This window comes from Phoxinus phoxinus, assembly GCF_949152265.1.
Source record: "Phoxinus phoxinus genome assembly, chromosome: 2".
Taxonomy (NCBI): Eukaryota; Metazoa; Chordata; class Actinopteri; order Cypriniformes; family Leuciscidae; genus Phoxinus; species Phoxinus phoxinus.
The window spans coordinates 26,597,553-26,741,731 of record NC_136877.1 but is presented as its reverse complement, the minus strand read 5'-3'; the positions used below and the strand labels follow the sequence as shown (position 1 = coordinate 26,741,731).

The following is a 144,179-nucleotide window of genomic DNA, read 5'->3' as shown; positions in this document are numbered from 1 at the left end:
ACTAGGTCAGAAATAGGATGGGGAATCCGTGTGCTGTTGGGGATTTCACGGGTCGCGTCGCACCGTTCGCGTCCGGTCTAGACTGCGTCGTACATGTAATAGACCTCCGGGCGATTCATGACAAGAGTCAGAGAGTGGCAACCTCTTGAACCACCACCACGTTCGCGCTGGAAAACTTCCGCAGTCCCCAATTGGCCAAAATGCTCTGTTCGACTTTTCTGAGATCATCTACTCTTCCCTGTGGATGACCTGTGACCTACTTTCTGTCAGATCTGAATTTTTGAACTTGAATTTTTGACATTGAATTTTAGAAAACTGAATTTGAAGTTCTGAATTTCTTCATCTTGAAAACTTGAATCTGAATTTTTTTAAACTGAATATTACTGTTTGAAAATACATGTCTATAAAATTCAGCCATAAAAACATTTCAATTTGTTAAATTTCACATGTTCAATATTCGTTTAAAAAAATTCAAATTCAGAACTATTTAAACTACCACCTAAAATTCAATTTTGTTAGATTACACTTGCAAATAATTCAGATTTACACAATTCAAATTCAAATCATTTTGTCATAATATAAGCTCCATAGAGCCCAGCCACAGAACATCAGCGCTCTCTCTCTTCTTCTGCTCATTCTGGACCACAACTGTGGATGCCGAATCCGTAAACAACGATATAAACTCAGCATAGTTACTGTTATCACACTTGAGTACATACTGCAGTAGACGAGTGCTGTGAAAAGCTTGCAGGTTGATTGGTCAATGCTGTTTAGTTCACTGTAAATCCACACAGGCAGGGTTATCAAACACAAGATGTCCGCAGCTGCCAGATTCAGCATCAGATGAACTGTAAAATTGTCCTTTTTTAAATGCCGAACTATGAAAAGTATTACCGCAATATTACCAGGAACTCCAACCATGAAGCAGAGACCCATCAGGCCACTGCTGACCAGGTTTGCTGTTGTCCAGCTGGTGGAGTTAAAGCTGTGGTTCTGCATGACACAGATGCAATAGTGATGTGTTAAGACAATCTCCTTACAGATCACTACACTTGTAACTTATTTCCTCTTGCTGACAAACACACCCACAGAGCTCTCATGAATTTTTTTTTTTTTTTTTTTGACATTCGACATCAGAATCTCAGATGTCTGGTTCGCTTCTATCAAATAATTCTCGAAACATGTTTGCTAAAATTAAAAACACTTTATCATCTCTGTTGATAATGTTTTTTGTAATACATATTATAAGGTGCATGGCACATAAAATATAAATTTATTGATATGAATTTAAACCACTTAAAGCACATCTTCATTCTTCACATACCAGATTTACCAGTTCTCAGATCAACCCAGATATTTTAAGGTTCTTTTTTTATTTTCCTTTTTTTTTGGAAACAGTTATAATTTGTGATTAAATGGTGACGAGTCTTGGTAGGTTGTATGCTGATCATACATTAAATCATGTTGCCAGCCAAATAATAAAACAGCCAACACATCTCTTAGATTTACATTGTAGGATGGCCTCACGTCATTTATAGAGACCAGAATATCACCAAGACTGAGAAAAAAAGGTCCAAAATACCTAACTCATATAGTGACACTCAGAACCACAAAGAATACCTAAGCAACCAAAAGGCAAATCTAAAAATCAAGCTAATAAAGTCATTTAGAATTGCTGGTATGTTTGAGCTGTGGATTTGTATATTTTTAGACACGTGTCTTATAAATATTGCCTCATTTTAAATTCAAGCTGTAATTTCCAGTTTATTTTGATTAAATGGTCAGATGGGACATGGTCCGTTCCCACTTCCCAGACTGTCTGATGCTTTGTAAGAGATGGTGAAATCTCTGGTCGGTTCTTGCGAAAATTCATAGTAACTGAATGACTACTTGCAACATTTGCTTCCAAATTAGCAGTATTTGTGCCATGTGACACTCATACAAGTATTCTAAGGAACACTAGGCAATAAACAATTAGTCACAAGCTTCCCATTTCCTATAAGGTCCATTAAAATAATTCTACAGTTTCTGTTTTCTGAAGCCTTCATGTGTGAAAGTGAATCTGCGTGTCTTAATGTCTAGATCTCCTCACAGAGATGATAGGCAATAGAACTTACAGCACCCCAAACACAAGAGGATCTATTGCCGAGACATATGCTGCACAGAAGAATCACGAGAACCTCATGTTTGCTATTGTGCCTGGGCCTGTTTTGCCAATTGGCTCAACTCTAGTGGCTTGATTTATGTGTATCTGGGCTAGCAAAGCCCAGAGTTATTTACTAGTGACTAACACAGTGAACCTGGGTGCCATACTCTCAGGTTTGATTAACTATTGACCTAATCCAGCTCTTTACGCCTGAGCCAAAATGGCCCAAATTTCCCTAATTAGAATGCGCACTGTGACTTTAACAAACGATACAACATTGCAGGCTGATAGAGATGGAGAAAATAACCCCCAACAACCCCACAACAATGAACTGTTCGTTCGTTGGCCAGAGGAGAGAACTGCAATAAGCCCCGCAAAGCCGTGTTTTATAGTGGATTTAGAACAGCTAAGGGGCGTAAGGAGTGTTTTTTATTTTATTTTATTTTTTTATTCACAAAATAAACACCAGCAACAAAAATATAACATTATTAACACATGTATTCATCCGCCAAGCAATGTAGTTCCAAAGAGGTTGCTAAGCAACACATGCAGCAACAAAGAATCACAAACGGCAGTTGCGCAGTAATACTAATGTAATGCGGTCACAGGTGTGTGTTTGTTAAGTAATTTACAACGGCTTCGAACGCGGCTCAACCAATCAGAATGGTCATCAAGGACTGGAACTATCCATTTTATAATATTTTACAACAGAAAATTAACTTACTTAAAGGGTTAGTTAAAGGGTTATTCAGAGAATACAATGCTGAATAAAGTCTTATTTTGTGTTATTTTTGGACCAAAAAGTATTTTCGATGCTTCAAAAACTTCTAACTAACCCACTGATGTCACATGATGGACTACTTTGATGATGTTTTTATTACCTTTATGGACATGGACAGTATACTGTATATACAGTTTCAATGGACGGACAGAAAGCTCTCGGACTAAATCTAAAATATCTTAAACTGTGTTCCGAAGATGAACGGAGGTCTTACGGGCTTAGAACGACATGAGGGTGAGTCATTAATGACATTATTTTCATTTTTGGGTGAACTAACCCTTTAAGCTGGACAATGACACTATTTTCTTCTAGAAACAAACTTTGTTGTATTGTTTTCCTGTTATCACTGTAAAGCTACTTTGAAACAATCTGTATTGTAAAAAGCGCTATTAAAGGGATAACGTTAACGTAACGTTAACTTACTTCACCGATTAGCATTAAGCTTTGTATCAGTAGAAAACTTGTATTTTCGAATTACCATGCTTTCAATGGGAAGTTTAAAGGAAAACATCTGATTATGGATTATGGCTAGTCTGGTGTCAGAAAAAAATGCAGACCATAGGCTAACGTTACGTCCTCTTTTTCCCGGACATGTCCGACCGCCTCCCGCTTTCCCACCGTCCGCACATCGGACCCGCGCACCAGACAGACCTCTAGATCGTCCAACATGTCTGGGACTCGGCTCCTATTTTCCACAGTCGCCATTCACTACGCCTGCTATATTATTACTGCAGGTTATTACAGGTCATGCATTCTGCTTCACAATGCTAAAACGCACATCAACCGAAATTATCAGAAATGATACAACACCTGGGACCCAAAGCAAAGATCTGGCTCCTAGAAATGATGAATTCTTGCATGGCACAGAAAACCATCCCGTCAGTATGGAGAAAGGCCAAGATTGTTGCAATTCCAAAACCTGGAAAGGACCCATCATCCCCAAAGAGCTACAGACCAATCTCCCTCCTCTGCACCACCTACAAGCTTTATGAGAGGCTATTACTCCAACGCCTTATACCACTTATAGACCCCAAGCTTACGAAAGATCAAGCTGGTTTCCGCCCTGGTGGCTCCTGTGCAAACTCATCACTGGAGCAGCTTTTATAGACCTCACGGCTGCCTACGATACTGTCCAACACCACATCACGACTAAGAAACTGTTTGACATGACCGATGACCTCGACCTGTGCCAAATCATCAAAAGCCTCCTCAACAATAGGCGCTTCTTCGTCCAACTAAATGACAAGAAGAGCAAATGGAAAGCCCAAAAGAATGGTCTACCACAAGGCAGCGTACTGGCCCCCCTCCTCTTCAATATCTATAATGATCAACCACTTCACCCAAAATGTCGCCGCTTTATCTATGCTGACGATCTCTGCATTACCACCCAACAAGAGAACTTCCAGAAGATTGAACCTGTCCTGGAAAGTGCCCTCCAAGAACTGACAACCTACTACAATAACAACTATCTGAAACCCAACCCACTAAAAATCCAACTCTGCAGTTTCCATCTTAAAAATCGAGATGCGAAAAAAGAACTAAACGTCTCATGGGATGGCTACAAACTCTCCAACCACTCCCACCCAATGTACCTGGGAGTCACACTTGACAGGACACTTTCTTTCAAAACTCACCTTCAGAACACCAAAGCCAAGATCAACACTCGCAATAACATCCTGCGCAAACTGGTCAACTCAAAATGGGGCGCCGAACCACCAACTGTCCGCGCAACTGCCCTAGCCTTGTGCTTCTCCACAGCCGAATATGCGTGCTCAAGCTGGAGCCGCTCCCACCACACTAAACTGATTGACACTGCACTAAACGACACCTGCCGCATTATCACGGGATGTATAAAGTCAACGCCAGTCCCGTGCCTCTATGCCCTAGCAGGCATTGCTCCCCCCCCACATCAGACAATTCGTCGCCGCCCAAGACGAGCGGAGAGCACAGGAGCTTGACACTACACGGACACACAGCACCCCCACCCCGTCTGAAATCAAGAGTCAGTTTTTTGCTGACAGTTCCACCACTCCTGACAACAAAAGAAATGGCAAGGTCCAACATTTGGAAAGATGAATGGAACCAGCTAAACACACAAGCACAGGACTGGATGGAGAGAGGAATTACCCCAACTGAATGTCCTGCCAGTGCGGACAACCTCCCATGGCTAACCCATACCTGTCAACACTCCCGTTTTCACCGGGAGTCTCCCGTATTTCACACCCATCTCCCGACCCCCTCCCGTTTTGTCCTTTCTCCCGTGAAACTCCCGTAATTTGTGTTCCCAAACGTCGTTATATGAATAATCACATCAATATATTATTCCAAGGTTGCCCAGTTGCCAGATCTTGTATGAAACCCATCCTACTCGCGCAATCAACACATCATACACATTTCAACCCATTTGTGAGCTCAACCTGGCAACCTACAACTCAGCGCTGTTGACGTGCGCAGATCGACGTTGGTAATTGAATAAAGCGATCACTGGTAGAAATGGGAGGAGAAGACTCCGTGGTATATTCACGTAATTAACGCAGCATCCGTTTTTTCTGTCGTCCTTTGGCTGGCGTTACATAATATGATGCGCTTTTATTCTTGCAAATGCTTTTAAACCATTCACGCAAAGACAAATCGCGCCAAAATCGAGTTCTCTTTCGGCTTGAAGTTGACCGCCACCGAACACGCAATTCTGACAAAAATTTCCGTTTTGTCGAGTATCCTCATAAGAGCAGACTGAGCACTCTTAAATGAGTTAAATAGTTTTAAATGAACAGAAGAGTTGTGAGAGAATGATGCGCGTGTGAGATCCGCGTCTCTCTCAGCGGCGGCTGCTCTTAAAGACACAGTAGCCAAAAAAAGCTTTCAGTCAGTAAAGTTAATCAAAGAACAAAGGGAACAGAGAAAAACACTCACTGCTCTTGACAAAATAATTTTTATAGCTTTAATACGGATTCATCTATGTACAATTTAACATTTATGCAGTGCAAACTGCGTGATAACTTTATTAAATTTCTGTATATTTCCTACCTTTTACACAAATATTTAAAATATACTGTCTTTGTTGTTTCTACATTAATTTGGAGATTAAATGTGAAATTATGACATTATAAAAAATATAAAAAACATAAGGTTTTTATCGTGAGTAATCAGATTTTAAGTGCATTCTGGGAGTTGTTGTCTTTCATCCACATGAGCCACAAATAGGTTAATGGCTTTTCTCAGTCTAGAAGACATCTTCAAAAATAATTTCACATTTCTACTAGGCTACATAAATGATCCAATTTAAATACACATTCATCTTTCCAGCGGTGAAGTATCCCTTTAAGGTGACGTGACCTGAGCAAGCATGCATTTATTTATATTTCGTTGTATTTGAACATCATATTCAAAAGTATGGTCATGCAACAAACAGCAAACTACATGGTTGCATGCAAACCTGCACATTACATTCGTTATTCCTGCGTTCTCACGACTATAATGGTCTATCTAATTTTGTACTTTGTTCTGGTTAAGATAATCTGATAAATAGGCTACTAAATGAAAATATTCAGATGCCCCGTAGCTACATTCATAATACTTTATTCAGAAATCCATGACCTGTACCTGAGAGTTTTTTTCCTTTTCCTTTTTTCCCTTTAGAAGTAAAACTTTGTTTTGTATCTTGACAGGAACTTTAAAAGGCAAGCTGCTTTTGATTGAACTACTCAAAGGAAACAAGAATCAAGTCATCCGCTTGCTGAAAAAAGTTCACTCCCTTTTCCTGTGCCAGAAAGGGGAAGTTGAGAGAGATAGATAAGTAATGTCATATTACAATGATTACAAATGGTATCTTGCCATGCATTTCCTTCAAAATTAAAGTTATTTCAGATATGCTTTATATATGCAGAGACTCGCAGGAACAAGCAGACTTCCACATAACAGCAGAACATATTTATTTGACATTGTGGCTACTGTACCTATAAAAAGTTTGAAATTAAAACCAAAATAAACACAAGCTATGAAAAATAATTATATGGTCCTTTTATTTGCAGTGATGTGGACTTCCTTGTAAAACGTCAACAGTCTAGGCCTAGGCCTATTTTGTTTTAGCCACATTCGTTTTTATGACAGTAATATAGTGACATTTTATAGAACGTCTTTAAGCTGAAAAGCCATTCGAGACAAGAGAAGAACACTTGTTTTATATATTTCTGACCAACTTTTATTTGAACTTAGTTTGGCTCGTTGGCTTGTTTTGCTTTGTATGGTAACGTATACTGTTATCTTTGTCTACTAGCAGGTTTGGGGCCCTTTACAATGTGTAGGTTGTGTTTGGTAAGTGAATAGAGACAGTTACAATGTGGTGTAAATAGACAGTTTAGAGAAAAAAAATTGCATATCTTTGCTGCCATCTAGTGGATGCTAATCACATTAGTTATGCTAACGGTCCAAGGTCCACTTAAAATGTTCAAAGTGATGTACAACACAATTACATGAGACATGAGATGAAGACTACAGACATATCAGTGGCTTAGTAAAAAAAAAAAACAGTTTTAATCGATTTCAGAAAGCCACGGAGATCAAAATGGGCAAACCAATTCTATTTATCCTGGTGGTAACCGTCCTATATCATAGGTGCAAAATAAATTAATAATGGGTAGGCCTAACAGATATGCCTTCAAATAGCGTATTTTTTTACAATGATATTGGTTACAACAAACATAAAATTTTGCCTGACGTCATATCCACATCGGTATAATAATATTAATATATAATAATATATACTAATATTTTCGCTGCATCAGCCATTAAAAATTACTTTGAGCAATGAAGTAAGAATTAGAGGCATTAGAAAATATAAATATCTGGAGATAGCCTAATATATGGAGATATTATTTTGTATAATGCTATATTTATTGTAGCTAATTATTACCATTCTGTATCATTGTTCTGTTGTGTTGTATTGCCAATTACTGTCACATTCAGTTTTATAGTTCAAGCGATTATAAATTAAAGCTTCGAGTTTATTAAGGAAAGGTGTGGCTTATATAGGCTATGGAATACAACAGTACAATTTTTTGCCAAGCACCAAATAGGTTATTCCGAATAGGTTGCGTTCACCTGAGAAGGTTGCTATAGAAACAGCGAGCTGCTGCTACTGCCTTCCTCATAGGATCAGTATCAGACGTCACATGGAAAAGGATGCAAAACAACCATGATTTATTGTTTTATTGTAGCTTACAAAGGTCATCTATAGTACTCATCTAATGTATAAACTAATCCAAACTTAATCTGAATCTAACCATGTCATGTCAACAAATGGAAAAATCAGCCATATATTTATTAGGCTATTATGTATCCTCAAAAGCAGGGAATCCTTTTACCCCAAATACCATACTTCTACATATTCTTCTGTTATTGAAAAATATTTAGCTTGAACAACACTGAAAATCATTAAGACCATTGTCTCAAAATATAATCAATAATTTTAGTGATTATCATTCGCTACTTAAATCTACAACATTTAAAAAACAAACATAAAATGTTAGATCAAAGCAGCGCAGAATCAACTTTGCACTGATCGCGTCAAGAATCAGCCAAAAATCCACGTGCGTCTTGAAAAGCAGATGTTTTGGAAAGTACTGAGGCAAGTTTTTGTGCCATCTAGTGGTTTAGAGGAAAATCAAATCAAAGGAGCCTTACCCTATGGAGCCTTTAGCCCCGTTGTAGTGATCAATAATTTATTGATTATTATTTTGCCATTATAGCAAGCTAATCAATTCTACTATGAATTTTCAAGGATTAAAAAACGATAATATGTAGCATGAATGTTTCACCAATCATAATTACTTATCCGGGTCCCAGATCTAGCTATATTTAACACGGATGGACCTTTTCTGCTATAATATAAAACTCGGTAACACTTTACAATAAGGGTGCACTAATAAGCATTAATTCATGCTTAACTAATGCACAGATAATACTGAATTAATGTATTACTAATGATTATAAGCTATTCATTAATGATTGCCTCATTAGCAACTAATGAAGAGTCTGTCTGGTTAATATATTAGTTCATATGTGAATTTGAATTCCATACTACCTTATTTTATTAACTAATAGTGTTAATTAATTTGTTTATTACCACAATGAGCCAAAGCCTTATATTTCAACTTCCAGATAATACAGGTAAACTAATATGCATTAATACATTATTAATTACAGCATTAGTAGTGTGTCAATTACTACAATGTTTTTGGAAAGCAGTGTTTAATAAACAGCTTTTATAAACTCTAGTGATGGTCATTAATGATTAATTAATCATTAGCTAACAATCATTATGTTGTGACTTTACTTGTTGAGGCACATCATTATTAACTCATCATCTAGTAATTGTAGTAATTGACACACTACTAATGCTGTAATTAATAATGTATTAATGCATATTGGGCTCATTGTGGTAATTAACAAATTAATGAACACTATTAGTTAATAAAATAAGTGATTAGGAATTAATCCACAATTACATATTTAATTAATAACAATTCATATATGAACTAATATATTAACCAGACAGACTCTTCATTAGTTGCTAATGAGGCAATCATTAATGAATAGCTTATAATCATTAGTAATACATTAATTCAGTATTATCTGTGCATTAGTTAAGCATGAATTAATGCTTATTAGTGCATCCTTATTGTAAAGTGTTACCTAAAACTCTCCTGATATTAGAGTAATTACAGAAGAATAAAATTAAGGATATTTTGTTAGCCTACATTTTGGAGCTTGGAAGGGTTTAGTTTGAGCAGATGTTTTTTTAACATCATCACTGTCCTCGTCAGAGCTCGTTTCCCAGTACATTCATTCAGCATCTGGTTCATATTTGCCATCTCAAACATATTCTCAAAACTATCATTTTTCTAGAGCTGCTGTAAAGCTAAAAACATTAATTTACTATTATTAGCCTATACTGTAAAGCTGAAACAATCTGCTTGAGGCACAGTCAGTGAAACCAGTCACTCATAATAACTAATCCTCAGACCAAGTCTGCAAAACACCATCTATCACTTAGGAATCAAAAGTCAATGTTTTCAGAAATAAATGTATTTTGTACCCTCTTGCATTTCTGTTTATAGTGTAAATATGCCTAATTTGATCATTTAATAATCAAAACTTGATGTTTTGTGAAACAAATAAAATGTTTACCCTTGCATTTCTGTTTATTTTGTATAGCTACTGAATACATATGTCGTCACCTATTTCTACAGCATTCTATACAATAGGCTACCTATTGTTTCAAAGCAGCTTCACAATAGTAAAGCAGCTCTAACAAGCCAATGGTGTCATCATTCAGCTCAAATCTGTTTAGTGTTGATTCAGTTCAGTTCAATAACTCCACTGCACTGAACAAGCAAAAAAGACACAAGAGAGTGTTTTACATGTATCAATTTGAATTCAATGCAATTAGGGTTGACGCATCAACATCGACCTAAAATTGTTTAAAAGGTTGCTTGCTATCTGCGGACACTACAGTCTCCTGCCTCCTGCTATCTCAATCACCTTAAAATTTAGTTAAACAACCACATTTTTGCTATTTGATACACAATGGAATGTAAATCACCAGCCTTTTTCAGCCATGCAATAGCAATTCCTACATTCAGATTCATTCTCTCTCAACATGTCTGACGGAGAATGAGAGTGCTGAGGAAGATTAGAGAAAAGTCATGGTCAAAGTTTATTTATAAAGCACATTTACAAGCAGTCACTACTGCCCCAAAGTGCTGTACAGTTACAAATAGTGTGATCCCGACAAAGTGATCCCAACAAGTTATTCATATTGTGACAGTGTCATAGTAAACACAGAAAATACCATTGCATCAGCCTTAGAAACTTGACCTGATGATGAGAAACCAGGTTGCAACCAATTTGCTGACAACAAAATTCAGGATTTTCAGTATTGACAAAAAAAAAAAAAAAAAAACTTTTTGAAATCTTCAGTGTGCCGTCATCTTTGTGAAGCAGGTCAAATACATTTGATTTTCAAGTTACCATTACATTTCATATCAAGTTAAAACATGAATTTTACCTAGAGTTTTGCCTGTCTTTAAAACATTGTTTTTAGTCTGAAATGTGCAGTAGAGTTGTCACATTGTTAATGTGTTTTCTGTTGTTTCTATGGACTTTTAGGTTGGTTTTCTCATTCAGTGTTTTTCTTCATCTCTGTCGTCTTTTTCATTAGTTCATTTTCATCACCTGTCTTGTTAATCAGTTAATCACCCTTCATTGTCATCACCTGTTGTACCCTCGTCATCCTCTGTGTATTTAAGTTCCTGTCTTTCTCCTTTCAGTTGTCGGTCAATGTTTGCTTATGTTTGTATATGTTATTGTGTATGGAGAGTGTTACCCTTGCCTGTACCAGTTTTGTTTAAGTTTTATTATAGTAAAAGTTTGAATTGGAACTTTGGGCCTCTGCCTGTCTTCATCCGCACCATACCCGTGACAAGAGTAGAATCATTATTAATTATGGATTCTAATAAAAATTTAGATTTTTTTTTTTGAGTATAGAAATTGAACTACTCATTTGTCATTTGGCCATTTACAAACAGTAAATGGCCAAATGACAAATCTATAGCAACTATATTTTAGTAAAATCTATAAACCTGTAGGTTTAAAGGGATCCGATTATCCAGCATTTATCTTTGAATATATACTATTGATATATTGATGTAATCGAATATAATAATAATAATAATAATTGAGGAAAAAAAGCTGAGTAAATAAAATATTATTTAGAGATTTGTTTATGATAGTATAATGATCATAATAAAGAGGCCAGGTTAGCAACTCTGGTTGTCCAGCAGATGGCAGGATATACCACATTCTTCTTGGCTAAAAGCTAAAATCATTGAAGCTGTTTGAAGAAATCAGTTGATAGTTGATACCTCCAGTGTTTTTTTTTTCTTGAATCTGGATCTACATCTCCTTCCATTCACTTCTCTTTAGGGTGATTATGAATTCAATCAGACAGACGTCATCAGAGGATTACAGGCATCATATTTTTATTTGGGAATCTGTTTTCTTATTTGAATGTGTCCTGTCACACTGTTGGCAGAGCTTCTGCCAGTCTCATTTTTTTTCTGACACCAGACTACCCATAATCCATAATCAGATGTGTTCCTTTAAACTTCCCTTTGAAAGCAAATAATCCTATTGTCTGTCCTGTCCTGACAAGCCTCCACTGAGCACAGAATGTGACTGGGGCTGTTGCTTTATAGCGTCTGCTTAGTGTAATAATGTTGTGGATTGTAAATTGCACATTAATATGGAGAAAAAAACCCTCATTATACTTATTCATTGTGTAGAACACACAGCCAATCAACTTAGAATTTGATGGGTTTTTTATTAATTCATTCCTGGAAATGTTTGACAAAACACTGTTTTATTTGTTGTTATACTCATACAGGCTGTAACATCAATATAACATCTAATCAAATGTTTTTCAAAGACTTTAAGCCTGGTGGATTTGAATGACATATTTATGCTTATAAAGTTAGCTCTGACTTTATTCACAGACTCAAACAGTGTTTAAACTTCTGAACATAATGATTAAAGTGTTTGTAGTGAGAAATTAGATTAAGATATCATAGTAGTTTTTCTCCTTCAAGTTCTAGGAGATTTGTCTTGAAACTAATGGAAACAGGGCTCATTACACTCGCGTTATATTTAATTATAGTCTTTCCCACAGAAATTAAAAGGCTGAATTGAACACAAAATGTTCCCCACAGGATATGCTTGCAGGGAATAATACAGTGAGGCAGTGTATATGGGAGCTGACAGCAGTCTCTACTTAACTTGGATTGGGTTGACAGACAGCGGCAATGCACTGCTATGGACAGGGGAATTCTGGGGTGATGTATGAATTTGCAGACAAATGAACTGCGAATGTGGGACTAGAGTGAACTCCACCCATCAGAGATCAGAGAATGCACAAGCTGCCATGAGAGAACAACATATGGGGCCCTATCTTGCACCCAGCGCAATTGACTTTGTACACGACGCATGTATCATTCCTATTTTGCACCCGCGCACAGCGGACTTTTCCCTCCACAGACGCACGTCGGTAAATTAGGGAATTAACTTGCGCTCGCGGGGGCGGTTCAGCGCAAAGAGGAGGCGTGTTCCGGCGCAAAACTTCCATGGTGCTATTTTCCAGTTTTAGAAAGCAATTGCGCTACTGACCAAGAAAAAAACAGTCTAAAGACAGTGGCGCGTTGCGCGTTAGTCATATGGTATTTTAAGGGCGCGTGCTTGGCCATAATGTTAACGCGCATCCACTAATATAAACAGATGCAGCAGTTTTCATTTTTGCAAATCATACATTATTACAAGGAAAAATATTAACACACGAGGGAAATCATTGTTGTGTCCGTGAAGATGTGAAAAAGATAAAAAATCTATCTAGAAAAAAAAAAAAAAATCTAGATTAGGCTACACATTATACTACCCAAATTATACGCCTGTTTAACCGAAGCTAATTTGGGTGGGTTTCCCCCATCATCCCCAATGTCACTTCTCTGTGTTTTACGGCCCTGACGAGAACGTCTGTTTCCTCGGCTGTGAACCGCTCCTGGCGTGCGCTGGCAAATCCACCGTTATAATAGCAATCCGCCATGGATCAAGCGCGCCTGCTTTTAAAGGGAATGTGAGAGGACGCTCTGATTGGTTTATTTCACGTTACGCCCAAACCACACCTATGAATAATGAAGCGACTTCAGACCAACCCCTTTTAGATTTGCGTCGGGCGCAAGAGTCATATATCCCGCCGGGAAAATAGCAACAGCGCCGGGATCCGCCCACAAAGTTACTTGCGCTTTGCACTTTGACAATTGCGTTTCAGATCGTTAAAATAGGGCCCATGGTGTATCAACATATCAAACATACTGAAACAGTAGAATTGGCCTCTTTGTGTTTAAAGGGGCTATTTTTCCAATTCAGAAACCCTTGTTATTAGTGACACCGGTGGCCGTTAAGTGAACTGCAGCCAGCAAACTTTTTGCTCGTGCTCGCAGCCTCGCAGTCGTGCACACGTAACGTAAACAACACGAGACTGAACGTGATTCAAGATTCCGATATAGGCTACTGGTGGCAGCGCCATTCTTTATCGCTCTTTGCTAAGTAAAAAGAAGTTGGAGACTGTTAACGATCATCCAGACGCCTTTCACGCCGCTGAGGGGTTTAAATGAAAACCTGTGTGCTTTCCTCTCAGTAACAAAACAACAAACATGACAGCTGTGAGAAAATAGCAGTTGAGAAAGCATTTGATCACAGAGATGTGGATATGTTTGCACAAACTCTGCAATTCACCGGGATCATGTCGACAGATGAGGTAATTAAAATTACACTGTTTTGATAGTTTGATTATAAAATATAGTTGAGACTATAGCAGTAGCGGCTCCTGACCGTAAATTTAGGTAGGGCAGATTTTTGGTCTTGGCACTAGTTTATGTTAGATATTTTGTAAGCTTTATATTCGAATCGCTGAACTGAACACACACATGCAGACACTTATGGCGGGAAGTGTCCTTGTGTTATAATGCCTGAGGGTGGCGCTCTAATGTTGATTGATGGCACATGCATAGGATGCTTTTTTTGAATTGCCTTAATGAAGTATGCATTGCCTCAGAATGTTGTTTTGTAATATTACAAGTTGAGGAAAAGATTGTCATGTCTGTTTTTAGAACAAACATTAAACAAACAAAACATAACTATATGCAATTCACAAATCACAGTCTGTGAAAAGGGTCCTTTGCGTAAGAAGTTGCTTGTGACGAATCACATAATAGCCTATGGTACTGCTTGCCTTTAGTGTGGGATGAACGGACTAAGCGGTTTTTACAACGTGCAACAACTGCAGAGAAATCTGGACCTAACCAAAATATAGTCAGATGAAGATGATGCTGATGGCGTGCTACTCCGGACCCGTCCAATCTTATCAAGGTGATCCACAGGATGCTCTGTTGTAGCAGCTCTTGCATTTATGTCAGGAAGAGGACCATTCCAGATGTTAATTTACACCAAACGAAACTTAAACATAGATTTTAGAATATAAACTTAATTTGCCAGTTAGGTTTACTAAATATGAAGTGTTTCTATGCCTGCTATTTATCTTGAATCATGCCCAACAGATGTGTTTTAAAGCAGTGGGTGAGTAAATCACTCCTTGATTTTCTTAATAAAAGCCTACTTTGAGATTCTGTTGAGAAACATGTTTATAGTGCATAATTTTCGTTGTAGTGGGGCACTGCCCAACCTGCCCTTGCAGACGAGCTTCGGCTGGACTATAGACAATTATAGATCTTAAGTTTAAATCAGTCCCTTTTCTTTGCATGACACATACAGTACATTACAGTACAGAATGGCTCTTTCGGCATTATCCTAAAAATTGTATAAGCATTCGTTTCATGTGTCAAAGAATGGAGGCTCTCTGGAGCTAACGGATACATCACATCCTTTTGATTTTCCCGGCAAAAAACGTGTCCTTAAATCAGTCTACAGGCTTTCAACCTAGGAAGTCAGGGAAGGTCTCAATTTTGAGTTATAGCTGTTCACACATTGGCAGTAAAAAAAGTGATTAATACATGAAAATTCTTACATATAACATCTTAAAAGTAAAACACCATGGTAAAATCTGGTTGTTTTTACTACCAAATCTAAATTAAAAAATTATGTTTTAGGAAATTGTCACATGCCTAGATATCTCTCAGTTTTATCTAATTTGGAGTATATTGCTATTTACTGAATATTCAGCCTGATGTATTTGGTATTCAACGCTTACTCATACATTTTTGTATGTTTGGATAAATGCTGAAAGAATTGACATATTGACAGCATCTAAACAGTACTCTGGCTACATATGCACAGTTTTAGAAAGGTAAAAAAAAACCTTTCCCATTCTTTGTATTAGGCTATATTTATAGGCTAAATCTATATAAATGTAATGACATTACATTTTTTATTAATCTCATTGATCAAAGACAATAAAAAAAATAACTCAATCTTATTGTAATCTAAACATTGGCACTTCTCTAAAGTTGTTAATATGCAAAATGCTTTCATTTTATATGGGGCCAATATGTTAATAATCAAAATTTCAGCATCTATCTAGGCAAACATACTGTACAAAAAAGTGTGCTTGAGCTACACTTTACATGCAAATACCCACAATTACTAATGAGAGATGACATTTGGTTTTATTGTATCCTGCACTGTCTAGACCCATTGCAGTGCTTGTTACGATTCTGTAGTTTATATGACAGTTATGTGACAGATAGTTATCCTGCCCGATATATTGTGAGTCCTTGTGTCCTTGCATTAACTCTCCAGTACAATTTACACGTTTATTGAGCTTTAAAATAAAGAAATTAGAAAATTCTTGAAAGTGAAATCTAATTATTTATCCTCTGTTTAGGCATATATTCTCTCTTTCACACACAAACATATTTTTTATACTCCGTTCAGGCAATCATGACAATATTTGTCCATGAAAGCCATGAAAGAATAAAATTACAATCCATCATTGACAACGTAATCCCTGCTAGTCTCCACACACTTCGCAGTCGGCACAAGAACAAGGGAGTGACTCACACCCTTCAATATGTTCTCTTTTGCAGAGATTATCTCACCAAACAAACCTTCTCGTTCTGAAATGTTGGGAGCGCTCCAATCTGTGCAAGAACAATAAAGTCAGTAAAGTTGCGTGAAATGCACAAATCATACAGTGGACAGTCTGTGGCTGTTCGTGATCCAGACTCTTAGACTTACTCGCAACTGTAGTTTAGAGTGACATTCAAATTGCTTTATTGCATTACGTCTGACATGTTAAGAGAGAAACAATTCAGGAAATAAATACTGAGGGTACAAATTACTATCAGGTTTGAAATGGTCTGTGTGACAACTAAAATTACCCTTTCCAAAAGCAAACACAAAGAAAACAATGGCCTGATATTGATCAATTAGTCAGGTTTAAACCTCAGGCATGGTATTGTGCTTGGCGTATTGGTATACTGGAGCTGAGGTCCACACGACTGTTGTAGCAACATGGCATATAAATACCAGAGGTTGCTAATGTGATTAAAGTTGCAAGTTTAATGTTCATCATGTGAATACACATCACTTCGTGAATGCTAGATTGATGTCACCAGGTATGGAATACATCATAGCTGATTTATACTGTACCTCTAAACACTCGCATAAATCTAAAGCTCAAAGTAAACTAAGGTGCCACGTTAGATAATATAACGTGGCACCTTAGTTGAAGGTTTAAAGCTCCCGTTTACCAGAACAATATTTTAGCTATGCCTATTGTCAACCGTGAGTTCCTTTCCTTAGCAATTTTTGGTTTAATATACCTTTGAAGACAGACCAAAAAAGTTGTGAATTGATGAAGCCAGCAGCCTGCATTATATGATTATGTAGAGAAATCTCCACCGATCTGACAATCGAAACAAGCAAATTGCTGCAAGTAATTGTAATGTAAATCATGCAACATGCAAATCATAACCATTATAATGGACTTTTTTTCTTACAGGAAGATTCAAGATAACATACAGATAAAATGATATGATAATTTAAACAAAAATCAACATTTCAACACATGTATTTGAGTAGTGTGGTAGATTTTTAATAGATAAAATAGTAAACTGTATATCAAACTAATATTAACTAACATCTAACCTAATTTATGTCAGGAAGAGGACCATTCCAGATGTTAATTTACACCAAACGAAACTTAAACATAGATTTTAGAATATAAACTTAATTTGCCAGTTAGGTTTACTAAATATGAAGTGTTTCTATGCCTGCTATTATGCGTTTATCTTGAATCATGCCCAACAGATATGTTTTAAAGCAGTGGGTGAGTAAATCACTCCTTGATTTTCTTAATAAAAGCCTACTTTGAGATTCTGTTGAGAAACATGTTTATAGTGCATTATTTTCGTTGTAGTGGGGCACTGCCCAACCTGCCCTTGCAGACGAGCTTCGGCTGGACTATAGACAATTATAGATCTTAAGTTTAAATAAGTCCCTTTTCTTTGCATGACACATGTACATCACAGTACAGAATGGCTCTTTCGGCATTATCCTAAAAATTGTATAAGCATTCGTTTCATGTTTCAAAGAATGGAGGCTCTCTGGAGCTAACGGATACATCACATCCTTTTGATTTTCCCGGCAAAAAACGTGTCCTTAAATCAGTCTACAGGCTTTCAACCTAGGAAGTCAGGGAAGGTCTCAATTTTGAGTTATAGCTGTTCACACATTGGCAGTAAAAAAAGTGATTAATACATGAAAATTCTTACATATAACAACTCATGACTTTGTGTGCGTATAAATAACGAATATGGGAACTGAAACTAGACAGATGACGAAGTTAGAACTTGTGATTAACAATGAAGTAATCATTAAAACAAAGTTTGCTTTACCTAGTAACAGAAGGGTTTGCATATGAAGAACCAATCAAATAGTGGGGAAATTATGTAATGCAGCATCTCTTTTATTTCATACCTCTATACTATAAAAACTGTTGTATTCTTGTGTATTGTGGGTTTTTCTCAATGGAATTTGTCTGAGATACTTCCGGCCTTGATTCTTCTTGGGAGAGTTTCTCTGAGAACTGCTCGAAGACTCTCCCGGCCGCTAATAAAGGCATTTGAAGGACATTTGCTGAAAGTCTGTCTGTTATAACTGCTGCGCAGCAGGTCAGTTTGGGGAAGCAAGTTAGAGTAAGAGACTCGGCCAGTTGTCGACGGAAGACGAAGAGAGCTAGAGTATAAAGGTTATTAAGTGTCGATTGGAAGACGCTATGGGTGTCGATTTGAAGACGCCAGATTTATTTATTAAGTTTGAATTTGCAGACGCTAGATAGTCAGGTTTAGGGAAAACATCCTTTACAGTAGCCAGTGGCGAATCACTCAGCAGATTTATGACTTATGCTTAATGGCCTGCTCTCTGTAAATCATTAGCCACCAGCTAATGTTACCTGTTTTATCTCTTTGGTGTTTCATCTTACTAGAACAAACAGTATCAAATGGACAACTTCAGGGAGTGTCTGAGGCACACACAGTGAGTGAAAGACTGGAAGGGTTAAGAAAAGAATATGACAAATGGTAACTGTGGCCCAAAACTTCAGGCCTCTCATTCCTCTCTGACAGTATTTTGTGTGTCTCTGGCAGTGTGATTAGTCATCAGCTGAGTGGTCTGATTTGATGGTGATTATTACCATGTGAACTGTGAACTAATGAAGCCCATTATCCATTATGAAAGTATGATGTCATCATTTTTTGGAAGGATAGAGAGAAAAGGCCACGCAGGCATGCCAGATGGGAGTTTTGTTGTGGGAAAGATGGTAACTGCAAAAACTTGTGTTCCTCATACCACACCATACATTAATGAAATTTGCTTCCACACAGAGATTAAGTCCTGATCCACTGAAGGTTTGAGGTGGCTTTCTTTTAAATGTCAAGTAGCCTATGAGTATGCTCAGTAGACGCTCAGTAGACCATCAGCACCCTAGGGCAAACAAGCCATTCTGCTTAAAAAATAACGAGCAGTCAATAAAGTTCCTATACGCCATGGTTGCACCATTATGTTCCCTTTAGTTCATGGACTTTAAGTTTGTTTTCATCAGTCACATGTGCTTTGTCTCTGTTTCCCGCCACTCATCTGTTCCTATGGTTACTATCGTTAGTTAGTTCAGTTCAGCTGTGTTTAGTCAATTACCTTGTTTGTGTTTACTACTTAACACTAGAACTATTCCAAAACTACTAGAACGACCATGGCGGTCATTTTGACCGTTCATACTTTGACGTTCACATTTTCGTCATGTCATATCTACATTGGAACCTTCTTTTTTAAGTTTTCCAATTAAGCTTTTAATTCCTGTCATCATGTTATGACGCTATCGCTCTTAAAACAAGCACAAAAGAAAGATTGCCCCGACAGGTGCTGCCTCTCTATGTGAGGAAAGTTTCGCATCAATTTTTTTCGTGCGGAGGCCCCTTTTGTTGCTAGGCAAGTTTCAAGTGAACTGGGTGAAACATAGAAAAGGCCGCTAACTGTTGACTTGAAGCGGCACTCCGCAGATCAAGGTGTATGACATTGAAGTACCACAAGAGCAATTAGAGAGCAGACGGCTCCGTATGCTTTCGAATCGCTCTCATTGTATTTTGATGTCATACACCAATCGGTCTGTGCAGCGCCACTTCAAGTCGAACACACCCCTCTGAGTCGGTTATTATTAGTGGATCATATACTGCATGACCAGTGAAGTCTGATTCCTGAGAGAAAGGCTGCATCCGAAATCGCATACGTCCCTGCTATATAGTAGGCGAGAAACAGTTTGTGACAAAATAAGTATGTCCTAATTTACAGTAGGCTACTCATAAAAGAGTTGGCAAAAAGTACCCAGACGACCTACTATTTCCAGCGCGATTCTGAAGTGCGCATACGATGGACACTTTAATATCCGATGAGGCCATGGGAGAAGATATGTGAATGGCATTGAAGCAACTGAAGAACTGATACACTTCTGAATTTTACTGTACCTATGGTTCGTGAAACCTCAATCAGTGTAGTAACTGAGCAGTTTTTCATATAACATTGTGTAAAACACAGTGTTTATCATAAGTTTGTTGTAACACATTTTTTCATTGTTGTTTTATTATTGGAACAATCCCAGCATTTGGCAATATAATTGCATTTCTCTGAAATACAAATGCATCAATAACCATCATGAAATAAGGATTATTAAATTCCTTGTGGTTCCATTGCTGTTTAGGGCCTCAGGAATATTGTTGCAATCCCTTGCTATAATTTGAGTTCCAGTGTGACTGGATGTGAATGTTTACTGTTAATGTATGGTATATAAGCTTAAAACATGCTAAAAGCCAAACCTTGTCCAATAGATCAGATGTACATCATTTTTGGACAGGTTTGTATTATCTCTTTCAGCCTCAATATGTGGAGATGCTAATTTAGTTGGCCATTTTAAGAGTGTGGCTGCAGGTATATTACTGTCTATTTGAATCAGGATTCATCTGACCTGAGTTTTACAGACATTCATGTAACACAGCCAGAAGCATTGGCAAGCAATGGCATTAATATGGACGTGCTGCAGAGTGCGAGCTGCAGGAATGTTCTAGATTAATGATGGGTTTAACAGATACTTGTTTGCACACTCCCAGGCGTCTGCACAAGGGAATCTTACTGGACCAGGCACAATCAAACATGATCTATGTTAAAATCTCCCTCCAGTCCAATTTGGCTGGGCTCCATGCAGTGCTACCTGCTTGAGGAAACCTTATCCCTGAACTTGCTTCGGATGCCCCCACGAGGTGGATGTTAACCATAATGCTTTCTACACATGTGCAGGGGTGGAGGTGGGTGTTGTGGTGTTGGAGTTCTGAAGCAGCAGGGTTCTGAGGAAGCTTCACGGCAGGGGAGGCAGGAGAATAATACGGATAGAAAATAAAAAAAACCCAGTTGAGATCAAGAAAAAAAAAAAACAATGCAGAGAAGCCTATATTTTGCTTTGAACTAGACAGGATGTGGGATTAAGAGGAGCAGGAAAAATAATATTGAGCTAAAGGAACCCGCACACACACAAACAAACATGCAGTTTCAGCTTCCAGTGCCTTTCAGCTTGACTCTTTGAATAAGCTCTTCGAGTGCAGACATGCTCAAACTGATTTGTTTGTTCCGTGTCCAAAATACGGGTTCCTCTATAGCCCCTGGAACTGGAAGGTTTTTACTTTAAGTAATTATTATGAATGAGAGACATGAGATAGCAGGGAACGTACTTAAGACAGCCAAAAGAGGATAAATAGGGTGAAAACACAGGGTGAAAACCACAAACGGAGATTGAAAGATAAAGAACGGGAAATTAGAGAAAGTTTCGCTTAGTGCCAAATGTGGGTCAGGCATGACCATGACCTTCCCATACTGCAGATGTTGTCCTCTTTGAAGCATATTCTTACCATCCTAGAGGGAGTCTACCAATAACACAGTTGTAGACACACTTTCCTGTGCTGAGCTGTGTAATTTATGGCAAGGGGGCGCCCGAGGGTGTCACGAGAGAGGGGTTTTCCCTGTCAGAACGAGGTCCTGGTTGCTGGCAACAGCCCTGGATAGAGCCAGTGATGAGAACCGATGTAGATAAAGTCATGAGCAAAGAACGGAAAGAGGCCCCTCTTGTCTCTTGTATACACATCCTCTCAGGCTGCCAAGCTTGGAGTTGCATGTTCTGCACAGCTCACCATAAACAGCTCTCGCAGTCCGACAGACTTCATGCCTGAGTGGGGCTCCTTCAAACCGCTGAATCATGAAATGTTTCAAGAATGGTGTCATCACACCAAAGACTCATCATACAAGACATTGCCACTGGAGGGAGGTGGTGAGCAGCTAATCACTTTATGATAATATATGACAGCTGAATGGTCTGTAACAAACTGATCTAAAGAGAATGGCAATTTCATATGAATTTGCACAATGTGATTCTTGTAGGAAAAAACGAAGCATGAAGGTCCGCCCTATAAACCTAACCATCAGTGTAGAGTATTAAGCAGTATTAAGTATTAATGAAAATGTATAAATTAGCCACCAATTTGTCATGAGAGGGTGTTGGCTGTAAAGAGACACATACAATATGTTGCCATTAACTCTTTTGCCGCCATTGACATGATTTTTCGTCATTTTCGACATAACACTTGCCCACCATTGTTTGTAGTTTTTCTGACAATCCATGCTTTCACTGTTATATGGTATGGAGCGATGTTCCTGAAATAGTACAGCATCTCTGGAAAAAACTCGATTTTCTCAGCTTTTTGTTCGAAATGTTTCTTGTTTCCTGTAGCTCAAACAGTATAGCGTTTGAATGTTATTGTCATTGGGAATGTCATTGGTTCGATTCCCAGGGAAAGCAAGAACTGATAAGAATGTAATGTGTACCTTGAAATGCAATGTAAGTCGCTTTGGATAAAAGCGTCTGCCAAATGCATAAATGTAAATGTAATGTTGCTTTTTTATGAAATGTACCCACAATCAAGTGTTGATTTTTTTAAAAGCAGAAAGAGGCGCTGTTCTTTCTTTTTATATATATACTGTTTACATATTCGTACAACAAAATTATCCATGAAAGTTTTGTGAAAACGATAAAAAATGCTGGTGCTGGCTGGCAATTATTTTTTAGTAAACTGTGGTGGGAAAAGAGTTAAAAAAAGTGCTGCATCTCAGAGCAGGGACTGAGGAGTTAAAGTTGCAATGAAATAGAAGTTGCCACAGATCTTTTCTTCAGTGTTGTGACATACATCTAAGTGTTGCAGATTATTGAAAAAGCAAATTCAGGACAGGGACTTGGCCGTTGCACTCAAAATGCAGATGCAGATGAACGCAAGCTTGCAGGGTCAGAGTTTTAGTGGGCTTAATGATTGGAGAAGTTCAACACAAGTCACCAGAAAGAAGCATGTTGTTTTCACTGGAAGGTTGGACATAAACATGTTCACAGTAAGATCTATAACATGCATTTAGAAAATTGATAGGTTGAATTTTCATTTCAGGGCGACTATAAAGAAAAAGCTTGGCCCATGACGGTGAAGTGAGGTCATGTCCTCAGATGCTTTGCATGCACCAAAATCTGCCCACTTTTCATCTGATCACTGACGGCAGGCTTAGAGGGATCACTCTTGTTTTTTAATAATGTTTTCATATGAAACAGCAACCGGGGCGCTCCCTTTCTTTAATCTTCCTTTCCGGTGACATCAAATCCTCATTATTGTCTAACGCACGTGTAAATGTCTGTGTCCTTAGTTGTCTGATGGATTAAGGGAAAGTAAATGATTGTACATGTGCTGCTGTTGCAGAGGCTCATAGAGAAATAATGGTCTGAAACCGGAAAACATGTCTTATGGACAATATACAGAGATCAAGACTGCGGTTTGGCAGTTGGAGGGAAAAATGCCAAAAAATGTGTATGAAAGATGAGCAGTTGACTGAAATAAGATTAATTAATTAATGTTATCAACTTATGATTTAATGTTTTTCTTGAGATCACATCATCTCTTTGCGCATGTACATAATTAGGAGGACACTTTGAGGACGAAGTCTGCTGTGCTGTCAAATACCCTGTCTGAATTCAGAATAGCATAAAATACGTCTGCCTTTTTCTGGCATAGAAAGTTATTAACTAGCAGAGCTACTCCGGCCACTTTATTAACCCCTTTTGTCACAAATCAAATATTTTATATAGGTCAAACTGGACAGACAGTTTTGGAAGATTTACAGCATTTTGTTGCTGATGTGTGAATAGTTGCAAAATGGATAAAAAAACGGAAGCTTGTGTAAATAGCAGATGTGGTACAATTACTGGAAAATGTAATCTGCAATTTAAATGGATAGTTTGAATTTAATTTCTGTTGAAGAATGTTGGCAGCTATCGACTTTGATCTCCGTTGACTTCCAACACTGATACATATATTTATATTGTTGCGATACACTGTTTCTCAATTTGCACACACTTTCTTATACATTTTTTGTTCTGTTTACTCTGTAGATGTTTATTCTTATTCTCTTCTTGTATATAATATAAGTGCTCAGAGCTCCTGCAAGCCAAAATAAATTCCTTGTGTATGTGAGTACACTTTTTGATGAGAATGTTTTGCTATGTTTAGCATAGCAAAGTGGAATGGGTATTTTCCTGTACTTATGCGGTATCTTTAAAAAAAACAAGCTTACTTGAGTAATGCTTACAGATACTGTTCCATCCAGACACTTACTGATGTTTATTCAGTAAGGTAGCAGATTCAAGAATTAGAGCTTTCTCGCTGACACCATTCTGTTTCCTCCAAACATAGTGTCACCCCATTCTGCCAATCACTGCTTAAGGACTCCTTAGAGGAGCCAATGAATGTTTTGCCACCATAAGACTTGTCTTCTTTCAGGATGCTAATGATCTCTGACCCTTGCTCCATAAAGCGAGCCCCTATCAGCATGTTTTTAAATCTGACAGTGACAAGAAAAGAAGAAGAAGAATGTTTACACAGCACACTGTGCACCCATGGGCATATTGAGGAATTTTCACTAGCTGTATGGGATATAATGGATCAGATTTCAGCCCTCTAAATCAGTTTTTTTTAAAATGCTGAGTTCCCCTGGCAAGAGACATCCTTCCTAAAGTAAATTTAATGTATATTAATTTTATTAATCATTACTGCAGTCTTCAGTGTTCCATGATCATTCAGAAATCATTCTATTATTCTGATTTGATGCTCAAGAAACATTTCCGATTATCAATGCTTATTTTAAACATATATTATTCTCCTTACTACACAAGTTAACAGCCATAATAATACATTTAATGATAATACAACATAATTTTGAGAAAAAACAATTCTCTTAAATATTTCGTGAACCCTCTAGCACCCCCTTGTGGCCCCCTAGTTTGAAAACCATTGTTCTAAATAACAGAAAACATCCATCTCCATTTATTTCCAAACCGCTTGTCCTATGCAGGGTCGCTGGAATAGAAAGCATCTTGCTGAGAATATGATGAAACATTAATCCGCATGGCATGATTTCCATATGGTTGTTTGAACCTTAAACTGTGATTCTCTTCTGTTGTTTGTGGGGGTGAGTGTTTGTGTGGGTGTATGTGGGTAACCCTTAGCCTCCGGTGTGGCCTCTAATCGATAACGTCTGTTCCTGCCCTTTCATCTGCCGCTTGGCTAGGCTTGACTGGCCACGTGGGCTTTGCAGAGTTCATCCAAACCGAAGCCCTGACTCAGCAAGTGACCAGAGGGCAGGGAATGCGAGGCTGGGAAAGAGCTTTACATTGCGGGATAGAGCCTCAGGATGCACAGACCTGGAGTCTGCGGCTGCCAGCAACCCTGCAACACTGAGGCACTGTTCAGACTCTCCAGGATACTTCTGATTTCTTTGACTGGCTCCGATTTTTAAACCACGATCAGTCTCAGTGAAGCAGGGATGTGTATTAAGGCGTTTCGGAAAAGTTGTTTCCATTATTTGAGAAATTTAAGTCAATATTTGGCTTTGACACTAATGACTCTCATTTGAAAACACTAATGTGGTAAATGGATAAAGGTCGCCTCTATCCGTTAGACTGAGAGACAGTGGAAAGTGAGCTGGCCTGTGCTCTCTCTCACAGTTAGAGGTGTGGTGCTGTACTGTATGTGGCTGTATGGAGGTGGTGGTGGTGGTGGTGTAAACCAGAGCTCCATACTGTGGATCCTATCTGTTAATGGTTCTGCATTCCCCCCCTGATTATTCTAAATCCCATCACTCAATTTGGGAAGGGTCTCCATTCTTACTCTCATTTGTTTTCTCAAGAGCTGTTCCTATAGAGGCCTAATATAAATAAACATCACCTTTCTTCTTCAACACTGGCCTAAAACTTTGTGCGTGTATTAGTCTTTGAACATTAAAATAGTTGTTGGATGTTTTAAAAAAATATAAATTTTTCATAATAGCTTATGGCCCAAGATGCTAATAAGCCCCACAATCATACATATAGTTAGGGAAAGTTAGGCATTTCTTTGGCCAATCTGCAAAAAAATTTCTTACCAATAGCTTTTTTTACCATGTGTTCCTATAGGTGTCTAGTAACACCTCCCAATTTATCCACGGCCAAATCCTCGGGGAAACGCCTGGAGAGGCCATCAAAGTTGGGGTGCCCAGAGGGCCTGGGTACCAAAAAAAAAAAAAAAAAATTTTTTTTTTTTTACCAATATTAGCTTTTGAGATGTCTAACTATGGGTTTTTATGGGGTGCTGAATCTATCCCAGCCATTAGTTTTGAGTAAAAATGACTCCAAATCCATACAAAATCCATAAAAATGTTTAAAACCATTACAAAACAAAACTTCCTAAATCAGTTTAAAATTTACCAAACCTCATCCAACTCCCCTGCATCTCCCTCACTCCTGTTATCATCTGGCTGGTTGATGTTCTGGCAAGAGTTACCATGACAGTTCCCACAAACAGAAATACACTTGACTCCTTGCTGCACCTGAGAGTGTCACAGTCCTCAGCACAGTTGCAGCTGACAAACTTCAGAAGGTGGTCCGGTGCAATGGGACCACCTCTGTTGTAGGGACTGGTGCATAACCTTGTTCTCCTTGTTTCCATCCATACTCAAGGACATCCAGTTATGGACTTTGTCAAGTCAAGTCACCTTTATTTATATAACGCTTTTTACAATACAGATTGTATCAAAGCAGCTTCACAGTGATAATATGAAAATAATACAACAAAGTTTGCTTCTAGAAGAACATTGCGTCATCGTCCACCTTAAGTAAGGTATATCAATAATATTGTTGAATATTAAATGTCCCCAACTAAGCAAGCCAACAGCCAAGGCAACAGTGGCAAATAACCAAAACTCCATCAGTGACAGAATGGAGAAAAAAGCATTGGGAGATCCCAGGCTCAGTCGGGGGCCAGTTCTCCTCTGGCCAATCAGTGAACAGTGTATGATTATGATTCAGGCAGCATTACAGGTCAGTTATGACACAAACTAGTGAGCAAAGTCAGATTGGATCAGAACATTTATCCAGTTCCATCTGGTTGGAGGTCGGAGTCATCACGTCGGTATGTAGAGGGGTTTGTTGAGGATCAGTGCTGATGGCTGTCGTGTCGATGAGGCCTTCACAGGGCTGATGAGGGATGCTTTGTGGATGGGCCCAGGCGCAGGTCCATCCTCTGATCTGGATACGGCCCGGATTCAGCTGACTTCAGTAAACAGGAGAGAGACTAGTTGACTAGTGTAGCAGACTTTATAGCAGTAGCCTATCTCTGGTCTGGAGATATGCCCGCAGAGAGTGCTGTGCTGCAGCTCCTGTAGTCGGAGGCAGTTTCTCAGGCTTGATGCTCCCGGCTGCGGCCCGGACAGTTGAACAGTTCGCAGCCAGCTTTGATGATGTCACTTTTCTTGGCTCTGATGTCATTGAACACATCCATGTCCCCCTCTGCTTTGTCAGTCTTGCAGAGCTTGGTGAGCAAAGTTGGTTTGCTAAACCCAGAAATTGCTGATACGGTATCGCAGCCAGCGAAGCTGTGTAGGAAGATCAGGTATGTAACAGAACCTCTCCGGGAGGGCCACCCGGATCTTTCCAACATCGTAAGATGTGTCTTTAGCTGTTGTGAGAAAAACCGGGTGGTTTGCCCTATGATGGACCAGCATAACCACAACGTCAGTGTCCTCGGCCCTCACCTCAACAGAGGACTCTATTGCCTCATTTAGTGATGCACACACGATAGAAGTGTCAGCATCATCAGAGCATTGGTGTACACCGCGAAAGCCAAAAATATTCAGACTTATAAAACCGTGCGTATGCCAGAACCTGCGCAGAATTCACTTTATAAATCCCAGTCAGCGGAAGACTGTGCACACATGCGTCTCCTCCCCGAAATAACCTTACAACGCCTAGTTTTACTATGCATATCCTCATCTGCATATCATTTGCATATGATTATTCATCCACATGTTTAACGGTACAAGACATTAGGAAAATATGAAATCTTGTTCCTGAGTCTGAGTCTATATTTATGTAGTTATAAGTTTATTTAATAAAGTAATGCTGCACGTGGATCCTGCTTCCTCCTCTGCTTCAAACTACCGTGACAGAAGAACTGACCATAACATGGATCCAGCAGATTGTCTCTTCCGCCTCCGCCAGGGTAACCGTCCGATGGAGGAATATGTGAAGGAGTTTTGTGAGCTTTGCCATGGGGTGGACTTTAATGATGCTGTCTTAAAGGACATATTTGGCCATGGACTTAATAAGTTTCTTCATTTCCTCATGCCTGACGATACCCCTCACTACACTCTAGTGCAATATATTGGCTTTGCCCTTTTATTGAGCGGTTCGCCGTTTACTGTGGGCTTTGCGGATGAGGAACCCCGCAAGCTCACAGTATCTCCTAAGCCTGAGCCAGTTCATGTCATGCCCTCTTTGGCAACTCTAGTACTCACACCGCTCGCCAGCACACCAGAGCCTCATCGGATCTGCCCCGTCATGGCCGCCAGTCCAGAGTCTCGTCCCGCCAAGACCACCCTTCCGGAGTTTCGTCCAGTCTTGACCACCCTTCCGGAGTCTCGTCCAGCCGTGACCACCCTTCCGGAGTCTCGTCCAGCCGTGACCACCCTTCCGGAGTCTGGTCCAGCCGTGACCACCCTTCCGGAGTCTCGTCCAGCCGTGACCACCCTTCCGGAGTCTCGTCCAGCCGTGACCACCCTTCCGGAGTCTCGTCCAGCCGTGACCACCCTTCCGGAGTCTCGTCCAGCCGTGACCACCCTTCCGGAGTCTCGTCCAGCCGTGACCACCCTTCCGGAGTCTCGTCCAGCCGTGACCACCCTTCCGGAGTCTCGTCCAGCCGTGACCACCCTTCCGGAGTCTCGTCCAGCCGTGACCACCCTTCCGGAGTCTCGTCCTGCCGAGACCACCTTTCCAGAGCTTCTTCACGGCATGCCCGCCACGCCTGAGCCCTCGTCTTCGAGCAAGATGGCCGTCACCACGCCTGTGTCTTCGGACAAGATGGGCACCTCAACGCCTGTGTCTTCGGACAAGATGGCCGCCTCTACACCTGTGTCTATGCCTGTTTCTTCAGACAAGATAGCCGACTCCACGCCTGTGTCTTCAGTCAAGATGGTAAGATGTGTCTTTAGCTGTTGTGAGGAAGACCGGGTGGTTTGCCCTATGATGGACCAGCATAACCATAACGTCTGTGTCCTCAGCCCTCACCTCAACAGAGGACTCTATTGCCTCATTTAGTGCTGCACACATGATAGAAGTGTCAGCATCAGAGCATTGTTGTACACTGATCCTACTTCTTTGGAAGGTCTCAGGAAGGAGCAGAATGAGCTGGGCCTTGTTGTGCTTGTTGTCAAGGAACTTTTCCCGTGGAACAATGTTTTTTTTAAGTCTGAACGAATCTGAATGTCACAGCATGCATTTTTTGTACGTCTCAGGTGGTCATGGTCCTTGGTGGAGCTACCGTATCTGTCAAAGATCACAGTAATCCGTAGGTGCTTCTCTCCATTGATTTTGGGAGCAGATCTGATGACTTGACCTTGTGCTTGGTTTCCATTGTATCCAGAACAGTTTTCAGCTCAGTAAACAGCCCAGATGGAGAAAGACAATGATGTTGTTAACGCCATAGTTGGATGGTTGGAGGAAGTCAACCCCTTCGATTCCATACGTGACAGGAAGACTCTGGTATCTTTCTCTACAGGGTTCAGCAGCACTCCCGGGGACTCAGTCAATGCTGATCAGGCAGAGGAGGTTGGCAGAGCCATACAGGCCAAGATGGATGGGAAAATTGTTCTGATACAAAGTAGGATCAGTGTACACCAATGCTCTGATAATGCTGACACTTCTATCGTGTGTGCATCACTAAATGAGGCAATAGAGTCCTCTGTTGAGGTGAGGGCCGAGGACACCGACGTTATGGTTATGCTGGTCCATCATAGGGCAAACCACCCGGTTTTTCTCACAACAGCTAAAGACACATCTTACGATGTTGGAAAGATCCGGGTGGCCCTCCCGGAGAGGTTCTGTTACATACCTGATCTTCCTACACAGCTTCTCTGGCTGCGATACCGTATCAGCAATTTCTGGGTTTAGCAAACCAACTTTGCTCACCAAGCTCTGCAAGACTGACAAAGCAGAGGGGGACATGGATGTGTTCAATGACATCAGAGCCAAGAAAAGTGACATCATCAAAGCTGGCTGCGAACTGTTCAACTGTCCGGGCCGCAGCCGGGAGCATCAAGCCTGAGAAACTGCCTCCGACTACAGGAGCTGCAGCACAGCACTCTCTGCGGGCATATCTCCAGACCAGAGATAGGCTACTGCTATAAAGTCTGCTACACTAGTCAACTAGTCTCTCTCCTGTTTACTGAAGTCAGCTGAATCCGGGCCGTATCCAGATCAGAGGATGGACCTGCGCCTGGGCCCATCCACAAAGCATCCCTCATCAGCCCTGTGAAGGCCTCATCGACACGACAGCCATCAGCACTGATCCTCAACAAACCCCTCTACATACCGACGTGATGACTCCGACCTCCAACCAGATGGAACTGGATAAATGTTCTGATCCAATCTGACTTTGCTCACTAGTTTGTGTCATAACTGACCTGTAATGCTGCCTGAATCATAATCATACACTGTTCACTGATTGGCCAGAGGAGAACTGGCCCCCGACTGAGCCTGGGATCTCCCAATGCTTTTTTTCTCCATTCTGTCACTGATGGAGTTTTGGTTATTTGCCACTGTTGCCTTGGCTGTTGGCTTGCTTAGTTGGGGACATTTAATATTCAACAATATTATTGATCTACCTTACTTAAGGTGGACGATGACGCAATGTTCTTCTAGAAGCAAACTTTGTTGTATTATTTTCATATTATCACTGTGAGGCTGCTTTGATACAATCTGTTTTGTAAAAAGCGTTATATAAATAAAGGTGACTTGACTTGACAAAGTCCATAACTGGATGTCCTTGAGTATGGATGGAAACAAGGAGAACAAGGTTATGCACCAGTCCCTACAACAGAGGTGGTCCCATTGCACCGGACCACCTTCTGAAGTTTGTCAGCTGCAACTGTGCTGAGGACTGTGACACTCTCAGGTGCAGCAAGGAGTCAAGTGTATTTCTGTTTGTGGGAACTGTCATGGTAACTCTTGCCAGAACATCAACCAGCCAGATGATAACAGGAGTGAGGGAGATGCAGGGGAGTTGGATGAGGTTTGGTAAATTTTAAACTGATTTAGGAAGTTTTGTTTTGTAATGGTTTTAAACATTTTTATGGATTTTGTATGGATTTGGAGTCATTTTTACTCAAAACTAATGGCTGGGATAGATTCAGCACCCCATAAAAACCCATAGTTAGACATCTCAAAAGCTAATATTGGTAAAAAAAAAAATTTTTTTTTTTTTTTTTTTTGGTACCCAGGCCCTCTGGGCACCCCAACTTTGATGGCCTCTCCAGGCGTTTCCCCGAGGATTTGGCTGTGGATAAATTGGGAGGTGTTACTAGACACCTATAGGAACACATGGTAAAAAAAGCTATTGGTAAGAAATTTTTTTGCAGATTGGCCAAAGAAATGCCTAACTTTCCCTAACTAATAGGACAAGCGGTTAAGGGAATGCACGGATGGATTTATAATAAAATCCTAGAATGTAAAGTGCCCTTCATTTCAAGCTGGCACAAACCTCATATACCTAAAGTTTTCAAAAATTACCAATAAGACCATATAATATTATGAAATGTCATTTTGATATTTTTGATATTGATGTCATTCAGTGAGCAAGTTATACAGGGATTAATATTAATTATAATTGTACTAATTATGTAAATCTGTTGAAAAAGTCATAAACGTGTCCTGCTATTTCCCCTGTAATTTATACGCTCATTCTTTACATTGTCTTTACACATTCGTCACAAGCCTTAATGTTCATCAACAATCTATGTTCATAACAACATGATATCTGAAAGTATAGTCAATTTGATTGAGAACATAATAAAATAAATAAGCTTAGAGGATAAGCCACACATTCAGTACTGTAAACGTAATTTTACGGCTGCCTACAACTGACAGTATTTGTCGGCTGCATGTAAATATTTACAGAGTGTAAGATGATGTCACGTCTCGAGTCCCTTGTTCAAAATGCTGATTGTCTCTGCTGGGAGCAGCAGACGTGCTACAACTCCAGGACTGCGCGGCCATATCAAAACAGAGTCACTGCTCATTCTGACCAATCAGGGCGGAAAATTGGAGACAAGGGGCCTACGTGGACTTCTAAAGCCGGACCAACAAACAGCAACCCACACATAGTGTTTCCTTTGCCTAAGAACCCTTTCAAATGTCCTCACAGATTACACTAACAATCCCTATTGAAACAGATCATTGGGAAACAAATGTCATCCCATCAAAATGCAATTATTCATGATAGAGGGTGGGGGGTGGTCTGGTGTGGGGGACAAACTGCCATGGTAAAGGGAATGACAACTAGTCCTTCCTTTAGTTTAGGACAACAAAATAACACAACTAAAGGAATAATCTGGGTTCATTACAGTTCAGTTCACGTTAAAGGAATACTACACCCAAAAATGAAAATTCTGTCATCATTTACTCATCATTTACCTCAAGTTGTTCCAAACCTGTATCATTTTCTTTTTTCCGCTGAACTTAAAATATTATAATTTGAAGAATATGGGTAGCCAAACAGTTGATGAGCCCCATTGATTTCCATAGGATGATAAAAACAAAACAAAAAAACAATGGATGTAAAGGAGGCCCATCAAATGTTTGGTCACCGACATTCTTCAAAATATTTCCTTTGTGTTTAGCAGAAGAAAGAAATTCATACAGGTTTGGAATAACATGAGGGTGAGTAAATGATGACAGAATTTTCATTTTTTTGGGTGCACTAACCCTTTAAGCTTAAGCTTAAAGGCCTAATATTATGGCACAATCAGTTAGGGTTATAGTGAGTTAAATTTAAAATGTAAAAGTCAACATGAAATGGAAATTCACGCTATTCTGTAAATTCATGCTATTGACCTTATTGTGAATGATTATTGTCATATATCATTCTTTGACATTTTGCCTTCATCAAATCAACAACTGATGCATCGAACCAAGTCCCTGTCCGTACATTTTTTCTTTCCCCCAAATTCTGTTTTAATTAGATGTAATACAAGATACAAAATACGGAAGACCTGCCAAGACTGTTTCAATAGTAGGCTATAGCCACAAAAAGTAAACAATATGCATGTTAAAAAAGATTGCTTACTAACCTTTTCTGTATAAGGGTATGTGCCTATGACCTTGATTTTTAGTCAGAATTCTTTATTGTGGTAATCAACATTATGCCACAAATGCAGCTGATTGAGCTTAGCTTGTGTTGAAATTAAATATATTTAAACAGAATAAAAAGATTTGCAATCACTTACTTTAATCTTCACTGAGAACTTTGACTGTTAGAAACTCCACATAAAAATACACATCTACTCATAAATCTTCATTTCCCAGTATTTTCACAAGGAATGATTGAGGTTGCACAGTCAAGAAAACGAATGCTTGATTAGCTCAGCTGTGGTTTTGCTCTGTGACAGACAGTGGATAATGGGTATTTACAGTAGTTACTGCAGACAAACATGTCTGAGCGTGTGGCTGTATTGTGCTCGGTCTCCCGCAGTGAATGTGTTTTAACGAGGAACAAATCGTCTGTGGATTTCTTAATTGATGACTCTTATATATACAGAAATGTATTTCCACTGCTCTTCAGGCTCATTTCAATTTATAAAACAAGATGTGAAGTTTGAGATGCTTTGAGGGTGGAGAGTTTTCAGGATGTATCAGTGTGTGAAAGATCTGCTTCAACGCTTCTGTTTAGACAAGAGGGATAAAGGCTTTCAGCGAGAGAAATGAAGCTGATGACAGAGTAATTTACAGCATGTGAGCCAAAGAACCAGTTGCAATCTTCGATGAGGGGAAGGATTTAATGTTGATCTCATGTGCTACTGCGTTAAAAACACCCCTAAAACACAAAAACCATGCCAGGTGAAATGCCATTATACGCAAAGCTCCTGAAAATTGCAAAAGCAAAATAAACATGCCTGATTTATCACCTGAGAGGAAAGAGCTCACTCTACACACTGTAGAACAAAGTTGGACATAACAAAGCCACATTGCTCCTGATGTTTATCACCCGCTGACTGGTGCAGTGCTGAATGTCTTGATCTGTTTAATTCATTACGTGAGCCTCAGAAGTCACACACCCTGTGGATCAAAAGATTGCAAAGTGAATCAGCTATTGTGTAAAACTGTGCTTATTGTATGTTTGGAGTTATTTATGCTGCCGTGACGTGTGTGCTAACTTTAAAAGTGCTGACTGTGTTGGTGCAAACAAAATAAGGCCTCTGCACGTCGCCCTCATCATATTTGTTCCAGTATAGGATTTTCTCACATGCATTAGGCTAATAGATTTTAAACCACCTGTTTGGATCGGTCTGGAACAAAGTCGTATTTCCTGTTTTTTTCCTGTTCAGACTATTAAAAATTTTTTTGCTTTCTGCCTGAACAAGGCCTACAATGTGCTGGAGTCATTTGATAAGAGCCAGATTATGATACTTTGTGAAAGCTATTCGTTAGCATTCCCATTAATGTTCTTTCCCATTCCTTAATCATTTTTTTTCTGATGTCCTGCTTTATTCATCTAGATCATGTAGTTACAATATCTACCAGCAGGTGCTAACTGGGTCATGCTAACCAGCCATACTTTGACCCCTTGGTCATGAAAAAAAGAAGAAGTAAGTTTTACATCTTCCTATTGAGTTTCTTATCCACGAGAAAATTACAGATTGTTCCATTGTTCTGTCAGACCCGGGGTTTTTTATTCTCTTGAAAGAGTGCAGAGAAGGATGTTCATGACACACCTTGGGGAAAATGAAGACCTCCTTCACACCACTTTTGGCACACTAAAACCCAGCCATATATGAGAAGTGAACAAACGACCTTTGTTTCCAATGCTTAGTTGAGTTTTTAAAAGGGAAACACTGTGTGTGTGTGTGTGTGTGTGTGTGTGTGTGTGTGTGTCTGTTGTTAGGGGGAGGTTGGCAGAGACCAACAGGAAAAATCAAGAGAAGAAAAAAACGGAGTAAAGTTGGTGTGCAGGTGCTGTGGAGTTATGACTATCACCTCAGAAGACTGCACCTGAAATCTCAGGCTCTCGGAGTAGTCATCGAGTCGGTGCAGTGCTCTCTCTCCACTGAGCTTTGTGGTCAGCAACACTTCATCCTCCAACTTGTAGAACTTGGATAGCAATTTCACAGTTTCAGCATGGAGCCCTGGCCCATAAGAGAAGCCCACTTTTATTTTAGCAGAGCTACATTTTCAGTAAAAAAGACAAAAGCTTAATTCACCCAAAATTAATAGCAATTTTTAAAATAAAATATGAATTTAAATTATATATATTTATATTTAAATATGCATATTTATTATATAATACTAATATATTTTAATACTAATATTAAATCTATAAATATAAATAGGCTTATTACATTATATGATTCTCATTGTCCATTGCAGGCACTGAAATACATACAGTACAGTGACACTTATATTCAACAATTTTATTGAGTTGACTGCACTGACACTATTGAATGAGAACTGATCTGACCTGGACGATGACATCACTGTTTTCTACAGAACTGCTTTATAGATTAAATTAATTAATTTAATAATTGATGACTTCAGCTGAACAATGACACTATTTTCTTTTAGAGCTGCTGTACAGCCCAAATTCAGTTGCATAATTGAATCACTTTGGAGCAACTTTGAAACAATCTGTATTGTATAAAGCACTATATAAATGAAGGTGACTTTAACTTTCTGTTCATAAAAGAATCCTTAAGAATGTTTTACCATAAAAAAAAAAAAAAAGATTAAGCAGTACAACTGTTTCCAATATTGATAATAATAGGCAATGTTTCTTAAGCACCAAATCAGAACAAACCTGGCTAATGGCTGCTGAAAATTCAGCTTTCACATTCCAGGAATAAAAAAACGATAGTGTATGAAAAGTTCTGTGCATTAGGGTTGATTATTTCTGTGTCTTGGGCTTCAGAACCTTAGTGGATCTTTCCAGTGCTTAGTGTTCCTGTTTCAGATAATTGAGGTTGGTGAATTGCTCCTTGGAATTGGATTTTGAAACCCATAGCTGGAACTTTAGGCTTAAACGGGCCTTCCAACTCCCACAACTCCCTCCTTTACTGCATTTTTTTATATTTCTTTTACTTTTTTACTTTTTGTATGGTCTAAGTATACATATCCTCTACCATCTGAAATGTTCTCATTTATTGTTACTGTAAGTGCCCTTTTGGGTTTACATTTACTTTTACATTTAATCATTTAGCAGACACTTTTATCCAAAGCAACTTACAAATGTGGAGACCCGAGAGAAGCAATCAAACTAACAATAGGATAATAATATACAAGTGCAGTGACCAGTCCCCAGTTAGTCCAGCACCATACATGTAGCAAGTTTTTTGTTGTTGTTGATAGATATAGAATAGTAAGTGTTAGTATTAATGGGTCAAGTGTTGCCGAAAAAGATGCGTCTTCAGCCTTTTCTTGAAAATGGCTATAGACTCAGCAGCACAGGTTAAGTTAGGCAGGTTATTCCACCAGCAGGGAACAGTCGAGGTGAAGATCGGTGAAAGTAATTTTGTGCCTCTTTGAGATGAAAACACAAGGTGCCGTTCACCAAAACGCAGACTTCTGGATGGTGCGTAGGTCAGGAGTAATGAGTTTAGGAATAGGGGTGCCAGTGGTTGTTCTGTAGGCAAACATCAGCGCCTTGAGTGTGATGTGAGTGGCAATTGGCAACCGGTGCAATTTTGTGAGGAGAGGAGTGACGTGTGCTCTCTTCGGCTCGTTAAAGACCACTCTAGCTGCAGCATCTGGATCAGTTGCAGGGGTTTGATGGTGCAAACTGGAAGGGCTGCCAAGAGATCATTACAATAGTCCAGTCTGGATAGAACAAGAGCTTGGACAAGGAGTTGTGTAGAATGCTCCGAAGGAAAGGCCTGATCCTCTTAATGGTGTATAAGGCAAATCTGCAGGGCCGAGCAATTCTTTCAATGTGGTCTGTGAAGTTCAACTGGTCATCAATCAAGGTTTCTGGGTGTCCAAGATTTCTGGGAGTTATGGTTGATGAACCTAGCTGAATGGAGAAGTTGTGATGGAGTGTTGGGCTGGTTGAGACCACAAGCAGTTCTGTCTTCACAAGTTTTAGTTGAAGGTCCTTCATCCAGCAATAAATGTCTGTCAGGCAGGCTGAGATGCAAGCAGGTAGCGCCGCATCATCTGGCTGGAATGAGAGGTTGAGTTGTGTTATCAGCATAGAAGTGATAGGAAAAAACATGTTTCTGAATGACAGATCCTAATGATGACATGTAGATGGAGGAGAGAAGTGGTCCAAGCACTGAGCCCTGAGGCACCCTTGTAGCTAGATGTTGCGACTTAGACACCTCACCCTTCCATGATACCCTAAAGGACCTGCCTGAGAGGTAAGACTAGGAGTGCGGTTCCTGAGATGCCCTTTGTCTTGAGGGTTGGCCGGAGGATTTAGTAAGTGGTTAACTGTGTCAAACAGCAGACAGATCCAGCAATATCCAGGTTTGAATGTATTTTTTTTTCATGTTTACATTAGCATCAGGATTTAATCTGGTGAGAGTAGGATAAAATGTTCAGATGGGCCTCTGTTTTAAGTGACATATGTTCAGAAATGTCTGAAATATGTCTTTCCATAAATTTCCCATTTGCAAAAACTCTCTGACTGAGATTCTGCAAATTACACATTGACACCCAGTTAAACCAGAGTAAAACCTATTGATTAGAGTGTAAATCTGTTCATCACAGATTCATGTCAGAATAAAGATGGCATCTATTGTGACTAAAGGGTCCTGCAGCCAGGCCAGTCTCTGGACATAAGCCCTATACTCAACCCCTCTTCAATAATATCTTAAAGTACATGTTCCTTTAAGTAAATAATTATAATACAGCTCCCAAATTACATGTTTTTTTCCTGCTTTGTGGTGAATAAGCAGAATGTTTTAAAGAAACATCAAAGACAATCACTCCACCCATAGACAAGGCACACCACAAAGTAGAGAAATTATCATAATCAGGGATGAAACTTTTCCTATAGAACAATTCTAAAAATACTTCATACCAAAAAAGTTTTCCCTTTAGTTTTCTACCTCATGATGTTTACTCTAACTTTGGAAATGCTGACATTTTGAGCACAGACATTGACCAGAAAGAGAGATTTAAAGTGTGTCCTGCCATTTTGGTGAAAGAGTTTAGGCACCCTGAGGTCGGTCATGTCCTCCTGGGTGAGGCACTGTCATTTGCCACAGCCGTCTCTCTGAGGTTTTATAGATCAACATTTTTAATTTAGTTTTTATTGCTATTTGTTTTTCAGTCTTTCTTTCCAGTTTAGTATTTTTTTTGTTGTCAATTTGACATTTTAATATAATGTAAAATATAATTTATTCCTATGATAGCTAAGCTGAATTTTCAACAGCCATTACTCCAGTCTTCAGTGTCACAATAACTGTCACAAAAAATGTATACCACAAATGCACTATAAGCCGCTTTGGATAAAAGCATCTGTCAAATGCATAAATGTAAAAAAACAACAACCCTTTTTATGATTTATATCCTGTTATTCACATGTTTCTCAACTACATTGTTGCGATTATGATAGTTTGCATCTGTGTTACATAGACCGCTGTGGTTCTTGCACAAACACACACATGAGTATGTATAATCGGGTAAAGCCGATTTGGGTTTGGTCATATTAATCATTTCTATCTGGGAGGTGAAGCTGCTGTATTTGATACAGAGAGCTCAAGTATTGCTCTGTCTGTAGACATACAGCACTAATGAGTGACAGGCAGCTCCCACAAACACAAAGCCCCGCTTATCCTCTTTAAGGCATAAATCCAAATTCATTTGAGTAATCCCTGGCAAAATATTCCCCACAGACCTCATGATCATCAGAGCTTCCGTAGTGATTTCTGGGAGAAAGCCGGTGCGTTAGATCTGACCCAACGCCCAACATGATGATAGACAAAAGGGGAAAATGTCACACGTTAGATGTATTTACACAATTAAAACACATGGGTGAAAGTGAGCTCATGCTATTGCCCATTTCAATGGAAAGACTCTCTCCACATGAACCTTTGGTGTGTGTTTTTGTTTATACAGACGTGTGGGAAGTAAATTATCCTGTCTGCTGTCTCCGAAGTGTGTGTGTTTTCTTTGCTTTATTAAGCTTTACAGCCCATAAACCCATAGTTCTCTAGGAGTGCTGGGCTTTGATGGGGTGCTGTTAATTTTCCCTGCTCTCCCTCACTGTTGTGCAGGACTGTGAAACGCCGGTAAAATGACTGGGTTAAGACCTCTATAATAAAAGCTATTACGTGGCTTGTGAGAACCGGCACGTGATTTACTTTTGGGGTCACTAGCTTCAGTTTTCTCACTCCTGTTTTCATCGGCATCTGCATGACTGTCCGCTTTGGATGTGTATATTTTGTTCTGAGACATGTGTCGTATTTATTTCAGCCAAAGATCAGTGGAAATAAAACACAAAGTGGACGGCTGGATGGTAATTTATAGCTTCGTAAATATAGTAGCAGATCATGATGTCGTCCAGAGGGCACCGTGGAGCCAAGCTGTTGACAGTGAGCGATTAATTTTGCTCTACCCTCCCATTATTCAAAAATGTAGCCTCGCTACATCCCGTGCGCTCTATCAGCTCTGCCTCTACACTTTGGATCTGTGCTGATGTGGCACGGCTGTGCGAGTCTGCACTCTTTCCAGGCAACATGAGCAATGAGGAGTTTATGACTGTAACCGTTGGCGAAGTCCAATTAAAATGAAAGAACATGTAGTGTCATAAACGATTCATTTTCTTAACGTCTATTAAATCAGCTCATTTTTCATAGTTGACTCCAAATATAGCTTACTTCAGAATGAATATATCATGGATTAGCAGCCAAGCAATCAGACAATTTATTAATTGATGAGCTGTTTCCACAGCGCAGGGGAGCCATAACATGGGGAAGGCTGGGGAATTTTAAGGGCCCTTTACAGGCAGTTGGGCCAGCATAACCTTTAACTTTTTCCTACATGATTTTGTCATTTAAACCGCCAGTTTGAGCAAGTAAGCTAAAATAAAGATTGTTCCTTTCCTATACGTGATAAGAGCGATCTAATGTGTGGGCGCCCTCTTAAGATGTTTAAGCCCGCACTTCAGACTCATAACACTGCAGCAGATACTGGCAAAGTCAAAATTAAGATATCAGAAACAGGAGAGAGAGGGAGTAACTGAACATTGTTACAGCTGAGTTATACGATGATTTTGTCTGAAAAAAGCGTTTTTTTTTTTTTTTTGAAAGTCGGTTTCCTTTGCATTATTTTAATACCGCTCCACAATCACAAACGCACAGTCGCATGCACGACAATCACTTAAAGTTTTTTTTAAAGGTAATTTATGTTTTGTTTGATCAGTATTAAGACTAAAAGCAAATACAGTTATTCATCCACTGTTTATGTTCATGCTTATTCATAATTATAATATTTATGTTTTTTTTTACAGGTTGGACTTACAATAAAACGGGCCCAGAAGCCAGCACCCGTGTTTCAGCATACTGAAAAATCTCCTCCATTGACGTTCTTTTAATAAGAATAGCCTCTGGTAACCCTGTTACATTTTTCTGAGCAGTACCTACGTTTTTAATTGAGTATATTTGAGTATATTTCCTTATTGTTAACTTACATATGTAACATCAACCTGGATAATCTACTGACTTCTCTGTACTTCTTCTTTTTTTTCCCCCATCAACTGATATTCTATGAATCACTCACATGTCCACCTCAGACAAGAATGAAGTAATGCCCTTTTATCCACTAATATAAAGGCTCTCAATAAGAAGAAAAAGGAAGAGGAAAAAAATAGGTCATACAATTTCATTGTAGGATGGGTAACTGGAGCTCTTCACAAAGTCATTGCCAACTTTTTCCTTTATTCGCACACACAAAAATATAAACTTGAATGGCTGATTGTGGTTAACAGCGGTGGCTTTGCTATTGATGGAGCCCTGCTAGCTGTCTCCCATTCACAACTGAGACCATGTCACAACGTGTCCCGTCACGCCTGTCTTGTGCCTCCAAATGTCAATGAAAGTTAAATATTTATCTGCCTAGTCCCTGTTACAGTGACCGTATTGTTTAAGAGCATGATTGACTTTTGTATTTTAATGTGGAAGAATCTCTGCACTGTGCATTCATCCTCTGTGGTGGTTACACTGTGTCAAGGGAGACAGTATGCTAAATCTTCAATGCTTCAGTATGTAGAACTTCAATGGATCCTATATATTATATATGTTATTATATATGTTATATATGTTGCTGATATATTAAGCAACTTAAATGGGCGGTTGATTATGATTTAACTTTTCTAACTTTAGTTAGTGTGTAATGTTGCTTATTATCATGAAAGAATATGCTAATCAATGACTTGAAGATAGTTAACTCTACATCAGCTACATAAATGTATCAACAAACTGTAGAATGTTGCATTCTACAAGTTGTCACTTCTTCTTGAGTCTCTCCATCATTGTCTGACTGCGGTTTGAACATAAAAGGCAGAACAGTTTCTGACATTTTAGTGCATGTCTGCAAGCTGCTGACACACAAGCTCTTGAAGCTCCGCCCTCTGTGCCGGGAGCAGCAACTCATTTGCATTTAAAGGGACACACACAAAACGACACGTTTTTTCTCACCCTCAAAAAGGGACTATTTTAACATGCTATAACAAATATCTGTGGAGTATTTTGAGCTAAAGCTTCACATACACACTCTACATTATGTCGTTTAGGGCTTATCACATACACAATACATTATGCCACCCCTTTAAAATTCACACGTGGTGCATGTGGTGGTGCTCATATGAACAGGCTACTGCATTCACACCGAGAATGTAAACTGTGGAGTGTAAACAAAATGCACACAAAATGTATTATAGTGTCTCACTCATAAAGACAGGGGCTACATCTAAAATCACATACTGTAGGTGCTTCTTTTGAATAAGTAATTACTTTGCGACTGTTATTATAGTAAAACTGTATGTGTGTAGTGATGTTAATTTAGACATTTGTTATATTGCCATTGTCGTGTGACTTGCCAGTGTCGGTTGTTTTGCTTCACTGTTATTGCAGCTCCTCTCCAGTGGCTTCATGGGATAGTAAAGGGTCCATTGGATCTTCACTTCAGAATCTCACTGGAAGTGAATCAGTTTTGTTGAACAAATTGTTTAAATTAATGATTCAATGACTCAGTCATAAAGACCATGGCTGCTTCCTAAAGCTAAAAAATGCTGCCTCCGCAGGCCACATTCAGGCACTGTCCCAATGTTTCGTGAGGTGCAACGAATAATTTAAATTAATGATCACATGATTCACTACTAAAGACACTCACTTGTTGTCTGCGACCAAATACTTAGGCAGCTGACTTGTTGCCTTGCTGTCTTATCAGGCAATGACTTTGTAGGCAGCGTTTGCGTATGAAAGTACAAAATGGAGTGAGCTTTGGTGATAACTAAGCAAATATTGAATTACTACAATAGTAATTTCCTGCTAGAAATTAAATCAGAAGTGAAAAATATTGGTCAAAAACATACATTTACAAACTGACCAGCAATTGCAACTTTCAGACACTATCTTTATTAGCATAAAGCTAATAAAGCATAACTGTCACAGAATGGAAAGCACAGGGGATATCATTGTGGGATATCAAAGGCAGCAAAGGATACATCTATGCATGCCTTCAAAAACCAATCTGATGAAGGTATATCAGGAGACAGGAAGTGAAGCTAATATCGGATTTGGATGTGCCTTGATACCTTCCAACCTTGGAATATGTCCTCTGAAGGGAGTATTTTTAAGTTTTTGAACGCAGCTGTTTTGTTCCTAAGTGAATCAGTGTTGTTAAAAATAATAATTTGAATGAATGATTCAATAATGACTCAATCATAAGGACAGTCACTTGTCACAACCAACTGGTGTAGCTAACCTGCAGAAAAACTCACTAAAAACCAATGCCTTTAGATTGAACAAACAGAGGAAGTGGAGTGATGCAGTGCAGTGCTGTTGGATATTTTATACATTAAATATATGACATATATCAACCTGCAAAAACATACTTTTGTTATGCCTATACATGTAAAAAATAATTGTAATTATATTTTTTGCTTGAGTCTTATTACTTTCACCGTTTATTTACACTCTAACAAGGACAAAACAAAAATGTCCTCTGTAAAAAGGTGCAGACTCAATGGCTGTTTGAGCAGAGAGTTTCTTTGAGCTGAGGACAGGCATTGACGACTGTGAATGGGTCAGAGTGAATTGGCCTCCTGTTGATGCCCGGAGACGTCTCTTTAGCCTCTCTACAGGGGAAGAAAGCCAGAGTGCCTCTCGGCCCACAGCTAATACTGCCTGCGGCTATGTGCAAGACCCCATGTGAATGTGAGAAAACAGAGGTGGCAGGGGGCTAATTTGACAAAGTTAAAGCAAATCATCTTAGAGAGTGAAAGGAGCAAGTAAGACAAAAATGTGTGTCTGTCTGTGTTTTCATACTATTGACGGGCCGGCCAGCAGGGGGCTACATTGGGAATTCCCAAAGCATGCTGTAACACATCCCCTCCTTTTTCAGTCTCTATAACCTCAGTTCTGATCACCAGCAATCTTCACACTTTTATGCTCTTTTCTCATTCATTCTCTCCAACTCGCACTGACCCTTCCTTTGGTGGTAAAATCACATTGCCAATTTGAGTCATGTAAAGGTAAAGTCTTGAATCCTAGCAGGCCTGATAATTACTTCAAATTTAATGGCTTCAATTTAGCCTGATAAAATAAAAAAAATGAATTATGCGTATGTCCTCACTTGTTCCTAAATCTAAAATTCACTGTCCAACATGGGAACTTTAACTCTGACTAACCTTCTATAGACCGTCAACCAACTCTTAGAATGTCCATAACAGAATTCACATACCACAAACCTTTTGGCAGCAGGACACGTGTCATAAATTCTGTTTATAGATGGACATTATTTTGCAATCTCCTCTTAATAAAATCTAAAGTGAAATGCATGGGGTTTAAAAGGACATTACACTGGAGAAACGGTAAGCCACCAAGTAGACATGCGACACAAACCGGATCTTTAAACAGGTTTTGTGACGAAAGACAATTAGCATAAGTCTGTTATTAAGCCATATGTGAGGCTTTTCTGGCTGAAATGGAATATAAAAGAAAAAAACATTGCTGCAGAATAATACACACACTACTATGACCTTTGCCATTTAGAGACGTGGTCAGTCTCCCAGGGAGAGTATATTAAGTCTATATGCATGGGCTGTAATGGTGTCCACTGATTGCTCATGGAAGATCGGGTATTGTTGTTGTTGAACTTGTGTTTCATCATGATTGTAAAATAATGCAAGTGTTCTTTCTGATGACCACGTGTGTGTGTGTACAGGTTTAACCTACATTTACCTAACCTAAGTCTGGACCTGAACTGTCAGATTTAAACTTGCAATAATATCATATCATATCATATCATATCATATAATTCATATCATAATAATTAGCATTCCACAATACTCAATGGAGCTTTAGAACCTGGTAACTTAGATACATATTGAGTTGTGTTATCTGTTGTGTTGGAAATTCAACAAGATATTAAAACAAAAATAACTTTTTTGAAAATCACCCTTACTAAATTCCAACCTGTCAAGCTATAAACTCAGCTGATGAAAGAGGGACTCCAACAGTTCACTCTGGAAAGACGCTTCTGTGGTGGATAAGTGTCTTTCCCATTGTTTATTTATCCAGTAATTTTAATGTTCATCTCCGCTCACCTCTCTTATTCTTAACCTCCAGAATGGCTCCCTCAGCAGCCTCCTCGGGGCTGAGATGGGCCCTGCCTCCTGGTGTGTTCAAAGGCTAGCATTATCCTCTAGAGGGGTGTAGGTTACAGTGCCATTCACTTTATGGGTGGTCAAAGGGTCAGATGTACATGTAACCACATAGGAGATAAATCCTTAAGGTTGTGATGCATGAGGCGAGTGGGGATGATATCAGATCCGCTGCTCCCACGGACCACCACGACTCAGACACTCAGTTCATTTGTGACTTATTTAAACTGTGTATGTGTTGCCTTGAAATCAGAGCTCGGTGATACAAAACAATGAGAAGCTCTTAGTATAAAGTCCCAGATGAACTCAAACACACAGAAACACAATGTCTCTGTGACATTGATATAATTTGTATGTCAGGATTATATATGACAAGTAAACCATTCTACATATCTTATGTTTTGTTTCTGAATTGTAATGCATTCAAATGTATAATCTAGTGTAAGAAGTTCTACACACCTGAAATAAAGTCTTGAGTTTAAAACATGTTTTTAGATGTGCATTCCATTTACACTAATTCAATTATTGTGAATAGGTTGCAACAGTTAGGCTTTACTAGTACAAATGCCATTCATTGTCCATTTAGTGTTTTTACCAATAACTCATAAACCTTTAAAGACAGACCTACTTTGAGCTCTGGTGTTGTTAATTATTTATGTAAATATTACAATTGGGACTGTTCATTCACTCTGGTTTCTGGTCCCTTTGTAAATTGTTCATCTGTGCATGCTAGTAAAAACAATTTTTTCTTAAGAATTTAAGTTATTATAAAGGTATTAACTTGCTCTTCCTCTGAAATGAGGCCATGCAGACTATAATGTTAACAAACAGCCAAATCACTAATTAATTATATTTTTTTCATTAAATACATTCTGCCTGACTCCATTCTGGTGTGTAACACCATTTTCCTCATCCAGTCAATTATCGATAGTTAAAATGAAGTCCCATCATACATATTTTCTTGCTTCATGGGACTGTAGCTCATTTTCCTAATTAAAGTGTTGTACCTTTTTGTTTGATTTTCAGATCCTTTTGGGCTTTAAATGAAAGTGTGTAATGTGATTCACTTCAGAGTTGGTTGCTTTAGTTCATAGTTTAGAACTCTTTAACAACTCTTAAAGTTAGTTTAGAATTTATTAACTTATATTATTTAATACGTTTTTATTTAAATCCCCATAGACGTAAAAAAACTGGGTGTTATATTATTCCTTACTTTAATCCAATTGTTCACTATTTTCTTCTTTTTTTTTTCATTTTCAATAAAGTCTGATGATCTCTGATGCATTACATAACTTTCTCAGATCTCACCACACTATAAAACAATGATTTATAAATTACAGAGTTTTATACTATCTACTTGACAGGTCAGTCTGTTTGAGTAAATTGAGTAAAATGAGCCATAAGCACTGTATCTTTATCTTGATTATTGTATTTGGAGTGTCCTTGGTGCCACTCCTTATCCCCCGGCTCTCTTTGGTAATTGTGGTAAGTCAAGAAAGAGGCTTTAGAACAAACTTCTGCCTGTTCCTCAAACCTCTTCACTCCTGCAATTTTTATATTTCCACACATGGGGGAAAAAAATAACCCAAACAACAATATTTAGGCTGCAATTACGGGAGAGTTAAATTCTATGTCTGACAGCGAATGAAGGATGATGGTTTTGTATGGTCAAACACGCCACTCAGAAGATTCTTCGTGCGCAGACCGCTAAACTAAAAATACATTGAGTCTGATCTGTTAGCTCACTGCAAACAAGAACACAATGGAGACTTGCTGTGAGGTTTACTCTAACTCACTTCAACAAGCATAAATCAGATGCTAATAGGATGTGGAGTTTTTACTGCTTGAGTAGTTTTGTGAGCTTTCATGTACAACAGTAAACATTGACGTTTAAAGGTTGTGAGCACAGGAACAAATTAAACGAAAGCATGTAGATATGCTCAGTAGGTCTGTCACAGTGAGTATTTGATAGAACAGAGTGATAATCCTTTAAAGAAGAATCGGCAGACTCCCAGGAGCCTCGTCTCCCACAAATGATCTTCCTCTTACCTAAAGCCTGCAGGGCTAAAGCCCACCTGTGGTGATACCTTTCACAGGTACAGTAGCCTACATTCTTTTTTCTGGATCGGAAGAGAAAGCAGGGTTGTCATATAGAGCCGTGTATTTTGTTATCAAACAGAGGTAGACTTTATTTTTCTTTCTTCTGTTGAACACAAATATATATTTTGAAGAATGGTAACCAGACAGTTGACGGTATTAGCCATTGACTTTCATTGTAGGAAAAAAATAGTCAAAAGTCAATGGCTCTGGTCTTATTGTGAATGATTCATCTGTGCATGATCTGAAAAAAAAAAGTTTGTCTTTGTAATCTTTAAGACAAGTAATAACTTGCTCTTTCTCTAAAATGACTCCTTTTCTGGTGAAATCACTAGCCGCGTTTCCATTACCCTTTAAATTGAGTACATTGAAATTGGGAATTGAAAATACGCCCAATGGAAACCCGTCAATTTCGCAAAAACTCCCATATACCGCAAAAAAATTTTAACGCTTGCATTAGGTGGTTTTTCAGGCAATTTGAAAAAGGGATATTTCGCAAAACTGCAATGAAACCAGTTTTTTTTTGCATTTACTGGTTACCTGTAGCCTGGTAATACCAAACTCTGCTACTTCGCTTTGCTTCATAGACAGAGTCTGGCATGGCATCATTGAAAAGTGTTTTCTTTATCGCGGGGGGGCGCTCGTCTGAAGTATAAAATCATTGGTTACCCGTAAGCCAATCACATAACGTTTGGTTATGCGCCAGCTCAGCAGCATCAAACTGCCACTGTAAACACATTATAAATAATGCGAAAACGAAACCATCGAGAGAAATACCGGAGTGAACATGGCTGTCAACGACTTTTGTAGATTATGTGATGTAAATCTACGCATCCACAGCACAATCGGGGCCTCTAAACTAATATTTGACAGTAAAGAGAAACAGGAAAATATTTGCAGCCAACTGTCAAAGTTAGGATTAGTTATGTCAAACACAGCTCTTTGTTTATTTCGAGTCTGTCCGAAATGCTGCAACTTAATTGCAAGATTACAGCATGACATGGCAATATTTACGAACTGGAAAAAAAAGGAGACACTGACTGACCTGTCAAAAGGGTGCCAGTTCGAGCTCGACAGATAAAAGAGACCTAGATATCACATATCGACATCACCTCCATTCAAAATGTTTACCAAACTCTCTTCTTGTTCGTCCTTCAGTTTGGAAATGCCGGGAATATTCTCCACAACAGAGCGAATTTCATCCCTTGTCTCCATATCCGCGGTCGTTTTCGATTTCCCCAATCTCAAACTCGGCGCTTAGCGTCTACGTCACGGCTCTCAGCCCGCTCTCTGTTCGTTGATTGGCCGGCTGTTTTCAGGCCGGAGGAAAACTGAGAGACATGTCGATGTCTCAGACTAAGTACAGAAGCGAAATGAAATTGAGCGGAAGTACGAAGTCTGACGTAGTCAGGCTAGGTTACCTGGCCTATATACGTAAAAGTCAATCATAATTTAAGGATGACGTGGTATGTTTGGACAGAAGACGAGACAGAGTTCTTCATTAAACTCATAAAAGAAAAAATAATTATGGGAATACTGGACTCATATGTGCCGCTCCTAAGTATAAGGGGCTTTCCTTGCCATTGATGCTTGGATAACACGCCTACGTCTCCTTTGAATAATAATAATAATAGCTAGTGCGGTGGCTGGAATATATGTAAACCTACCAACATCCATTGCAATGATTTTTGGAATTTCTCGCGAGAGGAAAAAATGTTTTAGTCGCATAACATCGTTAATGAAAATGGCGTCATTTCACAATAGTTTTTATTGACATTAAGAAAATCTATAATGGAAGCGCGGCTACTGAGGACATGCAAACAGCCAAATTGCAATTTGTTCAGCATTTTTATGAAAAACGCATTCTGTCTGGCTCCATTCTGGTATATGTAACACAATTTTCCTCAATCAATCAATCAATTATTTATGGTTAAAATTAAGTCTCATACATATTTTCTTCGATTACTTTCCTGTTTGCTATTCACTTACTTATACAATAAATATTTTTAGTACTATATACGATGTATTCAAAAAAAGTCCATCATTGAAATGAGACATTACGGTTTTATGGGTCAACACTGATGGCTTTTAAAAGGGAATGGAGGAGGGGGCTTTATCCCAGATTAAGCAGTCATTAACTGCAGTCTTATCAGATGTTAATGCATTGTTTAATGCATATCTGAGTCCTTTTCTTTTGCCCCCTACACCACACAGACTTACACATATGTGTCCAGGCCTACACACTCTGGGCAAATAGATATTACAACACAGAGCAGCTACATATACAAACCTCACTCCCATGTATTTGTATTTATATGAATGTATTTATATGAGCAGTTGACCCTTGTCTAGAGCCCCGTCATGTTGATAGTATTGGAGTTATTTATTTTTATTGCCCTGAACTTCAAGGAGCTTCACTGACGATGTCAAGCTGTTTTTTCTTAAACTAGGCTGCTTCTCAGTGCTAACATCATGAAATGTGCTTGATCATTTATTGAGTGCTGACACGGTTTTGAAGTCTATATTCTCAGGCCAGGTACACAATATCAGGGAATAGTAAACAGACAGTAAACAACATTAAACAGACAATAAACAGCCACATCAGCGCCAATTTAACCATTATTTGACCCATAACACACGTGTACACAAGCTCTAGTTAACCCTTTAAAATACAAACACAGACAGCTTTTAGAATTTATTATGAATACATACACAAGTAGACATTTTTGCCATGATGTCTTTAAGAATGCAAGTTGGAAGTTTCCCGAGGTCTTCAAGTCATGAGATAACAGATATCAGGGATGTTCTCCAGGGTATGAGCTCAAGTCAAAAGGTCAGGCTTGAAAGCCAGTTATTTCCTAGACTACTTGGAGTTTCAGTGACACAGTCAAATAAATAGTGGGTGCAACCGCCACTCAAAGGTGTATAGATTCTTGTCATGGATTAAGATTTATGACCTCTCCAGTCAACATCCTAGTCTCAATCTCACATTTATTTCAGATTTGAATGGAAATTGGTCCATTCAAGTAGGTTGTGACTTCCACAATTTAGAAGATCTATATTTATGTCCTCCAAAGCAAATTGAGTGAGTATTCTCAAATCTGAAGCTACCAAATACAAGTCCATGAGCTGTGCTGTGTTATTCTGCCTAAATGAATTGAAACCCTGCTTAATCATTATTTGTAGATGTGTTTCGACTGACCGTCAGACATTATGGTTCCAGTTTTGCATTCTGTTCTCTAAACGCAGTACGGGGCAGGCTAAATTAGGAGCAGATATGGGCAACCCTGACCTGGCATAGTTCTCCCCAGCTGGAGCCGCTGCTGGAAAAGCCATTTCTCTACAACATGCAAACAAATATAAAACAAATGGTGTACAGCCATGTAAAGAGAGGGGGAACAAATGTTAGCAAATATGAGGTCAGAGGCTGAGTTATGACCTCACTGACTATTGCATTACGTTAAATTGCGAAAGTTGCTTTAAATGATATTGTGTGCCAATCTTTTGCACGAAGCAAATCTGAACTGATGAAGAAACAGGTTTAAGAGTCATTTCATTTGCTCCAGAAGTTTTTACTGGCAAGTATTGTATCTGATCCCCTAGGCTTTAACTGCTCATTGGTTGGTTGTGCGACTGATTTTTGGACAGACATCTATGAGTGAGCCTTTTGACAATTTTGGACACTCCATTTAACATACTGTATACATAAATCAATATGCAAGCAAATATCATGGCTTATAGGTATGTTTTTGCATGTTGAGCTACAGTATCTGTGCCCACTCCATTCAGTGGAGTTAAAGCACAGTTTTTAGAACCAGAGAGAGAGAAGTGTTGGCACACAAACATATTGCAAATAACAACACTGTAGTCAAAGCAAAACCATCTTCCTTTGGGGTTTGATGCATTTGGCTTTGACAAGCTGAGCCCCCTAGCCAACATTTACTAAAACATCTGACAACACTCTTTCTGAGGACTTTTCAAAACGAGGCTGGAAACTAATGGATTGTTAAGCACTATTAAACTCAATGGATGATTCTTTTCACATGGAGACTTTCTTTGAGCTACTTGTCATATGGTTGATATTGTGTAGAGCTAGATGATATTGGTCTCCTGTGTTTATTAGAGGCAAAATCAGAAACCATTGAAATAAATAAATATCAAACTACTTTGACTCCATCTCTTATGACGTCTTGAATTGATCTTTATGCTTTGGCCGAACCTTAATTTTCAACTTTAATATGATTTATAAACATTTAGTAGGAAAAATCAAGTGGTTTTATGAGATATCCTTTAATAAACCAGCAAAGAGGGAAAACAATCAAACAAATGAGAGTGCTCAAGTCGACCCAAACGACAGAGCTCGTCTTAATGATATTTTGGACTCGGTGTGTACTAACAACTGCCCTCTATTTGGTTCAATAAGGCTGGTAATCAAGAACCAGTTTATATTCAGACCTGGTTAACGCTTTGAAATGTGATTGCCCAACAAACGAGTCGGATCTTTTGGAATGATTTTTTACTTTTTGAAAATGCGTTATTGGATGAAAAAGAAAAATGAGTGTTGTCCGATTTCTGAAAAATTATTCTTAAGTGCAGATAATTTTTTGTAAATCAAAAACACATAGGAATCTGTCAAAGGGTTCACTGAATTAATATGACTCATTTATTGAATGTCATTACTTTGAAATGACAAAAAACATATTGTGTTGTGTTGTAGGTTACTTATAAACTTGGGACTTTTGTTGTTAATTTGTTATTTTTCATTTAATGTTTAGGGCCAATGGATTACTGCATGGTGCCTGTAAAAGGTATTTTAAAGTATGTGGAAACTACTTATCTACACCAATAATACATTCTCTATAGATCAGTGGTGTAAACATATTTTGAAAGAATTGTAGCATACTAAATTAATTTCTAATTTATGTAATTTGACAACAGACAACAGAGAGCTCCAACCAGCCGCCACCCCCCCCCCCCCCTTTTTTTTTTATTTATCAAAAGTTGCCAAGTAAGAAGAGTTTTTAGGCAATATACAACTAAGGTCATCTAGGTCACAACTAGGTCATTATGAGATCTTGTTTGCACAGTGTTGAAAAAAGCCTGAATAGATGCAGTATAGGCTATATGAGCTTTCTCAGTTTTTAGGTTGAAGAACACTCTACAATAATAACAAAAACAAACTGCTGTACAAATGTAACCTAAGTGTTAAATATCAGCTGAGTGCTTGCAGAACAGATGACACGACAATATTAGGAACAAGACCTGACGTGAAAGCGCTTCATTATACATTACAGCGTACATTATCATAAATCATCCCGCAGCCCATTCACAACTCTACAGTTTCACATTGAACACATAAACTCTTTCGACAGCGTGTGTTTACTTGCTCGGACCGTTCATTAAGAGGGAGCGCTGCGAACATGCTTCCCATTTCAATGAACTCTGTGCTCTTTTTATGGACGGTCGGACAGTGAGGAGCACTGATGCGCCGAATCGCCCGCAGATGGTCGTCGCTGATTGGTGGAAATTTAAACCCCTTTCCCCATCAGCCGGTGCCACTATTGCAGTATAGTGTACCCCCCCCCCCCCCCCCCCCCCCCCCCCACACACACCCCACACACACGCACGCACACACACCCGCCGACTGTCACCGCTCAGCAGTCAGCAGTTCTCTGTGTACCTGCGCTCGGAAACAGAGGCGGTGCGCGTTACCCAAATGGACCCAGTGGATTTTACTTGAGGAACGACTGAAACAGGGCAGTTTAAACAATTAGCAATGCCTCTATATTGCATTGCATGGATTTGCGGATCGTTCCTTTCCCCGTTTTTAAAGAGGTAACAGTTAAGGTGCATGCATGCCAAAATGGATTGCCTTTTCCTTTTGCTTTGGAGTTTACAAGTCCCTCTGGTAAACAGCACATCAGTGAGATTACTGGCGAGTGTGTCTTTTGGGAACTTTATTAAGGCAGGTGACACACTGATAATTAATTATGTATTATATATACTGTACTCATTGTCATTTAGCAAGTTAATTGTGGTGAGCTGTTTGCAGGCTCTGCAGTTCTGTTGCTTCCACTCTGTGACATCGCTCTCATTTACCGGCGACACCGGCGGCCTCTATCAAGGTTCGTGTCTTTACGCACTGCAATTTATTATTGTATTTCTATTCTTTATAATTATGACAAGGCAATGATTGATGCCGCTGGCGCTCTCGCGCTCTGGTTGAGCCGAAAATCCTTACCTGTCTTTATTGGATATACATGTACAGCTAAATATATAAATACGCGGAAGCATGCTACATAGATTCGGGGAATTAGGGGGTTTACAACATAAATATACTCCCAAGATGTGAGTTTCCTTTGCCGGTGCACGCGTACTGTATGTGTGGGCGCATTAAAGGGATTCCCTCATGTCTTATCTGCCGCGTAGGAGCTAGTCACTGCGAGTTTGTCTTTTTAATTAATATTTACACAACCAGTGGAAAGTTTGGAAACACTTCCTCGTGAGATTATGGTTAAATGCTTGACATTAGTTTTGTATAAATTGTGGCTATATGAAACATGTTAATTTATAGCCTCTTCTCATTTTTACAGCTTGCACAGGTTATACATGGTATTAAAAAACTTGTAAGGCTCAGAAAAAAAAGCAGAAATATAGGTACTATGTATAGCAACATAAATGTGTAAACAGTGATATACAGATTTTGAGTCAGGAGGTAATTTTACAATTTTAATTTTATTTAATGGATAAGTTAGACCAGATAGGGAAAGTAAATAAGCCAACAAGTGTTGACAAGACCCCATGAAATGGTTTGACAAGTGCAGTTTTCTTATTGTTTTTTGTATTAACAAAGACCGTTTTGGTGGGACATGAAAGGCATCCTTTAAAGAATAATGATAAAAAAATAATGACCATTAGAATTGCTAGTCTTTGGCAGGTGGTATTATGGTGAGTGACATTAGTTCTCATTATAGAGACCATTTCATCGGACATAAATATGTGTAGTGCAGGATGAGTCATCAGTATTTTTGCTCAAATTTTCCTGGAAGAGAAAGACTGTACATTTTAAAAGTGTATATCTGATAAAATTGCCAGCTTTTAGGAGTGTACCAGCAATAACACATAACAACACATCATGATACAAAGACAATAGACAAGGAATCAAAGCCACAAAACAACCTGTCCTAATTCCTGATGGACAGAAAACTGTTGCTGACATTACAATATTAAGTTATATTATTAAGACTAATGCTATAACTGGTAATGGATTGGTATTGAGTCCGATGATTTAAACTGTGTTTGTCCCACATACAGATTACGATTTTGCCACACCAGTGGAAGTGGACTCACTTGGAGCCTACATTTCCCATGATGTGTCAAGACATGAACGAAGCAGAAGGTCCCTGTCAGAAGCTGGCGGTTCAGTGCACTATCATGTCTCTGCATTTGGCAAGGAATTGCATTTAGATTTGCAGCCATCCCATGTGCTGGCAGAGGGGTTTACCATACAGACACTGGGTGCAGAGGGCATCAACACAGCGACCCTTGACCCTTCTATTCATAACTGCCTCTATCAGGGTTCCATACGAAACCATTCTGAATCCTCTGTGGCTATATCCACCTGCACAGGTCTGGTAAGTGTCTCCTTTTACAAACACACAAAGATTAACTGATTCCAAAACTTAATGAGATTTAGAGGAAGCTATGAGGCATCCTATGGAGCCTCCCTAAATGAAATAGAACCTCATAAGTGACTGATTTGAAATGCTCTACATGGGCAGCAACTTCTGTGCTCAAACATTTCTGAACATTTCACCAAACAAATGTGTTGGTAAGAATATTCGGTTTGGAATTATTTTATAAATAGTTTTCAGCATTGAATAAAATTAATAAAAATATAAGTAAAAAAAAAAAAAATGGAACTTTCTTCTGCTATGTTCACCGTCTTGGACTTTTTTTTACTGATCCTCTGGGATTCTCTTGCAATGTTGCCTTTGAATTTGGCCAAAACATATCTTAAGAAGCAGCATAATAAATAGTGGTGAAGGTTAGACGTCACATTGTAGGCCAATCGGCAGTTAGCATCATACAGCACTTGTTCCCTAAAGAAACACCCAATAGGATTTTTCCATAGGCTTTTGGATTATCGCAAAAAAAAAAAAAAAACTACTCTGTGGTCAACAAAAGTTTATGATGCTTACACGTTTTTTCCATCGAGATAATTATCACAGATAAACACAAATTTGATACATTTTGAAGCCTAAATGCAGTCGCCAGAAATAAAAAAGCTAAAGGAAGGCTAAATGAACTACGCCACGGTCCCACAACTTCAACGTCACCATCACTAAGCTTCCGACAACTCTTTCAGTTTTTATCTAAAAACATTTTCCCAGAAAGTTTGAGTTAGAATTGTTTATAAGAGCACAATTATAAGCATAACTAGACTGCCTCTGTAGTCCCATTTAGCCACTTGTTAGCAACCGCCTTTTTCAAGACACGTTACATGGAAGTGTCTTGAGCTTGTGTTCACCACAGACCTCTTTTCAGCCATTTAACGAAAACCCCATTCAAAAAACCCATTGACTCCAAGACGATGGAACAGGAAGTGCTAAAATTCTATAAATAACCCGTTTCCACGTTTTGGCCTACAAAGTGATATCATAAGTTGCTAACAAGCTTTGTGTCTTGTGCATGCTTAGACACTGCACTGCCATCTACTGACGTGGATCAGTGCCTCTGAGTTTTGTCAATTACATTGATACAGGGAGTTTAAGAGAGCGGTCTACACAATGATGAATTCGCTCACCTGTTTAACAAAAGAAGCAACTTGAGCATCACAACACAGTCGTCAAATGTTCCGTTTGTTTTTTGTCTTTGTCAGTCTTCCTGTCTCATGGCTTTTGAGCTTTTTTGCTTCTTCGGCTGTAAATATATTAATTCATCCTGCTGGTAAAACACAATAATAAGTCTGTTCCATTGTCTAATTTAGATTTTTTTTTCTTTTGCAATAAAAAACTTTTTAAAATTAGCACGGAACTGCTGAATGCGCTGACTATGAATTTAGCTCACTGATATTTATAAAAAAAGGTAATATGCGCTGTTCCATTGTTGATTTACTCATTAATTATATGTACTTTTTTCAAGTAGCTGCCATTGTCAAGTAGCAAGTATGCAAACATATTTGAGTTATGGTTCGTAAGATACATATTATGACTGCTGGAGCTTAGGAAGTATATATGGTGTTTCACTGAGCGGAAAGTGTTGTATATACTGTAGTGTGCATGAAGAGCTTAGTAAAACAGGTTCACTGAAGTATGAAGTAAACCAAAGTAGAGACATGGCTTGTGTGGCACGGAGCATTGAGCTTTGCTTGACGTATCTCACGTCTCACCTTGGGTTGTGGGCTACTGTAAAATCATCCCCAGAGTTCTGCTGAAGGACCCTGCCTTCACTCCCTGCTCTTTTGTTCTGTGTTTGCCCTGCTTTCCTGTCTCCCTTGTTCTCTACAATTAAAGACAGAGTGAGGTTTCAGGCGCATGGCTGGCAGCGCTAATCTTTGCATTGTCCTTTTCATTAGTGGTAGCTTCTCCACTATAAAACAGCAGTGACCCATTCTTTTAAAACTGTGTGACAACACAATGTGATTTGGGAGCAATTGCATCTGAATAGACTGCAGGGACTCTTTGATCTACTCCCCCTTTCTTTTGAAGCTCTTTTTTTGAATGATGGACCGAGCTCTAGGTGATTCTCTTGACGGTCTTAAAGGTGCCCCTATTTCAGATATACAGGACGCCAAACAAGACCTGTGTGTCCCTTCAGATTTTGTGCTTAAATGTACAGAAGAAAAAGGAAATGTCTGAGAAAAAAGGGGTCTCTCACTCTGTCACTCTGCCTCTTTCACTCTCCCTTTCTTTGTTGGATTGAAAAAGAACGAGTCACAGAAGACTTTAACCCTTCCATGTCATCTCCGCTTGATGAGGAGCTTTGGATTAACTACAAATGAGAACCCATTCATCCCTCTGCTGATCCACAGCAACCCCTTGTGCTGTGAAAGGCTGAGGAGGCAGTTGCTTAGAGGAAGAGAGGTTTTGTGTGGCGAGAATGCCAGTCCAAAAGTAAAATCAATGCTTATCTGGTTGAGAACCCCCACAGTCGAAACATTCAGAGGTAATGCCGTTCATTAGGTTACTGAGTTTATGAAAGCCTGATTTGCTTGTACTAGTCCTCTTGCTCGCTGTTAAACAGTGCATAACAGCAGATGGACAGGGATTCTGTTGTTAAATGAAGAACAGGCGGTCCCAGCTTTTAAGTCAGGAACAGAGGGATTTACTCGCTAAATCCTGCTTCATTTAAAGTTTTTAATTACTGAGCGCTCTTCAATTGCTGTTATCACTGGCTTCAAATGGATTGTGTGGCCCCAGATTTGACGACATGATCAAACATCTTCCATCCATCCTTCAAACAACACACATCATCGTAGTAATGAAATCCTGGTTGATTTATGGATTAGTTTAGTCATGAGCTGTTTCTAGGTTGGTTCAAAATCTTCTATATGGGCTGCATCCAGGATGGCATATGAATGCCAGTCTGCTTCAGTTTGTAAAAGCGTATTAGCAGGTGGAGCTTCTGAAATGGCGCTCTGCTACTTTCTGTTCAGAGGTCAGAACTTCCACCAGATCAAGCTTCAGGGTCACATGGTTGAGCAAGTTCAGAGTTGCTTTTCCAGCCTAGGCATAGACAAATCCACATCCTCAGGCCTTCCCTGGGTCACTGTTCCATATGGCTGGTGATAGGTTCAAGCCCATCCCCCTTTGAATTGGCTGATCCTGCTTTCTAGACGTGTTTTGACTGGCCGGACCACCATGCCGTCCAGAACTAGTTTAAGTATCACAATGAAAGACTTTCTTTCTTTGTATCTTTCTCAATACTGTTCAACTTGGATTTTTTTTATGGATGAACTATTCTGGCAGTGCTGCTATATTTAGTTATGATTTGTTTGACACATGGGCACTCATTTATGGCCAGTCCAACCTTAGACCTGTCAGATCAAGTTAAAGCAGGTAATGAGACAGTAGACTTGACATGTTATAACATGTTCTTATCTGTTTATGTTAATTGGCCCCATTGTTTGCAATTAGCATGTTAACAACAATTAGCATGTTAGCAAACGTTGCTGGGTAGGAAAACAATAGGTTGACTATAGCCTTAGGGTACAATTATTGACATTGTGAATCAATTAATTATCTCAGTCAACATACATGGATGGAAAACTTCCCCTTCATCATGATGTACAACTTGATAGAGATGCTGTTTGATGATGTTTGTTGTTTGTTTGATTAAAACGAACCCTGGTGCAATTGCTCTGTTAGTGCGGTTTATTTTGAATAAGTGTGAGCGCTGTCATCCGAACCCTGGTGCTGGGTTGTTGCCCATCACATTTCGCGACAGGTATCAGAGAATTCCGTCTCCTTGGAGCAGATCTTTGTGTGTGTGATGGAGGGTGTGTGTGTGTCCTTTACACATTTTATAAGCTCTTCACAAACTCTCAGTTGGTCAAAATAGTATCATATGTTGGCTATGCACATACAACAAACTCATTTAGCCCAGCACACAGCATTGTTTTGGACGTTCGGTAAGTTCTGTCTTGAAGGCTACATCATAAAAGCTGACCAATCAGGTTGTGAATGTATCCCTATGCCTTTAGGTTCAGTATCTTTAGGTTTGGTGTTAAAAATGGCAATGTGAAGGCTAAGCGGACCAGGCCGAGAGGTTGCGTTAACCAAATTGTTTTTTAGCAGTGACGAAAAAATCTGAAGGCCATCCATCATTTTGACAGTATACACTGAGAGTGATCTATTGTAACTTGTAACTATAATTCCCAGCCCTGGTGGCGAGTGCGCTCCAGTGTGGCAGCAGAGCGGGAGTTCAGCCTCCAGAATAAAATGAAAACTGACACCCTGGGTGTTTCTCAAACGGAAGGCTGCATCCTATTCGTTTTGCGTCCTTTATTCTGCCTGTTTTGAAGGATGCATCTGATCTATCCTTCGCGGCCTTAAATAACCCACAAGCCTTTGCACACATTCCATGCACACTTACTAGACCGCTTCATTCTAGCGTTTAATGCTAAGGAGGATTCTAGCCTATAATTCTCAGAAGGATTGAACTAGGAAGGACGCAGTCTCGGTAGGATGCAGCCTTCCGTTTGAGAAGCACCTGAGAAGTCTGTCCAAGCCGATGCGTTTTTTTACACACAGACGAGCATCCAGTTTAAGTCCATATTATAATAATAAAGTTATAATATTAATACTTGCATAATTAAGTTTCTAATCCAGTTTGTTTTGTTTTAAATGGTGGCTGTGACATTGTTTGCAACACTGATTTAGTGATTACACGAGACATGATACGGATTTAGGTAAACTGTACTGTATCTTTCAACATATTTTCTGATGTTTGTTCTTGTTTATTTAGTTCTGTAACGTAATAAAGGGGAAGGGATATTTGCATTCATTCACGATACGCGACAACTGTTCAACATAAAAACTGATGCAGCGACGCATCTTTGTTTAACTTTATTTTCATAATATAAATAAATGCATAGTATGCTTGTTCTGTGAATGAAAATGTGAATGGAAACAGAAACTATTAAATGTCTTATTATCATTAAAATATGAAAATTAAAATGATAGTTAATAATAATTGTGACAGAATTTGTACGATCCTGTACATCAAAATGACGGACGGTGCAAAAGTCGAACACTTTATTTATTTCTCCGGACCAAACAAACCAAGCGAACTGAACTACAAGTGTGAACACACCCTTAGAGATGAACCCAAACTTTTCGTGATGAGGCCAGAAATGTGAAAGTAGGCAGGGAGTGTTTTTCAAAGTCTATCAAGCAGACAACTGAGTATAGTTAATTATCCTCCTAGTCTTTTGAATGGTTTGCAAGCAGGTCTTTGTAGGACAGGGGACTCACTAGATTTGCCCTTCACTGAATTCAGTGTCTTTCCAAACATGTCCAATCATGCTGAACTTAGACATGACCTTTCCCAAGTCCCAAGTTAAATTAGTAACTTATTCAAGCACACCTATTTCAAATGATCTGTTACTCATTTTGAATTAATCAAAATAAGGTAAAGCCTTCATAAATGTATTGATTGAGCAGTTGATGTGACATTCAATGAGTAGTTGATGTCGCATTCAATGTAAATTCATGTAAATCATACCTTTTGTGTAAACTGTGCAAATGAGTAAAAATAAACGGAAAACTGAATAAATTATGAAAAAATAATATAATATCTCAGTCATTTTTCTAAACAGGTTTCCCACAGATTCTCTCTCTCTCGCTCTCTCTCTTTTTTTTTAAAAAAAAAAAGGGGGGGGGGGGATGTTTCATGAAGTCTTTTTGGATGGTAAAGTGCTCTTTTATCTTTTATGGACAGCCCGACCAATAGTCCAACCTCGTGGGTGCTAGACTGTCTGTGAATGTGTGAGGTGTGTGTGTGAATTGCTGCTGAAGCACTTCAGCTGTGTTTATTCAGTACCAGACCTGCTGGTTCAAGCTGATGCGCTAACGTGTGGGATTGCACTTAGGGACAGTTGTGATGCTAATTCACTCTGACTGGAAAGGAGGCAAGCTGTCAGTGCGCTCAAAGCTTGGATATACTGCAGTGAGAGTCGAGCACCGGGCCATTCAAACATCAATGGAAGAGAGAGGCTGGGAATTACCATACACAGACTCCGAGAGCAGATCTGTAGTGCTTGTCTGACTCAGGAAATTGAACATGCTTTGGGGTTTCCATCAGACATGTTTGTTGTCATGATTGGTACTTATGGATTCTGCTAAAATGGTCGCTGTTTGGGGTCTCCCAGTTTAAGCCCCTTTTCCGGGCATCATAATTATATATTGAGATACTTGATGGTTTTGATATTGATTATACATAAAAAAAGTAAGATACTTGTGTCATTATTTTTTAAATATATCATTACTTCATGTAAAGGCCATGCAGGTCATGTAAATCAGAGGTTTTTAAACTGTGGTCTGGGCCCGATTAATTTAGGGCTACACTTCTGAAAAAATGCAATGAATCCAAATACGTAAATCAAGAGATTAACAATGATTGTTAACCATATATATATATATATATATATACATAGATGCCTCATTAGCAGCTACGTAAGCCGTCTGCCATATTGGAGCAGTCCGTGAACATTCGAGAGCAAGTTGACTGATCGTCTGCAGTCGTAGTTAGACGCATGTATTAATATGAAATAGCAGATACTAAACTAACACAATACAACAAGACACAGGCGTCATCTGACGTTAAAAAGTTACCATAGTAAAATTAAAAACATTAAAAGTACCATAGTACAAACATGTATTGGGTTAATACATATTAAAACACAAACCAACACATTCTCATCTGTAAAAGGTTATCCAATTTCTTCTGGAATTTAAATCTTGGCGGTTTCACAAGCATAAGGCATCTACGTATACAAATCTATGGTTTTAACACTACAAATAAAAACAAATCTGCATATATTTTTGTAAAAACATTTTGCAAGACAGTTCAGAATTGCAATGTAAATACTTACAACACATATTTGTACATTTTGAACATGTTTGTACATTGTACAAATTGAAATTACTGTATTACAACTATTTTGTTTTTATAGTATCACATTTACAGTTTTCTCACACAGTATAAAAGTGTATTCACATTAGTGAAATTTAATGGGCAAAAAAGTTAAATTGTCAATTGTCAGTATGTAGCATGTACAGTGAAGCACATCTCACACAAAAGTCACTTTCAAACCAAACTGATTTCTGTTGGTCCAAGTGTGAGCAACTTGAGCACAAAATTAATGTTTGCATGCATTCCTGTTGAAATTACTGGGTTTTGCCCCAAAAATTAGCTGAACAACAGTAAATATGGCTTACACTTACACTTTCATACCATTTTAGGAATGGTCAAAGGTATCATCATATCATGGGGTCCATGTTAGGAAGCTCTTGGACTGCCATTACTCACTGATTTAGTTTCCCTTAAAATAGCAATACAATTATGATAATGTGATGTATTGAATCACAGCATTTGTGTTGTGATGTATCATATCATGACGTTTTTAGCGATACCCTACACATGTCTCTACAGGGGCATGCCTGGGACCAGTCTGGGATTCTTCCTGCCACTATTTGATTCAGTCCCTCCTTGTATTAATCACTCTGAGTCTGCTAGTTGAGAGTCAAATGCTCTGCACCATGGGAGACAATGCTCAGGTGACGTGGTGGACATTTACACTTGTCTGAGTTTTGGGAGGGCAGACAGACAAATTGAAACCAGAGTGAATATATGCTGGGCTTCTTTGTAGTTACAAATGTTCCCCACTCCCCCTTTCATAATTCATGGGGTGTTATGCCATGTTAGCACTATAGGAGTTGCCAGGGGCTATTCCCTGGTGGTCTGTGTGGTGACAGTGATGTAGAGGCTACTTGGGGATGTCAGAGAGAGAGAGAGAGAGAGAGAGAGAGAGAGAGAGAGAGAGAGAGAGAGAGAGAGAGAGAGAGAGAGAGAGAGAGAGAGAGAGAGAGAGAGAGAGTGAGAGAGTGAGAGAGAGAGAGAGACTACATTTGGGAGAAAGTAAGGAAGGGGAAAGGCAGGCTGTTCCTGTAATAGCTCTTATTCTCACTCACTTGAAGACCTAAAACTAATGGGCAGTGGTAAAGTGGCTGTCACACCAGCGCTAGGAAGCCATAAATATTACAAGGAATCCCATATCTATTGCCTTAGACCATTTGGGACTGGCATTTTAAAATTCTCATGTCTCCATTGAGGTTTAATTATGTTAGTCAAGCTCATGCATCTTTCTGTGAGTAATAGGGTTATGAAAGGACACCTTTTTGTCATTGACAACTTAGCTGTGCAATATCTGAGGCATGGGCAGTGCTTCATCTTTTTAGTCACTTCTCTTGTTTGGTTTATTTATGTTTACCCACTAGACCAGCTTTCATTGTGGTTTTACTCAAGCTTGCTTAATAGATCTTTGTCAGACTGGCACCATATTTAATTTTTGTCATCTAAAAAAAAAAAAAAAAAAAAAAAAACATCAGCAGGCAAAAAACTCCATAAATCAAAAGTTTTTGAGTCAGTATTGAAATTACCTTTATACAGTACATTGTAAGAACTCCAAGTCTATTCCTACGACTGTAACCTCGGTTCCCTGAAGAGGGAACAAAATGCTGTGTCGATTGACACTGAGGGAACGCTTCGCGTGATGACGTCTTGAAGCATATGTGAAATCAGTCCAATGGTGTGGCAGAACTTCAGAGGCGGGCGACTTCACGAACCAGGAAACTATAAAGCTTGCCCAAAGCAAAGCAGCGCTAACTTCGTAAAAGTCTGAAGTAAGTCGCTGACAGGCACGTAGGAGATATGGCAAGGTGATGCAGTGTCTCGTTCCCTCTTCAGGGAACCGAGGTTACCGAGACAATACAACACCAAAAAGTCAGAGACAGTTTCACACTGAGAGCTTACTGAAGACACAGAAGTTAGCACTGCTTTGCTTTGGGCAAGCTTTATAGTTTACTGGTTCGTGACGTCACCCGCCTCTGAAGTTCCGCCACACCATTGGACTGATTTCACATATGCTCCAAGACGTCATCACGCGATGCATTCCCTCAGCATCAATCGACGCAGCGGGAGTTCCCTTGAAATGGAACTTTCTTTACGAATTTTGACAATGCAAGGTTGCGAGAATGTGATATGTCTTAGTGTGATCATCAAATCGCAATGGCTGTGATGTAATTATTCAGACAGCGCATGGAAGGACAAAAACACAAAAAAATTATGCCAAAATGCCTGTTTTGTCGAGTATCCTTGCAAGCACAGTCTTAAATGAGTTCAATGAAGTCTTGAATGTAAAGAGTTGTGAGAAAACATGTGTCAGATAAAGTGACAGCAGCCTAGTGAACCTGTTGGTGTCTGTCATTAAGGATAATCAAAGGACAAAATAAAATGAGAAAATCACTCACTGCTCTTGACTGAATAACTTTTGTTGCTTTAATGAGGATTAATCTATATTTAATTTATCATTTATGCAACTTTATTCAATTTCTGAATTCTGTTAGACCTACCTAAGAATCGCGTTACATAGTTAAAAAATAATGAAAACAACAGTTTTTTGTGCATTTTGACTAGCCTGGCAAGCCAGACTTACATCAGATGTTTAGTCTGGCAACTCTCCATAGACGCGGCTTAATCCGAGGGGCGGGATAAACGGTTGTCTCTCAAAATCCCTCTGCACGCAATAGGATAGCGCTACAACCAACCAGAGCAACGAAGAAGGTGACGTAGTCAGAGCGGCAAAGATCCGGTCCAGCAAAACTCCGAACACTTCTTCCTTTTTTAAGAATGACTTAAGTGCCGTTCTTTGCTCTTTTCTTAAAGAAAAACTTAACTCCAAGTCCTCCAGAGTCGCGGCCAAAGCCGGTTCGAAAGACCGCTGTTCTCCATCCGCAGTCGCCATTCTTTGTTTTCAAGTAGCAGCTGTCGCAACTCTGTCGTCATATGTTAAGCCCGCCCCCGCCTACTCTATACACGATGTGATTGGCCTGACCCAATTTAGGTTTTTGCAGCTAGAAGGTCTATGGAGAGTTGCTAGACTGCCCTGGCTGCAAAATACATTTTGCTGCCGCTAGGGTGCGTCTAGATTTCTAGGCTACATTTTGACAGGACAATTAAAAATCTGAACAGCTTAATGTTAAAAATGTATAGCTTTCAATGCGGAATGTCTATAATTAATGGCTAAAATTGAGGAGAAAAAACTAAATTTCATAGAGACATCAGTCACAGTATTGGTATCGGTGGGACTGGCCTTCTTTCATAAAAAAGCTACTGTCTTCGTGTTGTTTCTACATTACTGTGGTGATTAAATGTGAAATTATTACAATATAAAAATAGATTGTTATAAACTTTAATGTTATGTGTGATCATGATTAATTACAGAAAAATGTGTGATACATTTGTATTTTTTTTGTTAATCGATTGACAGAACTAATAAACATATATTCTGACGCACTGCATATATTTCAGCGTAATGCCAAAGCATAGCACTGTATTCATTTTCAATGATTCACAGTAAATTCTACTTTGCAAGTGCGGTGTTTGAGTCACTTATAATTTGCATTTGGGAATGCAATGTGCGCCAACCATCTTGACAAATTCATAATGAGTATCGTTAATAAATTAGTTAGTTTTTTTTGTCTCTGTGGTTTTCCACCAAAATGGATGCTCAATGGTTTAAAGTTTTAAATCAAAGAAATTAAGGCAACCATAAATGTTAGTATTGTAGTTTCACTGTTCCGTAGAAAAAAAGTGTGCGGGTGGGGTCAGGTTTTCCTTCTTTTTTGTCTCATGATCAGATGCCTGTTTTCGTCAAATGCAGTTTGAAGACATACTTTTGGTCTTTTCACAATTTAAACATTTAATCCAGGGTCATTATTAACCCCCAGGCAAACATAGTCTTGTTGCATATATCACACAGTTCATAGATTTTTTTAATTAATCCTTTGTATTTAGCTATATATAGGGGAACTGTCAGGAGAGGGCTTCAATTATTAATTGTAAAAATAATATTTACAAACTTTTATATAATATTTTAAAAAAAGTTAAAACTTTTTTAAATAAAAAGTTCTATTCTAACACATAATTTGACAATAAACTAAATCTTTTTGAGAAAATAAACCCTTCAAATCTGCCAATTCAGTTTGTGTTGTGTAGTGTAGACATCCATTTTAGACATCTCTATTAGTATTATTTTGAAAGCCCCTACCGCTTTCAGCTCTGTGACTGGTGGTCCAGCTGTAAAATTACCAAGCCATAGACCTTATTCACAGCAGTGCCATGACAGGTATGAAAGTGAGGCTGTGAGTGATAGACTTACCATATTTTCAGTGTCATCTGCTGTAAAAATGTGTTTAAAGCTCCTAGATCACTTATCATTTTCCACAGCTCATATTGTGTGGGGTTTTTTGTCTACTGAAAGTTTTCGGAAATATATCTTTGCAGTGTTTCGTCAGCGGAATAATCCAAAAACACAATACATAACAGTACTGTAGTACAACCTACTGAAGAGATGTTTGCCTATCTCTCACAGTCTCGCTTAGAAATCAAAGATGGCCCTCAGGCCCTGCTGTGAATAAGGTCTATAGCAAGCCAATGAGAGACTAATTTATTATAATCATAATCCCTCTAAATGGGTGAGGCTTATAATTACTACGTTTATGATGCGTTCCGCCTGATGTGGGGAACACCATCGGAGAAAAACCCGCTGAAAAAAAATGGCTTGCGCTGTTCGCTATGGAAACAGCAATAAACATTAAAGAGGAGGATGTATTATCCATGCCGTTTTCAAGATAAGTTTTTGAAGAAAAGCTAGAGTTAATCGGCAAAGGAAGACCTACACCAGAGCTTAATTTTGTGCAAAAAGCCAAAGCTTTTTTAAAGCATTTAAACCACAGCAATTATAAGCGATACCACTGGATGACGGCATCAACCAAGAAGCTAAAGCTTTATTGACATAATTGTTTGCTGTGTGGGTGAGTTATTTTAATTCGAATAGGTCACATGACCGCCGCTGCCGCTGATTTATATGTTAAGCTTTAGTTGAGAAATTAGCTCAATTAGAAATTGAGTTATTTTGCAGAATTACTGGTCAGTCTGTACATTTACTGTAATTCTGCATCATAGTTAATTTTTTCCAAAATCATAATTTTAATACGGTCTGTTATATACATTTAATTGGCTGCTGTGCCAGTCTAATGATTTATTATCAGCATATGCAGAAGCCTCTGTCGCGTGCTTTGGTCTCGGCGCTGTCATGATGTGTCGACTTACAATACATTTTGTTGGTTTTGTGGTCAGTTGTCACCATATTCCTCTAAAATGCACACAACGATTGTGTGATGATGAAATTCTTTGTAATGATTTGATTTCCATTTTATTACTTTATTACATTTCTTGTCAAAGGTAACTTAAGCAGTGCAATAGAAGAGGACACAGGATCTCAAATATCCCAGTGTTAAGCGCAGTTTGTGAGAGTTTGTGTAGATATCCAATATACAAATGCTCCTTAATTGTCCATTATTTTTCTGAGCACACAAACACAGACACACACTCACCCCTATGTAGCCAGTAGAGCCGATGCTCTGGTCAGATGTAACCCAGCAGTGGAATGCAGATGTGTTTTAAAGCTGGGTAATAAGCAGCTTTGGGTTTCTCACTGCTCCCTTCCAGCCTTTAACAGCATGTAAGCACTTACTCATCTAGATTATAATACCATGGTTGGAGGCTTTAAAAACACTCACAGTGTACACAAGAGAAGCTAATTACGATTCGTAGAATCACAGAGACAGGCAATACACTATTTCCCATACTTGCACTGAAGACTAGTCAAAGACAGATCTCATGAAACCACATAAAACAGAGGATCCCTGTGGTTAAATCATCCATAGAGTACTGCTTTGAGTTGGAGGATCGTGGTTTATTAGTTAATTCCCAACATCTGATATTCCTTTGAATATGTGAAGACTCCGACTCAATGAGGGGAGTGAGAGTTAAAAGAGCTCTCATGGTTTCTGTGTTCGCTGTGAAAATGAAACGTGTTTATCTGGCAGCAGACAGTGGCCCTCTAATCTACATCTCTTACAAGTGTTTCTTGAAGGAGAGAAGAAGAAGAGACTGCGGTTGAGTGTTTCCCTTTGCTCCCTCGAGTGTAATAGGCTTTAAGTAGTCAGGTGTTTTTTTGTAGAAGGCTGTAGTTAGGCACTCGTGTAATTATGTGATCACCTGTCACACATTATTACATTAAAACGCATTGCAGCTCAGTAATATCGTTTACAGCAGAAATTCCCAAACTTGTTTTTGTCTGCCAAACCCCTTTGACCTAAAATATTTACTTGGAACCACTCCCTGAGATTTTAAGTGAATATTTCAATAATTTAACAATACATTTACACATTCACAAGCAGTTCCCTGGTATTGATTAATGGTCATATGACATGGAGGTAAACAAATGACTAAATAAATAAATAATCAATAATAAAAACGTTTTTTTTTTGGTATTTTATTTGGATTGTTTTTCATTTAAAACTATGTATTAAAATGTTTAATTTTGTTTGTTTAATTAGTCCATGAATTAATTAATTACTTTTTATGTTTTAATTGAATCATCCCATGAACCCCCTGCAGTTCCTTTAGGATCACCATTTCGGAAAACCCTGCTCAATAGAATCAGATTTGAATACTGAACCTGATATTAATTTCCTTTAAAAAAAAATAAAAATTAGAAAAAAAAGAACAAAAAAGAAAAAGAAAATTGATGTTGTGATAATAGGATCCCTGCAGTTCTTCAGTTAGTTTCCTCTCTCATGTCTTCAGCCAGCTCCTTTCTTTCTGCATCCCGTAAGACATAATGGCCAAAAAACAGATGGCCCCAGATGGAATCCATTTACCCCCATTATCGAAGCAAAGCACCTCCATCTGCTAACTGCTGGACTAAGTTGTTAGATATTTGACAGTAAAGTTTGTTATGTCTCTAAAACAAATGAAATACATGTGTGATAATTGTGTGAGTTGGACTGCGGGGCGCTTGCAGAGGTCCTCCAGGATGTTGGTTAAACACATGCTTGCGGGATGCCGTGTACGGGGAGGGCTTCACTGCAGGAAGCTATCTCAAATAATGTGCTAACATGGTTTATTCAGAAAATGCCAGAATCTGCCAGCTTTTCTGAAAATGCCAGCTTTTGGGGCCAATCATCCCCACTCACTCTTAGGGCAAGTGAAAATTAGTGAAAAGAAATTGTTAATTTTTTTCTGTCAGTGCAATTTTAAATGCAAACCCACATCACAGCGTCGGGAGTTGTCCAGTTATTTTTGAAAGTAGTGTTTCATAATTTCTGCAGAACGTGGATCAATGGTATTGGCTTTCTGGTTGTGAGTAAAGTTTTAATGCAAAACTACACTGTAATTCCAATACACTAATAATAGGTTGATTCTGCGCTATTATCATCAAAAAAGAATCTTAACCCTGTTATTTAAAGAAAGCAAATTACATGCTGCCCTTCTTTGGTAGATTTGTATGTGCCAGACGTTAGCTTGTGTCTTGTGTATAGTCTGTTCGTACATTTGATGTTCTAAATACTTAAATGAAGATTTCAGTTTTACAGTGGCGCACACTATATGACTTCTACATGAATCAAATGAAACCCCCACACACGGGCAGTGTGAATGAGAATGGATGTCCTGAGGCAGTGGAATGCACTTTTACATCCAATATGGTTATGCTCCACAATGTGCATTGCATTTTTACTAGTGGTATATGTAGTAGTGGCTCAGCACTAACGGTGTCCTGCTGGCCTGGAGCCGGTGTGAGAGAGTTTCAGACTGAACTGTCCTATACAACCATCAATGCGTAGCTGCAGTGCTACTGACATTTTTACAATCATTCATTTTGTATATCCATTTGTATGGCTTGCAAAATTTTTAGATTTTCTGTGATGTATTCTACATTGTTGTCACAAATTCTCCCACCTGCCATTTTGCCATTATAATGATAAGATCATAAGATAATGATATCTAGCTGGCTTACGTAAGTCAGGTTTTGACGAAATTAAAAAAAAAAGAAAAAAAAAACTTGTGATATATGGTCTTCAAAGCATCAGTAAGTATTAGAAGTTGAAACAAGGGTAACACTTTATTTAGATAGTCCACTTTAGACATTCTACCCTAACACCTAACCCTAACCTAACAGTCTTCTAATACTCTAAGGACAGTTAGTTGACATGTATTTGAAAAGTTACTTATAGTTAGTAGAATGTCTAAAGTGGACTATCGAAATAAAGTGGAACCGAAACAAGTAATGTTTTGCATTTAAGAAAAAAAATATTTGATGATTTTAGCTGAAGTGCCCACAATATCTTGTCCCCCCTCCCTGCATAGGGCCATGTAGTAAAGGAAAAAAGTAAACAATGAATAAAGAAAACTTAAAGGGTTAGTTTACCCACAAATTTAAATTCTGTCATCATTTGCTCACCCATATGTTGTTTTAAAAAAAACCCATAAGACTCTCAATGTTTGGTTCATCTTCCAAACACAAATAAAGATATTTTTTCCAAGTCTATTCACCCAAAAGTATTGATGCTTCAAAGTGTTTTAAAATATCAATGAACGTACATAATGCACTCAGCTTGCTTGATATGTGAGAACCAATCAGGTTTATTCTCACGCCAGCACATTTGAGCTTCCACCAGAACCAAGGTTTGTTCTTGGACGTCAAGCAAGTACAGTGGAGCTTCCATTTACCATTTTTTTGTAATCTTTGTATGTTCGCTGATCAATGTTTATATATGTTTATAATATTTCATTTTTGGATGAAATATCCATTTAACATAATTGTAATTTCGAGCAACACATTTTTAATGTTCAAAATGAAATGCAAAGAAAATTGCTGCAATGAACTGATGTACTGATCACTACTTGTGATCACCCTTTTTCCTGAGATCACATTTGTAGATGTTGGTAAAAAACTAACAGCTCACAACAGTCGTCTCAGTTTTGTTGCCTTCACTTAGTGGAGGAAAGCCATTAGCCGTGAAAGGACAGGTCAGCATGGCTGGAGAGAGACGAGTGCCCTTGTTGCCCTGTGTTTAATGGTGGGAGCAGATGCCCCAGATCATTGCGGCAGCCTGCCACGGTCTACCGCTGTTTTCACAGCATGGGCTTTTGCGGGGACCGCCTCAGCCCTAGGAGTGGCCTGTGTTTACTTTGCCACCTGCGAGATGGGAGGGGTCGGGGCACACAGGATCAAACACACAGGGGCATGAAGAACACAAGCGGGTTAAATCAGTGACTGAATTCACGGCTATACTGCAAGGATTTGCCTGTTCGTGGAGGGTGGGATTAGGTAGAATTCCAAAGCCAGACGGAATGTGTGAGTTTCAGCAGTTTGGGAGACAGAGGTTAAATATCTGGTCTTAAAGAGGGAAGATGACCTCAGCTCGGTGATGAGAGCACCTCAAGTCATTCAGGAAGATGCATTTTCCCGTGACAAATGGTTTCTTTACGGCACCACAGGTCTCTAAATATTATGTTCGAATTTGTGTCAAGCCAGTATTTAAGAAAACATTCAGAATTTATTTCATCCTCAAGCCAAACTGACAGGACAGAGTGGCTCATCATTAGCATAGTTTATTTTTTTGTAAGAGAGAGAGAGAGAGAGAGAGAGACAGAGAGAGCTGCCTTTTCAGAAGTTTGTCTCTTTGGGAATAATGGCTCTGCCAGACTGTATGGTCCTGGCACTGATGACTGGAGTACTATGACCAATTTTACAACTGCAACACTTCCCACCTAGCAAAGCCAGACCTGGCAGGAGATAACTTCGTGGTCATATTTTACATGACCATATATAGAATATGTTTGCAAATATTGAACAGGAAAGAGACACAAGTCAATAAATGAATAGAGATAGGCCTACACCTATTTTATCATTTATTCCAGTCTAGCCTGTCTGCAAGAGCAGTAAAGCAGTCATTGATACAAATAAAATAAAAATTAACACGTCACCCAACATGTATTGTGTGTTAACCTAAATAACACAACTCAAAATAAGCATTCTTTAACCTAAAGAACCTAATGTAAATCAAATCAATCATATAATTCAAATTAGGACAAACAGCATGATTGTAGACATTTTCATACAATAAAAACAACAGAAAACGATAATATTGAGTAACTCACATTTTATATCCAATATTGCCTTTATGCACAGTGGTGTTGTCCCTAAATGAATATTCGTTTCTGAATTGATCGTTTAAATAAGTGGTTCTCAACATGTTTTACTCCAAGTCTCCCCTCCTCTCCGAAACAATACTTTTTTGTATTCATAAAAACATTTGTATTCTAGTGTTATTATTTTTCAACTCCATGTTATTATTTTTTTTTTAAACAAAATAACTTCAAGATAGATTTAAACATTCAGTGATCTTTTTTTGGAAACATACTTTGCAAAAATGTCACTGCAGACATTTTTTACAACTTAAAAGTACTTACTAAATAAGCACAAGTCAACATGCCCACAAACAATACCAGGGAGATGCCAAAGGACTACATATAGCTACTATATGGATCCATTCAGAATGATTAAACACACCAAAACACAAATGAATAATAAAATGAATGTGTGGAAACTCAGCGATCTGAGGGTACAGTAGGTCGATGTCTTCAGTGAACAGTTCCTCTGTCAGTGTCTGTGTTTGGAGCGTCTGATGCCATGTCTACATAAACAAAGTTCTCCAAAACATGCTTCTTTGGCGAGCATCCATTATAAAACACTCACAGTACATTCATTTTGACAACTACGTGAATATATTGAACATAAATACGATGTTATAGCGATTCGTGAGCCGAGAGTGTACATACACGGTTTGCTTTGTTAATTTAAAAAAAATAAACGTTTTATGTATTAATAAAAAAATTAATGAATTATAACGAGGAAATATTTAAATTAGTTTTAAGTTATCTCGCAGCCCCTGGTTGAGAACCACTAGTTTAAATTAATAATTTAATTATTACTCATTAAGCCCTTTGTCGCCACCTACTGGCGGAACAATGTAACCTGCAGAAAGTCAGCCGCTGTTAGTCACTGAGAACTGTTTTTTAAAACACACGCACATGCACGCACGCACGCACATACTCTCGTAATGTTTCGACTTCAATCTTGAAATATTTCAACTTTAATCTCGTAATTTTCGATTTGTTTTAAATGTTTTTTTTTATCAATCAATGTTTTATCAAATGAAACGTTAACAGCTAAAACAACAGCTCTGGAGATGAAATTCATGTACTGAAATTCATGTACACTGAAAATGCATGAGTGTCATGCATGATTTAGTATGTGTAGTAGATTCACACAGTGAAGCGCAGAATATGCAGAATTCATATTTAAATAGCAGACGTTTGTGGTTTAATATTCACAGACACTAGTTCATATCATGATTTGCCTACTGCCCTACTTTTGATTTATTCTCATAAATTTAGCTGTGACATTTTATTTTTATGATGGGATTCCCTCCGCATTTTCAGTCACAGTGTCCTACCTACAATGAAAAGATTAATCATGTTAACCTAAAAAAAGAATTATACCTGAATGTGTAGTACATGTTTGTTTAATGAAGCTGACATACTGTATATTGCTGTTCCCATTGGCAGTACAGTTCTGAAAAGTGCTTCATTCTGAAATAGTGCTATATTTTGCTAGAAACACTGCCCCAAACCAAATAAATCTGAAGACACATGTGTATTACTTATAATGAAGCAATTAAGCTTTGACATGTTTTATTCGTAATGGCTAAATATGAGCATGTGTTGGCTTGCTGTGGATGTGTCCCAGGGCACCAATGCGTGTCACTATCATAGCAGAGATGATAAGCTGTGCTCGCCTTTGACCCCACACCTCATTAATCAACTGCTTGTGAATATCTGACCTCCTCCACCAACCTCTCAAACATGCCATCTAATTCAGCTCTAAAAGATACAGAAAACTCCACCAAGCAACACACACACACACACACACACACACACACACACACACACACACACACACACACACACACACACACACACACACACACACACACACACACACACACACACACACACACACACACACACACACACACACACACACACACACACACGGATGAGAGGAGACTGGGTTATGTGATTTCGATTCTGAAATGTGACTATGTTTGAAATTGAAGTTGTCATGGAACTGAAGTTGCGATAGTCTTTTCTTTCCTATTGTGAGACTTTGTACTTTGCCCATCGGAAATTGATTGGATTGTTGGATCATTATTGTTTGCTGCGATCTTGTGTGAGTGACAGGTTTTCCCACCCTTGTGCCAGTAAACACGTTTTTTAAAAGAAGAGAGCTTTGCTCAAAATCATATATGATTGTATGCTATATGCTCATTCACTATTCCCTACATTACTCCACTATAGTCCACCTGAAGGAGTGAATGAAATAGTGAATTCGGACACTTGGTGTCCCAGAAAGGCTGCTGCATTTGCATAGTTTGTACTTGCATTTAAATAATCATTTGAAACTTAGTTAAACCTTAACAATTTAATAATCAATTAAAAAGGAATTCATACCTTTTTGGACCAGCGGTTTGGTAAATGGATAATTTAGCAGAAGGCGCCCTATTATGGCAAGACGCAGGAATTCATTCGGCACGACCCTCACGGTGCATAATGGGTATTCTCTAGCCGTTGAGTGTACATCATTTGTACATTCATTATTGCAGTGCATTATGGGATTGAATGAGTGCCCTCGATAACGTCCACTATGGTTGTGGACACTACTACAAATTGATGTCCCCTCAAATATTAGGGAATAGGGGGCGATTTCGGACATAGCCGAAGATGTTGCCACAAAAGGGTGGGGACGTTACTTTGATTAAAGATTACAAGGGCACATGAATAAAAAAAAAAAGAAAGAAGTAATTTATAATAAATACTGCAATATATATATATATATATATATATATATATATATATATATATATATATATATATATATATATATATAAAATAAAATAAAAGAACTGTCAATTTTGATTTCATGGTGACTTTAATATTAACCACACAGCATGGTACTGTACAGTAGGTTTCCTCACTTTAACTTCTCAGGTTTCCTTTTCCTTGGAGAAATGGAGTTAATTAGAGATTTTCAAGGGCTGAGTGTAGTTGAGAGAGGATGTAGATAGTATAGTCTATCATACCTGTCATGCCTGGCTTGTGGCCATGCTAATCGTCACTGTAAAACAAGCTGCTGAAAAGTTATGCTGCATATGAACTTTCCTCTGCTCTCTCTCTGTACTGAAACATTTGATAAATGGGTAGCTCTTTAAGATGGCTTCAGAAGCCCCAGGCTGCTGTACATCCCGCCATGTCATCGTTTGTTTATTGTGTACTGACAGCTGTAACTATGGCGATGCCCATTTTTTGTGACTCTGCAACAGCTGTTTTTTAACCACTGTTTCAGCTGGAGGGACCATGAATCCCCCACAACCTGGAATGTTAAAGTCGATGGTCTCCTTAAGGGCTTTTCTTTCCCTGACATCAAACTCACATAAATACCTCCATGTCTTTGATTTGATATATTTTCAGTCCCACGTCTGTGTGCTCTGATTTTAACTTGGTCTTGAGGGTTATCTCAAGGCTAACGTGTCCTTTTAAGAATATTCCTGGTTAACTAGAAGTTGACCTCCGTTGACAGCATCTGTTGCTGTTGATTACCTCTGAGAACAAAATCAGTCCTCAGTTTGTCAAAACAAAACAATAAACACGATGGCAGTCGTGTCAACATGTGATTACAATGGAAATCTTTTGGGCAATTATTTTATAGTGCACAACAGATGCTGTTGATAGAGCTCAACTTGGAAATTATGCACAATATATCGGTACTATATCAGTTATCAACCTATATTAGAGAACAATATTGAATATATATCGGCCAAAATTAGATATTTATTTGTTCATGTTCATTGCCCCTATTTTTACATTTAGATTACCTTTGCCATCAATTAAAGTTAATCTATAAAAACATTTATAAAAGAAACTGTTAAATGTAATATTTAGAAAATCTCAAAATTCTCAAAAAGCTTCTCCTCCGTTCTCTCCGCCCTGCTTGCCAGACAGCATATTAGAATCATTTCTGATGGATCATGTGACACTTTACTGTTTTTTAAATCAAATAAATGCACCTTTGGTGAACATTAGAGACTTAAAAAAACATAAAAAAATCTTATGACCCCAAACTTTTAAACAGTAGTGTATATACAGTACATTTGACATGGAGTCCAACCTGACTGTTTGTTATTATACGGTTAGCTACTCATAGCTTCCTCTTCCTCTGTACTCTGCAGTCAGGTCTGATCCGGTTCTCCGGCGAGGAACTTCTCATCACTCCGCTCCCGCAGCATTTGGCTTTACGACACAACTACAGCGCCCCCTCTGGACATCACCCACATGTCATCTACAAGCGATCAGCTGAGCGCAGAGTGCATGCTGAGAAGACTGACTGGACCAGCGGCTTTAAATCAAACAACCCCTATGAGGACCACCACCACCATCATCATCACCACCACCGTCACCATGATTACCAGCACGGAAAGCTCCAGAGACAACATTTCTGCGGACGCCGCAAGCAATGTATGTAAGGGAATTTCCTCTGAGCTATTTGTAGATGGAAAGTGTATGATTTACTTGTAGAATAAGTAAGTACGTATAATGCGCCAGTATGCGTATGACAGCAAAGCCCTCTCAGATATGTAGATTGATTCCAAAAGCAAAACTACTGTGTCATCATTATCATCTGTTGTATGGAATTGAGTGAAAGCTCGGAAACAGCATGTGAAGTTAATGACTGTGCATTTCCTGGTCTGTTGTCGCCTCTCTGGCGCCAAGCTTGGAAACAGGAAAATCAGTTATCTGAGGCAATTTCCAGTTTCTCTCACTCTTTTTCATGAGTTTCCATACTTTTATCTCTCCACCTCATCCTAACTACAGATACTCCCAAGCCTCCTACAGAGGATCATTTTTTCATGCCTGATGAGTTTGAGCAGCAAAGCCGGGTGAAACGCTCCGAGATTACATCGAGCAAAGAGGGTGGCCTGAACGTGGAAACTCTGGTGGTGGCAGACAGGAAGATGCTGGAGAAACATGGAAGAGAGAACGTCACTACTTATGTCCTTACTGTCATGAACATGGTGAGAGAGCTGTCAGCAGTATTGTTATTGAGAAGACACTTTGATCTGGCACGTTCAGTGAACATTTACCTCTTCGTATAGTAATATGCAGTGTTGTTGTGCTAAACAGGTCTCCAGTCTTTTCAAAGATGGAACGATTGGAAATGACATCAACATTGTTGTGGTCAGTCTCCTTCTACTTGAGAAAGATCCGGTAAGATACATACATACATACATACATACATACATACATACATACATGGTTCCCTTTCGTTGTCACTTCGAGTTATGTCGAATGACGACGAATGGGGTTCGCTTAGAAGCCTATCCTCTTCGAATATTAATAAAACGAGCCAATGGCAAGCAAATGCCATGGGTCTGCTGAATTTGCATAGCGTAACTCCGCCCCACTGTGTGGGTATATAAGGAAGTGAGCCGGCAACATGCAGATATGTTTTCGCTTTCGGAGCCAAGAGCATTCTTCACTCCACAAGCCATTCTGAGATCATCTCTCTTCACTCTTTGAGACGAGCTACTCTTCAGAAGTGTTGGTGTGACGGCGAATTCCAGCGAGCTTCATATTGCCTGCCGATCTGCGCAGTGGTCTGCCAGTCGTGTGTCTCTCCCTGGGCGCTTCAACACTGCTGTTTGAGTTTTATCTCTCTAAAAGAGCTGCACGCGGCGCGTCTTTTTAAAGACGGTTCGCCCGTGTGTTTCTGGGTGCGATACACAGATTAAATCAGCTGATGGGCACGGACGCTGTCTGATGTGTTTGGGCAAACGCACAGACAGCGTTCGTGGATGCGTCATGTTCTCATTGCGGGGACATGACCATCGCAATGTAACGATCGAGACTCGATGACCTCCTCGAGAGAGAGTCCCCTCATCCACACCCCGATCTATTCTCTCCGCAAGAGGGAATACTTCGGCTGGTGGCCAGGGTGATCAGAGGCTGCTGTGTGGAACCAACCCGACGATCTATCCTCGGTCCACACACTCCTCTTCACATTGCAACCCGTGTGGTATCCGGATGAGATCGCTGACCAGTCCCGGCCAGAGGTCGCGGGCTGGTCCAGCATTTCATTCGATGCCCCGGCAGATGAAATCTTGTCTATCGCCGCATCACAAGGTGGGCGTGAGTACGCTGGAGAAGACTCGGCTGTGCTGCCTCCTCCGGGTGTGCCAGCATTGCCCGAGTCTGAACCAGAACTCTGCCATGCTTCCCCGGGCAGTCGCGAGCATTTGGGCTTGTGTGGAACCCTCCGCCATGTCCCAAGTGCTTAAAGCTGATGATCGGTTTTTGGGGACGCACCGGCACACGTCGGCCCGCCCCCAATTCCTTTCTTCCTGGACGTGCATGAAGAGGTCATGAGATTACTCAGCGGCCTCTTCCGCCTTCTCTGCCCTCGATGAGGTCGCGGCCAGTGGGTACACTGGGGTTCCCCCTATGGAGTGTTCTGTGGCAACACAACTGTGTCCCCACAGCGCCTCCACTGGCGTGGCGGCCCTAAGCACCCACCCACCCCAAAGCATGTAGGTTTTTGTCTACTCCGGTGGCAGAGATCTATAGAGCTGCGGGGCTGGCTGCCACCTCACTGCATGCTATGCCCATCCTTCAGGTCTACCAGGCCAGGGGTGCTCATTGCTAATGCACGAGGGTAGGGCTGGTCCAGGGCTCTTGCAAGAGCTGCGTGCCGCCACCGACCTCGCTCTACGGGCGACGAAGGTGACCACACGCTCCCTGGGTCAGGTGATGTCCACATATGTGGTCCAGAGACAAAAACTGGCTTAGTCTGGTTGATATGGGCGAGGCTGAGCGAAGCCGCTTCCTCAACTCCCCATATCCCAGACTGGCCTCCTCGGCGGCGCAGTCGAGGACTCTGCCCAGAGTTCTCGGCTGCCCAGAGCGGACTGAGGCTCTGATCCCGCGGCCAGCTGCTCAGCCGCCGGCTCAGCTGCCTCATTCCGCTCGCCGCCGAGGGCGCCCTCCTGCGACACTCCCTGCCGGCCCTAGCAGCACCCTTCACCCAGGCCGTGCCGTGGAGGTAGTCGCAGGAAGGCGCCCCAGCCCGTACCAGCCCCGCAGCAATGCGGTGCTCCCGTTACGGGCAGCTCAGAGATGGGTTGCAGTTCTTTCTAGGAGTTGGTTGCAGGGCCACTCCTTCCCCCGGTGGAGGGCCGGGGGAAAACCTCTTTTTCCAAAGAACTGTCTCTCCCATCTCTGAGCACACAGAGTTCTCGGACGACAGTGCGCGCCACCCCTGCCAGAGCACGCCCCTGTGGAACGCTGGTCCTTCCCTGGCCTCCTCTGGCAGGACGCGGCTAATGACCGTGCCCCCACACCGGGCCGCTATGCCACCCACGTCTGGGCCGGTCATTCCGCTTCGCTGCACCCCCGGGGGGACGTCTGTCGTTCGCATGACCCCGCTGGCACAGTCCGTGGGAGCCTGGTTAGAGCTTCCCCCCTGTCCCGCTGGCTTGCGCGAACCATCAGGCTCGGCTATGCGATTCAGTTCGCACGGTCTCCTCCTTCCGGGGAGTCCGCTTCACTATGGTCGGTGGCTATGCCCCTGTCATGAGAGCGGAGGTCGCCACCCTGCTGGCGAAGGGTGCGATCGAGACTGTCCCTCCAGCCGCAATGAGGTCCGGCTTCTACAGCCCCTACTTCATTGTCCCCAGGAAATCCGGTGGGTTACGGCCAATCCTGGATCTGCGCGTCTTGAACCGTTCCCTTCACAGGCTTCCGTTCAAGAGGCTCATGGCCTAGCGCATTTTCGAATGTGTGCAGCCACAGGATTGGTTTGCAGCGATCGACCTGAAGGACGCCTACTTCATGTCTCCATTTTTTCTCGACACAGACCGTTCTTGCGGGTTGCTTTCGAGGGGCAGGTATTCCAGTACGCTGTTCTCCCATTCGGGTTGGCCCTGTCTCCTCGCGTCTTCACGAAGGTCGTCGAGGCAGCCCTTGTGCCGCTACGGCAGCACGGGGTTCGCATCCTGAATTATCCCGATGACTGGCTAATCCTAGCTCACTCTCGGACCAGGGTTGCAAACACAGGGACCTAGTGCTCCGGCACCTAGCCCGTCTGGGCCTTCGGGTCAACTGGGAGAAGAGCAAACTTTGCCCCGTGCAGAGGATCTCTTTTCTCGGTAGGAAATTCGACTCGGTCGCCATGTGCGCGCAGCTTACGAGCGCGCGCGCGCAGTCACTGCCGACTTGCCTGAGACAATTTGAGGGCAAGAGTGCGGTTCCACTGAAACTTTTTCAGAGGCTCCTGGGGCATATGGCATCTGCAGCCGCGGCAACGCCGCTCGGATTGCTTCATATGAGACCGCTTCAGCACTGGCTTTGCGATCGAGTCCCGAGGTGGGCATGGCGTCAGGGCACGTTCCGAGTACCAGTTACTCCGACCTGCCATCAGACCTTCTCCCCGTGGACGAATCTCAGCTTTCTCGGGCCGGAGTGCCCTTAGAACGAGTTTCCAGGCATGTTGTTGTCTCAACGGATGCCTCCTCCACGGGCTGGGCCGCCATGTGCAATGGACATGCTGCCGTGGGCTCCTGGACAGGTCCCCACCGCCTATGGCATGTCAATTGCCTCGAGTTGCTGGCAGTACGTCTCGCTCTGCACCGCTTCCGGGCGCTGCTCAAGAACCAGCACGTACTAGTCCCATCAGACAATACCGCGACAGTAGCGTACATCAACCGACAAGGTGGTCTACGCTCCCGCCGTATGTCGCAACTCGCCCGCCACCTCCTCATATGGAGTCAGAAGCATCTGAGGTCGCTTCGAGCCATTATATTCCGGGAGACCTGAACTGTGCAGCCGACGAGCTCTCACGGCTTCAGCCTCTTCCGAGAGAATGGAGACTCCATCCCCAGGCGGTCCAGCTGATTGGGATCAGTTCGGGGACGCACAGGTAGACCTGTTTGCCTCCCACGACTCGTCCCACTGCGCCCAGTTTTACTCCCTGACCGAGGGCACGCTCGGCACGGACGCTCTGGCGCACAGCTGGCCCCGGGGCCTCCGCAAGTATGCGTTTCCCCCAGTGAGCCTTCTTGCACAGACCTGTGCAAGATCAGGGAGGACGAGGAGCAGGTCATATTGGTTGCGCCGCACTGGCCCACCCGAACCTGGTTCTCCGAACTTGTACTCCTCGCGACAGCACCTCCCTGGCCAATTCCTCTGAGGAAGGACCTCCTTTCTCAGGGACGGGGCACCCCTTGGCACCCTCGTCCCGATCTTTGGAACCTCCACGTGTGGCTCCTGGACGGGACGAGGCAGGTTTGAGTACCCTACCACCAGCGGTGGTGGCTACCATCACTTCCGCTAGAGCGTCGTCCACTAAGACAAGACATGCCTACGCGTTGAAGTGGAACCTCTTCGTCTTTGGTGCTCTTCTCACTCAGAAGACCCCAGATCATGCCCGATCAGTGTCGTGCTTTCCTTCCTGCTGGGTTGGAGCGAAGGCTGTCTCCCTCCACCCTGAAAGTATATGTTGCCGCTATCGCCGCACATCACGATGCAGTTGATGGTAAGTCCGTGGGAAAGCACGACCTGGTCATCAGGTTCCTGAGAGGAGCGAGGAGACTACAGCCTCCTCGCCCTCCTCTCGTTCCCTCTTGGGACCTCTCGGTGGTACTAAATGCCCTGCAGAGTGCTCCCTTTGAGCCTTTGCAATCAGTGGAGCTTAAGTTCCTGTCAATTAAGACAGCGCTCCTGGTTGCTTTGGCCTCCATCAAGAGGGTAGGGGACCTGCACGCATTTTCTGTAGACGAAGCGTGCCTGGAATTCGGGCCGGCCTTTTCTCACGTGATCCTGAGACCCCGGCCTGGATATGTGCCCAAGGTTCCCACCACTCCCTTCCGGGACCAGGTGGTGAACCTGCAAGCGCTGCCCCTGGAGGAGGCAGACCCAGCCTTGGCATTGCTCTGTCCAGTACGCGCCCTCCGTGCTTACGTAGACAGAACGCAGTGTTTCAGGACCTCAGACCAGCTCTTTGTCTGTTATGGTGGGAAGCTGAAGGGAAAGGCTCTCTCCAAGCAAAGGTTGTCTCACTGGATAGTGGACGCCATTGCTTGGCTTACCAGCAGCAAGGTCGACCGTGCCCCCTTGGTGTGACGGCCCACTCCACCCGGAGTGTGGCCTCCTCTTGGGCTCTAGCGCATGGCGCCTCGCTAACAGACATCTGCAGAGCTGCAGGCTGGGCGACACCCAACACATTCGCCAGATTCTATAATCTCCGAGTGGAGCCAGTGTCCTCCTGTGTACTCGCTTCAACCAGCCGGTGCTAGGACCCGCTCAGGTGTCTTCGCTTGCTCGCCATTCCACTCCACGGACTGGATACGTGCGATATTCCTCAGGTGAGCCTGATAAGCCCTGAGTTCCTCCAGCGCTGTTGACGTCAACGCCAGAGTTATGCCTCCGGCAGCTTTCGCGTTGGCTAGGTGCCTCCATGTGCATGGTTCCCCCGCTGGGCGACCCCCACGTGTGTATTTCCACTGTAAGCCTCCTTCGAGCATGTGTCTTTCCCTTGGCAAGCCAGTCTGCCACCCCTGGGGTTGAAATACTCCACCCTACGGGCTGGACACCCCAGTGTTCTCCGTATGCACCCCCCTCCGGGTCATATGTGTTTTCTTAAGTCCCCCCCCTTCGGGCGGGCACTGATTGCATATTTCCACTGTGATATGCTTCCCAGTGTACCTTGGTATTCCTGTGTTAAGTAGGAGTCCTTCGTCCGTGCTAGTCTCACGACAGGGAGCTCAGACTTACGCAGGGCACTGGAAGACAGCCGAGGTGGCGTGATTGGACTGGGAACCCCATTCGTCGTCATTCGACGTAACTCGAAGTGACAACGAAAGGGAACGTCTCGGTTACGGATGTAACCCTCGTTCCCTGAGTAGGGAACGGAGACGTTACGTCTTCCTGCCACTTCCGCTGTACCGCTGGAACAGCCTGAGTTCAGCTTGGCTCCTTCAGCGAAGAAACATATCTGCATGTTGCCGGCTCACTTCCTTATATACCCACACAGTGGGGCGGAGTTACGCTATGCAAATTCAGCAGACCCATGGCATTTGCTTGCCATTGGCTCGTTTTATTAATATTCGAAGAGGATAGGCTTCTAAGCGAACCCCATTCGTCGTCATTCGACGTAACGTCTCCGTTCCCTACTCAGGGAACGAGGGTTACATCCGTAACCGAGACGATACATACATACATACAAACATACAGGAATACATACAGGAATACATACATACATACATACATACAGGAATACATACATACATACATGGAAACACACATACATATACAGCATCCATCCATCCATCCATCCATCCATCCATCCATCCATCCATCCATCCATCCATCCATCCATCCATCCATCCATCCATCCATCCATCCATCCACATAACTTTTATGATATGGACATCAATTAAAACGTGATTCAGTTGTTGATTCAGTAACCAATATGATGACTCAAACCAGTAACTCGTCTTTTTAACTATTTACTAAAAAGAACTGACTCCTTAGAGTTTTTTCAGTCTTTTTAGTCATGCTGTTTGTTTTTATTCACTAAAAAGTCATTTTTTGGCCATCAGAATAACTGGTCAATGTGTTTTTTATTCACTGCAAAGAATCATCTGATAAAAGTAATTAATTAAGGAATCAGACAATACCGGTCATGCTGTATGGTTTTTTTCCACACAAAAAAAAAGGCTTACAAAAGTTATTTGTGCATAAATCGGACTATACTGATTGTTTTGAGCAGTCCTGCAACTCAACAGAAAGACATTTTTTGGCATTATTACAAATAATGGATACAAAATATGATTTAATTTGCTTTTGTGCTAAATAGTGCAGTCACTTTAGCTAATTTACTCTCAATAAAGGTAAATTTGATGTGTAATATCTTTTTTTTATTTTTTTTTTAGAATCCCAGTCTTTTTTCCATTTTTTTCATACATGACAGATGCCTGATCATTCATTACTCTCTTATCTCTCTCTCACCACCCCTCTGAACACTTCATCTCTCTCGGTTTCACTGCTGTCAGCTGGGCCTGTCTATCAACCACCACGCAGACCAATCCCTCAACAGCTTCTGCCAGTGGCAATCGGGCCTGATAGGTAAAAATGGCAAGCGGCACGACCATGCAATACTGTTGACGGGGCTGGACATCTGCTCCTGGAAGAATGAACCGTGTGACACCTTGGGTAAGGCACTTGACATTCACCATCCAGCAGCAGAAATGGGTCATGTGTTGTGATGTCAGTGGCTAATAGAGTTGCAGGAGGCTGAATTACACAATGCCAAGGTTAAAAAGAGCTTGTGGTTGGTGATGTGTGTCCTAGTTTGCCCTCAGGCAGAGAACTTTACCTGATTGACTCCAAGAAAGCTCAAATCCACTTTGCAGTCAGTTGGCAGTTCGTTTTTTGCTATAGAGGCGTCAGCCAAATGTAATGAATTCAGCTCTGATGCTCCAAACCACAAGTATGCACTGCTTTGAATGTATGGCGAAGGGGAGAGCTCTGCTTTTAAATTGCCTCTGTATGATGTGAAACTCAAACTCAAAGCTTTTTCTTAGACCATGCAGTCAGAGAAATAGTCTGCAAGTGTGTATATGCGCAATGGGATCCTGTATCAAATTATATAGTTTTGAATACATTGTGGTGCGTTTAGTGATACTTAAATCATATATTATGGTTTTCATCCAGATCGATTTGATTCACGTTCCCAACAAGCATCAGTCGTTCATATAAATATTCTTCCACCCATGTTTTGCTGTTTCTTTCTTTCTGCAGGTTTTGCGCCAATAAGTGGGATGTGTAGCAAATATCGTAGCTGCACGATTAATGAAGACACAGGGCTGGGTCTCGCCTTCACCATCGCCCACGAGTCAGGACATAAGTACGTTCATTCATTCTTACAAGTACCACATAATTTGGGAAACCATATGCTGTGCAACAGGCAAATATTTTGTTTGTGTTTGCTGGTTGCCACTGTGATAAGGGGAAGTTTATGTTGTACGTTTGAGACTTTGTTTTTATGACAGCCGTATTTTGAGTCCTTTGGTCCTTTGGCGCATTCTCAACATAAACTGGAACAAAATCTCTCCTGGAGAACCACCAGGCTGATAACAATTGTGGGATTTGTTATTCTCAGTGGTTCAAACATTTTGGTCAAATGAAATGGACACGTGCCTCCAACGTGCATGGTGTTTGGGGCATAATCTTCACCGGCCAACAGTCATTAATCACTCATTTATTGGGGAGTAGTCATTTATGGCATATCATGCAACACTGTTCATGTCTGAATTTGTGTGAAAATGTGTGAGTGTGAATCACATGAATTGTTATATTCAGCAGAATACAGAGATTATGGAAGAGGTTTGTTGGATGAAAGAGCTTTTAGTTATAGAGGTAATGTCCCATCTGTCTCAGGGAGTGGTTTCTGTCCTGAGGTTGTACATTAATAGTCTCACTGGGTAAAACTCACAATCTTCATCTCTCCCTCTTTTGCTTCATCCTTTTTTTTTTTTTTTTTTTACCCCAGTTTTGGAATGATCCATGACGGAGAGGGGAATCCCTGCCGGAAGACTGAAGGGAACATAATGTCTCCCACATTGGCTGGGAATAATGGTGTTTTTTCATGGTCTGCCTGTAGTCGACAATACCTGAACCGATTTTTAGGGTAAACTTTCACTTCACATATCATTATGTTCACTATCAGATTTTTAAAAATATAAATATATTTTAGAAATATATATTCTTTATTGTAATATTATATATAATATGGATTTTTTTTAAATGCCTGTTTCTATGCTCATGTTTCTTTGCATGCATTTGTGTTCACAGTACAGCTCAGGCTTCGTGTCTAGTGGATGAGCCCAAGCAGATAAGCCAATACAAATACCCTGAGCAGCTTCCTGGTCAGCTGTACGATGCAGATATACAGTGCAAATGGCAGTTTGGCTCGAAGGCCAAACTGTGTAGCCTGGACTTTGTAAAGGTAACCCATAGTTTTTTAAAATAGAATATAAGGCTTCTCTTTCAGAGTTGGATTACATTTGTATGCTAAATTTGTTTGAACTCATGTTGGAATTGTCAAATGACTCGTTAAACAATTCAGCTTCAATCAATCCTTTTGACAAAACACAATGCAACAGTAGAATTCACAGAGAGGGTCTCAGATATTTAAATGCGCTTCAACCTGTAATGTTTGTGTGTTGAGACATCATGGTCAACACAAACACATATCTGAGCTTTGGAAAGAAAAGGAACTTCTGAGAGGAAACCCATTGCCTCGAAATCTACTCTAAGTCTTCATTCACAGTCCATGTACAAAGGTTCAACAAAGATGGACAGGGCCCCCTTTGGCATCCGCTGTAGCTTTTAGCGTCTAACACACACATTGATATGCAAATAGTTATGCTTGGGAAATGAACATTGCGAGAGTCTATCTGTGGGATTAGCTCTCATGCTATGGACTTCCTTTTTGAGAGATCCCTGTTGCTTTTGTGCTCTTCGAAGACCTCGTACGTGCGCTGAAAAGAGTCTTGAACGTCGACCTCGGTGGAAGGCAGCTGTACATCCTAATTAAGAACGATTGTGGAGATAAAACCCAATGTTTTTGTTTTCTGTCCCCTCAAGCCATCCCGTCCTTGTCACAAAGTCGTAAAGATGTAATTAGCCGTGGGAGCTAGTGGTGTTAGCTACACGATGATCCAGAGTCCAGTGTTGCTAGCTTTTGTAAACCACGTCTCTCTCTCACGGTCTGCCAGATGCAATCGGGCCGTCGGCCAGCAGTGGCCGGTCTCCCAACCCCTCATCACCCATTATTATCGTTGTATTGTGGGAAGAAACAAAATGCAATGATAATAGCATGTTTCTTTTGGGCAGCACAGTGATTGATTTTGACAGGCTTTTTTATTTGTTGGGAAAGTTGATTGGCCGTTGCTGAGAGGTCGGCGTGGCGAGGTGCAAGCCAGAGAGGTTGAAGGGTTCCCGGCGGGTGTAGGCTCGTCTTTGACTGTGCTCTCTGTGTGTTTGTGCCCAACAGGACATCTGTAAATCATTATGGTGCCACAGAACAGGACACCGGTGTGAGACCAAGTTCATGCCTGCTGCCGAGGGCACCATCTGCGGACCAGACATGGTGAGTAAATGCGTGAATGGGTGTCTGTTCACCCTTTCTCCTTCTGAACTCACTGAACCACCATTAAGGATGAATATGGACTGACTGGTCTCTCTCGGCATCTTTCTCAATGCACACCTGCGGTATTGTTCTCTGCTTTGTGTAAATGTTCCATAAGGACGGTTAGTCCTGCGTGTCTTTCCACTGGTTGATGGGGATAAGGGTGAGAGGTGCTGATGTGTGGGACTTTGTGGCTTGGCTGGGCCGAGTCCTTCTCTCCAGGTGTAACTCTGGGCTTCATCCCAAACCAGCAGGCTCAAGATCTCCTCAGCAGATACACTCTCTCCTTTACTTCACATGCCCTCAAATACCTTCTCTTTGACATGAAAGAGATCAGTTTGGTTTGTGGCCAAATTTAAGCACATGTTAAATTTAAGCACATTTTTATGGATTTTTTTAATTTTTTTATAATAAACTTTATTTTTTATATATTTTTTTAAATCTGACGAAGAAACAGGTTTTCATACGTTACTGATGAATGTGAGATGGTCTTTCCTTTTCTTTCCCGTTATGCAGTGGTGCCGGAGAGGACAGTGTGTAAAATTTGGTGATCATGGTCCTAGAGCAGTACATGGCCAGTGGTCGGGCTGGTCCGAGTGGTCAGACTGTTCACGTACATGTGGTGGAGGGGTCATGTACCGAGAGAGATCCTGCAACAGCCCCAGGTAACCAACAACTCAAAGATTCAGACACTGCGCTTCAGACTCATTCAGATATTGAGACATCATTATTATTTAATTTTTTTTCAATCAACTATGCGTTTGAAGAATAGAGTGTTAAATTCAATTTGTGTTTGTGTTAGAGAGGAAATACAGATAAACATAACATTTGATTTCAAAATGAGCTTTTTTAGCACTGTGCTATGGCTATGCTATATGCTATGGTTGTTATGTTAATTAAAATGGCCACTGCAGTGTGAAGTGAATGGCACTTTTTCATCATTAGGCTGCCCTGAATGGTAGATTAGGTGTGAATGATGGAAGCACATGTGTTTCCTGAACAACTGACCCACTGCGACTCGTAGATTACCCCCTGAACTTTGACACTCTGCATAATCTTGGATTAAGTGTGGTCAGGATTCACCATTTAGCAGGCTATGCCCTCTATTGAATGCACAAGGTCAGTGCTTGTACAGAGTACACAGAAAATTACAATAATGATTGCAGCACCAAAAAGAAAATGAAAACATTAGACATTCAAACAATGATTAAATACTTAACTATAAATACATTTGGCAAATGGTTTTATCTAAAGCAACTTAGATTGCATTTAAGGTATATAATATAAAGCAGGCTTGTTAAAGTTGTGAATGTCTGTCAAATGGAAGATGTAGTTTTTATGTATTTAGGTTCAGGTTCTTCCTCTGTGTGTGGTGGCAGGATTATTTGAGATTGGGTTTCAATAGACCGCAGGTGGTTTGGTTAAACTGATGGAACATGGGATTGTGCTTTGTCAACATTTGGCTGTCTTGAGCATCTTAACATATTTCTGTTGGAATAGGAAATACTTATAATGCCTTAGACAGCCAGACCAACATGTCTGACATGAACAGTTCCAGTAAAGAAAGAAAGAAACTATTCAATGTGATGTGAAGTGAGGTGGAGAACTTCATTAAAGCCCTGCAAATACCAAAGGAGTATATTAAATATTAGATTGGGTACATATGATCAATATTATGCATTGTCATCTCACACAATGGGCTTAGCTAGAATACTGGTTTTGATTTAAAGATCCTTCACATAAATGCACTTGCACAACATTTAGAGATTCCCAATTATTGCTTTTGGAAAGCAAAAAAAAAAAAAAAAAAAAAGAGTAGGCATTTCACACATTATTGCAGGAAAGCTTATTTTGTTAAAAATTCAGATTATGCTGTATAGAAACATTTCTATGACTTAAATATTGTTATGTTTTTTTTTTTACCCCACAATTTTTTATTTAATTAATCTTACTTGTGGGCAGACATTAAAGTGCTTTTTGTGTGAATGTTTTCTTTTTTTTTTTGTCCTGATTCTGATGGTCTGTATTAGTCCAGTGGGATCTGATCCACTAAGAGAGGTTTAGGTTGAAGTGAATCTGTTAGATGGGTTTGCTTTTAAGGCAGAATTTGCACTATAATCTGAGATTTTTGGGAGGTATTAGCCTCCATTTTCTCTGTTTTTGCTATCAGTGTGACCCCCTTCATGGTTCAACAAAAATAAGGGGATATTGCAGCTTTTCACTCTGACTTCTCTTCTCATCGAGCAGCTGTTTACACATATTTATGAGGTGCACACCACGGACATCTGCCTGCATTCCTTATGAAAATCAGAATTCAAGTTCCTGTTGATCAGAACAGTTTATCTGTATCATTTCACTCGGAAATGATTGAGAACACTTTCCTTTAAGTGTTTCAAAAGAGGCATTTTGATGGATAATCTTCCCTTACTGCTTTCAGACAGCACCTGCAGCAGAATAGGTGTTGGTATGTCTTCTGTTTGTGGCGGTGAGGTTCAAGGGGAATCCCCGTACTTATCACTTCAGTAACAAGGTCCTCAAGAGACAGCTGTTAAAGCCAGCGGCAAGAGATGTCATCTCACTCAAATAACATTTATCAATAAAAATGATCTGATAAATGTGCTCCCTTGACTGTATCCTTCCTTACTCAGCAGCCAGATTTACAGGTTCATGCATCTTTGATATGAGCGTTTGAGAAATATCTTTCTTGACAACAGCCTAGTGGAGATAGTTGTTGATGGGATTGCCTTTTTGAAGTTTGTTTGGAACTATTGGTAACTATCAGAGTATGGGTAACATTAATGCACTATTACCAGAGGCCAAAGTTGAAAGAGTAGGATGCATGTACGATCACCCTCAGGACTTCGGAAAAGCCTCTGACAAACAAACGATTACATTTCATTACATCATTGTTTGGAATTGTTTATTTATATGTGGAGGGCTCTGTTTTAATGACTTGACTTTTAAGTGGATACCTAATGGCTAACAGTGTGGGCATAATGAGGATTTGATTAAAGATGGGGGCCTTAGTTATGGATGATGTATTGAGAGAGTGGGATAGAGAAGGATGTGGGTCTAGGTGGGGGGGTTTGTGGGGATTCAGGCAAACAGACAGACAGGGTGACCTTGTTTCCTTGTTTGCACCCAGTTCTGCTGTTCATAGATTTAACATTCCCCAGTTGCAAAACAGTGCTACAAAGTCTTGTCAACAGAGAGAGAGGAAGAATAATATTCCCGTTGCCAACAACTCTTTTGTGGAGTTTAGTATGTAGCACAAAATTAATTTGGGTGCAGTTGTTTCAATGTCTTATCAGAAAAACTACACTTATCCTTCTCTTCCGCCTCTTTTCTCCCAATCTCTTTCTTTGCTCTGTGTGTTGTTATAAGTGCTCTACCATATGGAGCCATAGTACACTGTTGCTAAAGCTCTAATAGGATCAGCCTGAAAACCTGCTCCAAAAACAAAAGCAGACATGCACAAACAGCCGTCTGACAGCACTGTTAGACTATCATTGATCTCATTGACTTCTCCTGACTTTTTTAGTCACTTTTTCAGTCTTGAGACTTACCAAAAACATAGCAGTGACATAATAAAAAAGAAAACATTATTAAAGTAATTGAAGCCTACATATTTTAGTATTGCGATCTGGAAGTTAGCATCACGCTGGTTCCCTCAACAAAAAGCCAATTGGATTTCTCCATTGGCTTTTGGAGGATTGCAACAAAAAAAAAAGAGCTCTGTGACCAACAAAAGCTTATGATTCTGTTGCCTAAATACAATCACCAGAAGTAAAAAAGCTATAAATTAACTACACCATGGTCGTACGTCTACACCAATAAGCTTCCGACAAAATCTTTTGATCTTTATTTAAATATGCAAAATTTGAAGAGCGCAAGTATAGACCTTATGTAGCCCTGCCCCTTTTCATCGCTGCGCTCGTTGTGTTCTGTCTTACGGTTTGTACAGTATTTCCACAGCATGAAGTTAAGATTTATGAATGAACCGGTCGTTAAAAAAATTCACATTTGCTTCAAACATTACAATGCTTATAATAACTTTCTTTAACTTTACAATATGTAAATCCACTTAACTAGCTAATTACTCTTTGACAGTGATGCCATCGACATATACAGAGCTTCCGCTAAAATGGAAGTTCAAAGACAAAATTCTAAAGATGGCTGCTCGCTTGATTCTCGGCACATAAGGTCTATAAACACAACAATGTTGTAAAAGTGCACTACTGAGTGGATGAGTTTTCCTTTTTGCCATGAGGATGTTTAATGTCCACAAAAATCCCTCTAGTTCTATTTAGCCACTTGTTAATAACTGCCTTTTTCAAGTCACATAAACACACATACAAAAAAATAAAAAAATCATGAGTGGGGTATTACTGATGTATTTATGTTGTAAAATAAACCGTGAAAATATTTTCAGCTTGTGTTTACCACAGATCTTATTTCAGGCATTTAACCAAACACCTATTCAAACGATTCATTAATAATATAAAACAGAGGTAACTCTGTATATTTGTTTTCACTACAGCTGAACGCACCACCATTCTAGTGACCCACTTATTCCAACTCTTCAACCCACCAGCAGGTCATGACCCACAGTTTGAAAACAGCTGTTTTCTATTGAAAACAATAGAAGTATGTTCTCAGTTTTGAGATTAACAGTTATGTATTTATCTCACTGTGTGTGTGTGTCCCCCATGCTTCATGTGTTTGATCACTGTACATGCATAAAGATGATGAGGGATTTTTAAGAGCATGAGGAAGACTTATCTGTTCTCTCTGTGAGCGGTTTCCTAACCTCAAGTGTGAACATGCAATAAAAAGTTAAAGGCCAGAGACTAAAAGAACATGCACACACACAAGCCCATGGCGCAGTCCTTTGCTTTGAGGTTAGGCTACAAGAGGGTACCCAAGAGTCTTCCACTTTAAAGCATGCAGCCATGCCGCAAGCATGCCTCCGCTCTCACAGCCTCAGTTACAGGAGCTGCTGGGCTGCTTTTCCCTCAGGGAAAGATGGTGACTGTCTGCTTCATGTGGCACTCGGAGGCATTCCTGTGGCATTGGGAGGAGGCTGCCGCTCTTCTCCAGCCTCCAGCTGCCTCAGCAACACAGCCTGAGAGCTGACCTCATGTACAGCCTTGAGTGCAGGAGTCAGCCATTACAGGTTTCAAAGTAATAAAGGGGAATGAATACATTTTCATACTGGTCCAAGCAGGTTTATGATAATGTGGTGGTTGTTTTTTGTTGGATCAGCAGAGTGATGTTGTTCATCATCAGAAAAAAGTTCATAGTAGTACCTCAAGGGTACATATTACTAGTCTAAGGTACTAAAATGCACCTATTAGGGGTACAACAAGGTGTGAGGTTATAATGTGTGAGGTTGTCCTTTTAAGGGTACTGCCCCAGTGACAAGCTCTTGTACCCCTAAAGTACAATTTTTGCTCATTTTTCTGACAGTGTTACCAGCATCCAAAACAAAACATTTTCAACCAGGTTTCCCATTTGACTGCAACGGGGAAGCAAGTTTACTCAGATTACACAATGTGTAAAGTAGATCAGCACAGCTGTGTATTGTCTTGTTCTTGCTGAAGTTTATTATTCAAAAATCATTGCTGTTGAAAACAAAGGCGAGTCCAAGTCATGAATGGAATTGCATCCCAAACACTTTATATCTTTTACAGCTGTCAGGTGGGATGTAATTCAGTCAGACACATCACAGATAACACACAAAGGCATTCTCTTAGTGCAGATGCTAATGCACATCATATGAAATGTATCTCACCAGAACCTCTTCCAAAAAATACTGAATGGCTGTCATTCCACACGAATGTTGAATGCTTGCTGAGGCACATCTGTTTCTTCTCTCTCTATCTCTCTCTCTCTCTCTCTCTCTCTCTCTCTCTCTCTCTCTCTCTCTCTCTCTCTCTCTCTCTCTCTCTCTCTCTCTCTCTCTCTCTCTCTCTCTCTCTCTCTCTCTCTCTCTCTCTCTCTCTCTCTCTCTCTCTCTCTCTTCATGTTCACTTGTGCTAATTGCTGGTTGTTTCACCCAAGCCCACAGCACAACGGCAAGTTCTGCCAAGGCCCCAGTCGACTGCACCAGCTGTGTAACACCAAGCCATGCCAGCCCAATGGAGTGGACTTCAGAGCTCAGCAGTGCGCCGAGTACAACAGCAAACCCTTCAGGGGATGGTACTACAAATGGAAGCCATACACCAAAGTGGAAGGTATTTGGGCCTTAATGCATTAATTACGAACAAAAGCAAATGTCTCATTAAATCTGTCCCTGCCAGTTTTTTTTTGTTTTTTTTTTAAGTTGCCAGTCACCGCCAGCATTTTTGATAATTTCACAAAACTTTCCTGGCCTCCAGATTATATATATATATATATATATATATATATATATTTTGTATGAATATATGATCATGCAATATATCAAAACAAAGAACAGAGCCTCTGCTTTAAAAAAAAAAATTAAAAATGATTCTGGCTTTATGATTTTTTTCAACACTTGAGAACAAAATGAGAACAAAAAGTCAAATCCTAGGTCCGTATTGGTTTCAGAACGATGATTATTAGTTTATTATTATTAGCCATTTCAACAAAGTTGATAGGAATTTGTTTTGGATCAATGCTCACATACAGCTTAATTGACATAATACACTGACATTACAGCGCATTCCACACATATTTCACAACAACAACAAATACACAGACATAAAAGCCTCATATTGCACATGAGATGAAATAGCCGAATGATCAGATGAAGGGTGCTTGGATAAAAGAAAGCATTCAGTATCCTAGCCTCAGACCATGTTTAGGTGACGTATGGCCTGATCAAAACATAGATGAAGTATATCGCTTTCATCAACTCCCCCAAAGCTTGCACAGTCCTGTAGCTCTTCTTGGGTCGACATTTCATTTGGTACCAATAGGCAGTTTTGATTTATAGGAGTTAAGAAATGAGTTAACGGGTGGAAGAGAGCACAGGAAATCACTACTGTGTGAAACGCTGTTTGAATGCACGTGTTTAATTAGGATTTATAATATAATATATCATATCAGTCTCTTTGCTCACCAAGGCGGCATTATTTGACCAACAATACAGTAAAAACAGTAATATTGTGAAATTTTATTACAATTTAAAATAACTGTTTTCTTTTTCAATATATTTTAAAATGTAATTTATTCCTGTAATGGGAAAGCTGAATTTTCAGTATCATTAATCCAGTCTTCAGTGTCACATGATCCTTCAGAAATCATTTTAATATGCTGATTTGTTGCTCAAGAATCATTTCTTATTATTATTTTCAATGTTGAAAATAGTTTTACTGTTTAATATTTTTGAGAAAACTGATTTTTTTTCTGTATCCTTTGCTGAATTGAAAGTTCAAAAGAAAAAAAAACACTTATTTTAAATAGAATTTTAATCTTCCATTATAAATATTCTATAAATCTAATTCATCTTTGCTGAATAAAAGTGCTAATTTCTTAAAAAAAAAAAAAAAAAAAAAAAAAAAAATCTTACTGACCTCAAACTTTTAAATGATATATGTAACCTCATCAGACAAAATCGTACAACATACCTCTAAAAAACATTAATCCTTGACCTTGCCTACTTTAAGATTTTTTAATACCGTCAGATATCTGACCCAGCTAGAACAGGTGTGTTTTTAAAATAGGAATCATTCCCATTTGTTTCTGACAATATGTGTTGAGATTGTTACATCAGACAAACATATTCCGCCCAAACGATTTATCTCACCTAATATGTGTTGACTGAGCAGTGGATGGATTTGGACTGGAAACATGTAGCCACTCGTTCTGTGAGCGCAGTGCACTGATCAGCCCTGTAGACAGGTTTGTACCTGAAAAGGACCCATTGAGGCTGTTTATGTATGTGGGCTTCCTTATGAGTTAGTGGGCTGGAAGTGAAAAAGGGAAACGATAAGAACATTTGGGTACCACCCTGTCAGTTTTCTTAAAGCTAAAGAGAAAGCCTAGATAGGTGATGCTGAGCTGTCTCCTGGTGTATCCAGGGGTGTCAGTGGGGTAATTGGAGCTCCATTCCCTAATCAGTAGATCATGTCTGGCCTTGGTCTACTTTCAGTGACTAGTAAAGGTGTTAGGAACAACTTACCCCTGTTTGACTGAGCTTTTGGCGTTTGATCAAATTGGATTAAACATTGACGTCTTCTGTTGATAAGTTTCACTTGGCCTTTACTTTTAGGGACATTAATTTTACTATTGTTTGGTTTCCCTTTCAGCTGCACCTTTAAGCCTGTAGCATCATCATGGTTTTGCGGATTTTAAATTAAGTGATTTACTTCGAAGTAAAACAGCATAATAATTATGATCTAATATGTTCACAATAGAAGGATAAAACAGTTCATACTGTGCTGCTGTATTGAACAAGCCTAGGTCTGTTTCTTCTGACTGGGAAGTGTGGATGCAGATGCATCCCTGATAGGTCCATATTTTTCTCTCGGCGGGAGAGTTGGATAGAGCCGCCCCTCTTGCATTCCAGCTTTATGGGCCCATTTGTAACAGAGTTTTAAATTTTAGTGTAACATATGTTTTGTGGGGATGTTCTGTACAGCATGGCGAGTCTTCCAGTTACTTCACAGCCAACCACACACAGCTTACACATGCCCAGTAATTAGCACTAGACAGCCCATTGTGTCTGCTTGGAATAAAAGATACATGATGGAAAGCGAAGTTTTCTCTTTTGTGTAGCAACTATACAACTACACAGACAGGCATAATTTTAAAGGGAAGATATATATATATCATTTTTTAATGCAGTAATTTGTGTTTGAGCAACCCAATACTCAAGCTCAAACTACTTGACCTATAAAATGTGATATATGGCAATCATTCATTTTTCTGGGTTTGTGCGTGTGTGTCAAAATTTTTTTTTTCCATTTGACATAAAAGTCCACCTGCATTTTGTATGAAAAATGTTCATTGCTTCATATGTCTTCATGCATGAAACTTCATAGCTGAGGGTACTGGTGGACAGCTTAAAAAGATATAACATAAAACCACTCTGAAGCTATAAGATCTAATGACCCTATTCATCTCCTATCTAGAAGAGGACATCTGCAAACTGTACTGCATTGCTGAGGACTTTGATTTTTTCTTCGCTATGTCCAGCAAAGTCAAAGATGGGACGTCATGCTCTGACTACAAAGGAGGCGTGTGCATCGATGGGATATGTGAGGTATGTGAGGAGATGCAGATTCTGAAATAGTCATATTTCTGGCATCACATTTACCTCTGATTTTTCATTGGTTTTCATTTTGGTATGTTCAACAGGCCTAATGGCCTAAACTGAGCATGTCAGTTTGAAAATGTAATTCTAAAAAACTTTTTTCCTGTGTAGCCGGTAGGCTGTGACCAGTTGTTGGGATCAAATGCCGCTCTAGATGCCTGTGGGGTGTGTAAAGGAGACAACTCCACCTGCAAGTTCTACAGTGGCCAGTACACGCTTCAGCACAGAGCCAATGGTAAGGTGCTTTTAGAGGATGTTCCTTTCATACCTTCTGATCTTCTCTGACAAATCAATATTTATAACAGGCTTCAAGAGACAGAAACAATGAGTAAATCATTATAAAATAATAGAAAGATGTCTAAAGCATTGGTTCTCACCTGAGGGGGTACGCAACATGACCCTACAACAAAATATTAAACATTTATTTTAGTTTCTAATATCTGCAATTTTAATAAATCTTTATGCATCTATAATAGTGCGGGTATAAAAAGGCCATGCTGTGTCTAATAACTCAAAGTGTACGAAGTCCGGGAAGTCCCCTGAAACCAAAACCTGGAAATCCGAAGGCCACTGCTTTGCAGTTTGTTCCCTCAGTTGATAAACCACCCTCACAAATTATTAAATTGTTCCCTCGGTTTCCATGGATCGATAAACCGTACCCACGAGTTTATAATCCGTGCTCTCAGATACCTTTAGTTTTTGAAATCCGTCCCCACAAATTCATAAATTAAAGGTACAGTTTACAAATCTGAGTGCATGGATTATAATCTCATGGTAACGGTTTATTATTCCGTGGGCACGATATGTCAAACCAAGGAAACAATTTAAGAATTTGTATATAATTTGTTATAAACGGAGGGAAAAAGCCATGGCCACGGATTTGCAGGTCTTGTTTTTTTTCTCTTACAGGTGACTTCCCAGGCTCCGTACTACGTGTGCCAACCATCAAACTTTTGAATGGTAGTAGTATTGGTTTGAAAGGGACAGTAAAGGGACTGAATTTTGGAGGATTGTAATAAGGTGGTACTTGATTGTTATGATTTGATCAAAATAGTTTTAGAACTAGTGGCCTAGAATTAAATAAAATATGCTGACAGAGTATACGCAAGTCTGTGGGCCACTTTAGAGCCTCTCCTCAGGCTTAACAGAAAACGGCAATGTATTTTTTAGAGCACTTTACACAGCAAGAGCTCTGCAGTCTGGCACCTCTTCGCTCTCTTCTGACTAAAGGAGGTGATAATGCATCAGCTCAAAGATGCCTGTTTTCTTTGGGCCTAAAAAATACAGAAACTGCAAAAGTGAACAGACATGGCAAACCTATTTCTCTTTTATCTCTCTCTTCAGAGTATTACCCCATTGTGATGGTTCCTGCTGGAGCGAGGAGCATCAGGGTGCAGGAGATGGAGATCTCTACCAGCTACCTGGCTGTCCGCAGCCTAAAGCGTGGCACCTACTACCTGACGGGGGATTGGGCGGTGGACTGGCCGGGCAGATTTCAGTTCGCCGGCACTACGTTCAACTATCAGCGCTCTTTCAACCGGCCTGAGACCTTGTACGCCACAGGCCCCACTAATGAGACCCTGCTCTTTGAAGTGAGTGACCCCCGTCCCCGTCTGGCCTGACACCTGTTAGCGAATTAGCCATGACAGGGTCTTGGCAAGAGCACCGTGGCCATTCGGTCAGATGAAAACAAGGCTGAGGGACAGTGGGCGGGCAAGAGAGACGAGAAACAAATGAGGGAAAGATAGAGAGAGAGACAGAAGAGAAGGCACACAAATGAGTCAAACGGGCAGACTAACGCCTCTGTTTGGGATTAATTGCAGGCCAGAGCCGACATGGTCATTGTGACTTTCATCTTCAGTATGTGGAGATTCAAGATCAAACGGTGCGCCATTGTGAATAGCACTAAGCTTTGAACTTGCTACACTGTGTGCTCTTGCTAATGGGCAGCACAGATCACCTCTTACATGATGGCTGACGAGTGTGGGTTTAGATGACCATTGAGGTTAAGTCATAGTAAGGGTGCTTCATATATCTGCACAAACCTGAAGTGCAGATGAGAAAGGGAGATAATTTGATTTCAGAAGAATAATTTAAACCTTATCCCATTGTGTCCTGCTGATTAGTTCTGCGGGATATGTAAAATTGTGCTTGTTCTCGGGAAGATAATTTGCTTATCTGTGATTTAACTGTATATATATACATTACAATTAGAAATAGATTTTGTTACCTCCAGACCAAGAAGAAAATGTAAGGAAACAAGTTTTATGTAAAACGTTGGAAAACAACTTTGCTTACATTGAGTTTAAGATTTAAAGTAGAAGACGTTTGTTATATCGAGATGTAGAGAAAATGTTATGACCGTGTTATGATGACCAGGACAACCCTAGTGAAAAATACATACACAAAAATATATTTGAAATACATTTACTACATTGAGGCTGTTTATGTATTTGGGCTTCCTTATGAGTTAGTGGGCTGGAAGTGAAAAAGGGAAAAGAGAAGAACATTTGGTTACCACCCTGTCAGTTTTCTTAAAGCTAAAGAGAAAGCCTAGAGAGGATATGCTGAGCTGTCTCCTGGTGTATCCCATAAAGCTCCCATAAAGTATACTACAAAAACTTTTATTTTTTGAACTTAACATATTTTTTAACTTAACATAAATACCCTGAAATTGTGCTTTTGGTATACTAAATTGATATACTGAAAATACTGCTAAATTGGAACAACTAATTTTGTACCTAATGCACTTTAGTTATTCAGAAATAGTGCTGAGGTCCAACTAAATATACTTAAGTACCGGTATTTGATTGTGCTAAAATGGAACTATTGCAAGTATACTTTAGGTACACTTTACATACATTGCATTTAAAGACTGACATGTCAGTAAATATGCTAATAGATTTGTACTGTACTTAGTTTGAAATAAATGTATTTTAAATTTTGGTATAGGGTTTTTTCACTAGGGAACATAAGACTAAAATAAAACATAATGCTGTAACACCAAAACAATTAAAGTCTGCTGAATATTTTCTGAAATATTTGTTGTAACCATCATAAAATGTTACATCACTGTCTTTCTGTTGTTCACTTACCACTTACAACAAATGCTGATACATTATGTAGCTACAGTATAAAGTCTTTGTAATCAAACGTCCACATTTCTTTTGTTACCAACACCTCAAACTGTTAAAAATGAATTTGGTCTTGATAGTACTGCAGGTGTTGTTGTGTAAGTGAGTTGTATAAAAGGTAAGCATGCTTCACTTAATACACTTTCATTTTGATCTTATTTTCTGGCCTTTGATCCGCACAGTACTCAACCTGTGTGTTACGGGCATGCAGCATTCCCCATATCCTACATGCCCTCTGTTCATTACATTTTCCCCAGGGTGGGCAGTGGCAGCAGAGGTCTGATTTGCAGATGAGTTGGCATTAATCTCTCTATGCTCTGTAATTTCAAAAAGAAGAGGAGGTTAGAGAGAGATTAAAAGATTAAGATTTCTGCAATTGAACTCAGTAGATCAGAGAGGCTTGGAGTTGTGATTCGAGGGAAGCAGCTGGTCAATTATGCTTGACTGGATCTCTCAGTCTACCCTTCTACTTCAGCTTCAAGACCCTTATTGAATGCCAAGGAAAATGCACTTTAAGAAATGTGAATTTACACTTTGACTTAGATTCAGAACTTGTAATCGGCTCAGCAAGGTGGATTGAGAGGCACTAGACAAGACACATCAGAATGTTCCCTTCAAACTTCAAACTTCTGATTGAAACTCTTTTCATTTTCATTTAGGTATTGCAATTCTTGTAGCATTACTGTAGCAAGCATAGCTTGTAACAAACCCAGACTGAACAGAAGAAATTCCCCAGAGAAGATTTCCACATCAAAGAGCATATACATATTACGTAATCTCCATGGACCAATCGTGTCTACCAGCTGGAGCAATCTTTTCCGGAAAGTTCAGCATGTTTCAAACTCCCGAAAAAACCCTCCAAAAGAACTTGAACTCTTTGTGGCCTGATTTTGTTCAAAATGACAACACACCAGTTTATTCTTTGATTTTGCTTAAAGTATATCGGGGCATTTGGATGTGGTATCTATGCTCCCATTGATCAGTCTTTCATCCACTCTTTTTTCTTTATGATGGGAGAAACTTCTACACTTCTAGCCAGGGCACAGATGGATTTTTGTGTAGAAACCCTATACTGGGAGTGCTTGATAATGAACCTGTCCTAGTGGTCCTGTTCAACAGAGTTCAGTAATTGCCCCAGATTTTCCGTCATTATTTAGAATGACTAGGGTGAAAGATAGTAAGGGGATGTCTAGTGCGAGAATGGGGACAGAAGCATGCAATTAAGCTTTTATTGCAACACAAGACAAATTAAGACACAAGGAAACAGTATTTGGATAGGGAATGATGTTTGCATGTTGAGTTGATAATCAGAATTGTGATTCATGTTGCATATGTTAAGACTGAAACTCTAGACTTCCTATATCAGAGCACAGACATGGTGCAATGGACTCATGTGGGTCTTGACCCTGGATCAGAAGAGGTAGAGTTTCTCCATGTGTTGTATCCATAGTCAGATGGCTAGCCGGATCACAGATGGATCAGAGACCTCCTCCTGAGCCTGATTCTGGAATAGCTGCTCTGTGTTCAGTGCCAACTGTAAATCTGGACCTGCTTTGAAAAGGCTAGCGTGCATGGCCTCATGGATCACTTCCAGGGCAATAGATTCAGCCTGGATGCTCGGAAAGAAAGTGAGCCAAAAAGTTTACTAACTTGCCCACTGTCTTTCAATATACTTGTTTTACTTCCTCTAGAAATTCTCTATCCTTCAAACATCACCTTTGTTTGATTCACACAATACCTTCTGATGTTCTGTTGATAGACTCTTTGCCCTTCTACTACTGGTCTCTTGCATCTCATTGAACTAAAAACATGAATGCACACAAACTCATGCCCCTCCATCCTTAATATAAAACATATAGTCATGACACTAAACTGAACCCAATTTTGTCTTGTAAAGAAATTGGATGGTTTTAGCTAACCTGTTAATCTGGCAGAGCATTGAGGCTGGGTGAAGAGTACTTATTGTGTTTATTGTGACTGACTTAAGGATAATCTTCCCACATCAGCAGCAGCCTGCCACACTCTTCCTGTTTAAAACATTAACTCACTGACGCCAAATCCATAGTAATTAGAGGTTGGGTGGCATCTGCCTAATCCACTACTTCAGTTTTCACTCTTACTTACGAGAAATTGGGGCTGCCTTGCAATTACTGTTGGCTTGTGTAAACACTGCTGTAACTCTTCAGTGAGTGCAGTGACCCCTTAGTATTCGATCCTTGTTTAGCTGCTTTGTTTGTACTTTCTACATATAGTTTGGTGGTTTACCAGTTCCAGTGAATTTAGTGTCATTGCATTTTTTATTACAAATAGTCAAAGGAAAATCCCCATGTGGCAAAGCCTAAGTAAAAAAACAAAACAAAGCTCCTCTTCTTGTCTGAGAACTTTTCCACTCCATTAGAGTTATCCTTAGGCCGTCTTCACTGGCCCTGGGCACAGATTTAGTGAGAAACCTGCTGAACTTCCTCTGTGGTCTAGTCTCACATGAATGACTGTAAGATCTTCTCCAGGAACAGCCACCAAAACTAGAGCATACAGGCCTAATGAAACATAAACATCGATGTAAATCTTCCTGGGAAGTTAAGTCTCATTGTACACCACTATATGAAAGCATTCAGATACACCCAACCCACAGTTTGGTCCACTTGTGCCGTTTTCCAAGCTGACAAGCTTCAGTTCAAACACATAGACAATCTAATTTAAACATCCCTCCAGTGCAGCATCACTAGTAACACTGTGGTGTCGTCTCTCAGTCCCAATGGAGCAATAGCCACAAAACAGCACCAGACACGCTGGCACCTTCTCCCTTGCTGAAATACGAGAACATTGACAAGACATTCAGAAACAAGTTCAATTTCAGTTTGACTGAAGCAATAAAGCAATGAAAATGACTGAAATCAGTGAACTAGGATAGACAGAAACCTGTCACTTGATTATAACTGACCCATGATCATCTCTCCTCCACAGATTCTTCTTCAGGGTAAAAATCCTGGTGTATCATGGGAGTATACTTTACCCCATCCAGAGAAGAAGCACAACTACACTTGGTCTGTGGTGCGCTCTGACTGCTCAGCGCCTTGTGCTGGGGGTGAGTCGTGCCAAATGTACTGTACATGTTTGTTTTGTTGACACAAATGTGAGAGAGCAGAGAGTTTTTGTGCTTGTATGTTGTTGAGAAAGGAAGTGTATGAGTGTGTTTGTCCAGGTCCATCAAATGCACCTTTGTGAGCAGGACAGAAAGACAAAAGTGTGCCCCTCCTTCCCTTCAGACCTCCCAATCTCATTGGCTCATCTCTGTGGTAGTGGCTCCTCCATTCACAGTCAGTTTTCTCTGAGTGTTGGTGGCAGACAGACAGCACTATGACATGCCCAGAGCACAGATCTCTATCTGCGCTCTCACACAGTTTCATTCATGCTTTTCTTTAGAGCAGACCTCTGGGCAGCCCCTCCTGGCCTCTCACACTGACAGAGGCCCAGCTTTGTTTGCCTCAACAGAAGCCACACTACAGTACTGCCATTCATCCTGAGCTCCCATAATCCCCAGAAAGACCATTCATGGACAGTGTGCTCCAAGCTTTCCTTTTCAAAAGTTTGCTCTGATGATGCATTCGTTTATCTGAGATGGATCTCTACAATATATCCAAAGAGAGTAGATGCAAAGTGTTTGTACTCATCCACCATCCCATCTGTTTCTAACTCTCTCTCAGGTCGGGTCTCGACGAAAGCCATTTGTCTGCAGGATCAACACACACAGGTCAACTCTTCGCTCTGCAACCCTCAGACCAGACCTGTGGTTGGCTCTCACCTGTGTAACACACAGCCCTGCCCTGCCTAGTAAGAGTCTCTCTCTGTGTGTGTGTGTGTGTGTGTGTGTGTGTGTTGTCTCCCTGGTATGTCTGTCTGAAATCAGCTGTGGTAGCTTCAGCTTGAGCAGAACCCAACTTAAAGCTCTGAAAAGTCGCGTTCTCTCTCGGGTTCTCCTCTCTGTTTTATTCCTTAAAGAAAACAGGATTAACATAGCCTCCAGACAGGGACTGACTGCTCCCTCACTGTCCAAACTCCAGCTCCAAGCCACAGCCTGCCACACACGCAACTCTTAAATTATACAAACACAAACCCACATACACACATACGCAAAACAGCTTTCTCAAAAAGGCATATACTCACACAAATTCTAGTCTCTCGTTCTGTCTTGTCTTTTTGTTGACTACGGTGAATTACTACTCAAATATTCCAAGAATTGGTGTCATATTTATTGAAGACTCCCACTATATTTACAATGAGAGATATGAGTGAAAAGGATAATGTTATATTTGGAAATGAGGAGGATACTTGGAAAAAAATTCACTTAAGAAAAGACACGCTTATAGATCTTTTTACATGGAAAAAAGAGAAAGAAAAGCGGGTACTGTCTCACTAGGGACCCTGGGAAAACATTCTCAGCCTATAGGTGTCAGAAACCTTCTCTGGGCTCTGGAGACTATGAAAAGAGCTGCTCAAAACAGCCTTTCTCTGGGTGTCTCAAAGCTAAAGTCAATCTGCCGGTCTATCTTCCTTTTGAGATTCCTGCTACCATTCTCAAAAGAGCAACACTCAACTCGACTTGATTTACTGATCTCTTGCCTTACAGAGGCATCTACATACCCAGCATCCTTCACTTGCAAGGGTGAAAGGCATTGACACACCATTTTGGCACTCAGATAACAAATCACTCCTCCTGGCTTTCCTCCCTCCCTCCATCCTTCTCACTCTCTCTTTCTCTCTGGCCTTACATCGTGTGAAATGTTGGCTGCGACCTATTATAATGTGCAGGCTATGGCGAGGCGATGCTAAAAGGGGAAATCAAGACCATATGATTGTTTCCTTACAGCAACAAGCTCTAACCGATTTGGCTTGTCCCATTCAAAGCCTGACAAATAGTCCAATAACAGTGTAATTGAAAACAACGGCAGGGTTGACGGGAGAGCAGCGTGTCTGCGGCGGTGCTGGATATGTGGAAACAGACTGCACGGGTTCCCATCACTCACCACCAATGTCTGCCTGTAACCCTATGACACTTTAACTTGGTGAGCAGAGGTACTTTGATTACCGGTAGAGATTACCAGTGATCCCACACTCCTTCAGTTGGCATCACACCTCAATGACATTACCATTCTGTGGGTCACACAATGAGTTAGTTACAGGGATAAGGGGTAGTTTCTCCAAGTATGAAAATACTGTCTTCATTTACTCTCCCTCGTGCCATTTTTAAACCTGTATTACTTTTTTTCTTGTGTAGAACACAAAAGAAGATATTTTGAAAATGTGTCTGTGATTTTTTTTTTTTTTTTTTGCCCGTACAATGAAAGTCAGTGAGGTCTAATATTGTTTTTGGACCACATTTACTTTCATATAAAATATCTTATTTTGTGTTCTGCAGAATAAATAAAGTCATACAGGTTTAGACCAACATGAGGGTGAGTAATTGATGTCAGAATTAAAATTTTCATCAATTTAACAGCTTTTTAAATGAAGGTACTATGGGGTATTATGTTAAATCTTAAATGGCCTTATGCTTTTTCTTTTCTCTTCATGAGATTCCCACTATTCAAGATGGATTTTTTTTCTCTGTGTCTAGGTCATACTGTAAGGGTGTTTATTGTTCAGACAGACAGGTCCTAAATCCCACAGTTACTAATGACCTCCCCCACTGTATGCCGAGCAGAGTCTGTTTCCCTCCATTCTGAATGACATCACGGCCTTAGGATATCGACTTTAGACTCCCGAAACATTATTTGTTTGAGGCATTATGTACTTTGATTTATGACCGCTGAAAAGAGGAAAAGTAAAAACAGGGTGCAGGAAAGGGAAAACAAATAGTCCTTTGGAAACACTTCCAGAAAAAGCATGGGCATGCATTCAAAACAGGAGAAAAAGACAGAAGCTTCTGCTTATCTTTCCAGCAAATATCTTTAGTGTTGACAGGTCTGCCCATGTTTTATTATGGAGCAAGAGAGACGGCATCCCTGTGGGGATTGAGCGAATCTAGCCAACCAGGAATCAAGCTCTAATCTCCAGACTATGGCCTACAGGACTCAGTCTGACAACACGCTCCCAGCTGCAAACGCTGCCCTGCTGCTTCTGTGAAGCGAGGAGCACGGTGACTTCAAACATGGGCTGAGCCCAGAAGCGGCCAGCTTCATTTGTTCTCTAAAATGTCATGAAAAGATTAATGCACATGCCTTAAAGACTTTTGCAGTGGTTTTCTTTTAGTTTCTTAGCTGTGTTGCACGATTGTATGTTTGCTTTTCTCTTCAACTGACACTCTTCAAGCCTTTACATTGATACAAACAATTTTTATTTAGAAGAAATATATTTATATTTGTATTCATCAAATAATCCTAAATTATTTCTGAAGGATCATGTGACACTGAAGCTTAGAAATAAATTTCATTTTAAAACATATTCACATGGAAAACAATTTAAATTGTACAATACTACAGGTAAATTGTAACACTACAACACAACAAATGTTTCAAGTGGTTTCTCTAAATTCAACTGAAAATGCAACTTTTAATAACTTCTGCAGTCTCAAAATTATTCAACCCCCTTAATAGGATCCGCACTAATCTGAAAGACAGGTGTTGTCTCAAGCACACCTGATGCAACTAATCAAGGACTTCATTAGTTGCACCATATTTGCTTGAGCTAGAACACATGAACTCCATAAACTGGCTAGGTTTTTAAAAAATCACATCTAGAAATTAGAAATATGTCTAAGTCAAAGAATGGTCCAAAATGTTAGCAGAAGATATCATCGCCCTTCACAAACAAGGAAGGGGATATAAAAAGATAGCGAAGTCACTAAATGTTCCAACAGACACCGTTGGAAGCATATTTCACTAGTTAAAAGTTAAAGGAACAGTGGTTACACTACCTGGACGGGCAGAAAAAGGAAGCTATCAACGGCTGCAACCTACGGAGCCCCTAAAGGGACGTGGTGGTGGAATTTTTTTTAGGATGGGAGAATTTTTTTTTTTCCAAATCTTTTGCGTTCCCTCGCAAAACTTTTGCGTTCCCCCGAGAAACTTTGCGTTCCCTCGCAAAGATATTTGCGTTCCCACGCAAAATGTTTGCGTATCCCTCGCAAAGATATTTGCGTTCCCACGCAAAATGTTTGCGTTCCCTCGCAAAGTTATTTGCGTTTCCACGCAAAACTTTTGCGTTTCCACGCAAAACTTTTGCGTTCCCTCGCAAAGATATTTGCGTTCCCACGCAAAACCTGTTGTGAGCTCGGAGTCGGACAGACACTTCCTGTTTAATGTCCCGCTGGCAGTGTTTCAGAGCTCTGTACGGTAATGGAGCGTTTCATAGTGTTTGAATTTGGACTCACTCAAATATAAAGAAATGCGGTCAGTGCTACAACTCAAGGAGTTCAGTGAAGTTGGCAATATATTCACATAGGCTATTCAAACAATATTCGTGAGCTAAACGTTGTTAAAACACAAACGACACCTATTTACAATCACAGTAACCTAGACAACGAGCTACAACCCAATTCTCCTCAAAACGAGCTTTATAAATGGATCTCTATGAGCAGTCGGCTGAGACTGAGAGACAATTCCGAAGGGACCGTCTGCAAATTGCAATATAACCCAAGAAACGTCTACAGCATCAACTCATAGTCAAAAATACAAAAATAATCATTAACTTCAATGTTACAAATTGTAGTGCCACCCAATTCAGTTTACACATCAATGGTCACCCACTGGTCATACTACACTGCTTTTGCACATTTTATATTATGAAAAATATCCAATAACTTCACTGTAACACACCAAATTTAGTTCACACATCACTGCTCTAATGTTGGTTATGCAACACTTAGTTTGGGATGTAATTGCACATAAAAAAAATAAGTAGGCCTATTTTTTACACAAATTATATTGGTACCGTACGTACGCAGCTAACATAATAGTTACAACCATAGCTTTTGCATTATATTTGCTTACTGAATTTGATGGCATTACATTGTATAACAGTGTGAAGTTATTGAATATTATTTCTAAAAAGGGTGATTTTCTAAAAAGTTATTGATTTTATTTCATAATAAATAATCATAAAAATTATGCATTTTTTATCAAACTAAGTATTGTAGTATAACCAGCAGGAGAGCAGTGATGTGTGAACTGAATTTGGTGACAGTACAGTGTATCACAGTGAAGCTATTGATGTTTAATAATATAAAATGTGCAGACCGGTCTGGGGATTTGCACTTTGCAGACGGCCCCTTATTCAGACTTGTCTCTCAATTGGCTGGTTTGAGACAAATTTATATTATAAAGCTCGTTTTGAGGAGAATTGGGTTGTAGCTCGTTGTCTAGGTTACTGTGATTGTAAATAGGTGTCGTTTGTGTTTTAACAACGTTTAGCTCAAGAATATTGATCCGGGAAGTTTGAATAGCCATATACTGCCAACTTCACTGAACTCCTTGAGTTAAGCACTGACCGCATTTCGTTATATTTGAGTGAGTCCAAGTTCAAACACTATGAAACGCTCCATTACCGTATGGAGCTCTGAAACACTGCCAGCGGGACATTAAACAGGAAGTGTCTGTCCGACTCCGAGCTCACAACAGGTTTTGCGTGGGAACGCAAATATCTTTGCGAGGGAACGCAAAAGTTTTGCGTGGGAACGCAAATAACTTTGCGAGGGAACGCAAATAACTTTGCGAGGGAACGCAAACATTTTGCGTGGGAACGCAAATATCTTTGCGAGGGAACGCAAAAGTTTTGCGAGGGAACGCAAAGTTTCTCGGGGGAACGCAAAAGTTTTGCGAGGGAACGCAAAAGATTTGGAAAAAAATGTTCTCCCATCCAAAAAAAAATTCCACCACCACGTCCCTTTAGGGCCTCCGTAGCAACCAGATTTCTGAGCAGGTTCAGAAAAAACATTGAATGACTGCAAAAGACATACAGCAAGACTTGGTGTCAACAGTGACACTGAGGTTTCAGCTTGCACTGGCTCTTGCTAAACGCATGCTGTTTCCATGCCAGAACTCCAAGACGTACAACTAGGGTTGGGAACCGAGAATCTTATCCAGAACCGTTAGTGTTTTTGAAAAATACCGGAACCGTGCGCAATTCCTAAGTTTCGGTTCCGAAAGCGGTTCTGGTGGGATGTGTGGGTGAAGTGCTGGAAGCTTATCCTTTAATAGAATATTTCTCATGCATATTAAAATAGTAATGAATGCACTGAAAGCCCTCGCGCTACTATACATTTTGCGTCAGATATCCACTCAGAGAGAGAGAGTATAAAGACAGTAGAGCTGCACGATTCATCTTTAAAAGATCTCGATTCAAACACCCACGCAATCTTATTCCTAAATGACTAAAACTTCACACCAGAACATTCAAATCTGTTTGCGCTGTTGCTGACCCAGATAGAGCAATTGTCAATGAAACCGCTTTACTTTCAGTCTTTTCAACCACACAGTGTCGAAATTTCTGTGTAACAAATATTCAAATGATCACAGAAGTACTGATAAAAATTTATAGTTTGAGTATGAACACTGAAGTCTACGGTAGCAACCAAAATAGAGTAAATCACCTTTTGAAAGTCACTTCAAATAACGAGTGTATCCTATCGATTACATCTGATGCTTCAAAACATTCATAAAGACGACTGTTAAAGTTGCAGTCCGTAATTTTTTTGTGTTCAGAATTTACAAAATTCACATCATGAATGCCTTTTTTTCAAACCGTGTTTTTGTCTTATCCTGAATCACTATGGTAAGCCAGTAATACGCGTTTAGACTCGGACTACTTTACACTGGTCGGGTCGGCACCGCTGCGGAGTATTCCAGTGCCTGCGTGACTTAGACATAGACATATACAGAGAGAAGTAGCTCCGGCTACAATGTTCTTCCGCAAGACACATCCAGTTCTGTTAAACCTCTAGAGTGCCGATTCATCAGTAATGAAATAAGTGAAGTCTTTATGAATCAATCATTCAAACCGATTTTAAAAATATTATGTTTCACATCACAGTCACCTGACTTGAACCCTATAGAAAATCTCTTGTGGGATTTGAAGAGGGTGGTTGCAGCATGCAAGAATATTACTGAACTGGAGGCCATCGCTCATGAGGAATGGGCTAAGATTCCTCAGAAACTGGTGTCTGGTTATACATCTCATTTGCAGCAGGTCATAACAGCAAAATGGTGTTCTACTAAGTATTAAAGATGCTTGGCATTAAAAGTTGCATTTGCAGTTGAATTTGGGGAAACCACTTGAAACATTTGGGTGGAACTATTTGTTTGATTTGTTTATTGCAAACAGCTGAAAGTGTACATTTTGCCAATAAACCTGCCACCAACAGTAAAGACACATTCCTATATAATACAACTAAACATTTGTTTAAAGTGATATTTTTAGCAAAGGAATTCACAAAGTCGCGTGGGTTTAGGAAAATACATGGTTCTCTTAGAGCTCTTAAACTGACAAATGCTTCCAAACCAAAAGCATTCCACAGAGAATGCTAAAACGTGATTTTGAATAAGTATGAATTATGGGTGCATCGTTTTGGGCAGACATGGAGAAAATGCCAGCAAAATCAGACCATCCAGTCCACAGTATTGTCCCCAAAGATATGTCTCCTTTAATTGTATGGCTTGAAATATGCAAGTTATTGAAAGATTCCAGAAATACAAAATTAAAACAAGAGCCAGCAGCGGTTTGCAGTGAGGCACGGCATGTCAGCTCTTTGACCAATGACACATTGTCATTTATGTGGCGAGGATAGCACGAGGGGGAGTGAAAAGACATATTGTGCTGTGGATCGTGTTTCTTCCCTCAATTAAAATAGCAGTTTAACCATCTCCCTCCAATTTGTCAGATGGCTGGAGAGAAAATTAAAGGAATTTTCTCAGCCCCGTGGCTCAGGTCTGTGCGAGTGGTTGGGTGGAACCGGGGCTTCTAAGAACTCGGCCCGGGGCGTCTGTCCGGTGTTGCGGCCACGGCTCTTGTCATAGCTGTCATTTGCTCTAATCTCTCCCTGGCCTGCCCAGCTCTATTTTAAAAGCCTCTTTTCATCCACAGCCAAGAGAAGCAAGGACAGAGTTGCAATATGAGCACTGGAAGAGAGCTGCTGTGGCATCAGTTTTGATTTTTACATTTTGTTTTTGTCTTTTCGACATAACTACCCTTTGAATTTAGCCAGTATTTTGTAATGTCATATCCTTTAAGTATATTTCAGTCCACAAAAATAACATTTTATTTGATGGGAAAGTGCAAAATGAAATATACACATTTTACAAGAAGAAATTGGAAGAAATTAATACTTTTGTTCAGGAAGGATGCATTAAATTGAACAAAAGTGACAGTAAAGGCACCTACAATTTTACAAAAGATTTCTATTTCAAGTAAATGCTGTTCTTTTGTACTTTCTATTTATCACCAAATATACTAATCAGCAGAACTGTTTTCAAAATTGTTAATAATAAGAAATGTTTCTTGAGCAGCAAATAAGCATATTAGAATTATTTAGGATCATGCGACATTGTCAGCATTTATCAAAAACGTTAACAATGTCCTTGTTGTGAAAACCTGAGCTGAAATAACTTTGAGTACATCACCGAAATACAATATTCTGTCAATTCTTTATACTTTAGTTATTAATTTTCCGTGTTTTAGTGTGCTATGGAAAAAAAGTGCATTCGCAACGTGACTTGCGCATTCTGACTAGAGCTTAACTTTTTATTTATTTTTTATTGAATGATTGGCCATAGGAGGGCACTATTGCATTACCACAAATAGTACCAAAAAGCAAATTTGACATATTGAGTATTCAGAAAGAAGCCATTGATTCCTTTCAGCTTTTGTTCATCATATTGCTGCAATGAAACTGATTAATCTATTACAGAACCTTGGAATGTCTCATTTACTTGCCAGATCTGTGTTTTGAAATATTTTGTCATGTGAAAATTTCATAAGTAAAAATCATATTTATGAACTCAGGATGTGTGCATATATTGATAACATTCTCTTAATCTGGAAATGTAAATGCATGTGTGGTGTACATGCCCATATGCCCACAGGGAGAGGGTGGGTGCAGACAGATGTATGTGTTTTTTTATTATTAGTCTTTCCATCATGTTGTTAACAGAGTAATCAGCTCATAATCTAAACAAAATCGACCTAATGTGATGATCATTAATGAAGCCCTTGTCTAAGTGTGTCAAGTACCTGTGCCATATGGATGTAAAGTGTCCTCTTCCGTGTTAAAACATGCTGAAATGTTCAAACATAAGGCTCACATCTGAAGGTCAATGTGTTTGTCTTGACAGTTGGACGACAGGCAAATGGGGAGTGTGCAGTAGAACATGTGGAGGCGGGCAGCAGACACGAAACATCCGCTGCATGAGGAAGGTGACATACCAGCGTGAGGAGGTGACGGCTCACTCCTTATGTCCAGTAATGGCTCCGGCTCAACTACAGCCCTGCAACACACAGGCATGTCCTCCAGAGTGGAGCACTGGCTCCTGGTCACAGGTATGTTTACATGCACATGCAACCTACATAACACGATGTCATCGTGGGTGGCACAACTAAAGTAAAAAGATGAAGAAATAAAATTGTAATACATTTTACCAGCAAAATAAATAAATACATGTTTACTTTAAAAGTACTGTTCAAAAGTACTCCAATTTCCAATTTCCAATTTCAAAATCCATAACTAACAAAAGTCAGGTCCCGACATTAGCAGTGGATTGTTGATTTATGTGATTTTCTGTGGAATGAGTAGGTTTGTCTCGCTTTAAAACATTCCATCCTGTTAGATAAAGTTACAGAAATTTGTATATTATAATTTTTTTTTAAATGGTTATAAAATATTAAAATGAACTCATTGCTTCCATGAGGCTAACAATGGGCAATTTTAGCTCTTTAATTTGATCCTGTTCATTTTCTTGCCTTTGTGTAAGCAATCAAGTATAATTGTAATTAATTGTATAATTAATAAAGTTTAGCTTTAGTTTTTTGAGCTTTAACAGAACATGTCTCTGAAATTCTGCTATACCCTTTTATAGAAATACTTACCTAAATACCTAAATTGCAACACAAGTGTATTCAGTTTTTAAAAGGGCTAAAAAAAAGTACCGCAGAACAGCAATGACCCAAATATGAGGTGAAGATTTGAGATGCCCTGAACATTGTCACATCAGTGCTGAAACACTACTGCCCCCTGCTGTTATTGCACATGTAGCACATGCCTCTCACTGTTAAATTGCTCACATTAAGAATCTATTCTGGACTTAAGAAATGACCATGCAAATCGCCTCTCTGAAACTTAAGTGATCCTTGGAAGTTTTTTCTTTAAACACGGTCTATTTTGTAATATCTTTTCTTATTTTTTGCCTGTGTGTGTTTGTAATAATATATTTGTATACTCTGAACTTGATCTTCCCGTTTACACACACACACACACACACACACAAGCCACAGAGAATGTTGAAACACATCACTTCTTTCATTTCGTCATTAGCAGCAATGTTGAATTCTTTAACCGTTTTTTCAGTCTAATCTTACTCAATAGGTTAAATCATAAATCCGTGTTTTGAATAAACATTTTGAGATCTTTGAGAAGTTTTTGCAGTAGTAGTTGATATTGACTAAATTCCTTCTAAAGGTCAGAATGAGTTCACACCGCCTGTCTCAAGAGTTCATTTCAACTCTTGTTTGAGGTGAACTGCATGCCACTGTGACCTTTACAATGTTTAAACTAACATCACTCAAAGACCACATGAGGGTAACTCTCTCTCTCTCTCTGTTTATCTTTCTTTCTTTCATTCTCTCTAGTGCTCTAAGACCTGTGGGCGAGGGTTGAAAAAGCGCAGTGTTTTCTGCAGGAGCACTGATCCAGGTGCCAGGGCTGTGGTGGTGCCTGACAGCATGTGTAAATTACACCTGAAGCCCAAAGCCCAAGAGACCTGTGTGCTGAGCCGCTGCCCCAAGAATGAGCGTCTGCAGTGGATAACTACCGCCTGGGGAGAGGTAAGGCCCCTCATAGGAATATCAAAGGTTACGTCGAAGCGTTCACACAAACGGTTCATAGCATGAGCACATGCCGTTTTTGTTTCAAAACGCTCTCCGTTCACAGTAGCATTTACAAAAGTTGCTTGTCCTCCACACTGAAACAGATTTACTGTTACCAAATATCCCACCACTTACTGGTGTGTCCAGGTCACACTCAATCGACATTATGGGTTACATGTACGCTAAAAAACACAATCCCTCATGTTTTGACGGTTTCATCTTTGCAGGGATGTAATATGAAGATTGTACAAAGTAACATTTATCTTTACATTTATCACATAGCTGGCACATCCCAGCTAACAAAATTATGTTCTGAGAACGTTGTGGGAACGTTGATTTGAAATGTTCTAAAAACGTTGAAATGTCCAGTTTGCTTAACGTTGCTGGAATGGTTTCTTAATGTTAGCAAAACATTGCTGGAACGTTAGCATAATGTTGCTGGAACGTTATCTTAAGGTTAGCATAACGTTGCTGGAACGTTAGCATAACGTTGCTGGAACGTTAGCATAACGTTGCTGGAATGTTATCTTAAGGTTAGCATAACGTTGCTGGAACGTTAGCATAACGTTGCTGGAACGTTAGCATAACGTTGCTGGAACGTTAGCATAACGTTGCTGGAACATTAGCATAACGTTGCTGGAACATTAGCATAACGTTGCTGGAACATTAGCATAACGTTGTTGGAACATTATCTTAAGCTTAGCATAACGTTGCTGGAACATTAGCATAACGTTGCTGGAACATTATCTTAAGGTTAGCATAACGTTGCTGGAATGTTATATTAAGGTTAGCATAACATTGCTGGAATGTTAGCATAACGTTGCTGTAATGTTAGCATAACGTTGCTGTAATGTTAGCATAATGTTGCTGGAACATTATCTTAAGGTTAGCATAACGTTGCTGGAATGTTATATTAAGGTTAGCATAACGTTGCTAGAATGTTAGCATAACGTTGCTGGAACATTCTTAAGGTTAGCATAACGTTCATGGAACGTTATTTTAAGGTTAGCATAACGTTCATGGAACGTTATCTTAAGGTTAGCATAATGTTGTCGGAACGTTCGCATAACATTGCTGGAACATTGGCATAACGTTGCTGGAACATTATCTTAAGGTAAGCATAACGTTCCTGCAACGTTTTCCCCCAAAATGTTATTAACAATACAACATTCAAAGAACATTAAAATGTCCACTGTCTTTCATGTGAAAATGTTATTTTAAGGTTAGAAAAACAATTCTGCACCATTCGTTCAACTTAATTTTTTTATTAAAACAACCATGTGAATTATAAGCGCACTTTTACATCACATCAAAAAGTAGAACATTTCATATGATTATCATACATTTTAAACGCTACATAATAGCTTAAAAAAACAACTACAAATATTTTCATGTAAACATTTAAATGAAATGATAACTGTGTTTAAGGGTTCAAAAAATTATGTCAGTAATTACTCATGTTATTCCAACCCCGTAAGACTTCCGTTCATCTTCAGAACACAAATTAAGATATTTTCGATGAAACCTGAGAGAACAGCAAGGTGGCAACAAGTGACAAAATGTATTTGTTATTGAATCATTTATTAAAGAGAATGTAGTAGTATGATGCTTTTGAAATAAGTCAGAAAGGCGTTTGCTGTTCTCTTCTCAGGCGCTCGTGTTCTCAGCGCCGCCCGTCAAAATAAAAGTCCCGCTTCCAAAACGTCGGCCAATCAGAAAAACTAATCGGCCAACGCCGATATTTGAAAAATGCCTTATATCGGCCGATATATCAGCCTGGGCGATATATCGGTCGACCACTAATCGTCCCAGCCCTAGAGTTCACGAGATCAGCGAGAACTAAGAAGATGACGCAGATGGGTCTCGATGTAGTGCGGCACTTTTGTTAACTCACTCAAGAGGCCCACAAAAATGATTGTCGTTGCTTGATAAACTTAAGGTTGAGCCACTGTAGTCACTTGGACTATTTTAACATGTCTTTACTAACTTTCTGGGCCGGCAGAATGAAATTGCCTAGAAGCCTATGGAGGAGTGAGCCAGCTCTCATATTTCATCAAAATATCTTAATTTGTGTTCTGAAGATGAACGGAAGTCTTAAAGGGATAGTTCACAAAAAATGAGAACTCTGTCAGTAATTACTCACCCTCATGTTGTTTCAACCCCGTAAGACTTTCCTTCATCTTCGGAACACAAATTAAGATATTTTTGATGAAATCTGAGCGCTGTCTCACTCCTCCATAGGCTTCTTGAGGGATTGAAACTTGCCGGCCCAGAATAGTTATTAAAGGTGCAATGTGTAATATTTCTGAGGATCTATTGACAGAATTGCAATATAAGATCCATAACCATGTTTTCAGTGGTGTATAAAGACCTTACTTAATGAGCCGTTATGTTTTGAGTCATTTATATCTACATAACCGCAGGCACCCCCTTCTATGAAGCTCGACATATTGTGACGTCATGTTTCTACCGTAGCCGACAGCGAACAAACAGCGCTACAGTGCGCGTTTCGTCACTAACTTGAATGAGAAGCTGCAGAAAACAGATATTGTTTAGGACAAGAGCCGACGGAGGGTAAATCTAAAAATCACGGGTCAACATCGGTGTGGCTTTTCACTGATGGAAGGGAAAAGCTTTCCCTTTCACTGAGGGAAAAAGGCTTTCAAAGCGACGCCGAAGTGTCCTGTTTTCTGCTGGACAGGTATTCCAACTTTAACATTGCAAATGAAAACTGTTGTTTCATAATGTTAGCATTACCTAGAAGCTAGCCATAGACACCGTGTGAAGTGACTTTTCCCTTGTCAGTGGTGTAAAATATGTAGGTATATTGTTTCATGTAACTTAGTTATTCTCCCTCGCTGTGTTATGGCTTTTCTATGTGGGGATAAATGTGCTGTTACGTTCGTGAGACAATCAGCTGATTAGTACTATTGACTGTAAAACACTAACATTAGCCTACAGCATAACAGTTCATACTAGCCAGCTAAACTAATCTGTTAGAAAAATTTTGTAGTTGGATAGTTTCATGTGGTTCTTCTCCCTCGCTGTGTTGTGGGTTTGCTATGTGGGGAGAAATTTGCTGGTTACGTCGGCCACCGTGCTTCTCTTTCCAGTTTGAGAAGGGAGGGATAGGCCGTAAGTGACTGGCTGTTTGCAATTCGCAAACCTCACCACTAGATGCCTCTAAAAATCACACACTGCACCTTTAAAGACATCGTTAAAATAGTCCAAGTGACTACAGTGGCTCAACCATATGTTTATCAAGCGACGAGAACACTTTTTGTGCGCAAAAAACAAACAAAACTAATGACTTTATTCCACTATTCATTATGTTCTCCGTGGGCCTAAGTGTGTTTACGTAGTATAACTGCACATAGTATATCTGTGTTGCACGTCACCACGTAGGCTCACCATTGGCCGACGCTGGTCATGTGTGTGATGCGTGTGACCTATGGAGGAGTGAGACAGCTGTCAGATTTCACGAAAGTCTTACGGGGTTGGAACAACATGAAGGTGAGTAATTACTGACAGAATATTCATTTTTGGGTGAACTATCCCTTAAATATAAGTAGTGTGGGTGTGCCAAACTAGCACTGTGGTCCAGTCTGTGGTCCAGTCTCTTCATGCCCCGTCTGTGGATAAAAAACAGATTGACTGATGTTACTAAAAATTGGTGAATTATTATTTCATAAACATTTGATAATAACAGTGTGGCTACTCCATAAATGTTAAAGGAACACTCCAACTTTTTGGGACTTTAGCCTATTCAACTTATCCCCCAGAGTTAGATAAGTCCATACATACCTTTTTCATCTCCATGCGTGCTATAAGTCTGTTTGACGCACCCACCGCTAGCCTAGCTTAGCACAAAGACTGGATGTAAATGGTTGCAACTAGCATACTAATCCAAATAAGTGACAAAATAACGCAAACATTTTCCTATTTACATGTTGTGATTTGTATAGTCACAGAGTGTACAAAAAACAAAGTCACATGAGACACAGACATATTTTAACCGTATAAATACTGGGAACTATATCCCCTGAATATAGGGCGGAGTGATAACCGCAGCGCACCTGAGACGCGCTCTGAACGAACTCTCTGCTCCTCACCACGGCGCGTCTCAGGTGCTGCGGTTATTACTCCGCCCAAGTAGCAGTGCTTCACCTTCTGAGAATATAGTTCCCAGTATTTATACGGTTAAAATATGTCTGTGTCTCATGTGACTTTGTTTTTTGTACACTCTGTGACTATACAAATCACAACATGTAAACAGGAAAATGTTTGCGTTATTTTGTCACTCATTTGGATTAGTATGCTAGCTGCAACCATTTACATCCAGTCTTTGTGCTAAGCTAGGCTAGCGGTGGGTGCGTCAAACAGACTTATAGCACGCACGGAGATGAAAAAGGTATGTATGGACTTATCTAACTCTAGGGGAAAAGTTGAATAGGCTAAAGTCCAAAAAAGTCGGAGTGTTCCTTTAACCCTAAAGTTATTTAGACTGTGCTTTGAGTACTATAAATTTATATTAGTTTTTTTCCAACTGCAAACACGTTTTCAAAACGATGTCACCCTTTTTCAAAACTCTACACACAAAATGCCTCACATCTCCTTCAAAATGTAACACTGCATTCAAAATGCCATAACCACATGACAGAATGAAGCATTTGCATCAAATGGCAAACACTTCTTTCATAATAGTACATTTTTGGATATACCATGTAAACACTGTTGTTCTATATCTAAAGCACTCTGATCTTTCATAGGCTTATATCTTCACTTCAATACAATGTTCTACAGTGACAGTAATCTGCTGAGAGCGGGAACAAGTACACTAAACACCAATGCAATGTAGAAACATAACATGTTTTTTAGGCCAAACATTACTGTTGTATACAGTAGCATACAACACAACCATAAACATATGTAAACCAAAAGTATATTCTTTAGAATACAGTAAAGAACACAATTGTGTGTGGGGAGTCTCTGTCCATTGATGGCATCAATAGTTCAAAACAGGTAATCTGACCTTTGACCTATATGTGATTGGTTAGTGATCAGTAAAGCTAAGTGTTTTCACATGTGAGGAGTGTTTTTTTTCTCATGCAACAGTACATTCCACAACAACATGCTGGCACGCTGACAAAATTTTCGTCTTCGAGCATAGTACGGGGATAGTTTCTCTCACCTTAGAGCTCCAATTCAGAGGTCAATGCATCCAACGGTTGTCCTGTAATGGGATGATGTCTGTTTGGTATGCTTTGGCCTTGAGGGGGAAGAACTAGTAGAAGCTTGATGCTCCGCATCCGCCAGTTCAGACGCCCGTCCCATTGGAAGTCTCTGTGGGAAAAAAACTGTAAACCACACAAGATTAAAATGTAGCTTACAAATGTTATACAATGGAAAGGTTCAATAACACATTGTAAAGGATTAGCTACACCTAAAACAATTATGAACTTCCATCATTGAGGGGAAAATAAGATAATGTGCATCAAAATTCTGTGTAACTTTACCTGCTAAACTTTTCTAATTTGTACTAATTTGCCATACTATGGAAGTAGTCATATAATACTTTCATTGTATGACAATAGCAGCATTGAGAAAGGTCTTCTTTGAAGCTATTATAATAAAATTATAAAAATGTATAAACCAGGGCTTGGCATTAACGTTAACCCTGGTATTGTACTTGTCCTTTGGACAAATAAATCGTTCATTCACTTGTAAAAAAACAAAAAGTAGCTTGTCAATGAATATATACATTTTTTGAAGTAACGTTAAGGTTATTCATCTGTGTGTAACGTGTGTGTGCGCGCGCGCGCTGTATGCTTAACGTTAAATTAAAAGAGCACATTAATATGAAAACGGTGATTCAACTGACTTGGAATTAACGTTAACTTACCTGTGAATTAAGCGGTTGCGTGACATTCATGTTAATACTAGGCATAAATGGCATTATAAAACCCCAATTTGCCCTCCTGTAGGGCATTCTGTCATGTGAAAACTACGAAATAACCGTCCAGTGAATACTTTTAAGTTAATTAATTTTAAGATAATTTAGTTTACTTCCATTCACATTGAAACATTGCCACCAAAACCTTTACAAAATCGCTAATCAAGATTACAAGCCTAAAGCCTAAACTTAAGTTACAGCTAAAGTCTAACAGTTGAGATGCTAACGGACTTTTCCCGAAGACACTAAACCATTTCTATAAAGTAAATATTCAACGGAAGCGTGTTATTTACATGAAAGAATGTGTCAGAAACATTTTTATGTACTATTTGTGTAATTTTGGGGACTAAACTTACCTGAAATTAGCGAAACCAACAGTGAGAGACAGAGTTGCTGCTTGTCGTCAGTTGAGCTCCCCGCCCGTTTCCATGGTAACTCCAGTTCAAATCTGGTTCAAAAGCAACTCGAGTGTTCAGTGCGCGCGCAAATTAAAATACGTTACGTAGAAGTCACGCAGCATTTACATGAAAGAAGAAATGATGGAGGGAATTATTTGATAATCAGATAAAATATCCTGAAATGTGAGGTTAACATTAAGTGTATAGACTCGTGGCCATCACCAAACTGTAAACGGAATAAGAATATGAAGCATTGAGTGTAAAACAATGTTTACAAAGTCATTTATAATAGGTTATAATAGGCTATAATATAATGTAATATAGTCTATAATATTATATAGCTTTATATAAATGGTTAACGTGGTGTATAAATAAAATTGCTAAACATTTATTAAAAACTAAACATGATAAGGCATGGATATATTTTATGAAATATACACAATATGTACACAATTTACTGATGTAACATGAAGAACAATTTAAAAGGTTTATGTTTAAATGTTTAAAATGTATTTTTTAAATAATATATGTTCAAAATGTATTTCAATATATTTAACAGAGCTTCACATAATGTGAATAGCATATCTATAAATTACAGGAAGGTCTGTCTGTCTGTCTGTCTGTCTGTCTGTCTGTCTGTCTGTCTGTATACTGTAACCACATATCTCTCGAACCGTTAGTCCAATGGATTTCAAACTTGACAGGTTTCTTGCTACGGGCACGAGAGTGCAGTGTCAAGTTTGACGTTGTTTGGATTAGAAATGCAAAAGATATCACTAAATATATCGGCAAAAGAAGGTAATTGTTTAAAAATAAACATTCTGACATAAACACTCTGTCAGCTAAACATTTAGTCAGCTACACTGTTTACTTCTGAATATTATATTTTATTCACAGCTTTTCTCGGAGTTCACTGTGTAGCCTGCTCCCTGAATCGTGTAGTTAAATTTTCCATATTTATTGTATGTCATTATGTCAGTATCAGTATTTGCTTTCATGCACAAATAAAAATGTCACTGAACTTTTGCTGTGTGATTGTAATGAGCCTAACCCAACCCTAACCCTAACAGGCACTTTGCCATCAATTATAGTAACCTATTCGCACACTGTTTGCTCAAGCGTAGCGTTTTCTCTGAGTTACTGTGTAGCCTGCTGCCTGATTCATCACGCTTATTCATTTGTGGATGTTAACTGAATCTGTAAGTCAGCTATGCTGTTTACATCTGAATATTATATCTACTTCTCTGGTGCGCTTAATGTTATCGCTACTGTGTAATAGTAGCTTATGCTATTAACCAACAAAACATATCATATTCAATGCGTTCACAATCTCTTTCACAGGCATCATTTGTAGCCTATACACAAACTGTTTTTGCTCAAGCGTATAGCGTTTTCTCTGAGTTCACTGTGTAGCCTGCCCCCTCAATCGTATAGTTCAATTTTCCACATTTATTTTATGTAATTATTTCAGGATCAGTATTTGCTTTCTACCATGCACAAATAAAGATGTCACCGAACTTTTGCTGTGTAATTGTAACAATGAGCACTCAAACACACCAAAACAACAATTACTAAAAACACACACAAAAATTTTTTTTGCAGAGGCATTTTGCACTGGTTAATATACAATTATTTATAGCGCTATAAGTGCTGGTTTATTGGGGTGGTGTTATAAACTAGCCTACTGTGATGTTTAAAATGTTTATATGGATATATAGTCATACAAATCTAGTGATTGTAAACTAATGTTATGAAGCACACATTTGTTAAGTGTAGCCTACTTAACATTATGAGAATGTTCAGCAAATAACATGTTCCCAGAACGCTGTATGACAGCCTAAATATAACATTCATAAAATACTAATAACATTATAAGGACGTTCGGAGAACGTTGTTCTAAGAACGTTTTCAATTAACGTTATGAGAACTTTCATCAATCACAAATAACGTCGAAAAGACGTTGCAAGAACGTTGTTCTAAGAACATTTTATATCAACGTTATGAGAACGTTCATCAATCACGAAATAACGTCAAAAAGACGTTCCAAGAACGTTGTTCCAAGAACGTTTTATATCAACATTATGAGAACTTTCATCAATCACAAATAACGTCAAAAAGACGTTCCAAGAACGTTGTTCTAAGAACGTTTTCTATCAACGTTATGAGAACGTTCATCAATCACAAAATAACGTCAAAAAGACGTTCCGAGAACGTTGTTCCAAGAACGTTTTATATCAACATTATGAGAACTTTCATCAATCACAAATAACGTCAAAAAGACGTTCCAAGAACGTTGTTCCAAGAACGTTTTCTATCAACATTATGAGAACTTTCATCAATCACAAATAACGTCAAAAAAAACGTTCCAAGAACTTTGGTTTTAGAACGTTTTCTATCAACGTTATGAGAACGTTCATCAATCACGAAATAACGTCAAAAAGACGTTCCAAGAACGTTGTTCCAAGAACGTTTTATATCAACATTATGAGAACTTTCATCAATCACAGATAAAGTCAAAAAGATGTTCCAAGAACGTTGTTCCAAGAACGTTTTATATCAACGTTATGAGAACTTTGATCAATCACAAATAACGTCAAAAAGACGTTCCGAGAACTTTGGTTTTAGAACGTTTTCTATCAACGTTATGAGAACGTTCATCAATCACGAAATAACGTCAAAAAGACGTTCCAAGAACGTTGTTCCAAGAACGTTTTATATCAATGTTATGAGAACATTCATCAATCACAAATAACGTCAAAAAGACGTTCCAAGAACGCTGTTCCAAGAACGTTTTATATCAACGTTATGAGAACGTTCATCAATCACAAATAACGTCAAAAAGACGTTCCAAGAACGCTGTTCCAAGAAAGTTTTCTATCAACGTTATGAGAACGTTCATCAATCACGAAATAACGTCAAAAAGACGTTCCAAGAACGTTGTTCCAAGAACGTTTTATATCAATGTTATGAGAACATTCATCAATCACAAATAACGTCAAAAAGACGTTCCAAGAACGCTGTTCCAAGAACGTTTTATATCAACGTTATGAGAACGTTCATCAATCACAAATAACGTCAAAAAGACGTTCCGAGAACTTTGGTTTTAGAACGTTTTCAATCAACGTTATGAGAACGTTCATCAATCACAAATAACGTCAAAAAGACGTTCCAAGAACGTTGTTCCAAGAACGTTTTATATCAACGTTATGAGAACGTTCATCAATCACGAAATAACGTCAAAAAGACGTTCCAAGAACGTTGTTCCAAGAACGTTTTATATCAACGTTATGAGAACGTTCATCAATCACAAATAACGTCAAAAAGACGTTCCGAGAACTTTGGTTTTAGAACGTTTTATATCAACGTTATGAGAACGTTCATCAATCACAAATAACGTCAAAAAGACGTTCCAAGAACGTTGTTCCAAGAACGTTTTCAATCAACGTTATGAGAACGTTCATCAATCCCAAATAACGTCAAAAAGACGTTCCAAGAACGTTGTTCCAAGAACGTTTTATATCAACGTTATGAGAACGTTCATCAATCACGAAATAACGTCAAAAAGACGTTCCAAGAACGTTGTTCCAAGAACGTTTTATATCACCGTTATGAGAACGTTCATCAATCACAAATAACGTCAAAAAGACGTTCCGAGAACTTTGGTTTTAGAATGTTTTATATCAACGTTATGAGAACGTTCATCAATCACAAATAACGTCAAAAAGACGTTCCAAGAACGTTGTTCCAAGAACGTTTTCAATCAACGTTATGAGAACGTTCATCAATCCCAAATAACGTCAAAAAGACGCTCCAAGAACGTTGTTCCAAGAACGTTTTATATCAACGTTATGAGAACTTTGATCAATCACAAATAACGTCAAAAAGACGTTCTAAGAACGTTGTTCTAAGAACGTTTTCTCTCAACGTTATGAGAACGTTCATCAATCACAAATAACGTCAAAAAGACGTTCCGAGAACGTTGTTCTAAGAACGTTTTCTCTCAATGTTATGAGAACGTTAATAACGTTAAATGAACGTTCCGAAAACATTACTTTAATAACGTTTTGTACTAACATTTACACAACTTTTAAAGAACGTTAGTGAATGTTCTGGGAACGTTCCCTGTTAGCTGGGATATTGGTAAAACCATAGATATCCATATGTACAACATGCGTCACGTGACTGAAAATGCATCATAGTTTTTAAATCTCTCCGAAAACAGCGTTTTCAAATTTTTATCCACTTTGGAGGGTGTTTTCAAAAAGCTCTTTAAGTGTGGACAGAAGGCCAAAACTTGCAGAAAAAGATTTGTTTTCAAAAGTATCCGGATAAATGTAGACGTAGCCTTGGATGCACGCTATCATGTGTGCACATGGTTAGAGCAACATCTGTGCATGAATATTTAAAACACACATTTGATTCCATACAGCTAAGTGGCACTTTCCATTCTGGATTTGTACTTAAGTGTCTCACTCTTCACCAGACTATAGCAGCATTGTTAACCGTTGCTATGGAGGCATGAGCTGATCAGCGGAGTATTTTTGTGTATATACCTTATTATCTGATTGTCTGGTTGTTTTACGCAGTGTTCGGCCTCCTGTGGAGCAGGAGTAAGGAGAAGAGAGCTGCATTGTGGAGAGAAAGACTCCCAAGGAGGCTACACTGAGTTCCCTTCAAGGAGGTGCAGGAACCTACGAAAGACCCAAGCAGACCTCAAACAAGCTTGTAATAACGGCCCCTGCCCAGAGACCCCGCCGCCCCCGCCGCCCCAGCCGCCCCAGCTCCTTCAGCCTGGCCCAGACAGGGGCGGCACTTCTGTGACTCTGGGCTGGTATTCCTCTCCTTGGCTGCAGGTATGCACAACTAACTCTTTATAACCAATCACGGAACTGTTCCGTTACTATTCTGCCAGACCTCTAAGCTTCCTGTCCTGTTCATGTGTCTTTCAGTGCACAGTGTCCTGTGGCGGTGGGGTGCAGACACGGAGCGTTCAGTGTCTGAGACAGGGCCGTCCGTCAGTGGGCTGTTTACCTCATCAGAGACCCATAAGCTCACGGGCCTGCAATACACACTTCTGTCCTGGTCCAGTCCCACCTCTACCTCTCTCACCCACTCTTAAAGGTACAAGCTGGTTGGTCTTTAAATGTCCACAGAAATTTTCAGCAGCACAAATATTTTCAACATTGATGATAATAATAATACGAAATGTTTCCTGAGCAGTAAATCAGCATATTAGAATGATTCCTAAAGGATCACGTGACACTGAAGACTGGAGTAATGATGCTGAAAATTCAGCTTTGCCGTCATGGGAATAAATTACTTTTTAAAATATATTCAGATAGAAAATATTGCATTTTAGAATTGACAAAAAGCCTCGGCTTGTGCTGCAGATTGAAATAGAAACAGCCTCATTACCAGACTGTTTACACAATGTGAAGTTAAATTAGTTAATCTACTCCCATTGTTAGTTCCCTTCCTTCCTGCAGTTTTAGAATAGTACACAACCAGGAAAATAGATTTCCACGACATTCATGTGATGCAACCACAGGGTGGTTCTCACCTCCGGTTGCCACCTTGGTCACCACACCAACTTTTAGCTCAACTGTTATCTCACTCCACAGTACCTGCAATGCCTGAGTGGACATACTTCTAAATTTGTTATGAACTCTCATATCTTGTTCCGTAGCCCAACTGGCAGAGCGTGATGTTGGTAATGTCATGGGTTTGATTCTCAGGAAACATATACTGATAAAATGTATATACCATGAATTGACTTTACGTTGCTTTGGATGAAGCATATGTCAATTGCATAAATGCATGTATATTTTCCATAGTGTTAAGTGTCATTGTTGCCTTGATTACATATGTATCATGATCAATTATCAAGCTTGATAAACATCACTGGTGTTTACATTTATTCATTATGTAGTGGTAAAAACAATGCGCTTTTTACTTGTTGATCTTCATCTCTTTTTCTGGTAGTACATGTACACAGAGACATAAGTGTGTGTGTGTGTGTGTGTAATTGTTTATTCTCATGGGATAACAGAGTGAGGGCCTTCAGAGAGCAGGTCAGGTCCTTATCAGTATGCTGGTGCAGTGATTCCAAGTGGTTTGCAACATCGCCACAATGTATCTATTCAGAGTAAACAGTACTTACAAAAACACTGAGTGCTTCTGTGCGCACTGTTGTTTTTAAGGCTCAAAATAAATAATAGTCATTATGTGTCTTCCCATTAACAGAAGGCCAGCCTTGCATCGACTTCTTCAGCTGGTGTCATCTGGTGCCTCAGCATGGTGTTTGTAATCACAAATTCTACGGTCAACAATGCTGCAAGTCCTGCTCCGCCAAAAGACAGTAAATCAGAAGATCTTCACATCCCACAAGTCTCCTCACTGACTCTTTGAGATCTGTAAATCATTGTGATAAAGAAGACCACTACGGACAATGTTGATATTTGCGAGATGTGGCACAGAAAGAGGCATTCCAGTGGACCTTGTCTTGGACTGATGAGAGATAATGAGAGCTTGGTATCCGAGGAACTCGAGGAACTCTGTACATCGATGGTGTCTCAAAACTAGAATTGTGGTTCTTCAAAAACCAATCTGCAGAACATTTATTTTGGAAATATCTCTGTTTGTTCTCTTAAGATTGGAGATGCGACCATTGGTTGAAGCCATTAAGAGACTTCCATCATCAGTTGATTTATATGCTACATGGAAGAGCACCAAATGAGCATTGGAGTTACTGTGCACGCCTGAAGTACTCTATTATTTGTGTTTGCTCTTTGAGCTCCAGTCGAACCCATAACCAGAAGATCTGGTCAGAAGTGAGACTACATCTCTACAGTGTTTTTTGTGTTCCACTGCACTGCTTTTTAAATGTTATTCTATGTAAAAACGTACTCGATGAACCGTTACTCCGCGTCTCGTTCTTTTTCCCCGTCTCACACATTAGCGCTTCATTTTTAAGACAACGTGTCAAGTTCAGAGAAGTTCAACGCTTTACGCACAGCAGAACATAAAAGCCTGTTTTGAGATGTTCTGCTGTGTGTGCTTTTTTTTGTTTTGTTTTTTACTCTTCGTCCACGCTGCATCTCACATTTTTCTTGCGTCTGTATCTAAGGACTTCTTAGGGTCTGTTCACATATTTGAGCGTAAAAACGCATAGAAAACACTAGGCGCGCCGCGTTCTGCTTTTTCCAAAGCACTAGGGCGGTTGCGATCCGGAGGCGTCTGTCGTTGCTAAGCAACCATCAGCTGCGCTCTCCGTTACAGCAAGGATAAATAATGAGAGCTTGACAAGTCATAAAGTTCAGGAAATCCCTGGACCGCAATGATGAGCTGCTCCCCCAGGTTGCAACGTAAACAGAAAAGGTGAGGAAGCTGATTGGTTGGTTCTTGTCACGTGACCTACGGTGCGTTTGCGGCATTCAGAAAAGTTTAGATGTTTTTATCTCGATGCGAAACGCTTGGAAAAAACGAGCGCGTCGCACCGCGCCTACATTTGAAATAACGAACTTGAGCGCGCAAAAGACGCGATATGTGAACAGACCCTTAGCCTGTAATAATTTAGTCTAAAGGTGTGGTCACAGTAGTGAATTTTCTGCAAAATTTTGCAGCAAAAATCCATTGTCATTTTTTAACCAAGCAGCATTCTGTTGGTAAACGCGCTAAATCCATGTGACCTGTTGCGAAATCTGCATCGGAAATTGTTTGCCCTCACGCCGAATTCGCATGATAGGAATGAATTTCGCATTAATTCCTATTGAAACTACTAGATTTTTCCTGTGAAAATTTGCCGAACAATGGTAAATTTGACCACATCCTCATACTGCCTGCTTGACTGCTTATCAAGGAATCTGTTGAATTAGTGTTTTGGTGCTATAAGAAGTGCAGTGCACATTCTCATTCCATTGTTGATTTTGTTTGTGATTCATGAATTCAACTCACCGTACATCACAATCTTATGTTTACTTTCAGTGTAAAACCCCTCTGCTCTTGTATGTTTACAAAGTAACTTTTCCATTGGTCAAAATTCTGTAGTCAAGAGAGCATCTACAGGCCTCTGATTTTAACAAACATTAACATGCTCAAATTTTCTCAGTGGAACAGGTCTGACCTGTAAGGTTGAGTCACAATCCCGTCTGATCGCCACAGAAGACTTAAGCAGACAAGATAGATTTTTCATTAATGAAGTTCAGTGCTTCTGCTGAAATATGTAGTGGGTCCATTGGCGGATTGAACTATGTGTATGAGTGCCAGTATGTGTGAGTAATTTGTGTGCAGTCCATGCAGTGCTGTCTCCCACAAGGCGTACGAGAGGACTGAGCTCGTCCCGGACGAGTGTCAGAGAGAGTAAAGAAGGTTGCTCTCAGTCACTTTGGAGGGACCAATTAGTGTGCAGGAGTGAATGCCATGTTCAGGAGGAGCAGCTAACAAACCCAAGCCTCTCAGGACTTGGAACCTCATCTCAGTTTACTTTGTTAGTGCTCTTCATCTCTTTCTGTTTCTATCTCTCTGTGCGCTGTAGTTGTTGGGCTACTGTTTTGAGCTTGACAGAAGAGTGGAGTCTCAGCTTAGTATCCTTGCACAGGTTTCAGGAATGACGGTCCTGCTCTAACAATGAACATTGGAGCAGATGGCACATGAGGCATAGCACCGGCACTCATTCTGTCCTCATTTCATTCCAAACACTTCATTACCAACCCCCCAATCCCTGGAAGGGATATTTGCATACACTAATAAGTGCAAAAGGTCACTTTTAAAAGTAGATGTTGCACTGCAGGTTTCTCTGTCCTCTTCTTTTGTTGTTGTTGCCTGAACCATTTTAAAGGGTACTTTCATTTAGTTGTATAACTTCTGGATCTCCGTAAATCAACTTTTTTTCTTTTACAGTAGGTTTAATTTCTTCCTTACTCGACTATAAACATGTTCCTAATCACAAACAAATGGAAAAATACATTGTTTAGCCTTGTTTTGACTTTATGTATGTTGTACAAATGATGAGTCATGTCTTTCTTCACTGTCTGAATTGAAACATTTTGTAATTTATTGCTATATCTAAATAGTTCCTGGGCTACAGTGTTGTCTGGAGAGGAGCTGACGGTATAATAGCACACTGCAAGTGTGATATTTAATACTTCCACTGAAAGTTTTATAATAAAAAGTCTCTGATTTACTGTATTCCTCTAGTGAGGCTTTTTTCCACTCTTGCAATGGCGAGTACAGAAAGCCCTTGAATGATGAAAATGCTGCAATATTTAAGGAATGAAAAATGATATGCTGTCATCACAACAAATTACTATGAACATCAAGCCAGAAGCAAAGTGGAGTTTAGACAAAATACTCCCTAGCATATTATCGACAAGGAACACAGACTTGTTCTTGTGCAAATATAAAACGTTATTTAAAATGTGCCACTGAGGGACAGACTGCATAGTAATAATAAGCTATAAACACATGAAAAAACCCTCTAAAACAGATAGCAATGTTTCCCAGCCAACCGTAACGTTAAATACCCCAAACATTCATATTCCTCACTTCCCTTTTTGTGTTCCAGGCGAAATGTTCCTGTGTGTACTAAATGCCCTAGTAAATCACACAGAGTTTGCTTAAGTCCTCCCTCGACACTCTTGAATATCTATTCCTCCTCATAATATGCATACATTTGTCATTTTTGTCATATTTCTTAATTTCCTGTGTGTACAATTATTTGTGATAATTTCTGACAGCATCGAGAGACTCGTAAAAGAAAGGAGCAATTCCTCATCCGTGTCACTGGATGCACAGACACTGATTATGAAGACTGAATACCAAGCACATCTGTGGCATTTCTCTATCCTCTTGTGCATGGTGCAAAACTCTCTTTGTTCTCTCTCTCTCTCTCTCTCTCTCTCTCTCTCTCTCTCTCTCTCTCTCTCTCTCTCTCTCTCTCTCTCTCTCTCTCTCTCTCTCTCTCTCTCTCTCTCTCACAGTCTCTTCACTCTCTCTCACAGTCTCTTCACTCTCTCTCTCTCCTTGCCTGCTCACACAAACATGCACACAGTCTCTTCACTCACTGGAATTCTATGTCACTGTGTCACTTCAGCTTCAGTATGATGCTTCTTTGGAGTACCTCTGACTTCTGACAGGCTTTCTTAACAGGGCACTGGCCATATAAGCACGCTCTCTTTCTCTCTTTTCCAGCCCTTAGATGAAGTGAGAGCTGTCATCTCTTTAAGACACATCTCCAATCATCAGCTAAAGGGTATCATCCAGCATTCACTCTGTGCCCTTGCAGACAATAGATCACAAGGGAGAATGCGCATTTACAGGAACAGTGATTCACAACAGGTGGTCACAGGTCTGTTCTGATCATGGGACGACAGGGAAAATACTAAATACAAATAATAATATGCAACTTACCACATAACTGTGTATAGTTGATAAAGTTTTAAAATGTTCCAATTCCCATTTCCTGTTTTGTTGTTTGAGTTCATTATCCAAACAGACTCTACTGTGTCCTGTTTGTGATTGACTGTGTAAGTAAGGTCTCGCAGCAAGTCCACATTGATGATTGTGGCATCGCGTGTTTTGTCACATAGGTGCAGAGTACTTTGCATTTTCTTGGACATTATGCAGTTAGTTCACTATATATGATGGTGCACAGTTTGTGTCCAATTAGGGGATTTTGGCATTATGGAGATACTACAACAGTATGTTACACACTTTTCTTCTTTGTCACCGACGGAGTTTGGGTTCTTTGCCACTGTTGATGAGTTCTTCTCTGATGATGACATCTCTGATGATGAGTTTTTCGGTGCGAGGTTGGGTAAACCTGTCACTCACATGAGATCGCAGCATTAGCAAACATCAGCAATCCAACAATACAATCAATTCCCGATGGACAAAGTCATGTCCCGCCCTAAATTTTTTCTTGTTTGAGAAGCAGTTTCACTTGGATACATGTTAATAGCCTACATGTTTTTTTTATTATTACAAAATTGTAAACAAATTTGTCTTTAAAAAAAAAACTAAATTACTTCATTTAGTAGTATTTCTTATATGATTACTACTGTAAGATAGACCTATAAAACCTAAATCCCTGTTTATAATTTATAATTTTCACTGCTATCCAAAATGTTGATATATTCTAACAAATTTATTTCTAGAAAAGTTACCTATAATGTGATATAGGCCTATAGCGTTGTTGTGAAATGAAATGGCACATATAACAATATAAACTTTTGGTCATATCACCCATCCACATGTTCATGTTCATTGTAAAGTAAAACCAGTTGAGAACCACTGATCTAGAATCAGGGTTGAACTCATACAGGATATTCACACAAGCATCTCTTTCAATGTCTGCTCTTCTCTTCCCATTTCTTGATTTTTTACACACACACACACACACACACACACACACACACACACACACACACACACACACACACACACACACACACACACACACACACACACACACACACACACACACACACACACACACACACACACACACACACACACACACACACACACACACACACACACACACACACACACACACCATTTCTCATTGCCTCTGTGGGAGAATTTCAGCGTAGGTTATTTCGGGAGGATTAAAACGTCAGTGTGGGTTTAGATGGCTGTGATTGTGTCTAGGCTCAGGAGCGGGGCTCATTTGTAGCTGTCAGTCGGCATTGGCCTTTTCTCAGTAATGTAAAGATGGCAGTCTCCGTTGCCCCGTTTGTCGCTGCAAGAGCGATCTCGCAGATTATCATCTCAAAGGGACTGATAGTGGCTTGCTCCACCTTTGTGTGGCTGCCTCTCCAGCTGAGCGGAAGACCCCCGACCCCCAGAGTCTCGACTCCTGGAAGCTCTGCGACTTTGAAAAGTTTTACTGGTGGCATTAAAACCCTATCAGGGAGTCTATATAGGGGAGATTTGAGGAATGCCACCCACATTTTACAGGCTTTTGGGGGGGAAATAGGGCTGTATTATAGAACTTGACATTTCTCATAAAACCTGCCCTGTGAAGATAGTTTTGTGGTAACATCTCAATTAAGTATGCCTAGTTTTACTCAAGGCAGAAATATTATTTACTGTAATAGGTCTGAATCAACCCAACTACAGTAAATTACACCAACAACAATAATTTAAGGGTCAGTTCAGAGAGAAATTCAGTTGCTCCTTAAAGGGAAAATTGAAATTTCTTTCATCTTTTACTGGCTTTCTTGTCATTTCATACCAATATTCCGCTATTTCTTCTGCAGAGCACAAAAGGAAAAATGTAAGGCTGTTTTCTATGCTCTTTTCCATCCATTTACAAAGAATAGATACTGAAGCTTTCAAACATCAAAAAGGTTTCAAAAGTGCCATAAGTCCATATAGAAGTCCATAAAACTCTTATGCTATATACAACATTTTCTGTTTTACATACTATATCTTTGTGCCAGAAACAGACAAATATTCACGCACGCACGCACGCACGCACGCACGCACGCACGCACGCACGCACGCACGCACGCACGCACACACACACACACCATTTCTCACTCAAAATCACTATGGGTTACACTTTATTTCGATACTTTAAACATTTTACTAACTATAAGTAACTTTTCAACTACATGTCAACTAACTTGCTTTAGTAGAAAATACTTCTTAGCAAACTTTTAGTCATAATGGTACTGAATTGTATTGTTCCCAGGAGCAATAATTTAAAGAGTAAACATTTAGAGGGAGTGAGTTACTTTCGGTGAAGGATCCAGCACTAAGCAGTAAGGCTGTAAAGAATCATAAATACGGCGAGAACACCGTGACGGAAAATCTGAAATATCTTTGTCTGTAGACAACATTTCAAACTGGATGACCACGAACACAGTGTTTTAGACCAAACGGAAGAGAAAAACGTCACATACAGGTACGAAAACTGTGTTAAAATTGTACCATAGTGTTGTTTAAAGAGTAGACAATGTACGATAAAATTTTTTTGTGATAAACCCACTCTTACAATAACTGTTCCATTAATAACCCTCTGTCGACATTGTAACAATACAAAGTAGGTTGAAAATCATCGAAGTTACACTTTAACACCTTACTGGAGAGAAAGGCTGTCGTTGAAAAACAATTAAAATTTTGGTCTGTTTCTCACTCAATGCGCAAGGACCACTTTTATGATTGCTTTTATCTTGGTGTTTTCTTTTCTTCTATGATGGTTTTGTGTTTTTTTATGCTTAAAAGCTCGAGTTTATTCGAATTGCATGGAAAAGATCATTGAAACAAATTGTCTTCACATTTTCTCCTTTTGTGTTTCACGGAAGAAAGCAAGTCATAAGGGTTTGGAACAACATGAGAGTGAGTAAATGATGACAGAACTATCCCTTTAAGATAACAACCGCACATTTTCACATAATTTGCACAGACAGAGATGAAGGAGCTTAATGTTTTGTGGCACTGAGATTGTATTGTCACCTTATCAAATTATAAAGCACTGGAATCAGAAGATGTAGCCGGTCACGTTGACTAAAATGAAAAGGACTATTTCTAAAATTTCCTTTCAGCTTTGCCCTTTTTTTTTCCGCCTCGTAATCCATTGTTAGACTCCAGTCGGAGATGCTTAGACACAGCATGATAAAACACAATTATGATTATTATTTATCTTATTAGCTTCTAATTGGACATCCACACATCTCTTTGAGATTTTACATTGTCCTAATATATTCCTCTCTATGCTCACTTACTTTCACATCCCACCTACACACATAGATAGATAAACAGTGAAGCAATGGAAGCACAATGTTGGCACTTCAAACTGAGAAATCCACAAACACCCCCTTCCCTCGCTTTTCTGAATAATGCATTTTGCAATGGTTAAAGGCAAATTTACTGCAGCATGTCTCTGTACATCTCCTCCACAGATCATTGATTAAAATTGTAATTTATTGGTTTTTTTTCCCTGTACGCTATGAATATTATTGATCTGAGTGTTTGTGGCTGTGCTCTCTCATCTATCTTCCTTTGAGCGACTTGTTCAGATTTTGCTCCCCTTGAAATGTAAGAATTGATTACAATTCCTATAGCAGCAGACAGCCGCTGCCTCCTCTTCAGCCTCGCTGACCTTGGCGCAGAGAAAAAGATGCTAGCACACGACGAGAGGAGCGTTCATTCCCGCATTCTCTTTCTCTCTCTCCTCCACTTTAACCTCCCCACTTCAAGGCTATTGCGATGCATTTCATGACTCTTAAACTGTCGTAGCGTATTACCTTAAAGACCACTGGCAATCTGAAGTCCTTCCTTTTGACACTCCAGAATTAATCAATTTACTGCCGAAAGCAGATCCATTTTTTTGTCAGTGTATTTCAAGGCGCTGATGTGCCTGATATTGTAAAACAGCCTCGTACCTGAACACACACACACACACACACCTACAGACCGACTCTCTTCTCTCTTCTCGCCTCCCCTGAGATTCTGTGTTGGAGGACATCGATTTATTTTACATAGTAATACAAACAGTGGGAGGGAACAGGTCACCTCAGCTATTGCCACCTGTGCGTTGGTATGAAGCACATGGCACAGGTCAGTGAAGCCCTTTCTGCTTGAGTGGCTGCTGCATATTTCATTGTACGCATGAAGAATGCCAGACGTCCCTGTAGAGCGGGGACATTGGAGAGGAAGCAGCACTGTTCCGCTTGGCTCCAGTAGAGGGAGGTGCTCACCTGCTGTTGAGCTGCAGGCTTTGTCTCTGAGGACAAGGAACCAGAATTAGATTCCTTCAGGGATGAACATCAGAAGTGATCGCATGAGTATTAAAGGAGGATCTGCACTTGCAAACGTGTAGATGCAGAGTATAGCTTCCTTTTCTTGTACAAAATCTGGGGACTGGTGTATTCCTGTTTGACCACAACATTTGTTTAGATGCATCAATTTGATTTAGATCATTTCATTGGTAAACTCTTTTATGGATTCTGGTCAATGGCACAAAAGAGTGTCCACGATAATGAAAAGCAGAAATATAAACACAATTGCTTTCAAAGTATCTTTGAATTCTTGTTGGTTTCATACAGTTTTGATATTTTTAAAATTCATTTTCAAGAGGTCACACGTACATAATCAGATTAATTGCACTACATAAAAAAAATGGTGGTGTGTCATAAATGGCAATCCCACTTACTGAATAGGCTATGTGATGATTATGCTGGAGTACTCAGTCTCAGCAAGGTTTTCATTTTAAGAATTTAAGAGGCTTTTCTTTTATTATGAGGTTATGTCCCCGAAAAAAAGTAAAATTCAGATAGTCGCTATAGAACAAATGTATTGCTATTTAATTTTTTATGTGTTTTGAATAAACTATGGTTCGATTCATTTTTTTTACTATCTCACAATCATTTTCAATCAAAATAAATGAAAAATCACAAGGGATGTCACGATTCCAAGATTAATTTATGTACTCAATTAAAACTCAACTCAATTTTTTTTACCCATGTCAAGTAACTGACAAACTATCAGACTGTTCTTTACATGCGTGTAGGTTACGTGCATATGCTGTGAGTTTGGGTTGCTTATAAAATTCATCTGGGTACGAATGAAGGTAAATAATTTATAAATGCTAACACAAGAGAATACATCAATGTTTCTAAATATGAAAACTGTTGTTCATTGCGATTTCAAAGTTGAAACACTCTATATTCTTGCTCAAGAAATTACACTGGCTGTAGCATTTATATCGTAAAGAAGTGGCCAAATATTAAAGATTAAGTAAACATTTGAATTAAATGTCATTTGGCCAATATTGAACAAGGATTTGATCTGCTGTAAAGTGTAACAACACCAGGCCGGGCATGTTATAATACATAATGTAGCCTACATAAGATGACTATTTATATGATGTATGTATTCTAAGAGTGTTGTTCTATGAAACCATATGATTACTTGCTTTTGATAGTTTATTGTGAACCATTCTCTCGCAATTGCGAGTCAACCATTTTATTGTTGCTTCATTGTTATTGTACAGTATATGTATTTTCAGCCCGATCTCATCCTTGGGCGTCATATACTGACGCTTTTGACAAATCGTCTACATCCAACGCACATGGCACCCTTTAGCGTCAATATGAGACGCAGATAAATATGGGCCAGAAGGCGCCTCCTAGCGGTCTAACCCTAACCCTACCCCAGACCTAAACCCAACCATAACCGAACAAAGCTCTGTGCGTGTCATATTGACGCTAAAGGGTGCCATGTTGGATGTAGACGATTTGTCAAAAGCGTCAGTATATGACGCCCAAGGATGAGAATGCATTGGTATTTTAATTTTTAAGTCATTTTAAAGGCTTAGGTCTATTTTTATTACCACTAAAAAATATCCGATTACTCAATTAATCGTCAAAATAATCGGTAGTGACTGCCCTAATATAGAGAAATCCAGCAGACCTCTCACTTTTGTGAATATGGCACTACAAATGAGTTTTACACAGCCCAAATACTTTTTATTACATTTTAGCATTATTGGACATGGAACTAAGCTTCAGTAATCAAAAAGAGAGTCAGGTTTTCACATGTGAGCTTTAACCATTTGTGAAATGTATATGAGAAATCACAGTTTTACGTTTTCAGTATGTATACAGGAGCTGTCACACTTCCGTTACTTTAGTTGGTGGTAACTGCTGTGCATCTTTGTTTAAGTGTCTGTTTGGTGGAGCTGACATAGTGCATAGTTTGTCTAAAAAACTAGAAATCGACAGAGACGGTGTTCAGCACTCTAAAGGCGAGCTATTTTTACACGGCTGTCTCTGAAGATCCCTCTAAAAGACAAGTGACAGGCAGGTATAACTCAAAACTGGCCTGCCATCTCCAAAGATAACGCCACTATCTCAGCTACCTGCAACTGTTTTGCTTCAGAGCTGTCAAATTTGTCAGCAGGAGACAGGGGAGTGTCGATGACAGTTACAGCTCGCACTTAAGTCGTGTTCTTTCTTTCTTTTCGTTTTTTTTTTAACTCGTCGCCTCTGGTAAAGTGAGCATGAAAGTGGTGAGTTGTGGCAGCGTTGCTACCCGTTGTCGTTATTAAAGCACAAAACAAGCTGTCACTGAAAGCCAAGCCACGCTCCTGACGGGCTCGGGAGCCTTCGCGTGACGCCGTCAAACACAAAACAAATAAAGCGTGTGCGCCTCTAATAACTTTCAAATAAATAAATCATATTTACAAATCACTCCATTATTAAGGGGAGCGACAGCGAGCGCCACGAGCGCACTCTCCTTCTCTGCATGTGCCCAAAGCCCAAGGCACAGCTGTCAAACACGGTAACAATTACAATAGATATCACAGCAAATGAAGCAAATCAATCACCTCTCCAACCCCCCTCCCCCCCATCACCTTCTCAAAGAAAGAATAAACAATCATTAGCATTCTCCAGCGCCAATAAACAGGTCTGTTTTGCTCTGGGAGGCTCACATTCTCATTTGGGATCCACAATCGGGGGGGTGGAGAGGTGGAGAGGGGGATGATTGCAGTCCCATAAGCCCTTGCTGTGGGAAGTTTACTCTTTTCTCTACAGTCTGCCAGATCCCCCCCCCCTAAGAGCCCACCGTCTACCTGTTCACATCCCTGGCATCACATCAGTTAGGGGAGATTTAAAGAATCGTTTCGCCAGAACCTGTTCAGGGGGCTGGGGGGCTTAATTAGTCCAGAGCGGTGCATGCTGGCGGAGAAGTGATTACCAGACCAACCCTCAGAAAAAGAGCTGTGAAGTGTAGTTTTGGGGAACAGCGGGACACAACGATTAGTTCCAGCACAGATGCAACAAGAGGAGAAACAGAGACAGTTGTTTTGACTCCTTAATACCTTCCCACTGTTCCAGGCTGGAGCCTGAACAAGGCACACTCAATAAAGAGGACTTCTCTTGTCGAGTGCACACTGCATCACAGCTGCTGTTATCAGAGACACAAGTGTGGAAAATCACAAAGTCAGGCTCCTTCCCATGCTTCTAATGATGCTAATAAAGCATATAAAACAATAGTGAGAAATAAAGATAATGTAATTATTAATTATAACATTGTTTATTAACATAGGAAGAAAAGTTACTTGAGTCAATTACTTTGCCTTGATAAATTGATGAGTTTTCATATGACTATAACTTGTTTTCAAGTTCAAATCAAATTGAATAAAACAAGTTATTGACAAGCAAATCTCCATAAAGGTTAGTTCACTCAAAAAAATCAATATTTACTCATCTCCATGATGTTCTTTTAAATGATTTAGATGTTTGGCAGAATATTGATGCTGCTGTTTTCCATAATGTGACTGCATAGACTAACAGAGATGCTCAAGCTACAAGGATGATAAAAAGCACCAAAATCTCATTGACTATATTTTGGTCTTCTGCCATTCTTTGTGTGACGAATAAACTGAAATTAAAGTTATTATCCGCTGATCTTATTATCTTTCATGTATAAACAAATCTGTCATGTCAAGAAGTGTTACGATAGGTTTGTTGTCATGATGGCAAAAATGTATCCTCCTTTTTAACTGATCGCAATACATGCACCAAATTTAAATATGCGTGTTTTCAAAGTGCAGAAATACAATTTGAGAGCTGCAGATGGGGTCTGTTATTTTACTATAGCTTTGGACAGCGCTTCTTTCCCCTATACTTGAATTGTATTAAAGAGCAGTGTGAACATCCTGCTAAATCTCTTCTTGTGTACTGTGGAAGAAAGGAACAATCTGTGGCTCAGTAAATGACAACACAAAGGCTCAAAGACTTCTTTTCTTACCCCATCGGCAATTTTTTCTTTCTTTCTTATTTTTTTAAGCAAGAATCTAACAACATTTAATGAGATTTATGCTGAAAGCGGGGAAATAATTTGCCAGCGGGGAAGGAGAAAAAAAAAATTACTACACTTAATTCAAGAGATACTGTATGAAAACAAAGTCTTACTATATTACACACTTTTACTCATCTAGTAAATGTATCTTATTTTAATGATAGTTCGTTTTACAGGGAAAGCAGCCAGAATTCTGATTAGGAAAATGATGTTCGGTGGTGTCGAGATTTCACTGCTATTTTAGTCTATTATAAAGCCCGTTCTCAGAAATCTGAATATAAGCTTTTAAAGATGAGGGATGATAATGCAGCTCTGTTCTCCCTGCTGCTCTTCAGAACAGAACATTAAACCCAAAGCGCTACTCAGCTTATTTTCAGCCACGCTTTTAGCTTGGAAGTGCTGGATATTGCCGCAGAGTGTCTGCTGCCTGAATGCTCGAGAGCGTCTGTGGCCACTGCAGTCCTCTCACCCAGCATAGGTTATTTATGTCTGTGCCGTGAGAGGGGTCAGTGCACAACACGGGCCAAAGCCGTGCAGGAGGACTGAACCCGGAGATGAGGATGTTGGTTTATCCAGAGACACACGAGCTTGCTCATTCCCTGCTGACTAGTAAGATGACAGGTGAGGCGGAGGGGTTTAATTTGTCAAAGACATCTCACTGGCAGTGTTTGTGCCCAGCTGTGCATGTTTGTGTGTATGCATATAGGTGAGGGGGTGTATTTCCAACAGAAACACGCATCCTAGTCCAAATATATCCTGGCATATTTAGTCTCAGGTGCATAGGCAGATCCAAACAAGCACAATTTGGCTTGGTTTGCAGAGACGAACATGCGTACGTATACATGGCAACACGTGTGCGCATACACGAACACCCGGCGAACGGAAAAGAGGAATGGAAGTGTTCCTGTAAACATGGAGGGGGATTCGTGGAGGGTGACGGTATGTCAAAGCCAGCTCTCTGTTTCTAGGTAGATCAGGGATGACGTTCCCTCCTCCGTCCCTGCACTCTTCTGGAAGCTTTTTTTCCACCACGGAAATTAGACTTTTTTCTCACAATTGCGAGTTTATCTCTTGCAATTGCGAGTCATACGTATATATCAATTGTGAGTTTACATCTCGCAATTCAAATTTTTCCCCCCTGAGAATGCAGTTTACATCTCACTTTTTTAACTTATTTTTTCTCCGAATTTTGAGTTTACTTCTCGCAATTCTGCCCCCCCCCAACCCCCCTCCCCCCCCCACCTCCCCCCCCATTTTTTTCTTTAAGTTAATATCTTGTAATTCTGCGTGTACATCTGGCATTTCCGGATAGTAAGAAAAAAACTAATTGTGAGATAAAAAGGTCGCAATCACCACTTTATTTTCTTATTCTGTGGTGGAAACGCGCTTCCATAATTATGCGCTCTGATATATGCAGCTATGAAATTAATAGCATGCTCTAGTACAACTCTCCTTCTTCTGTCTTCCACTGTGCGTGTGCGGGGGAGTTTTCCTTTTCGGATTAAGGAAAGGCTTCACAGCAGGCAGCCGGGAAAGGCCTCTAATGGGGGTATATCTAGAGAGAATGACAGCAAAAGCGAGTTTTTTGTGTGTTTATTATGCGTTTTAATGGCTTCGGGTGTCCGGTGAGCTGCTAGAGTTGTGTTTTCCATGCACGCCATGTCCCCATCTCCTAGTCTGCCCTCCCCTCTGGCCCTGTGGGATTTGGAAAAGCACTCTGTTGAGGGCTCATCAGCCGCCTGGCATTTGATCAATTCGGAGGTCCCTTTGTGCAGGTAACCCGCAGATAAAAGACATTGTTATCAGCAGAGGATCGCAGGCAGATAACAGGGTCTGAGAGAAAGAAAAGGAGAGGATGGGAGAGAGAGAGAGAGAGAGAGAGAGGCGGAGAGGCAGACGAAGAGGGACAAGGAGAGATGCGGATAATGAAAAAGGGAGTGACACGTTGGAGGTCAACACCTTGATATGAGCTGTTACAGCTGTCAGAGGTTTGAGAGTGAAAAGAGAAGGCGAGATAATGCCGATGGTCTGGTAAGTGGTAAAATACTAGTTAGGGAGGGTCATTTTTATCACACAGGTGTAAAAAGCAAAAGGTTCCTCATCCAATATTGCGTGTATTTTAAGTATCTAACTGTAACAACCCTGGGAAATTTTTGTTGTTGTTGTTGTTCTTAATCGCTAGCTCTAATGGAACTTCAATTAAAAAAAAAGTTCCAACGAGACCAGAGCTCTAAATAATAAGCGTATATGACAAACAGCATTATTGACATCCTGCACACTTCGTTTGATGTGCATCACTTACTGTGTCAAAGACATCTGACGACAAAAAGTGTGAGTAATATAAAACACTGAACTATGAGACACGCACAAATCCACATTCTTTGCTTTCTGTTATCACTGCATTCTTTCTATACTTATCTCCTTTTTAATTTTGTTTTACTTGAAATATTTACTAAGGCTAGGGCCAGTTCTGTTGTATTTGTAAAAAACAGGAAATGGAAAAAGACAACATAATGCTTCTGCTTTGCCCCATCACACCCTGGAACTCCACAGCTGTGATGAGGGACAGAAATGTCTGCTGATAGAAGAGTGGTTGAGAGAGATAGAGGGAGACAAAGACAGAAGGTGGTCCAGGCAGAGCTGCCCTGCATGCGTTCTGGATGGGACAGGGCTGTGCTCTAATTGGACGAGAGCTTTTTGCATCATGGCTGAATCCCCAGATACTGAATCCTGCAGCCACAATCCACTGTGAGTTCCTCCACCTGTGCATTCAGCGGGACACAGAGAGCTTTCTGTCTCTCTTTCTGACATCCTGCATTGTCTTCTTTTTCATTTGAGAGCTTCCTTCCTTCCTTCCTTCCTTCCTTCCTTCCTTCCTTCCTTCCTTCCTTCCTTCCTTCCTTCCTTCCTTCCTTCCTTCCTTCCTTCCTTCCTTCCTTCCTTCCTTCCTTTCTTCCTTTCTTTCTTTCTTTCTACATTTACATTTACATTTAGTCATTTAGCAGACGCCTTTATCCAAAGCGACTTACAACTGAGGACTACAACAAGCGAGTCATCGTGAAGAAGCAAAAATAACGCAAGAAGTGCTCAAAATACAAAGTTCTGGAATTGCTCAGAGTAGCATAAGCCAAAACAAAGGAGGGTAAAGGAGAGGGTTTTTTATTTATTTTTATTTTTTTTATTTTATTTTTATGTCAAGTGCTCACGGAAGAGATGAGTTTTCAGTTGTCTTTTGAATGTGGTCAGGGATTCTGCATTCCGGACGAGGGTAGGGAGATCATTCCACCAGCAAGGAACCGTGAATGAGAATGTTCTGGAGAGTGATTTTGTGGCTCTCTGTGATGGTACCACGAGTCGTCGCTCATTGACCGATCGCAGGCTTCTGGTAGGGATGTAGACTCGTAGGAGCGAGTGAAAGTAGGAGGGAGCTGAGCCTGTGGTCGATCTGTAAGCAAGCGTCAATGCCTTGAACTTGATGCGAGCAGCGAGTGGTAGCCAGTGCAGAGAGATGAACAGAGGAGTGACGTGGGCCCTTTTGGGCTCGTTGAAGACAAGACGGGCTGCAGCATTCTGGATCATTTGTAGAGGTTTAATTGCACATGATGGAAGACCAGCCAGAAGAGCATTGCAGTAATCAAGCCTAGAGATAACCAAGGCCTGGGCGAGAAGTTGTGTTGCATGCTCAGTTAGGAAGGGCCTGATCTTCCTGATGTTGTGCAGTGCAAACCTGCATGATCGAGCTGTCTTTGTGATGTGGTCTGTGAAGGTCAGATGCTCATCAAATGTTACTCCAAGGTTTCTGACCGACCTTGATGGGGTGATTAAAGTTGAATCTAGCTGGATAGTGAAGTCGTGCTGTAGGGACGGGTTGGCAGGGAGGACGAGAAGCTCAGTCTTTGCCAGGTTGAGCTGCAGGTGATGTTCCTTCATCCACGCCGAGATGTCCGCCAGACAGCTTGAGATACGTGTAGCTACTGTGGGATCATCAGGTGGAAATGAGAGGTAGAGCTGGGTGTCATCAGCATAGCAATGGTAAGAGAAGCCATGTGCCTGTATGATGGGTCCCAGTGATGTGGTGTAAATGGAGAAGAGGAGCGGTCCAAGAACTGAACCCTGAGGAACCCCTGTAGTCAGTTGATGTTCTTTGGATACCTTGCCACTCCATGCGACCCTGAAGGACCTACCTGTGAGATAGTCTTTCTTTCTTTCCTACCTGTGGTATTACCACAGGTATTACCTACCTGTGATACCTGTCTTTCTTTCTTTCTTTCTTTCTTTCTTTCTTTCTTTCTTTCTTTCTTTCTTCTCTCTTCCTTCCCTCCTCCCTTCATTCATTATTGTTTCATGTTTCTTCCTTTCTTAGTTCATATAGTTTTATTTGTTCACTTTCCTTTCACTCATCTATCCCTCTCTCCTTCTTTCCTTTGTTCACTCTTTTCTTCCTTAATTTCTTCCTTTGTTCACTTGTTAACTCTTTTCTTTGCTCTCATCCTTCCTCCCTTCATTCATTCTATCACTCTTCCTTGTTTATTTGTTTACTTTCGTTCCACTCATCCACCCTTCATTTATCTTTTTATTTTGTTCATACTCTTTTCTTACTCTCATCATTCCTTCCTTATGGTTTCCCTCATCATTGGTTCTTTCTTTCTTTCTTTCTTTCTTTCTTTCTTTCTTTCTTTCTTTCTTTCTGTCTGTCATTTGTTCATTCTTTCATTCCTCTCATCATTCATTCACTCTCTTTTTCCTCTCATCCTACCTACCATTATTCTTTATTTACTCTTTTCATTCCCTCATTCTTCCTTCCCTCTTTTTTCCATTTGTTCAGTTTTCTTCCTCTCTGCATCCTTCATTCACTCTTTCTCCCTGTCATTCTTCCTTCCCTCTTCCCTTCATTCATTATTTTTTTCC

General features: G+C 39.9%; 2 protein-coding genes across 3 annotated transcripts in view; one reads left to right on the top strand and one right to left on the bottom strand.

Moving 5' to 3' along the window:
• LOC306990800 (leukotriene B4 receptor 1) overlaps positions 1-1,029 on the bottom strand; it is a 4,533-nt gene extending 3,504 nt beyond the window's left edge. Inside the window, exon 1 of the mRNA XM_079598069.1 lies at positions 595-1,029. Coding sequence (XP_079454195.1) covers positions 595-999 — 405 coding nt within the window. The 5' untranslated portion in view covers positions 1,000-1,029. The remainder of the gene's footprint in view (positions 1-594) is intronic.
• Positions 1,030-53,224: 52,195 nt separating this feature from the next.
• Positions 53,225-129,643, top strand: adamts18 (ADAM metallopeptidase with thrombospondin type 1 motif, 18). Of its 2 annotated transcripts, none has more exons than XM_079590388.1 (23): positions 53,225-53,585; positions 53,673-53,745; positions 54,935-55,254; positions 76,606-76,891; positions 77,249-77,448; positions 77,558-77,641; positions 84,481-84,640; positions 85,229-85,334; positions 85,980-86,117; positions 86,282-86,435; positions 87,486-87,581; positions 88,137-88,285; positions 93,684-93,856; positions 96,722-96,852; positions 97,015-97,138; positions 98,248-98,495; positions 103,002-103,122; positions 103,742-103,868; positions 112,361-112,565; positions 113,871-114,065; positions 125,045-125,311; positions 125,408-125,579; positions 126,702-129,643. In XM_079590388.1, the coding sequence occupies exons 1-23, from the start codon at positions 53,472-53,474 to the stop codon at positions 126,818-126,820; spliced, it is 3,762 nt and encodes a 1,253-aa protein (XP_079446514.1). In that variant the 5' UTR covers positions 53,225-53,471; the 3' UTR covers positions 126,821-129,643. The 2 variants fall into 2 exon arrangements, with proteins under 2 accessions (XP_079446514.1, XP_079446513.1); XM_079590387.1 differs by having other exon boundaries at positions 53,387-53,585; positions 126,705-126,957.
• Positions 129,644-144,179: the final 14,536 nt, after the last annotated feature.

Coding starts and splice junctions, on each gene's coding strand:
- adamts18 (XM_079590388.1), top strand. CDS start 53,472: ATGCATGCCAAAATGGATTGCCTTTTCCTTTTGCTTTGGAGTTTACAA. Junction 77,449..77,557: donor TCCTTACTGTCATGAACATG/GTGAGAGAGCTG, acceptor TGTGCTAAACAG/GTCTCCAGTCTTTTCAAAGA. Junction 84,641..85,228: donor TGAACCGTGTGACACCTTGG/GTAAGGCACTTG, acceptor TTCTTTCTGCAG/GTTTTGCGCCAATAAGTGGG.